Here is a 144,179-nt window from a genome sequence, read left to right as displayed (position 1 = left end):
GTTTTTACACCTTAAGCAGAGGGGCATGTTCTTGGAGTCCTATGTGACCTGTTTCCTTTACTTGGCCCGTTATTCTACTCCGTTGATCCCTACTGAGGCCGATAGGATCCGACACTTTCTAGGAGGACTAATGGGCTCTCTACAGATTCCTTGTCTTCAGATGGAGTCTATGGAGGCTTCCTTCCAGTCCATTATTGAGCATGCTTCTATGGTTGAGGACGCCAAGGCCCGTGCTTTTAGTGGTGGTGACAAGAGGCCACATCAGACTAGCAGTTTTGGGGGTTCTGGTACGAGGGGCGCCGGTTAGTTTTCAAGGCCACCTCAGCTCTATTCCGGTCATCCTGTGCATTCCACATTACGAGCTTCCTATAGTGAGCCACCTAGATAAGGAGCTCTTGAGAGTTCATTCTCTAGACCAGTGGACAAGGCTGCTTCATCCGGGTCTTCAGTTTCCATGTTTCAGCATTCAACTCCTCTTACCTTTTTCTCTTGTGGAGAGGTTAGGCATGTTTCCAGGAGATGTCCCTGACCTAGGCGAGATTATCAGCCTCCGAGGACTCTTGTATCATCCAGTGGTCGAGAAGGGACTTCTCATAGAGGCAGTGCTCAGTCAGGCCGCGGTACTTCCCATGGTTCTAGAGGTGGATCCTAGTCAGCTAGAGGTGGTACTCAAAATGCAAGAGGGGGATCCCAGACTGGGCATGGTGGAGCCCATTGTTACTCATTTCCTGGTAGGCACGTAGCAGAGGCCTCGGATACTGTGATCTCAGGTATCATTTTTGTCCGTCATAGAGCAGCATCTGTGTTATTTGATACTGGATCCACTTATTCGTATGTATCTGCATTTCATGTCGTTGGTTGGGATTTACCCTGTGATAGCATAGATATAACTGTTCAAGTTCTACTCCGGTTGGAGTTTCTGTAGTTGTTGATCGAGTCTACCGGTCTTGTTTAGTTACTTTTATGGGGTATGACACTTGGGTAGATCTGATGATTCTGGATATGGTGGACTTTGTTATAATATTGGGTATGTCCTGGCTTTCTCCTTATTATGCGATCTTAGACTGTCACGCCAAGACAGTCACTTTGCCAATCTCGAGCATTCCTAGGCTTGAGTGGGGAGGTACTCCTAGTCCCGCTCTAAAGAAGATTATTTCTTTCCTTCAGGCGAAGAAGTTAGTAAGCAAGGGATGTTTAGCGCATTTGGCGCATTTTCGTGATACGACTGTTGCATCTCCACCCCTTGAATCTATTCCTATTGTGAGCGAGTTCGCAAATGTATTCCCGTCAGGCTTACCGGGTATGCCACCCGATTGTGATATTGATTTCTGTATTGACGTGGACCCTGACACTCATCCCATTTCCATCCCACCATATCGGATGGCACCTGCCGAGTTGAGGGCGCTTAAGGAACAATTGCAGGATTTACTGAGTAAGGGGTTCATTAGACCGAGCGTATCCCCTTGGGGTGCTTCTGTGTTATTTCTGAAGAAGAAATATGGGACCATGAGAATGTGCATTGATTACCACCAGTTGAACAAGGTCACTATTCGGAACAATTGCCCTATGCCTCGTATTGATGATCTGTTTGACCAGCTTTAGGGTGCTTTGGTGTTTTCGAAGATTGATTTACATTCCGGCTATCACGAATTGAAGATCAGGGCAGAGGATATTCCAAACACAGCATTTCGAATGAGATATGGCCACTATGACTTTCTAGTGATGTCTTTTGGGCTTACCAATGACCCGACTGCATTTATGACTTTGATGAATGGCATCTTTAAGCCATTCCTTGATTATTTTGTGATTGTGTTTATTGATGACATCTTGGTGTATTCCAAGAGTAGAGTGGATCATGAGAGCTATCTTCGTACCGCCATTGGGTTGAAGAAACATAGTTTGTTTGCTAAATTTTCTAAGTGTAAGTTCTGGTTAGAGTCTGTTGCATTGTTTGGTCATGTGGTGTCCAAGGAGGGGAATATGGTTGTTACACCTCGGAAAATTTTCCGTTGGTACGCAAGTAAACGAACTAGTGATGTGTGCGAGGAGTGCGAGTGTATAACGTTTCATGAGCAATGTGCGTATATGGACGAGAATGATAAGAATGAAAAGTCGAGAAATGTGAAAAGTTGAAAGTTGGTAAAACTGCCCAATGGTCGTAAAGTGCAAAATACGGACCGTAAAATGGAATACGATCCGTAAACTGGCAGTCGTAAATTGGCATGCAAGGTTTCAACTTTCTGCCCAGTTGAGAAATGGTAAAATACGACCAGGAGGACGGACCGTAAAGTGATTTACGGCCCGTAAACCATGGTCGTAAATCACCATGCATGCAGCCAAAGTTTCTGGTTCTGCCTAAGGTTGAAGACGACCACGAGGGACGGTCCGTAAATTGGAAAACAGACCGTAAACCTCCATGGACGACCACTATTCACCTCAGCATAGATTTTCAATTCATTAAATATGAGGACCAAGACTTGATTTATTTCATTTCTACATTACACCACTTCTCTCTAGAATCATCTCTCTACATTTATTTCATAAGTTTTCAAGGATTATAAGTCTCCAACAACATAAATAAGTGAATCAAGTGTAAGCAAGCCATTAAATACCATTCAAGTCAAGAAGTGCAAATGGAGAAAAACTAGGGTTTTGCTCAAAGTGAAGTATTATCAACCAAAGCTTGTTCCTACATCATCTAAGGTAAGATTCATGATATTTATATGTTGGTTAACATATTGGGGAGTTGAAATACTTGGATGGTAGAAGTATATGCTAAAATGGTCAATGGAGGGTAAAATGAAGAATGTGGATAATATGAATGACTAATGGCTATTGTTATAATATTAAATGAAGCTAGAAACTTGAGCATCGAAGGAGTACGCGCAAGTGTAGAATAGTTCGACGAAGAGGTATGTGAGGCTAACCTTTCTTTCCTAAGGCATGGTTCTTGGCCAAATTCCTAATCCCTCTATATGAGTATGTTGTCTTCACATAGTTGACATTCCGAGCTCATAAGCTCTCGACCCTTGATATGTCCTATGTTTATACTATGTTCCTCGTATGACAAGTAAGTCTATAACGTAGATGTAATGATAATGATGAGGATAGTAATGATGATGAGAGTAAAATGAGATTAGAGATGCTTACGAGCTATTATATATGTATATGTGTGCCTATGAAGGGCTATGATAAGACCCCGAGCTTATGATGCCGGGGAAGAATATATGTATATGACTATGTATAAAGTATGTATACGATTACGAAACACGCGCACACCTCTGCAGATGGTACGGATGACCCTGATGCCTTGGTAGGGCCAGGTATGTATGATCTTGAGCCTTGGTTGGTCAAGTATGTATGAAACACCGATCCTACGAGGTCGGGTATGATATGTAAATACTATGTATATGATATGACTATGTATAAAATATGAATATGAATGTGATAAGACTATGTGCATATGACACGTATTAGAAATGAGAAGTCCCTATGGAAAAGCAAGTGTGTACCATGATGACGATAATAATGTCTCCCTTCCTATGATATTTCATATGTTGCTTATTATGCCTCTATATCGATGTTGATCACGCTTTACATACTCAGTACATTCTTCGTACTGACGTCCTTTTGTTTGTGGGCGCTGTGTCATGCCCGCAGGTGCACCGGGAGATAGACTTGATCCATAGCTGCTTATCCAGAGATTGCATAGCAGAGCTCCATTTCTTCGGAGCTAGAGCTTTTGGGTACTCATTATTTTGTGTATATAATTATGGGCATAGTGGGGTCCTGTCCCGCTCATATGATATGTCACATTCTTAGAGGCTCGTAGTCATATATATGTGGGTAGAGATGTTTGGCCATGTCGGCCTATGTTTTGTATATCTTTTGTTGGCCTCGTCGGCCTTGTACATTTGACGTGGCATAGATGCCAATGATATGTTAAATGATGATGGTCGTCCAATGGGACTAACATGATTTATGACCACAATGCTTGATTTGATTTACGGTTTGCTTAGATGTTATGTCATGTACGATAAGGGGTGCCCGGGTGGGGTAGCATCGGGTGCTCGTCGCGGCCCCCTAGCCGGGTCGTGACAAAAGTGGTATCAGAGCAGTTCACTCCTAGGGTGTGTCTACGAGCCGTGTCTAGTAGAGTCTTTGTTATGGGTGTGTTGCGCGCCACACTTATAAACGAGAAGCTGCGGACATTTTAAGAATAAATGACCTTCTTTCTTCATAAGAATCGTGCGATAGAGCTATGATGTAGGATTTTCTTGCTCCTAAATCGTGTGTTGTGTATTTCAGAGATGCCTAAAAAGAAAAAGGCTACAGCAGCCCAAAAGGGCAAGACGGTGGCAGAAAAGCGGACTGAAAGAGCACCGCCACCGGTAGTAGAGGAAAGTGAGTCCCAGAGTGCGGCTCAATCTCAGTCTTCCCAGACAGTGCCTATTACTGAGGAGCATGAGGGAGCCTCAGCCCCAGCTCCAGCTCCTCCACCTGATGCGTCAGGCCAAGATGTGAAAGAGGCCATCAGATTGTTGACTCAGTTGGTTGCGGCCCAGACTCAGAGGCCAAGCTCAGGGCAGGGCGACAGGGCCGTTAGTGCAAGGGCCCGTGACTTCATTGCTTTGAAACCACCAGAATTCTTTGGGTCGAAACCGGAGGAGGATCCTCAGGACATTATTGACAGTATGCTGAGGACGCTTCGATTGATACATGCTTCAGACACCGAGTCGGTGGAGCTAGCGTCATATAGATTGAGGGATGTTTCGATCCAGTGGTATACAGTTTGGATGGCTTCACGGGGAGCTAATGCACCTCCCCCGGTATGGCAAGAGTTTGTTGATGCTTTCCTCCGTCATTATATGCCTCCAGAGGTTCGGCGAGCTAGGGCCGATAAATTCTTGAATTTGAGACAAGGTAGCATGAGTGCTACAGAGTACAGTCTCCGCTTCAATTCCTTGGCTAGGTATGCTTCGACCATGGTAGCGGATATGGGCGATCGGGTACACCGATTTGTGAAAGGCCTAGGGCCACATTTGATGGATAAATGCTTGACTGCGTCCCTTCAGGATGGCATGGATATTAAACGCATTCAGGCACATGCTCAGGAATTAGAGGAACACCTACAGCAGCGGAGAAATGAACGTGAACAAGATAGGGGACATAGCAAGAGGGCTAGACTTTCGGGTTCGAGGAGCGAGTCCAGAGGCGGACACAGACAGCAGTTTCCCAGCCATTCAGGCTATTCTATGACCAGTCCACCTCCACGGTTTTCTGGCCAGGGCCTTGATAGATCTGCTCGTTCAGGGCCGAGTCCGAGTTATTCAGGACCTCAGTTCAGAGATGATTTGGGCCAGTCAAGGCCACCCGTACCACAGTGTTCCCAGTGTGGGAAGATGCATTGGGGTCAATGCCGATTTGGTTCAGGTGATTGCTATTCATGAGGTCGGCCAGGCCATATTATGCGTGAGTGCCCCTCGGTTCATGGTAGAGGTAGGACCCAGCCTTCAGGGTCGGTAGCCGGATCTTCGGCATCTGTACGCCCTACGGGGCTAGGTTCACATGCGCCAGCTGGCCATGGTAGAGGCAGAGGAAGAGTTCCCACTTCTAGCGGTCCTCAGCACCGTATTTATGCTTTGGCAGGACGCCAAGATCTTGAGTCTTCTCCTGACGTGGTCACAAGTATATTATCGGTATTCTCTCATGATGTGTATGCTTTGATTGATCTGGGCTCCACATTGTCTTATGTTACTCCTTATATTGCGGGTCGATTTATAGTCGAGCCGGAGTCGATCAAACCTTTTGAGGTGTCTACGCCCGTTGGTGAATCGGTGATAGCTAGCCGAGTGTATAGAGATTGTATAGTTATGATATGTGACCGCCGTACTATAGCTGACTTGCATGAACTAAAAATGGTAGATTTTGATGTCATTATGGGCATGGATTGGTTGGCTTCTTGCTACGCCAATGTTGATTGTAGAATGAAAATGGTTCGCTTCCAGTTTCCGGGAGAACCAGGTTTAGAATGGAAAGGAAATACGACGTCACCAAAAGGTAGGTTTATTTCCTATCTGAAGGCAAGGAAGATGATCACGAAAGGGTGCATTTATCACCTAGTGCGAGTTCAAGATGAAGAAGCTGAGTCGCCGACTCTCCAGTCAGTGCCGGTAGTGAATGAATTTTCGGACGTGTTCTCGGAAGAGCTTCCAGGCCTTCCTCCCGAGCGGGAGATCGATTTTGCGATTGATGTGTTGCCAGACACTAAACCCATATATATTCCTCCCTATAGGATGGCACCCGCAAAATTGAAAGGCTTTATTAGGCCTAGTTCATCCCCGTGGGGAGCACCCGTACTGTTTGTCCGAAAGAAAGATGGCTCCTTGAGAATGTGCATTGATTATTGGTAATTGAATAAAGTGACGATTAAGAACAAGTATCCTCTTCCTAGGATCGATGATTTATTTGATCAATTGCAAGGTGCCAAATGGTTTTCAAAGATTGATTTGAGGTCCGGGTATCATCAAGTGAGAGTTCGGGAGAAAGATATCCCTAAGACAGCCTTCAGAACGAGATATGGTCATTTTGAATTTCGGGTGATGTCATTTGGGCTAACTAATGCGCCAGCGGTATTTATGGATTTGATGAATAATGTGTTCAGGTCCTTTCTGGACTTATTTGTAATCATATTCATTGATGATATTTTGGTGTATTCTAGATCAGAAGCAGAACATGCGGATCATTTGCGTATTGTCCTTGGAGTTCTTCGAACTCGAGAATTGTTTGCAAAGTTTTCCGAATGTGAGTTCTGGTTGAACTCAGTGGCAATTTTAGGGCATATTGTGGCAGCCGATGGTATTCGAGTGGATAGTCAAAAGATTGAGGCCGTGAAAACTTGGCCAAGACCCACAACTCCTACAGAGGTTCGTAACTTTCTGGGCTTAGCAGGTTATTACATGAGATTCGTTGAAGCTTTTTCCTCTATTTCTGCACCACTCACAAAGTTGACACAGAAATCAGCCAAGTTTCAATGGACAGATGCTTGCGAACGTAGTTTCCAAGAGTTAAAGGGTCGATTGACTTCTGCCCCAGTTCTGACACTTCCAGAGGGATTGGAAGGATATGTTGCGTATTGCGACGCTTCAGGTGTTGGGATAGGCTGTGTGTTGATGTAACATGGCAAGGTGATTGCGTATGCTTCAAGGCAATTGCGGAAACATGAGCAGAATTATCCTACCCATGACTTAGAATTGGCCGCGGTGGTCCATGCATTAAAGATATGGAGACATTACTTATATGGTGTCCACGTGGATATTTACACAGATCATAAGAGTCTTCAATACATCTTCAAGCAGAAAGAGTTGAATTTGCTGCAACTACGATGGCTAGAGTTGCTAAAAGACTATGATGTTGAGATCCTGTACCACCCCGGAAAGGCAAATGTGGTGGCTGATGCTCTTAGCCGTAGGTCGATGGGAAGTCTAAGTGATGTACGACCAGAAAAGAAGGAGATGGCCCGTGAGCTTCAACAGTTAGCTAGCCAAGGAGTCCGAGTAGTGGACTCAGGTGTCACGACCCAGCCCCGTGGGCCGCGACTGGTGACCTATTTGGACACCCCAAACAGACTTACATACCAAATCGTCATATTATAGCTTAACCAAAATTTAATATTCATTATTTTAAACAGACTGAAAGCGATTATTATCTTAAGCGGTCGCGCGTACAAAATATCATATCAGAACCAACAGAGGCGGCGGAATACACATCGCTGAATATATGCACATATACAAACGTACAGGCTATTTAGGCCACATCCAAATCTGATAGATTGGCGGAATATACATCACCAGATACATACACGTGCACAGACAAGTAGGCCGTTTTGGCCATAACAGCAAACGGGACCGCATTAAGACGCAGAACATAGACAAGCGAACACACACGTGACCCATTACCCACATATATGACTACAGGCCTCTACAAACCATAACAGAATCATATGACGGGACAGGGCCCCGCCGTACCCCAAATAGTCAGATATACAGAAGCATATATATCTCAAACGATGTGTACCAACATATGGGCTCCGGATCAAAAGGAGCACTCTGTAATAGCAGAATGTGTGGCCTGCACTGGCGGATCACGAACCTCTGTACCTGCGGGCATGAAACGCAGCCCCCGAAGAAAGGGGGTCAGTACGAAAGATGTACTGAGTATGTAAAGCACTAAGTACAGAAATTCAAACCATAACTGAAGTGAAGGGTACAGAGAGAGAATACCGGATCAATATATCAAAATCTATACTGAAGACACATGTACATAATGCAAACAGAAAATCATGCATAAGGCTCAGGAACGTGGTCACCACTCCGATGCTGGTGCCACAACACAGCATACTCCAGAAGGTTTCAAATCTCCGTACAACCCCGAACACAACATATCATATCATCAAAGCATATCATAAGCCATATCACAGCATAACTCCATAAACGGAACCCGGCCCTATGGCGAGGTCTCGAGAACCGTAACACATCATACTGCCGAATATATCATAGTGCGCACAATCACAAACCGGCCCGGGAACCGGCGAACGATATCATAGTAATAGGCACGAGCAGAGTAGTGCGGAGACCATATGCATATACACAATTAAATTCCAAGACTCGAAAAACAAATACACATATTTATATATTGAGATCAGAAAGTTCAAAATAAGTATCGAGTCTGTCAGAATTAGTATATAAAAGATATGAGCCTTTAAATTTACAAAACTTTCGAAAAATACCTCATAAGCCATTTTCTGAAAATTTAGTGTCGTTCACATTTAGGAGCTTTCAAATAACTTATGGAGCAAATCAAACGGAGCCTTAAATTCATAGGCAAAAGTCCCCTCTTTATATCATACAAAAGTAGATTAAGTAAGACAAACGAAGGAAGTCTCGAGACTAGTGGGCCCACCTCGGGTCAAGTCGAGGTGGCAGACATAAATTACGAACATTAGGCTCTATGGAGTCATCCATGAAAGTTCCAAAGCGATTCTATCACGTTTGTTCAAGTTATGGATGTTTGAACAGTTTTCCAACAAGACATAAGGATTATAGTTCAATTATATTGAATGAATAGTGCCAAGACTCAGACTCGAATTTCTATGAGCAGAATAACCTCCGAGACTCAAATCCAAACCTGGTACACCTAGGACATGCCAAAAGAAAGAGAGGGGTAGCTTTACATACCTTTTCCGCTTCCTACACGTCTCCAAAATCAAGTCTCAAGTTCGCCAAAATCTACAATTTGGTCACAGTTACCAAATGTTAATTGTAAGGCTTTAAGATTACAATCTCAACCAATACTTGTCTACAAAAATTTGGGCAGCATCTCCCCTATACATATTACATCCCCGAGATTTAAACTCGGCCAAAATAGCAGCAACCATACCAACATCAATCTCAACAATATCAACAATCGGCTAGAAATGCATTCTAACGTAATTAGTCTTCCTTTCCAAATAATGCAACAACTCCCAATCTAACTTCGCATTTCCAACAAATATCAACATTTTCACATTCATTTACTAATCAAAATCATTCCAACACAATCCGGAAGTATTCCATATCATTATACAAAATATTTACAAAACATACAAAAATTCCACCAAAATCATAATTCATTCAAAACCTCCATTCTTCGACATAAATGTTCATAACACATTTTCGTCTCCCAAATTCATCAACAACAACCATGATTTGCACCTTAACAATTTATTTTCATAATTACATAATCTAGAATATCATCACATACTTTCTGACAACAACTTAACCACAAATTCTTCATGCCAACTAAAACTAGGATTCTTCCATTTACATTAAAAGGCCACTACAACACAATTTAGCATAATAAATAAATTTAATCATTCCTCTTCATCCACCACCATTTTCGGCCACACACATATATATCCATAACACAAAATTCTCATGCTTTACACTCACTTCCATATACTATAACATGTATATATAATTCTTCAAAGCTAAAAAGAGTAGAATTATTACCTTTTTTCCAAATTCTCTTCTTCTAAAAAAAGGCACTCTTTTGCTTCCAAATTGGTATCACATAGAAGAGGACTTTTAGCTTAGTATTAATCCAACAAAGGATGAATTTTTGAACTAAAGATTTGAGCTCAATTTTTTTTTTTTTTTTTTTGAAGGGGGCCGAAACCCCTCTTCTTGCTCTTGCTCTCTTTCTTCTTTTTTTGTTGTTTTAATGTCTTGAAAGTTCTAGAGTGAAAATGAAGACTTACCCCTCATATATTAATTAGTCACATGATAACTCACATGACTAATCTTATGGGCTTGGGCCAAGACCATGGCCGGCCACCCTATAACTCTTGGGCCTCCTTTTTTTTTTTTGAGCCCAATGACTTATGGATCACATTTTGTAATTCCCGAAACTAATTTCCAAAATTCCAATTTTGCCCCTAGCCTTCCTCAACACTTCCACACTAATATTCTTTCATGCACAACTCATATGTTAAATAAAAATCAATTATGACCTTATTTCTTACAAGTCAAAAATTATTTCAAAATTTTCCGAATGTGCAAAACACGGGATATAACATCAGGTAGCAGCAGAGCTACTATTCAGAATTCAGCAGTTTCATCGCTAGTGTCACTACCCGACTCGGGGCCGCGACGAGCACCCGGTGCTAGCCCACCCGAGCACCCTCATAGCTTACTCTTATACTTACATCTAGGTGAGCCACATAATTATACATACATTTCCATTCATTCGTCAACTGGTCCCAATTGGACAACAGTACATAAATATCACCATAGGCATCTATGCCACATCAATGTACATGGGCCAACGTGGCCGACAAAATGATACACAAAACATAGGCCGACAGGGCCGGACATGTCTAACCATATACATATGACTACGAAACTCTAAGAAGAGTATAACATATCACATGAGCGGGACAGGACCCCGCTATGCCCATAATTATATACACTAAAGAATAAGTACCCAAAAGATATGGCTCCAGAGGAAATGGAGCTCTTTATGAAATCTCCGAATAGGCAGCTATGGATCAAGTCTGTCTCCCTGTGCACCTGCGGGCATGACGCAGCGTCCACAAACAAAAGGACGTCAGTACGAAGAATGTACTGAGTATATAAAGCATGATTAACATCAATATAGAAGCATCATAGACAATATATGAAGTGGCATAGGAGGGAAGACAATAATATCATCATCATGGCACTTACCTGCCTTTCATAGGAACTTTCCATTTCTCATGCGTATTTCATAATAGTGCTCGTATTCGTATACATGCCCCTATTCGCATTCATATACATAGTCATTTCACATTCATATTCATATTATATACATAGCCATACACTTATATACATACATAGCGTACCCGACCATAAGGTTCGGTGTTTCATACATACTTGGCCAACCAAGGCTCAATGTTATCTCTACCTGGCCCTACCAAGGCTTCAGGGTTATCCGTACCATCTGCAGATGTGCGCGCGCGTTACGTAATCATATACATACATATATATATACATCCATATACATATATTCTACCCGGCATTATAAGCTCGGGGTGTCATTATAGCCCTTCATAGGCACATGTGAATATAATAGCCCGTAGGCACCTTTAGCATCATTATTATTATCATCGTCATCACTAACATCATCGTTTTCGCTACATCTCTATCTTATGCTTACTCGTCAAATGGGGTGCGTAGTACATTCGTATCACGTATCGGGGGTCGTGAGGTTATGAGCTCGGAGTGTCAATCACTTGAATACAACATACTCATATAGAGGATTTAAGAGTTTGGCCAAGGAACCATGCCTTATGAAAGAAGGGTTAGCCTTATATACCTTTTCGTCGAACTATTCTACACTTGCACGCTTCCTTCCAATGCTAGCGTCTATACCTTCATTAATATCATAACAATGGCCATTAGTCATTCACGTTATCCACATTATTTAGATTCCTTAATTTGCCTCAAATTCACCCATATTCATGGTCATAACATCCAACTTCGTCCATTCATCTAAAGTGTCTAGTTCATGATCTTAGTACCATTTATAATGCATTCATATCACAACCAATAACATTCATGATTCAATTCAAACTATTCCTCAAAATGTCACTATTCATCATTCATGACCTACTTGACCATATTTTCTACAATCCATGTATTTCAACTCTTCAATACCTTAAACATCATGTAAAAATCATGAATCTTACCTTATAAGTTATAGGAACAAGCTTGGTTAATAATACTCCACTTTGAGCAAAACCCTAGTTTTTCTCCATTTGCATTTCTTCACTTGAATGGTATTTAATGGCTTGCTTACACTTGCTTCACTTGTTTATGTTGTTGGTGACTTATAATCCTTGAAAACTTATGAAATAAATGTAGAGAGATGATTCTAGAGAGAAGTGGTGTAATGTAGAAATGAAATAAAACAAGTCTTGGTCCTCATATTTAATGAATTGAAATTCTGTGCTGAGGTGTACAGTGGTCGTCCATGGAGGTTTACGGTCCGTATTCCAGTTTACGGACCGTCCCTCGTGGTCGTCTTTAACCTTTAGCAGAACCAGAAACTTTGGCTGCATGCATGGTGATTTACGACCATGGTTTACGGGCCGTAAATCACTTTATGGTCCGTCCACCAGGTCGTATTTTACCACTTCTCAACTGGGCAGAAAGTTGAAACCTTGCATGGCAATTTACGACTGCCAGTTTACGGACCGTATTCCATTTTACGGTCCGTATTTTCCACTTTACGACCACTGGGCAGTTTTGCCAACTTTCAACTTTTCGCATTTCTCGACTTTTCATTCTAATCATTCTCGTCCATATATGCACATTGCTCATGAAAAATTATACACTCGCACTCCTCGCACACATCACTAGTTCGTTTACTTGCGTACCAACGGGAAATTTCCCGAGGTGCAACAGCTAGTAGCGGAAGTAAAAGAGCGACAATATGAGGATCCCATGCTAATGCAGTACAGAGATACACTCCCTCAGAAAGAGGAGTCATCATTTGATATTTTGGGACACGGAGTTCTCTGATGTCGAGGCAGGTTATGTGTTCCCGATGTGGTAGGCCTACGTCACCAAATATTGAGGAAAGCCCATTGTTCCCGTTATTCTGTCCACCCCGGGGCGACAAAAATGTATCATGATCTTAAGTCTATATATTGGTGGAATGGGATGAAGAAAGATATAGCGGAATTCGTAGCCTAGTGTCCTAATTTCCAACAAGTGAAGATTGAACACCAAAAGCCGGGTGGATTATTGCAAGCTATAGAAATCCCGACGTGGCAGTGGGAAGTGATTAATATGGATTTCATTTCAGGCTTACCCCGTTCTCGACGTAAATATGATTCCATATGGGTGATCGTGGATAGACTCACCAAATCAGCTCATTTCTTATCGGTCAGAACGACCTATATGGCAGAAGATTATGCAAAGATTTATCTTAAGGTGGTAGTGAGACTCCACGGTGTTCCAATATCTATTATCTCCGATAGAGGGACCCAGTTTACAGCCAAGTTTTGGAGGTCTTTCCAAGAGGGTTTAGGGACCCAAGTGCGCCTTAGCACGACATTTCATCCACAGACCAATGGGCAGGCTGAACGTACTATTCAGACTCTCGAGGATATGTTGCGAGCATGTATGATAGATTTTGGAGGGAATTGGGATGATCATTTGCCACTCATTGAGTTTGCATACAATAATAGTTATCACTCCAGCATTCAAATGGCGCCGTATGAGGCTTTATATGGGCGGAAGTGTAGATCCCCAATTGGGTGGTTTGAAACCGGAGAGACTAATTGATAGGACCAGACTTGGTCCAGCAAGCTATAGAGAAAGTTAAGCTCATACAAGATCGGTTGTTAACAGCCCAGAGTCGTCAAAAATCCTATGCGGATAACCGTCGAAGGGACTTAAAGTTCGAAGTAAAGGATTGGGTATTCTTGAAAGTGACGCCGATGAAGGGCGTAATGAGATTCGGCAAAAAGGGAAGCTCAGTCCCCGGTATGTTGGGCCATATGAATTGTACGCAAGATAGGCAAAGTGACCTATGAGCTAGATCTACCTTCCGAGTTGGAGTCAGTTCATCCAGTATTCTACGTCTCGATTCTTCGAAAATGTATTTGAGATCCTACTAGGATCGTCCCAGTAAATGATGTACAAGTGACAGAGAGATTGACTTATGATGAAATACCCATTGCCATATTAGATAGGCAAGTACGGAGGCTTAGAAACAAAGAAGTGGCCTCAGTTAAGATTCTATGGAAAAGTAGTAAACGAGAGGAAATGACGTGGGAAGCGGAAGAAGGTATGCGGTCCAAATACCCACATTTATTTCAGCCTTTGGACGAGGACCAAGATGAGATGTCAAGATCACAAGGTATGTATGATTCCTTTTTATGCATTTAGGTCGTGTGTGGCCAAATTTTTTTTATGCTGCTATGTTGTGGCCGTGTGAGGCGTTGCTATTGTGGGTTGTCGTGACAGGGTGGTAGTGCACATTACAAAGGAAACTCTAGCGAAATTTTTATAGAATTCCCCAAGCCTTTAACATTCGAGGAAGAATGTTCCTAAGGGGGGTAGAATGTTACACCTCGGAAAATTTTCCGTTGGTACGCAAGTAAACGAACTAGTGATGTGTGCGAGGAGTGCGAGTGTATAATGTTTCATGAGCAATCTGCGTATATGGACGAGAATGATTAGAATGAAAAGTCGAGAAATGTGAAAAGTTGAAAGTTGACAAAACTGCCCAGTGGTCGTAAAGTGCAAAATACGGACCGTAAAATGGAATACGGTCCGTAAACTGGCAGTCGTAAATTGGAATGCAAGGTTTCAACTGTCTGCCCAGTTGAGAAATGGTAAAATACGACCAGGAGGACGGACCGTAAAGTGATTTACGGCCCGTAAACCATGGTCGTAAATCACCATGCATGCAGCCAAAGTTTCTGGTTCTGCTTAAGGTTGAAGACGACCATGAGGGACGGTCCGAAAACTGGAATACGGACCGTAAACCTCCATGGACGACCACTGTTCACCTCAGCACAGATTTTCAATTCATTAAATATGAGGACCAAGACTTGATTTATTTCATTTCTACATTACACTACTTCTCTCAAGAATCATCTCTCTAAATTTACTTCATAAGTTTTCAAGGATTATAAGTCTCCAACAACATAAATAAGTGAATCAAGTGTAAGCAAGCCATTAAATACCATTCAAGTCAAAAAGTGCAAATGGAGAAAAACTAGGGTTTTGCTCAAAGTGAAGTATTATCAACCAAAGCTTGTTCCTACATCATCTAAGGTAAGATTCATGATATTTATATGTTGGTTAATATATTGGGTAGTTGAAATACTTGGATGGTAGAAGTATATGCTAAAATGGTCAATGGAGGGTAAAATGAAGAATGTGGATAATATGAATGACTAATGGCTATTGTTATAATATTAAATGAAGGTAGAAACTTGAGCATCGAAGGAGTACGCGCAAGTGTAGAATAGTTCGACGAAGAGGTATGTGAGGCTAACCCTTCTTTCCTAAGGCATAGTTCTTGGCCAAATTCCTAATCCCTCTATATGAGTATGTTGTCTTCACATGGTTGACATTCTGAGCTCATAAGCTCACGACCCTTGATATGTGCTATGATTATACTATGTTCCTCGTATGACGAGTAAGTCTATAACGTAGATGTAATGATAATGATGAGGATAGTAATGATGATGAGAGTAAAATGAGATTAGAGATACTTACGAGCTATTATATATGTATATGTTTGCCTATGAAGGGCTATGATAAGACCCCGAGCTTATGATGCCGGGTAATAATATATGTATATGACTATGTTTAAAGTATGTATACGATTACGAAACGCGCGCACACCTCTGCAGATGGTACGGATGACCCTGATGCCTTGGTTGGGCCAGGTATGTATGATCTTGAGCCTTGGTTGGCCAAGTATGTATGAAACACCGATCCTACGAGGTCAGGTATGATATGTAAATACTATGTAGATGATATGACTATGTATACAATATGAATATGAATGTGATAAGACTATGTGTATATGACACGTATTAGAAATGAGAAGTCCCTATGGAAAAGCAAGTATGTACCATGATGACGATAATAATGTCTCCCTTCCTATGATATTTCATATGTTGCTTATTATGCCTCTATATCGATGTTGATCACGCTTTACATACTCAGTACATTCTTCGTACTGACGTCCTTTTGTTTGTGGACGCTGCGTTATGCCCGCAGGTGCACCGGGAGACAGACTTGATCCATAGCTGCTTATCCAGAGATTGCATAGCAGAGCTCCATTTCTTCGGAGCTAGAGCTTTTGGGTACTCATTCTTTTGTGTATATAATTATGGGCATAGCGGGGTCCTGTCCCGCTCATATGATATGTCACATTCTTAGAGGCTCGTAGTCATGTATATGTGGGTAGAGATGTTTGGCCATGTCGGCCTATGTTTTGTATATCTTTTGTAGGCCTCGTCGGCCTTGTACATTTGACGTGGCATAGATGCCAATGATATGTTAAATGATGATGGTCGTCCAATGGGACTAACATGATTAATGACCACAATTCTTTATTTGATTTACGGTTCACTTAGATGTTATGTCATGTACGATAAGGGGTGCCCGGGTGGGGTAGCACCGGGTGCTCGTCGCGGCCCCCCTAGCCGGGTCGTGACAATGGCTGATCCACAGAAGATCCGTGAGGGATTGGGGGAGGCCCACTACTGTTACCCAGATTCGTAGTTTTGTGGGTTTGGCAAGTTATTACCGTCGCTTTGTGTCACACCCCGACTTTACTAGGGTGTGATAGGCACCCGACCCCATATCTGGAGCCGAGCGAACCCACTGACTCTTATTACATATATAAACTCTTGTATCAATTAAGAAATAAATACATGGTAAGCCCTCCAATATATTTTTTTTTCATAAATAATGTCTATCATCATATGGGACCCGCGACATGAAACGTAATAACATTGTGACGGGTGAAGCCGTCTACCAAGCTGACACTCTATGGAGCTTATCTTGGAACAGATGTAACCTGTACATAGGAATGCCTTTCTGCAGATGTCATGCATGCTTAGTTTCTTTTTTTTTAGGGAAACGATGTTTCTTATTTACATATACAGAAAAACAGAACATTTCAGAAAACAGTGTCCTTCATTTACATTCACAGACGCCGAGTACATCGGCTCTCCCACCCCCTCCCTAACAGTGTCCCAATATATATATATATATATATATCACAAATACAGACGCCGTATCCGGCTCTCCCATATCCCGCGTCCGGGCATCCCGCGTCCGGGACGAAATCCAGCTGAATCAGGTGGTGATATAACAGTGGCCCTTCCCCTTTTTCCCCATGTACATATACATATACATATTCACGTTCATATACATATGTCATACAACTGGCATGCATGAGAGCCCAAAGAAGTCATGTGTCCATCGGAGTGACGTAAGGTCGGTGACCTCCGATTACGTTATGGAATACTCATGGTCACTTTGTCTCACCTTGAAGGAACGAGTATTTTAAGGCGAGACTACCAACGGAAAATAGCCTTAAAAGAGAGCATAGAATGAAATCATGGGCATTATATCCGTCAATTCATATTCTTTGAAGTCTTTTAGAAACTAGTGTCATAGCTACGGAATAAAATTAAGGTTCAAGAACTAGTATAACACTTTCATATTCACATTGGATTTTTAGCTCAAGGCCCTTAGTCGTGGAATCATATTTGTCGTACTTATCATAGGCATATTCTCTTTCTGACATCATCGTTATCATTATCGTCATGGAAGTATTCTCGTTGGGATAGGTACAGTACTTGTCATTTGGTAATGGAATAAGGATCTAAGGTTTCTTTTGAATTCAGCTTCAAAATAAATCAAACGGAACAATAAGGAAAATTCGGGGACCATGGGCCCACCTCGGGTCAAATGAGGCGGCGTACCAAATTTACATATGTTACATGTCATGGCGTTACTTGTGAGGGTTTTAGGGTAGTCGGGTCCTATTTATGCGAGTTCTCGAGGTTTAGGAAATTCTTCCAACATTTTGCACACTTTTTAGTTCAATTCTACTGATTGAAAAAGAGAAAATTTTAGGCGCGGATTCCGGAGAATAGAGTTGTCCCCGAGGCTCGTATTCGACCTATTATGTCTAAGACATGCCAAAGAAGAAAGGGTGAAGCCTTACATACCTTTTTCCGCTCCTTACGCTTCTCCAAATTCACGTTCCAAATTCGCCAAAATCTACAATTAGGTCACATTTACCAAACCTTGGTTAAAGCATTTGAAAGTTGATTCTCAAAGAAACACTTTGTCTGCCGAAATTTCGGCAGCACTTCCCCTGTAAATACACCATCCCCAAAAATCTAATATGACTAATTTCAATCAACAACAATCCGGGAATTTGACCCGGCCAAACCAACAACAATACTAGCAATCATTTTAGCAACACTTCAACATTCAATTCTATTCAATTCAATTCAACTCGATTCAATTCAATTCAATTCATATGACTTTCAAAGCACTTTAATCAATATACTATTTCGTCCAACACCTTCCAAATTCATAAACTACATCAACATTCCGCACATTGACAACATTAACCACAATAACACAAGAACTATATGAAAATCACATTATCTCCTCCAACAACTTACAACCGACTCCAACTTCATTTTCAATCATTAAATTCTCATTTTTCATCATAGAATCCATAACAACAACACTAAAATATCAATTAGAATTAAGGCACCACAACTTGCCAAAGCATACCCCATTCGGCTACAACAACTTGCCAAAGCATACCCCATTCGGCTACAACAACTACATTCATATTTTCATGAAATTTTCCATGGTTTCTATACATTACAACAACAAGCAACATACTACATAGAATTAACTCAATCTTCTCTTCAATACAACATATATACACGGCCAACACTACTCCATACGGCTACCATTCCAACATATTACATTCATGGTTTTTCATTCATTTTACATTATGGATTTCACAACACCACAATCAAACTACCAAAATAAAATCAAATCATCTTTTCTATACCATGCAACACATTTTCGGCCAAACACCATACATATTCATATTTCATGAATTTCATGGATTTCTTAATTCTACCACACTCATAATCACCCATAACATATAAAAGAAAGTTAAGTTCTTACCTTTTCCTCTCAAGCTTCCTCTTAGTCAAGGTTATGAATTTGTTCAAGTGAAGGATTTTCTTGCTCCAACAACTCTTCCATGTTGTAAAGGACCTTCCATTTAGTAGGAAGGCTAGAAGAATATAATTTTGTTTTCTTGGTCACCTTCCATGGCCAACCATGGCCGAATCTCTCTCCCTCTCTTCTTCTTTATTTTTCTTTCTTTCTTCCTTTCTAGTTCCTTCCATTAAAAGATGACTCTTATATTTATATATATACATGTCTTCCACCAATTTTCCATATTTATAATTTGGCCCCTCAAAATAAGAATATAGCCACATGATCCCTCTCTAGAAATTTCTTCCATTTTCTTGATTTTTACTTTTCTTTGCTTGACTTTTCTCACTTGGTCAAAGAAGACCAAGTGTCTTCCCTTTTACACTTTAGTCCATCCATATTTATACTTTGCCCCCTTCACTTATAAAATGGTCACATGCTCTTTTTTTTTTATTTCCTAGGGAATTCTTCCATTTTCTCGAATACTTGTGAAATTACCATTTTACCATTTTGTGAGTTTCTCTTTTTACCCTTAACCTTTCTCAATATTTCCATACAATAATATTCATAAATAATATCCATAACCAACTTGTACATTAAAATAATTTTTGAAAATGGTCTCGCCCTTATCTTTCCACGACGACTTTGGAATTTCCAAACACACAAGATACGGGCTATAACATCCTCCCCCCTTTAGAACATTCGTCCTCGAATGTTCAACTGACCTTGTGGGGTCTTGTAGCACTTCGGAAGGGGGTTCCTTTATAATTGCCCTTTTCTCCATGTCCATTCTATATCTGTTATCCTATTCTCCTTGCTATCAAACTTCTGGATCTTTACATGAGTCCTCATTCCATGTCATGAGTTTCTTTTATAGCTGCTCTCTCCATCATGCCCGTTCCTTATCCTTTACCTTATTTTTCTTATAATCGAACTCCTTGACCTTTCATGAGTCATTGCTCCATGTCATAGGTTTTGCTAACTTACTGTGTCACCTCATTATCCTTGTTCCTTCCGGGTCCTTTCTTTTTTATTATTGTCTCGTCACCGCACCTTAACGGTAGTCATGTCTTAGTACGCAATCCTTACTTGACGATCCAATATAGCCGTAGGCTATTTCTTTATCCGCAGGTCTATCTCTTACTACACTCATTGTTATTTCGCTTCTACTCTTCTCCCAAGTTTCTTGCGACATGCCGACATATTTTAAACTTTGATTCCAAGCCAATAGATTTCCTTTTTTTTTTTTTGACACTTGATAGTGTTGCAATTCCTTTTTAGGTCTAATATGGTCTCCCCCCCTTTAGGGGACCCCTTATATGCTGACCGCCTTCGAGTATCTTCCTTCTCTTGCTATGTCTTCATATGGGTTCTAAACTTAGAAACTATTCCTTTGGCCCTACTTATTGGAATCGATCCTTAAACTCCTCATTTTTCCCTTTTGATCTACATTGCCACACTCTATCCCTTCTCACACCTATCTTTTTAAATTCTTGGCCCAAGTAGTCTCGTGTCTCGTCGATAGTTTCTCTCGGGTTTTCCCTCACTACCTTTTCTTACTTTTCTTTCACTGCGATTTCTTATCGTTGACCCTTCCGTGCCCTCTGGTCTCCTTATTCTCCATTAACTCACCCCTTTTCCTTTCCAACTATTACTGTACTAGATTCTCCAATCTTAATATGTCCCAGAAGCACTAACAGCTTACCTTATAGCACCAGTACCATTTACTTTCGCTATCACTCGGGCTTCGATTCCTTTTTCTAATTAATGCCTTCCTTGTCATAGTGTCGGTTACTGGAACTCTGAGATTAACCTATACAATCATTTTGGAATATTCAACATCTTCACATATATATGTATATAATTACTATCAATTATCCCACAAAGTACGCCCAAATGCTGTTCAAGCCTATCTTAATTCCCGGGCTGCCATGCACTTTCTGTCCCTTCACCAATCTAATTTGTCGCGTCCTACGTACCTCCTTGTGGTCTCCAACCATCCCATACACTCTAGTTTTTCCTTAGACTACCCTAAATTTTCGTTTGTCTCTTATGTCTCAATTTATAAAATTTCTTACCAACTTCCCAGGGGGGTCACCCATTATGGAATTGCTCCCACCTGAGAACGCTTAACCCAAAAACTTCGCTGGAATTCGGTGTCTTAATGCTGATATTTTCGCGTCAGCTTCCTCACATGACCTCTATTACCTGTTATGGGGCAAGTCGAAGTCTTACAGGCTCCGAAACATTTTCGTAACACGTCCTTTCTTTTATAATTACCGTTTTACCCTTTTGGCTCCCGATGTTCATCTTCCGCCTGTGTGTATGGCTACCTCCTGTCCTGGACTTCCAGATTCCCGATGGTAGCGATCTCACCTTCGTTGCCACGCCCAAATCCATAACCTTTCTGAAACAACGCATCTCACTTATTACCTGTTTACAGTATCTTCTGCCCCCGTCTCTTCCTACTAGGCGTATCTATTCTGACAGACCTCCTTTTCCATTCTTACTTTTCCAAATTCGTACGTAGCAAGTACCGACAGTACTTCACAGAACACGCGGCTATATGACATATTCAGCCATCAGAACTTCCAGTTCCAAGTAACAGAACAATTATCCAGGCTTACCTTTGTAACTTGCCATCTCGTCACTTGTCATCTTTCGTCGCCACTAGGCGTCTGCGAACATCGACGGTTAGTAGAAGGAATCTTATTTTCTATGACTTGGCTCTATCGCACGATCTAAGACAGAAAGAAGGTCAACATTTCCTAAATGCCCTGCAGCCTCCTGTTTATAAATGTGGCCGGCTTCACACCCATAAACAGGACTCTACCGGACACGACTTTGCAGAAAACCCCTTAGTCCGACCTGCTCTTATAACACTTTGTCACACCCCGACTTTACTAGGGTGTGATGGGCACCCGACCCCATATCTGGAGCCGAGCGAACCCACTGACTCTTATTACATAGATAAACTCTTGTATCAATTAAGAAATAAATACATGGTAAGCCCTCCAATGTATTTTTTTTTCATAAGTAATGTCTATCATCATATGGGACCCGCGACATGAAACGTAATAACATTGTGACGGGTGAAGCCGTCTACCAAGCTGACACTCTATACTCATGACTCTGTCTGCAAAGTCTCTAACATTGAACAAACACCATAGCTCATATACTCTGACTCGGCAGCACTCCAGAACAAGTGGAGCCCGCCAACTCCGCTGCAACATCTTCTATGATAACTGTGGCTCAGCTGGTGTACCTGCGCGGCATGAACGCAGCCCCCGAAGAAGAGGGGTCAGTACCAGTAATGTACTGAGTATGTAAGGCATGAATAGTGACATAATAAAGGAATATACAGTTTGAATAATAACGGAATAGACATATGGACCTTATCTTGGAACAGATGTAACCTGTACATAGGAATGCCTTTCTGCAGATGTCATGCATGCTTAGTTTCTTTTTTTTAGGGAAACGGTGTTTCTTATTTACATATACAGAAAAACAGAACATTTCAGAAAACGGTGTCCTTCATTTACATTCACAGACGCCGAGTACATCGGCTCTCCCACCCCCCTCCCCAACAGTGTCCCAATATATATATATATATATATATATATCACAAATACAGACGCCGTATCCGGCTCTCCCATATCCCGCGTCCGGGACGAAATCCAGCTGAATCAGGTGGTGATATAACAGTGGCCCTTCCCCTTTTTCCCCATGTACATATACATATACATATTCACGTTCATATACATATGTCATACAACTGGCATGCATGAGAGCCCAAAGAAGTCATGTGTCCATCGGAGTGACGTAAGGTCGGTGACCTCCGATTACGTTATGGAATACTCATGGTCACTTTGTCTCACCTTGAAGGAACGAGTATTTTAAGGCGAGACTACCAACGGAAAATAGCCTTAAAAGAGAGCATAGAATGAAATCATGGGCATTATATCCGTCAATTCATATTCTTTGAAGTCTTTTAGAAACTAGTGTCATAGCTACGGAATAAAATTAAGGTTCAAGAACTAGTATAACACTTTCATATTCACATTGGATTTTTAGCTCAAGGCCCTTAGTCGTGGAATCATATTTGTCGTACTTATCATAGGCATATTCTCTTTCTGACATCATCGTTATCATTATCGTCATGGAAGTATTCTCGTTGGGATAGGTACAGTACTTGTCATTTGGTAATGGAATAAGGATCTAAGGTTTCTTTTGGATTCAGCTTCAAAATAAATCAAACGGAACAATAAGGAAAATTCGGGGACCATAGGCCCACCTCGGGTCAAATGAGGCGGCGTACCAAATTTACATATGTTACATGTCATGGCGTTACTTGTGAGCGTTTTAGGGTAGTCGGGTCCTATTTATGCGAGTTCTCGAGGTTTAGGAAATTCTTCCAACATTTTGCACACTTTTTAGTTCAATTCTACTGATTGAAAAAGAGAAAACTTTAGGCGCGGATTCCGGAGAATAGAGTTGTCCCCGAGGCTCGTATTCGACCTATTATGTCTAAGACATGCCAAAGAAGAAAGGGTGAAGCCTTACATACCTTTTTCCGCTCCTTACGCTTCTCCAAATTCACGTTCCAAATTCGCCAAAATCTACAATTAGGTCACATTTACCAAACCTTGGTTAAAGCATTTGAAAGTTGATTCTCAAAGAAACACTTTGTCTGCCGAAATTTCGGCAGCACTTCCCCTGTAAATACACCATCCCCAAAAATCTAATATGACTAATTTCAATCAACAACAATCCGGGAATTTGACCCGGCCAAACCAACAACAATACTAGCAATCATTTTAGCAACACTTCAACATTCAATTCTATTCAATTCAATTCAACTCGATTCAATTCAATTCAATTCATATGACTTTCAAAGCACTTTAATCAACATACTATTTCGTCCAACACCTTCCAAATTCATAAACTACATCAACATTCCGCACATTGACAACATTAACCACAATAACACAAGAACTATATGACAATCACATTATCTCCTCCAACAACTTACAACCGACTCCAACTTCATTTTCAATCATTAAATTCTCATTTTTCATCATAGAATCCATAACAACAACACTAAAATATCAATTAGAGTTAAGGCACCACAACTTGCCAAAGCATACCCCATTCGGCTACAACAACTACATTCATATTTTCATGAAATTTTCCATGGTTTCTATACATTACAACAACAAGCAACATACTACATAGAATTAACTCAATCTTCTCTTCAATACAACATATATACACGGCCAACACTACTCCATACGGCTACCATTCCAACATATTACATTCATGGTTTTTCATTCATTTTACATTATGGATTTCACAACACCACAATCAAACTACCAAAATAAAATCAATTCATCTTTTCTATACCATGCAACACATTTTCGGCCAAACACCATACATATTCATATTTCATGAATTTTATGGATTTCTTAATTCTACCACACTCATAATCACCCATAACATATAAAAGAAAGTTAAGTTCTTACCTTTTCCTCTCAAGCTTCCTCTTAGTCAAGGTTATGAATTTGTTCAAGTGAAGGATTTTCTTGCTCCAACAACTCTTCCATGTTGTAAAGGACCTTCCATTTAGTAGGAAGGCTAGAAGAATATAATTTTTTTTTCTTGGTCACCTTCCATGGCCAACCATGGCCGAATCTCTCTCCCTCTCTTCTTCTTTCTTTTTCTTTCTTTCTTCCTTTCTAGTTCCTTCCATTAAAAGATGACTCTTATATTTATATATATACATGTCTTCCACCAATTTTCCATATTTATAATTTGTCCCCTCAAAATAAGAATATAGCCACATGATCCCTCTCTAGAAATTTCTTCCATTTTCTTGATTTTTACTTTTCTTTGCTTGACTTTTCTCACTTGGTCAAAGAAGACCAAGTGTCTTCCCTTTTACACTTTAGTCCATCCATATTTATACTTTGCCCCCTTCACTTATAAAATGGTCACATGCTCCTTTTTTTTTATTTCCTAGGGAATTCTTCCATTTTCTTGAATACTTGTGAAATTACCATTTTACCATTTTGTGAGTTTCTCTTTTTACCCTTAACCTTTCTCAATATTTCCATACAATAATATTCATAAATAATATCCATAACCAACTTGTACATTAAAATAATTTTTGAAAATGGTCTCGCCCTTAACTTTCCACGACGACTTTGGAATTTCCAAACACACAAGATACGGGCTATAACACTTTGTGAAGGGTTTTGCTGCCATTACTTCATCCTTGACCAGATAGACTCAGAAGGATGTTCCCTTCCAGTGGACGGATGATTGTGAGGAGATATTTCAAAAGCTCAAGCTTCTTTTGACCACAGCCCCGATCCTAGCCTTACCTGTGGAGGGCAAGGGCTTCGCTATTTATTGTGATGCTTCCCGTATGGTTTTGGGTACGGTGTTGATGCAGGAAGGTAGGGTTATAGCTTATGCCTCCCATTCAGATAAAAGTTCACAAGAGGAATTACCCTACTCATGATTTGGAGTTGTTAGCCGTAGTCTTTGTCACGACCCATCCCCGTGGGCCATGACTAGTGCCCGAGCTGGACACCCACACATACCTGTTAACATTATCGGGCCGATACTATAGGCCTTCAACTAATTACAACACATCGTGTTAACATGTGCAAGCCGACGAGGCTGCCATTGTATATGTCATTATTGTACACAAGCCGACAAGGCTGCCATTACGAAACGATAACACAAGCAAGCCAACAAGGCTGCTACAACATTACGACAATATATGCAAGCCGGCAAGGCTGCTATAGCGACAGAACATCCATAACGATCATATAAACACAACTGATCACATCTGAATACAACCCACATACATGTCTACAGACCTCTACGAGTTTCAATAGTGAAATATGACGGGACAGGGCCCCGTCGTACCCCTATACAACATACACATATATACATCAAAAAGGGTCTGTACCAAAATCTGTGCTCCGGAACAACGAAGCTTTCCAAGACAGCAGAAAGGGAATCCTAAGCTCGCGGATCACCAAGGCGAGGATCTGTACCTGCGGGCATGAAACACAGTCCCCCGAAGAAAGGGGGTCAGTACGGAATATGTACTGAGTATATAAAGCATGAAATACGGTAAAAGGATCATAACTGAAATAAGGAGTACAGAAAACAAGTACAATGTCCAGAATACCAAACACTTGCCTTTGAAACATAAATCAGGCATGTCAATATCATATATCATATACATATATACCGTACCCGGCCCTCTAGTGAGGGACTCGGTGAATAAAGTCATCATAAGCCCTCCTAGCCGCCTTGACATGTCATTATATCATCATATCATCATATCATATATATATATATATACCGTACCCGGCCCTCTAGTGAGGGACTCGGTGAATAAAGTCATCATATGCCCTTCTGGCCGTCTTAACATGTCATCGTATCATCATATCATCATATCATCATATATATATATACCGTACCCGGCCCTCTAGTAAGGGACTCGGTGAACAATGCAGTGAAACTGTGCACGATAACATACCCGGCCCGAGACTCGGTGAAAGTCATATTGAGGCATGCACGAGCAGAGTAGTGAGCAACCATATGTAATTTAAATCATTATCAAGACTCAAACAGAATAAGAAGAGGAGATTAACACCTGAGTATCAGTATCGACAATTATACCAAGTATCCCTCGAATGTCATTATAGTTCATATCAAAAGAGTCTTAGTAATCGTAGACACATGTCAATATAGTGTGAAATAGCTTATAGAAGTCAAGGACACTAATCATTACAGAATTCTTTAAGAATAGGTGTCACGACCCAACCCCGTAGGCCGTGACTGGTGCCCGAACTGGACACCCGTACATGAACCTGTTAAATATAATCAACTGGAACTACGACAATACGAAAACTTACAAAGCGACTCCAAAGTTCGTAACATCGTCATATATATATATTTCCAAATCATCTGTCTCTTGAGGAGTCACAACTAACCATATCATGAAATAATACGCAAGCCGACAAGGCTGCCATCACATATCAATATCATATGCAAGCCGGCAAGGCTGCTACTATAGACGAACAACATACCACATCACATCGTATAGACATAGCTGAACAGAACCCATACACAACCCACACATACGTCTACAGACCTCTAAGAATACGAATAGTGAAATATGACGGGACAGGGTCCCATTGTACCCCTGGATAGCATATACATATAAATATCATAAGATTCAAACCAAAAGTCTAGACTCCGGAACAACGGAGCTCTCCAAGACAGCAAAAAGGGAGTCCTAAGCTGGTGGATCACCAAAGTGAGTGTCTGCACCTGCGGGCATAAAACGCAGCCCCCCAAAGAAAGGGGGTCAGTACGGAATATGTACTGAGCATGTAAAGCATGAAATACAGTAAAGAGGATCATAACTGAAATAAGGAGTACAGAAAACAAGTACAATGTCCAGAATACCAAAACACTTGCCTTTGAAACATAAATCATGCATGTCAATATCATATATCATATACATATATACCGTACTCGGCCCTCTAGTGAGGGACTCGGTGAATAAAGTCATCATATGCCCTCCTGGCCGCCTTAACATGTCATCATATCATCATATCATCATATCATCATATCATCATATATATATATATATACCGTACCCGGCCCTCTAGTGAGGGACTCGGTGAACAATGCAGTGAAACTGTGCACGATAACATACCCGGCCCGGGACTCGGTGAAAGACATATTGAGGCATGCACGAGCAGAGTAGTGAGAAACTATATGCAATTTAAAACATTTTCAAAGACTTAGTAGAATAATCAACACGAATTACCATTTGAAAATCAAGACAACAGTCGTATCAAATACCTTTTGAATGTCACTCGGAAACATATCAAACATCCCCTGAACGTCATCATAAATATATCATAAAGCCTTACGGATCATAGTCATATGTCACTGTAGTATGAAACACCTTATAGAAGTCCAGTGACTAGTTTTCATAGAGTTCCTAAGAATAGGAACGGGTATATATCGACTATTATCCAACGTACAGGAAACTAAAAAGTGAGGCTCAATCACTTGAGAATTGTAATATCAAAAAGTGAATAAGAATCATAAATATCACTCAAAGCTTATGAATGGAATTACCCCAAAGTTCATATCATTCATCACTTAAGTCTAAGACATGCCAAAAGAAAGAAGGGATAGGCTTTACATACTTGTTGACGACTAATCGCAAAACCGTTCGCTTTGTTGCTCTTTTAGCCTAGTTAACATAAAGGTAATGTTATCGTCAGTAACTATACTTTCTAGCTCGTAAATCCGTAGCCCATCGCTTTATAGAACTTGTTCTTTAACTTATACTTCCTCGTTAATGGTTTTTCATTATTAAGGATTTAACGAAAATCGGGCAGCATTTCCCCTATATATTCGCCTAACCCGAATTTCCAATTATTCTCTTGTTAAGACAGAAATACCAATAACAGAAATATATATATATAATTCTCACAATTCAGCCCATAACAATTCTAACAACCCAACAACCTTTCTAAATCCATTTCAACCCACAATTCCCTATAACATCGATTTCATGCAGTTTCTTAATTCCAATTTCGTCCAATCCAATTTTAATAACTCCATTACAACACTATTAACACAATAACACCATAAAACAAGAAAATCTTACCTTAATTTTCTCGGGGGAATTTCTACTGTTAATTGCTCTAATTTCGCAATTTCTTCTTCCCCAACTTAATATCCAATGTTGCTATCACCTCCTTAATATCCAATGGAAATGTTTGTGGTTTTTTTTTTCTTTCCTTTTCCTTAACTAATCCTTGCCAAATGAAGAATATGAAAGGCCTTGGTGTGTCATTTTTTGACCTTTATATGCTGCCCCAATGATGGACACGTTGCTGCCACTGATCATTGCCCAATTGGTGCCACGTGGCAGCCCCTTTAATTATTATCTTTTTTGGTGGAGCCCACTCCTATTAATTAAATTAATTAATCACTAATCCTTCACTTAAAAATTTAATCATAACTAATTAGTTCCTAATCCCCAATAATATTTTTACCCTAAATAAAATTTCTAAACAATTTATGTTCTACTTAAAATTGCAAATTAAAAGATTTCTATTTCGTGTCCGAAAATGATTCTTCATTTAACTTGAGTCGACTTGCATGCGAATAATTTGACGTATGAACATACGGGGTATAACAATAGGAATTTTCACACATCAACTACTATCCAACGTACAAAGGACTCGAGGGGAAAACCCAATCACTTAATAGTTCTAGCATCAAGAAGTGAATAAGAATCATGAATCACATTCGAAACTTATGAATAGAGTTACCCAAAAGTTCATATCATTCATCACTTACATCTAAGACATGCCAAAAGAAAGAAGGGACAGCTTTACATACCTGTTAGCGGCTATTCGTAACCCGTTTGTCTCGACGCTCTTTTAGCCTATTTAATATAAGAGTAACGCTATCGTTAGTAACTATACTTTCTAGTTCACAAATCTATAGCCCATTTCTTATAGAACCTATATTTCAGCTTATATATTCTCATTTAGGGTTTTCTATTATCTACAGACTTAACGAAAATCGGGCAGCACTTCCCCTATATATTCGCCCATCCTGAATTTCCAATTGTCCTCCTATTACCACAGAAATACCAACAACAACATATGGACATAATCATATCTTCAATTCTTTCAATTCAATAAGAATAACAACATGTTCATATCAACACAACTTCAACTTTAACTTTCCAATTCTTTCATTCCTTCACCATATAATCCATGATGACAACAACTATAATGCAACTTAAAATTATTTCTCCATGCCTAGTTAGAACAGCCCCCTACACGGATCAATATACATTTCAACACCAACATCTACAACTTCTTATATTCTTCACATATCTACAGATTTATACAAGCTTAAATTGTCTCCAAAATGTGTATAAAAAGAGATCAAATCTTACCTTAATCAACTTGACTCCAAGAAGCAATTCACGTTGCAATCCTTGAATGTGTATAACACTTTGCAATTTCAATTTCTGTCCTTCACTTTCTCAATTCTCGGCCAAGGCATTCTTGGCCGAGAGCTTCCCCTTGTTTTTCCAACTATTTCTTTTGCCTGTTCTTGATTCAACTTTGGTAAATGGAGATTTCATGACTCATTTGATGATATATATGTGAGTCTCCCAAGCTCTACACGTTCCCCCCTTATGTGGCATGTGTTTTTTTATTATTATTTTAAAAATCGGGTGGAGCCCACTTTATTAATTAATCTTAATTAATTTAATTAATTACTAATTCCCACTTAATAATCTAATCACTATTAATTAATTCCTAATTTCAAATAATAATATTTTTTTTACACTAAATAAAATTTATAAACAATTGGTTCTAATTTAGAAATTAAAAATTAAGGGTTTCTATTCCGTGTCTGAGAATGATCCCGTCCTTTAACTTGAGTCGATTCTCTTGCGAATAACTCGACGTATAAAAAATACGGGGTATAACATCCTTCCCCCCTTTAGAACATTCGTCCTCGAATGTTGAATTGGTCCCGTAAGGTTCTATAAGGATTTTTGGAAAGGTTCCTTCTATCGTCATAACATATAGTTTTATTAGGCAATCAATATAACAAAGTGAAGAGTTTAAGTTACCTGTAGGCATAGGGAACAAGTAAGGGTACTTGTTCTTCATCTCCTCCTCGGCTTCCCAGGTCATCTCTTCCCTATTGTTGTTTCGCCATAACACTTTGGCGGAAGCCACGTCCTTAGTTCGCAGCCTTCTAATCTGTCGATCAAGTATGGCTATAGGCTGCTATTCGTAGGATAACTCCTCTGTCACCTGGATATCATCTACGGGAAATACTCTGGAAGGATCGCCGATACATTTGCGAAGCATTGACACGTGAAAGACTGGATGCACTGCTTCTAAATCAGACGGTAGGTCCAACTCGTAGGCAGCCCAGCCTACCCTACGGATAATCTGATAAAGCCCAATGTATCTCGGGCTTAGCTTCCCTTTCCTGCCGAATCTCATAACACCCTTCATGGGTAACACCTTTAAGAACACCCAGTCACCCATCTGCATATGATTTCTGTCGACTCTGGGCTGCTAGTAACCTCTCCTGAATAAGCTTCACTTTATCAACAGCCTGCTGAACTATGTCTGGGCCTATCAATTTGGTCTCACCAACATCAAACCAGCCAATAGGTGATCTGCACTTCCTCCTATACAAGGCCTCATACGGCGCCATCTGAATGCTCGAATGATAGCTGTTATTATAGGCAAACTCAATAAGTGGTAAATGATCATCCCAGCTACCCCTAATAATACAGGCCCGTAACATATCTTGTAGTGTCTGAATGGTACGCTCGGCCTGTCCGTCAGTCTGAGGATGGAATGCTGTGCTAAGACTCACTTGTGTCCCCAATCCCTCCTGGAAGGATCTCCAGAAATTAGCTGTGAACTGGGCTCCTCTATCGGAGATAATAGCTGTGGCAATCCCGTGAAGTCTCACTATCTCCCTGAGGTATAACCTGGCATAGTCCTCAGCTGAATAAGTAGTCTTGACTGGAAGGATGTGGGCTGATTTTGTCAACCTATCAATGATGACCCAAATAGAGTCATATTTTCGCGAAGTGCGAGGTAAACCTGTGACGAAGTCCATATTGATTATCTCCCATTTCCAGGTTGGAATCTCCATCTCCTGTAATAATCCACCGGGCTTCTGGTGCTCAATCTTAACCTGTTGACAATTCGGGCACTGAGTAACAAACTCCGCTATATCTTTTTTCATGCCATCCCACCAATACAAACATCTGAGGTCATGATACATCTTCGTTGACCCTGGAAGAACAGAATAACGAGCATAGTGTGCCTCCCCCATAACCTGTCGCCGTAACCCTGCAACCTCAGGTACACATAATCTGCCTCTGTATCGTAGCACTCCGTCTGGTGCAACTTCGAATGGAGTCTCATCCTTCTGAAGAGCTGCATCTCCGTAATGTAAAAGAATAGGGTCCTCGTACTAGTGTCTCTTTACCTCTTCTATAATAGAGGACTCAACAACTCCTCGAACAGAAACCCCACCCTCATCCGAATCAGCCAAACGGACTCCAAGATTAGCTAACTCGCAAATATCATAAATTATCTCCTTCCGTTCTGGTTGTACATCTGCCAAGCTGCCCATAGATTTACGGCTGAGTGCATCTGCTACAACATTTGCTTTCCCTGGGTGGTATAGAATGTCAACATCATAGTCCTTCAGCAACTCTAGCCACCGCCTCTGCCGCAAATTCAGCTCCTTCTGCTTAAAGATGTACTGGAGACTCTTATGATCTGTATAAATGTCAACATGCACACCATATAAATAATGTCTCCATATTTTCAAAGCATGAATTACCACTGCTAACTCCAGATCATGAGTAGGATAATTTCTTTCATGTTTTCTGAGCTGCCGGGAGGCATAGGCTATAACTCTGCCATGCTGCATCAACACACAACCTAGCCAAACGCTCGAGGCATCACAATAAATAACATAGCCATCTGTCCCCTTTGGAAGTGTTAGAACTGGAGCAGTAGTCAACTTATATTTCAATAATTGGAAGCTTCGCTCACAAGCATCGGTCCACTGAAACTTGGCTGCCTTCTGTGTTACCCTTGTTAAAGGCGCTGAAATTAAGGCAAATTTCTCTACGAACCTCCTGTAATACCCTGCTAGCCCCAGAAAACTACGTACTTCAGTAGGCGTCGTAGGTCTAGGCCAAGTCTTCACCGCCTCAATCTTCTGTGTATCTACCCGAATGCCATTAGCTCCAATAATATGCCCCAAGAATGCTACTGAAGTCAACCAGAATTCACATTTAGAGAACTTAGCATACAACTTCTGGTGTTGAAGCACCCTAAGTACCATCCTCAAATGATCTGCATGCTCCTCTTCTGATCGTGAATAGACCAGAATATCATCAATGAATACAATCACGAACAGGTCAACGAATGGCTTGAACACTCGGTTCATCAAATCCATAAATACTGCTGGAGCATTGGTCAACCCAAAGGACGTCACTCTAAACTCGTAATGCCCGTATCGGGTCCTGAATGCAGTCTTCGGAATGTCTGCCTCCTTTACCCGCACCTGGTGATAACTTGACCGCAAGTCTATCTTTGAGAAACACTTAGCACCCTGCAACTGGTCAAATAATTCATCGATCCTGGGGAGGGGATACCTGTTCTTTATTGTTACTTTATTCAGCTGCCTATAATCAATACACATCCGCAGCGACCCATCTTTCTTTCTTACAAATAATACCGGTGCTCGCCAAGGTGATGTACTGGGCCTGATGAAGCCCTTTTCTAATAAATCTCTCAGTTTCTCCTTCAGTTCCTTCAGTTCTGCAGGTGCCATTCTGTAAGGAGGGATAGATATGGGCTGAGTGTCTGGCAAACGTCTATAGTGAACTCTATCTCACGCTCAGGAGGAAGACCTGGAAGCTCGTCTGGAAATACATCTGGAAACTCATTAACTACTGGCACTGACTGAAGAGTCGGCGCCTCTGCCTTCAGGTCTTGTACCCGAACCAGATGATAAATATAACCCTTTTTGACCATCTTCTTTGCCTTGAGGTATAAAATAAACTTACCCCTCGGCGTTGCTGTATTTCCCATCCACTCTATAATTGGCTCTCCTGGGAACTGAAATCGGACTATCTTGCCTCTACAATCAATGTTAGCATAACAAGAAGCCAACCAATCCTTCCCCATAATAACATCAAACTCAGTCATATCCAACTCTATCAGATCTGCTTTGGTGCAACGACTACATATGATCACCGAACAATCTCTATATACTTGCATTGCAATAACAGAATCTCCACCGGTGTAGCTACCTCAAATGGTTCTATCAATTCAGGTTTTATCCCAATTCTACTAGCAACAAAGGGAGAAATGTACGATAATGTGGAGCTTGGGTCTACCAATGCATACACATCTCGAGAGAAAATCGATAGTATACTTGTAACCACATTTGGTGACGCCTCCTGATCCTGTCTACTAGCCAAAGCATATATACGGTTCGAAGGACCGCTAGAACTGGAAGCTCCGCCACGACCTCTACCACGGCCTACTGGTACCTGAAAACCCTGCCCCATAGGGCGCATAGCTGCAGATGAAGATGAACCAGCAACCGACCCAGTAGGCTGAGATGCACCACCTGGACTGCCCCCGAGTGGAAACTCCCTCATAATATGGCCTTGACGGCCGCAAATAAAGCAAGCACCTGTAGTAAAATGACATTCCCCAAAATGGGGCCTACCACAACGTGAACACCGAGGCAAAGGTGGCCTCGACTGGCGTGAACCCCTGCTCATCTGTGAACCTGAGCCCCTGGAGCTCTGCCCGGCTCCTAAATACCCTGTGCTATCAAACCCTCTATCTGTGAACTGTGGGGGTGCACTCCGGGCTGGCTGAGAAGGGTATCTTTTATACTGCTGAGGTTGCCCGCCTCGAAACCCGCCAGGATAGCCAGCCGATCTGGCCCTCTTATGCTGGACCCTATCATAATCTCTCTCTGGCTGGCGTCCTCTGTGTCGATCCTCTACCCCCTGTGCATACGCCTGTACCCGAGCAATATCCATACCTGGCTGAGAAGCCATTACCATACAACTATCAATCAAGTAACAATCCAGTCCCATCACATAACGATGTATCCTATCAGCCATATCAGCTACAATAGTAGTCGCATATCTGGCCAGCGAATCAAACTCAAGACTATAATACCTAACGCTCCTACTATTCCGCCTCAGGTGTAATAATCTATCAACTCTAGCTCGCCACATCTCTGGAGGCAGAAAGTGACCAAGGAAGGCCTCCACAAACTCATCCCATACTGCTGGAGGAGCATCCTCGCCACTAGCCAACTCCCACGACTCATACCAATTGACAGCTACATCCCGCAGTCGATACGAAGCTAACTCAACAGACTCAGTCTCAGAAGCCTTAATTAACCTCAGCGTACGCTGCATCTGCCGAACGAACTCCTGCGGGTCATCTTCGGGCTTCAACCCGAAAAACTCTGGAGGATTACAACTTAGGAAGTCACGGGCCCTCAAACTGTCATATCTATCTGTCTGGTCAACCCCTAGTCCATGCCTGCGGGCCTGTCCTGCTACTAATCTGGTGAGTACCTGAACTGCATCTCTCATAGCTCTATCCTCCGCCCCTGGCTGAGGCGTTGGAGGCTCAGGTGCTGGAACCTCAGGGGCTGGCGGTGGAGCCGCCCCCTGACCTGGAGCTGCCGCTGTCCTAGGTTCCCCTGGAAATGGAGGTGTAGCAGAACTCGCGGACTGGAGCACAACCTCAGGCATAATATGGGCACGGGCCCTAGTAACTCTACGAGTCTGGCTAGCATCTTCTGCTACCGATTTGCCTTTCTGGCAGCTGTCGCTTTCTTTGGAGGCATAGCTGTAAACATAACAGTCCGTTAGAAAGGGATTACCCTGCTAACATAGCTCTATCGCACGATCTAGGATAAGAAGGAAAGATGACATCCTAAATGTCCTGTAGCTTCCTGTTTATAGATGTAGTCCACAACACACTGATAAACAAGGCTCTACTAGACACGGTCTGCAGACAATCTGAAGATGAACTGCTCTGATACCACTTTTGTCACGACCCAGCCCCGTGGGCCATGACTAGTGCCCGAGCTGGACACCCACACATACCTGTCAACATTATCGGGCCGATACTATAGGCATTCAACTAATTACAACACATCGTGTTAACATGCGCAAGCCGACGAGGCTGCCACTGTATATGTCATTATTCTACACAAGCCGACAAGGCTACTACTATACATCAAAATGTTACGCAAGCCGACAAGGCTGCCATTACGAAACGATAACACAAGCAAGCCGACAAGGCTGCTACAACAATACAACAATATATGCAAGCCGGCAAGGCTGCTACAACGACAGAACATCCATAACGATCATATAAACACAACTGATCACATCTGAATACAACCCACATACATGTCTATAGAACTCTAAGAGTTTCAACAGTGAAATATGACAAGACAGGGCCCCATCGTACCCCTATACAACATACACCTATATACATCAAAAAGGGTCTGTACCAAAATCTGGGCTCCGGAACAACGAAGCTTTCCAAGACAGCAGAAAGGGAATCCTAAGCTCGCGGATCACCAAGGCGAGGATCTGTACCTGCGGGCATGAAACGCAGCCCCCAGAAGAAAGGGGGTCAGTACGGAATATGTACTGAGTATATAAAGCATGAAATACCGTAAAAGGATCATAACTGAAATAAGGAGTATAGGAAACAAGTACAATGTCCAGAATACCAAACACTTGCCTTTGAAACATAAATCATGCATGTCAATATCATATATCATATACATATATACCTTACCCGACCCTCTAGTGAGGGACTCGGTGAATAAAGTCATCATAAGCCCTCCTAGCCGCCTTAACATGTCATTATATCATCATATCATCATATCATCATATATATATATATATATATACCGTACCCGGCCCTCTAGTGAGGGACTCGGTGAATAAAGTCATCATATGCCCTTCTGGCTGCCTTAACATGTCATCATATCATCATATCATCATATCATCATATCATCATATATATATATACCGTACCCGGTCCTCTAGTGAGGGACTCGGTGAAAGTCATATTGAGGCATGCACGAGCAGAGTAGTGAGCAACCATATGTAATTTAAATCATTATCAAGACTCAAACAGAATAAGAAGAGGAGATTAACACCTGAGTATCAGTAGCAACAATTATAACAAGTATCCCTCGAATATCATTATAGTTCATATCAAAAGAGTCTTAGGAATCGTAGACACATGTCAATATAGTGTGAAATAGCTTATAGAAGTCAAGGACACTAATCATTACAGAATTCTTTAAGAATAGGAATTTTCACACATCAACTACTATCCAACGTATAAAGGACTCGAGGGGAAAACCCAATCACTTAATAGTTCTAGCATCAAGAAGTGAATAAGAATCATGAATCACATTCGGAACTTATGAATAGAGTTACCCCAAAGTTCACATCATTCATCACTTACATCTAAGACATGCCAAAAGAAAGAAGGGACAACTTTACATACCTGTTAGCGGCTATTCGTAACCCGTTCGTCTCGACGCTCTTTTAGCCTATTTAATATAAGAGTAACGCTATCATTAGTAACTATACTTTCTAGTTCACAAATCTATAGCCCATTTCTTATAGAACCTATATTTCAGCTTATACATTCTCGTTTAGGGTTTTCTATTATCTACAGACTTAACGAAAATCGGGTAGCACTTCCCCTATATATTCGCCTATCCCGAATTTCCAATTGCCCTCCTATTAACACAGAAATACCAACAACAACATATGGACATAATCATATATTCAATTCTTTCAATTCAATAAGAATAACAACATGTTCATATCAACACAACTTCAACTTTAACTTTCCAATTCTTTCATTCCTTCACCATATAATCCATGATGACAACAACTATAATGCAACTTAAAATTATTTCTCCATGCCTAGTTAGAACAGCCCCCTACACGGCTCAAATTACATTTCAACACCAACATCTACAACTTCTTATATTCATCACATATCTACAAATTTATACAAGCTTAAATTGTCTCCAAAATGTGTATAAAAAGAAATCAAATCTTACCTTAATCAACTTGGCTCCAAGAATCAATTCACGTTGCAATCCTTGAATGTGTATAACACTTTGCAATTTCAATTTCTCTCCTTCACTTACTCAATTCTCGGCCAAAGCATTCTTGGCCGAGAGCTTCCACTTTTTTTTTCCAACTATTTATTTTGCTTGTTCTTGATTCAACTTTGGTAAATGGTGATTTCATGACTCATTTGATGATATATATGTGAGTCTCCCAAGCTCTACACGTGCCCCCCTTATGTGGCATGTGTTTGTCTTTTTTTTTTTGTTATTTTAAAAATCGGGTGGGGCCCACTTTATTAATTAATCTTAATTAAGTTAATTAATTACTAAGTCCCACTTAATAATCTAATCACAATTAATTAATTCCTAATTTCCAATAATAATATTTTTTTACACTAAATAAAATTTATAAACAATTGCTTCTAATTTAGAAATTAAAAATTAAGGGTTTCTATTCCGTGTCCGAGAATGATCTCGTCCTTTAAATTGAGTCGATTCTCTTGCGAATAACTCGACGTATAAAAACTACGGGGTATAACAGTCTTCACCTTGAAGCTTTTGAGGCATTACTTGTACGGTGTCCATTGTGAGGTCTTTACCGATCACCGTAGCTTTCAGCATATGTTTACCCAGAGAGATCTAATTCCAGGCAGCGCCGATGGATGGAGCTCTTGAAAGCCTATGACATCTCTCTTTTGTATCACCCTAGTAAAGCCAATGTGGTGGATGATGCCTTGATTCGCAAGGCAGTAAGTATGGGGAGTTTAGCTCGATTGATTGTTTCTGAGCGCCCGTTGGCCATGGAGGTTCAGACTCTGGCCAACAGTTTTGTTCGTATTGATATTTTAGCCCGAGGCAGGATTTTGGCTTGCATAAAGGCGAGGTCATCATTATTGGATAGGATCAAGGCTCATCAGTTTGAGGATGCTCAGTTGAGCAAGATCCGAGATAGGGTTTCGAGGGGTGAGGCCAAAGAGGTCATGATTGATTCTAAAGGCATTCTGAGCATTAGAGAACGCGTATGCGTTCCTCGTGTTAGTGATCTGATTCAGATGATCTTATCTGAGGCCCATAGCTCTCGCTATTCCATTCATCCAGGAGCGACTAAGATGTACCGTGACCTGAGAAAGCACTTTTGGTGGCACCGTATAAAGAGAGATATAGTTGATTTTATGGCTAAGTGTGGAAATTGTCAACATGTAAAGTATGAGCAACAGCGACCTGGTGGAGTGCTTCAGATGATGCCCATTCCCGAGTGGAAGTGGGAGAGGATTATCATGGATTTTGTCACTAGTCTTCCGAAGACCCTTGGCAAGCTTGATTCTATTTGGTTGATAGTGGATCGGTTGACTAAATCTGCTCACTTTGTTCCGGTTCAGGTTTCCTATAGTCACACCCTAATCCCGCTAGGGTGTGATGGGCACTCGACCCTTACTTAGAGCCGAGCGAACCCTCTGACTCTTAATACACACATAACCTCTTTGACCCTTTAAATCAAATACACATGAAATACACAGTAAAGCCTTCACAAATATTCTTTTTCGTTATTTTCAAAACAAACAAAATCTGTTATCATATGGAACTTATAGCATAACACAGAATGACACATCGGCTGATGGAGCCGCTTACAAGACTGACATTCTATACCCACGACTCTGTCTGCAAAGTATCTAACTACGAACAAAACATCATAGCATATATACTCTGACTCGGCAACACTCCAGGAGAAAATGGAGTTGCCAATCCAGCTGAAGCATCTTCTAGCAATGTCCTTTTACTCATCTGGGTGTACCTGCGTGGCATGAAACGCAGCCCCCGAAGAAGAGGGGGTCAGTACGGAATATGTACTGAGCATGTAAGGCATGGAATTCAGAAAACGGAACCATAACCGAAACAAGCAGTACAAAGGTAAGTACATCATTCAGAATACCAACATGCTTATTTTCCAAACGCAAATTGTCACGACCCAGCCCCGTGGGCCGCGACTGGCACCCTACTTGGGTACCCAGACCAAACCGCATATTCATTTACCAAGTCCGAGCATATTCCAAAAATTCATAAAAGTCATATCAACAGAATTTATATCAAAATATGTCTTAAGCGGTCGCACAAATCAAAATGTCATATCGAATCCAAACTGAGCGGCGGAATAGACATCGCCGGTCAAAAGTGCAACATAAGCATAAGGGCCATTTAGGGCCATCAAAACAAACGGACCGCTTTAAGACCAGAAACAAACTCAAACAAACATATATAGGACCCTCGCCCCACATATATGACTACAGGCCTCTACGACCTCAAAACAAAGACATATGGCGAGACAGGGCCCCGCCGTACCCAAATCGTCAAATATACAGAGCATATACATAGCAAAAGAAGTCTGTACCAAAAGTGGACTCCGGATCAGAAGGAGTACTCCGAAGTAGCAAAGAGTGAAGCCTACAATGGAGGATCACCAATATCTGTACCTGCGGGCATGAAACGCAGCCCCCGAAGAAAGGGGGTCAGTACGAAATATGTACTGAGTATGTAAAGCGCGGAGTACAGAAATATGGATCAAAACTGGAAGCAAATCAGATAACAAAGTGGAGTACAAATCGGGATGTCAAAATCCGTATTAAAATCATATACGTATACATAATGCAAACGAAATCAGGCAAGCGCTTAGGAACGTGGTCGCCACTCCAACGCTGGCGCCACACACAGCATAACACCAGAAGGTTTCAAATCTCCGTATCTCCGAACACAAACACAAACATAGGTGAGCGTATCGCATCACGAGCCATATCACAGCATAACTCCAAACGGAACCCGGCCCTATGGCGAATCCTCGGGAACCGTAACACAGCATACGGCCGAATTATTGTAAGGCGCACGAATCATAACCGGCCCGGGAACCGGTGAACGAAGTCATAATAAGGCACGAGCGGAGTCGTGAGCAAACAAATGCAAATCATACTTCAAAATAGTCTTTCAGAACAGAGTAATCCCATAAGTCATTTCATAATACAAAATAATCGAATACTTAGTCGATACAAGGTTTCATTTCACAAAACGTTTCCAAAATAGTACGTATAGCTCAAAACATAACTTAGCGTATCGTAATATTCAAAACACGTCCCGTAGGAGGAAGTTCCAAAATCGAAGGTATCATTTCAAACTTTATTCAAAAGGACAGCCCAATAAGACAAATAGGGCGTCTCGGAGTTAGCGGGCCCACCTTGAGTCAAATTGAGGTGGCGAACATATTTTACGAACATTTATAGGCCAAAGGGTCATACATAATTATTTCTAAGTTACCCGACCACATTTCGATAGGTTTCGGACGAGTGGTGGCATTCTAGCCAAAATAGAGCCCTTAGGCTTCAATTGAATTGAATGAATAGTAACTTTTCTGTGGATCGGGTTTCTAGAAGCAGAAATGCTCCGGAAGTTCCCATATTCGCCTATCACACTAAGATATGCCAAACGAAGAAGTGGGAAGCTTTACATACCTTACAGACGTCGTATGCTCTCCCAAAAGTCAAGTCCCGCTTCGTCTGAAATCTCCAAATGGTCAAAGTTACCAATTGAGATTCTTAAGCTTAAAAATGCCATTAACTTCATTTTTGTCTACCGAAATTTCGGCAGCATTTCCCTTATAAATCTAACACCCCGAGACTTAGCTCGGCTCAAAATACATCAACAACAACAGCCCACGCATCAACAACAACACAAATCATAATCAAACCACTCTAGCTTCAAAGTTCCACCTTATTACCTAAGTTGGCAACTTTTCATTAAAACTTCCAAAACTTCAAATCTATATCCACATCATTATATTCATTTACTCATTCAAGATCATTCAATCACATCCCAAATATATTCCAAACCATATACGAAAGTTCCCGAAATTCATTATTTTCCATATTCCATTCAAAACACCAAAAGTCACGACGAACATTCTAACTTGCGTCGTTTCATTCCGAATTCATTAACATCAACCATAAATCACATTTAAAGTCTTTAGCACCCTAGATATACAATGATATACACAATTATACCAAAGGTATACACTTTCCGATAACGTTCCGAAATCATTTTCCAACGCCAATCCAATTCATCAATCAATCATTTACGACACAAAGGTCACAACGACACATTATACAAACTAAACAAGACCAATTCACATCACTTTCTTCTTCCTAGGGCTCACGGGCAACATGCAATATACACACACACTCACGGCTTCTTATATACATCAAGGTTATGGGATTCTCGTCTATTCTCAATCCTTAGCACATTCATCTCAATTCTATAACATTAGAGGGGCAAAATTCTTACCTTTTCTTGAATTTCCGACTTGTCGCAAACGAGGCTCTTGTGGCAAACTAATTATACCCCGTTGAAGAGGGTCTTGAGCACTTCACAACTATGTAGAAACTAATATTTTTGGATCAACACCAAAGCTTGGAAATTTTTCTTTCTCTTTTCCTTTAGCTTCGGCCGAACCCCCTTTTTGTGGTGTTCTTGAATTTTTTGCTTTGTTTCTTGATAACTACTAAGTCAAGACTTGATATATATCCATCACAAGGAGTCATGTGCATAGCACATGACATTTAAAAATGGGTTTGGGCCACCCTAGTGGCCGGCCACCCCACAAACTTTGGGCCTCAATTTTATATGCAATTTTCTTGGCCCAATTCATTAAAAGTCCCGTTTTGTAATTCCCGAAACTAATTTCCGAAATTCCAAATTTACCCTCGGCCTTCCCCGATGTCTTAACATCTATGATTCCATAACCAACATAGTCATATTCACCAAAATCAAAAATATTTCCTTATAACAAACAAGTCTTGTTTATTTCTCGATTTCTAATTATACGAAAGCACGGGACATAACATTCTCCCCCCCTTAAGAACATTCGTCCTCGAATGTTGAATCGACCTTATGGGGCGTCATACTGCTCCGGGAGGGTTCTCTTTATAGTTGTCCTTTATTGATTTTCCGACACGATTTCTTTACTAACTTTAGGGGGGTAAATTCTTCACATCACTGATTCAAATGCCTTCATAATACATTTTCTCATACCCCACGTAATCACCGAACCATACGCTATATTCTTGTAATGGACAAATGCTTTCCAGACATCATAGTCAATATCATTTTTTGTTACACTTCTGAGTTTCTTACCACATCGCCGTAATCTCACTTTACTTCATACCAGACACTTCATGCCAAACAGATTCAGAACTAGGGCCAGACGCGTGTAAGCATATCGGACGGATTCATAGTCAACATCAGAGGTACGGAAGTATATCAGACAAATCTGAGATCGGAGTCAGACGTACAAAGGCGTATCAAACGGATTCGTAATCAGAATCAAACACGCGAAGATATACCAGACAGATTCATAATCGAAGTCAGACGTACAAGATCATATCGGACAGATTCGAAATCAGAATCAATTGTACAGAATTGTATCATACAGAGTCGTGATTAGACAAACCGAAATGTATCGAACATACGCGTGATCAAAATCAAACGCACAGAAGCATATCAGACGGATTTATATCCAGAGTCAGACACACAGAGGTGTGCTAGACAGAAACGTATTCAGAATCAGACGCACAAAGATTCATCAGACGGGAACATAATCGAGCTCAAAAATACAGAGGCGTACTAGACAGAGCCTTATCGGAATCGGGAGTGCAAAAGCACAACAGATAGAATATCGAATTAGAATCAAATCGCTCCTATTAAGGCTCCAATAATTCATGAGAATTTCCCTTTTATTGGTAAACTTATTCGCCCAATTGTTACACAATTTGTCTTGCGTCTCGCCTATCGACTCTTTCAAAGATTCCACTTGTTCACACTGCTTACCTTTCATCTTTCCTACCCTCCATACTCATTTTCTCTTTTAGACATCGTCATTCTAAACTGAGTTATAGTGTACTTAGGGATTTTCTATCCCTTGACAACTTTCGGATCGTCGCCCCCGCTTCGCTTCAAGTATTCGGTTTAGTAAAACCTTTCGTCTATCACAACATTAGTTGCCGGGTCTCGGCTCTTAACCCACATGGGCACCAAACGAAAATCATACATACACACATACACATACACATACACACATACACATACATTTACTCACATCTTACTGGCGGGCGTCTCTGACCGTTATTCGAATTCGCTCAATTTCCCGAGCGATGTTGTACCTTTTCTTTTTGCCCATTTAGTCCGCCTCGTTCTGCGCGACTCCCGAAAGGGCACTAATTCCTCAACACACAGTCTATTTACCTTTTGGTTACCCCAAATTTCCATTTATATTTATCGCACTCTCACTTATGAAAAACTTTACATTACTTCCCAGGGGGTCACCCATCCCAGAATTGCTCTGGCTTGAGCACGCTTAACCCCGGAACTTTCATGCATTTTGACGCGTTAGGGCTGATATAATTCCATCAATTGCCCCGCACGACCTTTGTCACGAAATTTTAGGGCCAAACGGTGTCTTAGCAAATTTTTCGGGAAGTTTTCGTAGCGGGTCCCACTCCGACCCAAATAGGTCGTTTGCTCTCCTAGCTATGTGGTTCTCATTTTAGCCTGCCAAACTCCCTATATTCGCCCCCCACATGCATAGATAACCGCCTCGAATATTTTCTTTGATTCGAATTCTTACCCTACCTTTACCGACACGTAGAAAAAAGAACATCGCGTGCTATACTGAAATACAGACCTATCCATGCACACATTCATTCAGAAAAAGGTTAGTAATATACCTGGGTCTGCGTCTGGTGATGCCTCTGGGTCACGCCGACCAGTCAAAGCGTATATGCGGTTCGAAGGACCGCTAGAACCTGAACCGCCACCGCGACCTCGACCGCGTCCTGCCGGAGCTGGCATACCTCGCCCTCCAGGACGTGCAACAAATGGAGCAGATGATGAACCGGCGGCTGACCCTGTCGGCTGAGCCACACTACCAGAACCGCTAGCCAACGGGCAGTCTCTCATAAAGTGGCCCTGACCACCACAAGAAAAACAATCTCCAATCGCTCGATAGCACTCCCCAGGATGAGACTTCCCGCAATGAGAACAACGGGGCCTGGGTGGTCTGGCCTGGCCGGGACCCCTGGTTACCTGTGAGCCTGCCACTCTGGGGCTCTGACCGGCCCCAGACGGTCCCGCACTATCCAATCGCTTATTAGCAGACTGTGTGTCCCGGCCTGACGGAGGAAAGTATCCACTGGACTGATACTGAGGCTGCCCGCCCCGAGAATCTCCAGAATACCCCACTGATCTGGCCCTCTTGGGCCGTCTCCCATCATACTCTCTACTGGGCCGATCTGCTCGGTGCCGGTTCTCCATCCCCTGGGCGTAGGCCTGTAGACGGGCAATGTCCATGTCTGACTGCAATGACACTGCCATACAGTCGTCAATCAGGTAACGATCCAACCCCATAACATATCTATGCATCCGATCAGACATATCCGCTACCACGGCAGGGGCATACCGGGCCAGGGAATCGAACTCCAAATTATATTCACGAACGCTTCGACCCCTCTGCTGCAAATGTAGAAACCGATCATCTCGCTCCCGTCGTAACTCTGGGGGCAGAAAGTGGCGGGTGAATGGTGTCACAAACTGATCCCAAGTGGCGGGAGGGGCACCCTCTCCCCTAGACAACTCCCAAGTCTCGTACCAGTGGGTATCAACATCCCCAAGTCTGTGTGAAGCCAGCTCGACCGACTCGGTCTCTGAAGCCCTGACCAAGTCCAGTGAGCGCCGCATCCCCCGAATAAAGTCATGGGGGTCCTCGTCGGGCTTAGACCCGAAAAACTCTGGAGGGCCACATAATAGAAACTCCCGAAATCTCAGGCTGTCCCGCCTGTCATCGTCATCAGCGTCCCTCCGCCCGCGTCTGCGAGCCTGTCCTGCTACCAGTGTAGTCAACAGCTGTACAGCCTCCCTCAGGGTCCTATCCTCCGCCCCTGGCTGAGGAGCTGGAGTCTCAGGAGCGGGTACACGGACCTCTGGAGCTGCTGAAGGTCCTACTCCAGGCTGTACTAGTGGGGTGTAGCAGACCCCACAGAATGAGGCACATCCTCAGGCAAATCATAAACACGAGCCCGGGTAGATCGCTGTGCCTGACTGGTCTCTCCCATCCTCGCTTTGCCCTTCTGGGCCGCCGTTGCCTTCTTCGGAGGCATCACTGCAAACACAATAACGGGTCAGATCAGAATGACCCTAATAGCACAGCTCTATCGCACGATCTAAGATTCCAAAGAAAGTAACATCCTAAATGCCCTGTAGCTTCCTGTTTATAGATGTGGTGCACAACACATCGATAAACAAGACTCTACGAGACACGGCCTGTAGACATTCCGAGGACAAACGGCTCTAATACCACTTTTGTCACGACCCAGCCCCGTGGGCCGCGACTGGCACCCTACCTGGGTACCCAGACCAAACCGCATATTCATTTACCAAGTCCGAGCATATTCCAAAAATTCATAAAATTCATATCAACAAAATTTATATCAAAATATGTCTTAAGCGGTCGCACAAATCAAAATGTCATATCGAATCCAAACTGAGTGGCGGAATAGACATTGCCGGTCAAAAGTGCAACATAAGCATAAGGGCCATTTAGGGCCATCAAAACAAACGGACCGCTTTAAGACCAGAAACAAACTCAAACAAACATATATAGGACCCTCGCCCCACATATATGACTACAGGCCTCTACGAACTCAAAACAAAGACATATGGCGAGACAGGGCCCCGCCGTACCCAAATCGTCAAATATACAGAGCATATACATAGCAAAAGAAGTCTGTACCAAAAGTGGACTCCGGATCAGAAGGAGTACTCCGAAGTAGCAAAGAGTGAAGCCTACAATGGAGGATCACCAATATCTGTACCTGCGGGCATGAAACGCAGCCCCCGAAGAAAGGGGGTCAGTACGAAATATGTACTTAGTATGTAAAGCGCGGAGTACAGAAATATGGATCAAAACTGGAAGCAAATCAGATAACAAAGTGGAGTACAAATCGGGATGTCAAAATCCGTATTAAAATCATATACGTATACATAATGCAAACGAAATCAGGCAAGCGCTTAGGAACGTGGTCGCCACTCCAACGCTGGCGCCACACACAGCATAACACCAGAAGGTTTCAAATCTCCGTATCTCCGTACACAAACACAAACATAGGTGAGCGTATCGCATCACGAGCCATATCACAGCATAACTCCAAACGGAACCCGGCCCTATGGCGAATCCTCGGGAACCGTAACATAGCATACGGCCGAATTATTGTAAGGCGCACGAATCATAACCGGCCCGGGAACCGGTGAACGAAGTCATAATAAGGCACGAGCGGAGTCGTGAGCAAACAAATGCAAATCATACTTCAAAATAGTCTTTCAGAACAGAGTAACCCCATAAGTCATTTCATAATACAAAATAATCGAATACTTAGTCGATACAAGGTTTCATTTCACAAAACGTTTCCAAAATAGTACGTATAGCTCAAAACATAACTTAGCGTATCGTAATATTCAAAACACGTCCCGTAGGAGGAAGTTCCAAAATCGAAGGTATCATTTCAAACTTTATTCAAAAGGACAGCCCAATAAGACAAATAGGGCGTCTCGGAGTTAGCGGGCCCACCTTGAGTCAAATTGAGGTGGCGAACATATTTTACGAACATTTATAGGCCAAAGGGTCATACATAATTATTTCTAAGTTACCCGACCACATTTCGATAGGTTTCGGACGAGTGGTGGCATTCTAGCCAAAATAGAGCCCTTAGGCTTCAATTGAATTGAATGAATAGTAACTTTTCTGTGGATCGGGTTTCTAGAAGCAGAAATGCTCCGGAAGTTCCCATATTCGCCTATCACACTAAGATATGCCAAACGAAGAAGTGGGAAGCTTTACATATCTTACAGACGTCGTATGCTCTCCCAAAAGTCAAGTCCCGCTTCGTCTGAAATCTCCAAATGGTCAAAGTTACCAATTGAGATTCTTAAGCTTAAAAATGCCATTAACTTCATTTTTGTCTACCGAAATTTCGGCAGCATTTCCCTTATAAATCTAACACCCCCGAGACTTAGCTCGGCTCAAAATACATCAACAACAACAGCCCACACATCAACAACAACACAAATCATAATCAAACCACTCTAGCTTCAAAGTTCCACCTTATTACCTAAGTTGGCAACTTTTCATTAAAACTTCCAAAACTTCAAATCTATATCCACATCATTATATTCATTTACTCATTCAAGATCATTCAATCACATCCCAAATATATTCCAAACCATATACGAAAGTTCCCGAAATTCATTATTTTCCATATTCCATTCAAAACACCAAAAGTCACGACGAACATTCTAACTTGCGTCGTTTCATTCCGAATTCATTAACATCAACCATAAATCACATTTAAAGTCTTTAGCACCCTAGATATACAATGATATACACAATTATACCAAAGGTATACACTTTCCGATAACGTTCCGAAATCATTTTCCAACGCCAATCCAATTCATCAATCAATCATTTACGACACAAAGGTCACAACGACACATTATACAAACTAAACAAGACCAATTCACATCACTTTCTTCTTCCTAGGGCTCACGGGCAACATGCAATATACACACACACTCACAGCTTCTTATATACATCAAGGTTATGGGATTCTCGTCTATTCTCAATCCTTAGCACATTCATCTCAATTCTATAACATTAGAGGGGCAAAATTCTTACCTTTTCTTGAATTTCCGACTTGTCGCAAACGAGGCTCTTGTGGCAAACTAATTATACCCCGTTGAAGAGGGTCTTGAGCACTTCACAACTATGTAGAAACTAATATTTTTGGATCAACACCAAAGCTTGGAAATTTTTCTTTCTCTTTTCCTTTAGCTTCGGCCGAACCCCCTTTTTGTGGTGTTCTTGAATTTTTTGCTTTGTTTCTTGATAACTACTAAGTCAAGACTTGATATATATCCATCACAAGGAGTCATGTGCATAGCACATGACATTTAAAAATGGGTTTGGGCCAACCTAGTGGCCGGCCACCCCACAAACTTTGGGCCTCAATTTTATATGCAATTTTCTTGGCCCAATTCATTAAAAGTCCCGTTTTGTAATTCCCGAAACTAATTTCCGAAATTCCAAATTTACCCTCGGCCTTCCCCGATGTCTTAACATCTATGATTCCATAACCAACATAGTCATATTCACCAAAATCAAAAATATTTCCTTATAACAAACAAGTCTTGTTTATTTCTCGATTTCCAATTATACGAAAGCACGGGACATAACATTCTCCCCCCCTTAAGAACATTCGTCCTCGAATGTTGAATCGACCTTATGGGGCGTCATACTGCTCCGGGAGGGTTCTCTTTATAGTTGTCCTTTATTGATTTTCCGACACGATTTCTTTACTAACTTTAGGGGGGTAAATTCTTCACATCACTGATTCAAATGCCTTCATAATACATTTTCTCATACCCCACGTAATCACCGAACCATACGCTATATTCTTGTAATGGACAAATGCTTTCCAGACATCATAGTCAATATCATTTTTTGTTACACTTCTGAGTTTCTTACCACATCGCCGTAATCTCACTTTACTTCATACCAGACACTTCATGCCAAACAGATTCAGAACTAGGGCCAGACGCGTGTAAGCATATCGGACGGATTCATAGTCAACATCAGAGGTACGGAAGTATATCAGACAAATCTGAGATCGGAGTCAGACGTACAAAGGCGTATCAAACGGATTCGTAATCAGAATCAAACACGCGAAGATATACCAGACAGATTCATAATCGAAGTCAGACGTACAAGATCATATCGGACAGATTCGAAATCAGAATCAATTGTACAGAATTGTATCATACAGAGTCGTGATTAGACAAACCGAAATGTATCGAACATACGCGTGATCAAAATCAAACGCACAGAAGCATATCAGACGGATTTATATCCAGAGTCAGACACACAGAGGTGTGCTAGACAGAAACGTATTCAGAATCAGACGCACAAAGATTCATCAGACGGGAACATAATCGAGCTCAAAAATACAGAGGCGTACTAGACAGAGCCTTATCGGAATCGGGAGTGCAAAAGCACAACAGATAGAATATCGAATTAGAATCAAATCGCTCCTATTAAGGCTCCAATAATTCATGAGAATTTCCCTTTTATTGGTAAACTTATTCGCCCAATTGTTACACAATTTGTCTTGCGTCTCGCCTATCGACTCTTTCAAAGATTCCACTTGTTCACACTGCTTACCTTTCATCTTTCCTACCCTCCATACTCATTTTCTCTTTTAGACATCGTCATTCTAAACTGAGTTATAGTGTACTTAGGGATTTTCTATCCCTTGACAACTTTCGGATCGTCGCCCCCGCTTCGCTTCAAGTATTCGGTTTAGTAAAACCTTTCGTCTATCACAACATTAGTTGCCGGGTCTCGGCTCTTAACCCACATGGGCACCAAACGAAAATCATACATACACACATACACATACACATACACACATACACATACATTTACTCACATCTTACTGGCGGGCGTCTCTGACCGTTATTCGAATTCGCTCAATTTCCCGAGCGATGTTGTACCTTTTCTTTTTGCCCATTTAGTCCGCCTCGTTCTGCGCGACTCCCGAAAGGGCACTAATTCCTCCACACACAGTCTATTTACCTTTTGGTTACCCCAAATTTCCATTTATATTTATCGCACTCTCACTTATGAAAAACTTTACATTACTTCCCAGGGGGTCACCCATCCCAGAATTGCTCTGGCTTGAGCACGCTTAACCCCGGAACTTTCATGCATTTTGACGCGTTAGGGCTGATATAATTCCATCAATTGCCCCGCACGACCTTTGTCACGAAATTTTAGGGCCAAACGGTGTCTTAGCAAATTTTTCGGGAAGTTTTCGTAGCGGGTCCCACTCCGACCCAAATAGGTCGTTTGCTCTCCTAGCTATGTGGTTCTCATTTTAGCCTGCCAAACTCCCTATATTCGCCCCCCACATGCATAGATAACCGCCTCGAATATTTTCTTTGATTCGAATTCTTACCCTACCTTTACCGACACGTAGAAAAAAGAACATCGCGTGCTATACTGAAATACAGACCTATCCATGCACACATTCATTCAGAAAAAGGTTAGTAATATACCTGGGTCTGCGTCTGGTGATGCCTCTGGGTCACGCCGACCAGTCAAAGCGTATATGCGGTTCGAAGGACCGCTAGAACCTGAACCGCCACCGCGACCTCGACCGCGTCCTGCCGGTGCTGGCATACCTCGCCCTCCAGGACGTGCAACAAATGGAGCAGATGATGAACCGGCGGCTGACCCTGTCGGCTGAGCCACACTACCAGAACCGCTAGCCAACGGGCAGTCTCTCATAAAGTGGCCCTGACCACCACAAGAAAAACAATCTCCAATCGCTCGATAGCACTCCCCAGGATGAGACTTCCCGCAATGAGAACAACGGGGCCTGGGTGGTCTGGCCTGGCTGGGACCCCTGGTTACCTGTGAGCCTGCCACTCTGGGGCTCTGACCGGCCCCAGACGGTCCCGCACTATCCAATCGCTTATTAGCAGACTGTGTGTCCCGGCCTGACGGAGGAAAGTATCCACTGGACTGATACTGAGGCTGCCCGCCCCGAGAATCTCCAGAATACCCCACTGATCTGGCCCTCTTGGGCCGTCTCCCATCATACTCTCTACTGGGCCGATCTGCTCGGTGCCGGTTCTCCATCCCCTGGGCGTAGGCCTGTAGACGGGCAATGTCCATGTCTGACTGCAATGACACTGCCATACAGTCGTCAATCAGGCAACGATCCAACCCCATAACATATCTATGCATCCGATCAGACATATCCGCTACCACGGCAGGGGCATACCGGGCCAGGGAATCGAACTCCAAATTATATTCACGAACGCTTCGACCCCTCTGCTGCAAATGTAGAAACCGATCAGCTCGCTCCCGTCGTAACTCTGGGGGCAGAAAGTGGCGGGTGAATGCTGTCACAAACTGATCCCAAGTGGCGGGAGGGGCACCCTCTCCCCTAGACAACTCCCAAGTCTCGTACCAGTGGGTATCAACATCCCCAAGTCTGTGTGAAGCCAGCTCGACCGACTCGGTCTCTGAAGCCCTGACCAAGTCCAGTGAGCGCCGCATCCCCCGAATAAAGTCGTGGGGGTCCTCGTCGGGCTTAGACCCGAAAAACTCTGGAGGGCCACATAATAGAAACTCCCGAACTCTCAGGCTGTCCCGCCTGTCATCGTCATCTGCGTCCCTCCGCCCGCGTCTGCGAGCCTGTCCTGCTACCAGTGTAGTCAACAGCTGTACAGCCTCCCTCAGGGTCCTATCCTCCGCCCCTGGCTGAGGAGCTGGAGTCTCAGGAGCGGGTGCACGGACCTCTGGAGCTGCTGAAGGTCCTACTCCAGGCTGTACTAGTGGGGTGTAGCAGACCCCACAGAATGAGGCACATCCTCAGGCAAATCATAAACACGAGCCCGGGTAGATCGCTGTGCCTGACTGGTCTCTCCCATCCTCGCTTTGCCCTTCTGGGCCGCCGTTGCCTTCTTCGGAGGCATCACTGCAAACACAATAACGGGTCAGATCAGAATGACCCTAATAGCACAGCTCTATCGCACGATCTAGGATTCCAAAGAAAGTAACATCCTAAATGCCCTGTAGCTTCCTGTTTATAGATGTGGTGCACAACACATCGATAAACAAGACTCTACGAGACACGGCCTGTAGACATTCCGAGGACAAACGGCTCTAATACCACTTTTGTCACGACCCAGCCCCGTGGGCCGCGACTGGCACCCTACCTGGGTACCCAGACCAAACCGCATATTCATTTACCAAGTCCGAGCATATTCCAAAAATTCATAAAAGTCATATCAACAAAATTTATATCAAAATATGTCTTAAGCGGTCGCACAAATCAAAATGTCATATCGAATCCAAACTGAGTGGCGGAATAGACATTGCCGGTCAAAAGTGCAACATAAGCATAAGGGCCATTTAGGGCCATCAAAACAAACGGACCGCTTTAAGACCAGAAACAAACTCAAACAAACATATATAGGACCCTCGCCCCACATATATGACTACAGGCCTCTACGAACTCAAAACAAAGACATATAGCGAGACAGGGCCCCGCCGTACCCAAATCGTCAAATATACAGAGCATATACATAGCAAAAGAAGTCTGTACCAAAAGTGGACTCCGGATCAGAAGGAGTACTCCGAAGTAGCAAAGAGTGAAGCCTACAATGGAGGATCACCAATATCTGTACCTGCGGGCATGAAACGCAGCCCCCGAAGAAAGGGGGTCAGTACGAAATATGTACTTAGTATGTAAAGCGCGGAGTACAGAAATATGGATCAAAACTGGAAGCAAATCAGATAACAAAGTGGAGTACAAATCGGGATGTGAAAATCCGTATTAAAATCATATACGTCTACATAATGCAAACGAAATCATGCAAGCGCTTAGGAACGTGGTCGCCACTCCGACGCTGGCGCCACACATAGCATAACACCAGAAGGTTTCAAATCTCCGTATCTCCAAACACAAACACAAACATAGGTGAGCGTATCGCATCACGAGCCATATCACAGCATAACTCCAAACGGAACCCGGCCCTATGGCGAAGCCTCGGGAACCGTAACACAGCATACGGCCGAATTAATGTAAGGCGCACGAATCATAACCGGCCCGGGAACCGGTGAACGAAGTCATAATAAGGCACGAGCGGAGTCGTGAGCAAACAAATGCAAATCATACTTCAAAATTGATACAACTCGAATGGCATCAAGACCTTTTACAAGGAGCCAAGCGAGGGAACTTCAAGCTATGCAAGCATTGTTCATGAGGAGGGACATACTTGAATACACTCTAACACCTTTCCGGGGATTGCAAGTGTTCATGATAGCATGGGAGGATGGTTTGGAGAAGAGGTTGGAACATGGTCATACTTTCAATGTGACTATTACTTGAAGATTTGCAAATTCAAGTTTTGTTCCCAAAAGAAGACACCCAAACAAGGCCCTTACTTCATTAAGGGTAAAAGTGTAATAGTGTAGTTGTCTTCTTTTGAACCTTAGTATAAGTAGTAGTCTATTTCATTTGGAAGACTTAGTCTATGTTGAATATTGATGTCTTGAAATTGTGAACTCTTTTGAGTGTTGAGAGCTTGCTAAGCTAGAGATTGTGAATCTTGTGAGAGGATTGGTTATTAGGGTATCAAATCCCTATTGGTCATCCTAAGAGTTTGGTGCTCTTTAGTTCCTAAATTAGAGGTCAAGTTAATTCAAGAACTTTGGTTGCTAATTTGGGTCTTTAGTTGTGTCAAATTATCTATCCTTTATGTTTCTTGTCCTTTTTTCTTCATTTTCGTATGAAATATTGTATCAATTGGCATCAGAGCTTAGTTTAGATTTGTTCTACCAAATCTAATCTTGGGTTTTGATTCAACAAAAAAAAAAATCCGAAATTAAAAAAAAAAAAAAAAAAAATCGAATTTTCTTGTTGATTTTGTTGAATCTAGTGTTAGATTAGAGTTTCGTAGTGTTTCTAGAGTCTAAATCTTCCATTTCAAGTCAATTTGGAGTTAGGGTTTGTGTTCCACCATTGTTGAGCTTCAAAGCTTCAAGAACTTGAAAGTGGGTCTTGTTGAAGAAGGTGAAGTTGAAGGTTGAAACCTATTGGGCTTTGTTCTCTACATTAAAGAGAACTTAAATCCGAAATTTGAGCCAATTAGGAGTTGATTTGAGGGTAGTTGAATTTTTGAAGTGTTCTTGTGTTCTTGAAGACCTTCAAATCTTCATAAGGAAGAAGGCTCTCCAAAGGGCCATTTGATCCAAAAGTTGTCAAATATTTCTGATTTTTGCGAAAAAAAAAAAAAAAAAATCGAGTTGGCCCACATGCGACACAACATGCGAATCGCATGTTGAACCTGCGAGTCGCAGGTTATGTCGCATCTTGTGACAGAAAGTTGAAATTTGGCTGCCTCATATGCGAGACGCATCTCACCATCGCATGTAGCACATGCGAGTCGCACATGGTGTCGCATCTTGTGACAGAGAGTTGATACCTTGGTTGCATCATCTGCGAACCGCACATCGCCATCGCATGTTTCACATGCGAGTCGCATGTGATGCACAGCCGTCGCATATGGCGCATTTCAGGTTTTTTTATTTCCAACTTTAATTCTCTTTGATTTCAATTCTCAAAACAAAAATTTCTTGATCCTTAGTTGATGATATTGTGTCCCTAATCCTTTGGTAGGAAAAAAAAAAAAAAATATTCATTATTTCAAATTGATACCTTGGATCAATTGGGGCTTCCTGGTCGTGTTTTCAAGTTATCACCTACCCGGGCCCGAAATTTAGTTATTTTCCCGATTTTTGCATTCCAATTTTCTTGTGTCTCTCAACTAGTAGCCATTTAGTAGTTGTTCCTACTTGTGTTTGCTAGTTCTAGTGTCCGCATTTCTTTCGTGCCAATTCTTTCGTGCTTTTTTCTCTTTTTTACTTCGTTGTTCATTTCTTGGCTCAAGTGCGTTTGTTTTATTGAGTCATCCTCGTTCTTTTTGATAACAAGAATCTATTCCGACCAAGAGTAGAATTTGAACCCTTGTGACTAGTCAACATTAACAAGCACACAATCTTTGGCGGAAGCAATTTGTGAGGCAATCAAAGGTGCGCATACTTGAGCGATTGTGAGTTGATTTTACTAATCTAACGTGTTTTCTTGCTTTGTTGAGTGTCTTAATAGGTACCATGGCTACGGAGGATGAAACTCGAGTTCCCACCGGGGAACTCACACTAGTTGATGTAATGAGAGCCTTACAAGCCTTGAACGATAAAGTGGATAGTATGGGTGGTCGAATGGAAAACTTGGGAAGTAGGGTGGAAGCAATTGAAGGAGGTAGTAGGGAGGTCTCATATTCGCCTCAAGTGCAATACCAAGGTGGCACAAGTGGAGCTACTCGAAGCACTTCACCTACAGTGTCACCCGGCACCTTCCATCATCTATATAACCCCACTTCCCAAAACACGACTCTTACCCCACCAAACAACATTCCCATAGGCCAACGGAACAACCTACTCCAACAAGATCAAGCTCCAAATGACCCACATCCAAATGACCCACCCCTAAATGACCCCCACCCAAATGCACCAATGCCACCCCAAAACCGTCCAAACATCCAACAACCAAATGAGGAAGGGATAGAGGAAGCTCTACTTGAGCACGAACATTATGGTGACCAAGGTTGGAGGCCACGAGGGCAAGCACAAGGAGGTTATCGAGGAAGGGGGGGAAGGCATGGTCCTAACCCTCACATAGGTAGGCAAAGAGGGTACCAAGCTCGTGAAGGGTACCAAGGTCGTGACCATCAAGGTTATGACGACGATGGAGATTTTAATAGGAATCACGGTTATGGCGGAGGGCGAGACACGAGTCTCAATTCCATCAAGGTTACTCTCCCAACCTTCAAAGGAAGTAGTGATCCCGATACATTCCTTGATTGGGTGATGCATTGTGATAGAATCTTCTTGATGAATGACATGTCCGAGGTGAAAAAGGCTTCTTACGCCATTGCTCAATTCGAGGGGTATGCCTCCACATGGTGGGAAACTCAAGTGAAAGCAAGAAGAATTATTGGACTCCCTCCCACACCTACTTGGGATGAATTGAAGGAGGCCATGCGGCGTAAGTATGTCACCGAGCGCTACAAACAAGAACAACTCAAGAAGGTGTATACCTTAAGGCAAAACAAAAAGAGTGTGGAAGAATACTATGATGAGTTTCAAATTGTCAAGATGAGAATTGACTTTGACGAGGATGAGTTAAATGCTATGACTCGGTTCCGAGCCGGGTTAAATGGTGACATTGTCTCCCAAATGAGACTCCACAACTATGGGAGCATTGAAGAAACCCTTCAAGCGGCTATTGAAATAGAGGAGGGTCTCAAGGAGGACAAAATCAATAAATCAAGGGGCTATGTGAGTTCATGGAACCATAACAAAGAACGAGGAGCTTTCTCCTCCAATTGGCAAAAGAATAAGGGCCCCATGCAAGAAGCCAAGAAACCATTTGTGAAGAATTCTCAAGTTGAGAAGCAAGTTGACAAGCAACCTACGAAGTTTGCTCCAAAAGAAGGAGGTACGAAAACTCCTATTCAATGCTTTAAATGTCATGGCTTCGGTCATAGAGCAAGTGAGTGCCCTAATCGTAGAGCGTTTATTTTGAAAGACACTTATAGTGAGGATGAGGAAGAATGTGAGGAAGGGGATGAAGAGGGCAATCATGAGGATGAACATCATGATAGTGAAGGGGATGGTGTTGAAGGTGATGATGAGCCTATTGTACCTCTATATGTGGTGCGACGAACCATGATAAGTAAAGCAATGGATGACCCAAGTCAACGGGAAAATCTCTTCCATTCCAAGTGCATCATTAACCAAAACACTAGCATCATGATCATTGATAGTGGGAGTTGTGCCAATGTTGCTAGTACCACCCTTGTTGATTTCTTGAAACTTCCCACCACCCGCTATGAAAACCCTTACAAACTTCAATGGCTCAATGAATGTGGTGAATTGAAGGTGACTAGACGAGCTATCATCAAATTCGCGGTTGGGAAGTATCATGATGAGGTGTTGTGTGATGTTGTTCCCATGCAAACGTGTCATCTTCTACTTGGCCGACCATGGCAATATGATAGGTCCGTCAACCATAATGGGCGAACTAACCAATACACCCTTGGCCACAATGGTGCCAAACATGTCTTGAATCCCATGACCCCCTCCCAAGTGGGTGAGATCTATAACAAAATGAGGGAGTTAAAGGAGAAGGGACATGGTGCATTGCAAAAGAAGAATGTGGGGGACGAGGGAGTAGAGGAGAGTAGTTCTCAAGAGTTGAGTGGAAAGAAAGGGGAGCTTAGAGGAAAAACTAAGGTGTCGCTTTTGGCGAATTGTGGGGAAATTAGGGAGGAATTGGGGGAGCGTCACCCGGTGATTCTCCTCATGCATAGGGACTATGCATTGCACACTAATGAACTAACCCCTTCTTTTCCTAGCTCTATTTCTTCTCTTTTGCAGGAATTTGATGATGTGTTCCCAACGGAACTCCCAAAGGGGTTACCACCCTTGAGGGGAATTGAACACCAAATTGACTTTGTTCCGGGGTCTCAATTGCCAAACAAGCCAGCTTATAGAGCTAACCCGGATGACCCTAAGGAGCTTCAAAGGCAAGTGGATGAGCTCCTTGAAAAGGGAGTTGTGAGAGAAAGCATGAGTCCTTGTGCTGTGCCCGTGATCTTGGTGCCAAAGAAAGATGGATCATGGCGCATGTGTGTTGATTGTCGGGCCATCAACAAGATAACGGTAAAGTATCGCCATCCCATACCCCGTCTTGATGACATGCTTGATGAGTTGAATGGTTCATGCATATTCTCTAAGGTAGATCTTAGGAGTGGGTATCATCAAATCCGGATGAAACCCGGAGATGAGTGGAAAACCGCATTCAAGACCAAGTTTGGTCTATATGAATGGTTGGTGATGCCTTTTGGTCTCACTAACGCTCCTAGTACTTTCATGCGATTGATGAATCATGTGATGAAACCTTTTATTGGCAAATTCGTGGTTGTTTATTTTGATGATATTTTGGTGTATAGCAAAACCATGGATGAGCATGTTAGTCATTTGAAATGTGTGTTTGAAGTGCTTAGACAAGAACAACTTTATGCCAATGTTGATAAATGTTCCTTTTGTGTGGATGAAGTTGTTTTCTTGGGATTTGTCGTGAGCTCAAGGGGGGTTGAGGTTGATGAATCCAAAGTAGAAGCCATAAGAAATTGGCCCACTCCAAAATCCATTGGAGATGTAAGAAGATTTCATGGCTTGGCTAGTTTCTATAGGCGTTTTGTTAAAGGATTTAGTACCATAGCCGCTCCTTTGACCGAGGTAATCCGAAAGGACAAACCTTTTTCTTGGGGTGTGGAGCAAGCTAATGCCTTTGAAACTTTGAAACAAATGCTTAGCTCCGCACCATTGTTGCAATTACCCGACTTTGACAAAATATTTGAGATTGAATGTGATGCAAGCAAAGTGGGTATTGGAGCTGTTTTAATGCAAGACCAAAAGCCCATAGCCTATTTTAGTGAAAAACTCTAGGGAGCGACTTTGAATTACACTACCTATGATCTTGAGTTGTATGCCTTGATTCGTGCTTTGGGAAATTGGCAACACTACTTGTGGCCTAAAGAGTTTGTAATTCGGACCGACCATGAGTCCTTAAAGCATCTTAAGGCCCAAGGTAAGTTGAACAAAAGGCATGCCAAATGGGTTGAATTCCTTGAAACCTTCCCTTATGTAATCCAATACAAAAAGGGAAAGGAGAATGTAGTGGTGGATGCCCTATCAAGGAAACATGTTTTGATTAATACCTTGTCTTCCAAATTGATGGGTTTTGAAAGCTTGAAGACATTGTATCCCGAGGACCCCGTCTTTGCCAAAATCTTTCTAGATTGCGAAGAATGGGAAAGGGAGAGGTGGATTAGGGATAGGTCTTCTACTTCCTATTCCAAGTTTGATGGTTTCTTGTTCAAGAACAAGCGACTATGTGTGCCCATGAGCTCTTGGAGGGAGTTATTTGTGAGAGAGGCACATAATGGGGGATTGATGGGACATTTTGGGATTGATAAGACTTTGGGGATTCTTGAGGAACAATTTTATTGGCCTCATATGCGGAGGGATGTGGCTAAGATTTGTGGCCAATGCATTGAATGTCGCGGCGCCAAGTCTAGACTCCTTCCCCATGGTTTGTATACCCCTCTCCCCACCCCTCAACAACCTTGGGTTGATATTTCAATGGATTTTGTGTTGGGTTTGCCTAGAACCAAAAGGGGTAAAGATAGCATCTTTGTTGTGGTTGATCGATTTTCTAAAATGGCTCATTTCATTGCTTGTCATAAAGTTGATGATGCTCCTCATGTTGCCTCTTTGTTTGTTGAACATGTGGTAAAGTTGCATGGTATTCCCAAAACCATTGTGAGCGATAGGGATCCAAAATTCCTTAGCCACTTTTGGAAAGAATTGTGGGGACGACTTGGTACTAAATTGTTGTTTTCTACCTCTTGTCACCCACAAACCGATGGCCAAACCGAAGTTGTCAATAGGACCTTGGGTTCTATGCTTAGGGCCATGGTTAAAGGAAAATTAACATCTTGGGAAGATCAATTGCCTTTGGTTGAATTTGCTTACAATAGAGTCATTCATAGCACTATTGGCATGTCACCTTTTGAAGTCGTTTATGGTTTTAACCCCCTAACCCCTTTAGATCTAACCCCTTTATCTCAAGATGTTGTGTTGAGTTTAGATGGAAACAAACGAGCCGAGGCCATGAAGAAGTTGCATGAGAAGGTGAGGCTTCACCTTGAGAAAAAGAATCAAGAAACGGCCAAGAGAGCAAACAAGGGCCGCAAACGAGTTGTGCTTGAACCGGGTGATTGGGTTTGGGTACATTTCCGAATGGAGAGGTTTCCCAACAAAAGAAAGACCAAGTTGATGCCTAGAGGAGATGGTCCATTTGAAGTACTTGAACGACTCAATGATAATGCATACAAAATTGATCTTCCACCCGAATACCAAGTTCATAACACCTTCAATGTGTGTGATCTCTCTCCTATGGTGGTGCAAGATGTTGATCCCTTAAATTTGAGGACAAATTCTCTTCAAGAAGGGGAGAATGATACAACTCGAATGGCATCAAGACCTTTTACAAGGAGCCAAGCGAGGGAACTTCAAGCTATGCAAGCATTGTTCATGAGGAGGGACATACTTGAATACACTCTAACACCTTTCCGGGGATTGCAAGTGTTCATGATAGCATGGGAGGATGGTTTGGAGAAGAGGTTGGAACATGGTCATACTTTCAATGTGACTATTACTTGAAGATTTGCAAATTCAAGTTTTGTTCCCAAAAGAAGACACCCAAACAAGGCCCTTACTTCATTAAGGGTAAAAGTGTAATAGTGTAGTTGTCTTCTTTTGAACCTTAGTATAAGTAGTAGTCTATTTCATTTGGAAGACTTAGTCTATGTTGAATATTGATGTCTTGAAATTGTGAACTCTTTTGAGTGTTGAGAGCTTGCTAAGCTAGAGATTGTGAATCTTGTGAGAGGATTGGTTATTAGGGTATCAAATCCCTATTGGTCATCCTAAGAGTTTGGTGCTCTTTAGTTCCTAAATTAGAGGTCAAGTTAATTCAAGAACTTTGGTTGCTAATTTGGGTCTTTAGTTGTGTCAAATTATCTATCCTTTATGTTTCTTGTCCTTTTTTCTTCATTTTCGTATGGAATATTGTATCAAAAATAGTCTTTCAGAACAGAGTAATCCCATAAGTCATTTCATAATACAAAATAATCGAATACTTAGTCGATACAAGGTTTCATTTCACAAAACGTTTCCAAAATAGTACGTATAGCTCAAAACGTAACTTAGCGTATCGTAAAATTCAAAACACGTCCCGTAGGAGGAAGTTCCAAAATCGAAGGTATCATTTCACACTTTATTCAAAAGGACAGCCCAATAAGACAAATAGGACGTCTCGGAGTTAGCGGGCCCACCTTGAGTCAAATTGAGGTGGCGAACATATTTTACGAACATTTATAGGCCAAAGGGTCATACATAATTATTTCTAAGTTACCCGACCACATTTCGATAGGTTTCGGACGAGTGGTGGCATTCTAGCCAAAATAGAGCCCTTAGGCTTCAATTGAATTGAATGAATAGTAACTTTTCTGTGGATCGGGTTTCGAGGAGCAAAAATGCTCCAGAAGTTCCCATATTCGCCTATCACACTAAGATATGCCAAACGAAGAAGTGGGAAGCTTTACATACCTTACAGACGTCGTATGCTCTCCCAAAAGTCAAGTCCCGTTTCGTCTGAAATCTGCAAATGGTCAAAGTTACCAATTGAGATTCTTAGGCTTAAAAATGCCATTAACTTCATTTTTGTCTACCGAAATTTCGGCAGCATTTCCCTTATAAATCTAACACCCCCGAGACTTAGCTCGGCTCAAAATACATCAACAACAACAGCCCACACATCAACAACAACACAAATCATAATCAAACCACTCTAGCTTCAAAGTTCCACCTTATTACCTAAGTTGGCAACTTTTCATTAAAACTTCCAAAACTTCAAATCTATATCCACATCATTATATTCATTTACTCATTCAAGATCATTCAATCACATCCCAAATATATTCCAAACCATATACGAAAGTTCCCGAAATTCATTATTTTCCATATTCCATTCAAAACACCAAAAGTCACGACGAACATTCTAACTTGCGTCGTTTCATTCCGAATTCATTAACATCAACCATAAATCACATTTAATGTCTTTAGCACCCTAGATATACAATGATATACACAATTATACCAAAGGTATACACTTTCCGATAACGTTCCGAAATCATTTTCCAACGCCAATCCAATTCATCAATCAATCATTTACGACACAAAGGTCACAACGACACATTATACAAACTAAACAAGACCAATTCACATCACTTTCTTCTTCCTAGGGCTCACGGCCAACATGCAATATACACACACACTCACGGCTTCCTATATACATCAAGGTTACGGGATTCTCGTTTATTCTCAATCCTTAGCACATTCATCTCAATTCTATAACATTAGAGGGGCAAAATTCTTACCTTTTCTTGAATTTCCGACTTGTCGCAAACGAGGCTCTTGTGCCAAACTAATTATACCCCGTTGAAGAGGGTCTTGAGCACTTCACAACTATGTAGAAACTAATATTTTTGGATCAACAACAAAGCTTGGAAATTTTTCTTTCTCTTTTCCTTTAGCTTCGGCCGAACCCCCTTTTTGTGGTGTTCTTGATTTTTTTGCTTTGTTTCTTGATAACTACTAAGTCAAGACTTGATATATATCCATCACAAGGAGTCATGTGCATAGCACATGACATTTAAAAATGGGTTTGGGCCAACCTAGTGGTCGGCCACCCCACAAACTTTGGGCCTCAATTTTATATTCAATTTTCTTGGCCCAATTCATTAAAAGTCCCGTTTTGTAATTCCCTAAACTAATTTCCGAAATTCCAAATTTACCCTCGGCCTTCCCCGATGTCTTAACATCTATGATTCCATAACCAACATAGTCATATTCACCAAAATCAAAAATATTTCCTTATAACAAACAAGTCTTGTTTATTTCTCGATTTCCAATTATACGAAAGCACGGGACATAACACAAATCATATATACCGAAGTCATATGTCAGAAGGAGTACAGAAGGTAAGTAAATCATCCAGAGTACCAAAATGCTTTCTTTCCAAACACAGACCGTGCGTGCCGACATCATATGTCATCACATACATATCATCATATACAGATATACATATAACTGATAGTGTTGTGGAACGTACAGCCCGATCCATATGTAATGTAATAGTGCCGAGGAACGTACGACCCGATCTATATATGTATAACATATACTGCCGAGGAAAGTTCGGCCCGATCCATAAATATAATATATACTGCCGAGGAACGTTCGACCCGATCCATAAATATAATATATACTGCCGAGGAACGTTCGGCCCGATCCATAAATATAATATATACTGTCGAGGAACGTTCGGCCCGATCCATAAATACAATATATATTATATTGCTGCGAAACGTGCAGCCCGATCCATACATATATTATATTGCTGCGGAACGTGCAGCCCGATCCATATATACACATATTATATTGCTGCGGAACGTGCAGCCCGATCCACTTATCAATTCTAAGACCCGATGGACGAGTACACTTACTGACACCTGAAGGCTCAGAAACAAGTTTCGGACCAATCCGATTTAGTATAAGAAAGTTATTAGCGTTTGATGTACAGAACCTTCTATGAACGTTTCAGAAGCCGTTTTTGAAAAATCAAAGCAACAACCATATCAAGTACCTTTCGAATATCGTTATGGATTAAATCAAATATAACTTTTGGAACCATATGTACGTGAAAGTTACGGACATTTTTACCACAGAACTTTTACGAATATTTCAAAGCAAATCCGAGATCTTTTACGAAATTTAGGGAGATTAAAACTTACAGAACTCTTTTATAAACACAATTCTTTATGCTTATCTCGTTATTCAATCATATAATAAGCTCGATCATATCAGACATACTTATATCAGAACTGAATCAGAATCATAGACAACCTCGGAAACATATCAAACAGAGCTTCGGAATCACGGATACATATCAACCATATGAAGTAGCTTATTTATTTGTCAATCATACAGTAGACTCAACCGTACGAAACATGCTCATGAAAAAAAGAGAATAAGCATCATATCCGAGCTCGAAATCAAAGAGTAGAGTTACCCCAAGGCGCGTGTCATGTCATACCTTACTTAGCTCTAGGACATGCCAAAAGATAGAAGGGTTAAGCCTTACATACCTGTCCCGCGTCCAATTAGCTACGCTTATTCATCCAAACTTGCTAGTCTACATTCAAGAGAATTGACATAATCATTAGACTCATCATCATATACTTGTCTTGATCCTTCAAATGAATTCGTTTATAATCTGCTGAAATTTCGGCAGCATTTCCCTTGTAAATACACCATCCCCGAGAATCTAACTCGGCCAATTTATCAACAACAAACCCGAGAATTCAACTCGGCCAAATTATCAACAACAATAATATCAACAATCATACTAGCAACTTCAACAATCAATTCAAAATATATTCTAACATTAACAACTTTCGTCACACAATTCAACGGCATTCCATTTATATTCAATTCATAATTGTTCACATATTCAAATACTAATCCGAAACCATTCAACAATATTCAAGAACACTTCAACAACCCGCACAACATTCCAAACGGCCCAACCAACACATTCCTTTCTTTCAAGTTCAATTAGAACAACCCAACTTACACTCTTCCAAACACATGTCTCACTTTCAAATTCATAAATTATATTTACAACCTACACATTAGCAACTCTATTCTTATAAATATAAGGAACCATACTAATATCACATTAACTTCTTCCATAATCCGCAAACGATTACAACTTCATTTCCAACCATCAAATCTTCATTTAACATCATAGAATCCACAACACAATAATCAAAATGCTAAATAAAATCAATTCATCATATCTACACAATCACTACCCCTATTCGGCCATAACCCCTATATCCATATTCATGAATTTCATCCATTTCCACCTACTACAACATGCATAAACCATCCATAACATATGTAAAAGAGGATTGAACACATACCTTTCTCACTCCACTTCTTGGCTTGGTTAAGGTTGTAAACTTGCACAAATGAATGATTTTATTGATCCAACAACCACTCCATGTTAAAGGGGACGTTCCAATTAGTTGGAATACTAGAAGAAATAATTTTTTCTTGATCAATTTTCCATGGCTCAATTTTTGGAGCCATGGCCGAATACTACTATATATTCTCTCTTCTTGAAACTTCTTCAAGTTTCTTGAAATAAAAAGAAGATGAATAATAATCCATGGGCCATATTTTATTTATACACATTTAGCATCCATATGGGCTTTGGCCCAACTAATTTGGACGGCCACATGGCCTTTTAGTTCAAGCCCAACTCTTTTTTTTTTTTTTTTTGCTTTGGAATTCATGAAAAATTATTTTTCCCAATTCCAAATTTTCCCTTAGCCTTCCGCCATATTACCATAAGACATCTTGTGAATTTCCCTTTTTACCCTTCACCTTTCTCAATATTTCCCACATCCATAATTTTCGCAACAACTTGTACATTAAAATAATTTTGGAAAATAGTCTTGCCCTTAACTTCTCGCCATTATCTTGAATTATCCGAACGTACAAAATACGGGCTATAACATCCTCCCCCCCTTTAGAACATTCGTCCTTGAATGTTCAACTGACCTCATGGGATGTCATAATACTTTGGGAGGGTCCCTTTTATAGTTGTTCTTTTTTTCATGTCCATTCCTTATCTTTTACCCTATTCTCCTTATAATCGAACTCCTGGACCTTTACATGAGTCCTCATTCCACGTCATGGGTTTTCTAATCCACTACACCAACTCATTATCCTTGTCCTTCCCAGGTCATCTCTTCTCTATTACTGTTTCGTCACAATGTCTTAATAGAAGCCACATTTCGGTACGTAACCTTCTCTTTTGACGATCCAATATGGCCACAGGTTGTTCCTTGCCGTAACATTTCTCGACACAATTATACTTGTTTTTTATTTCTTTGGATTGGCACTCGTTTCGTCCACCATTATTCCTTTGTTGGCTCTCCGGTGTGGGTTCCTTACAAATGTGATCGAGCACCGCTTCAAGTCGATGATTCATATAATTTTCATAGCGTATATTCTCATGTTCCGTATAATTAATGGTCCATGAACTATTTTCTAGTATCCGACGAACCCTTTTATTTCATTCATAGGCACTGCGTTATTTCTTTCTTTTAGAAATACCCCGGACTACCAATTGTTGATACTTTCGTTATAATAGCCGTTGTCATCCAAAATATCCTTTGAGTCTTGTCGTCCTCTCCATTATCCTTTATGAGCTTAGCTTGAAGACCTTTCTTGCTCTTCTCGTTACTCTTTTAAGACATATCGCTGTGTACTTCGGTACGGCATAAGTTTTACCTGGTATGAGGGATTCAAATCGTGGTTTAAACATATCATAGTTCATGTCGGCCTCATGGTACTCTCATTGTCATTTCGTTTCTACTTCTTTCATGTATCCTCCTGTCATGCCGATATGCTTTGAACTCTAGCCCTGAGCTAATAAATTTTCCTCCTCTGGAGCCTGAAATTGTTGCGAGCCCTTTCTAAGTCTAATATAATATGTTCTCCCCCCATTTTTAAGGGGTTCCTTATACGTCACAATCTTCGAGTACTCTCTTCTTCGATTATACTTCATTCCTCGTCCTTCTTTCCAACTCTATGTATAACATATCGAAAACTTCTTACCATAAGTTTTTCTTTCATTTTATGTCCATATCATCACTCTGTCTACATTTCATACTCTTGTTATTTGTAGCACCAGCTCTAAAGTTCGTAAAACACTCCATCAAACACGCAGACCCGTTCTATTCTTAAGTCATCTTTCAGGAAAGCTCTTCCATGTCCGAGGCAACCATATTAATATGGCTACACATTCCACTTTTATTCCATATTACCACATTTTTATCCTTTTCACGTGCCTATTTTGAGTTTTTTACCCAAGTCGTCTAGTGCTTTGCCAGTAGTTCGTCTCGGGGCTTCACTGACTAAAGCTTCTTGCCTTTCATTTTCTTCCGACTCTTTGATCTTTTTATTTTCCATCTACTCACTCACTTTCTTCTCCAAATATCGTTGTATTAAAATTTCCAATCCTAACCTGTAGTGACATAGCATCAGTTTAACTCGTAACACTTGTACCGTTTATTTTTGCGGTCACTCGAACTTCGGTACCCTTACTTGATTAATGCCTTCTTTACCATAGCGCCGGTTGCTGGGACTCACATGTCCACCGATACAGTCACATATGAGATATCATATGCATTCATATATATATATATATAATTACTATCAACTAGCCCACACAAAATACTTCCAAACGCTATTCAAGCCTATCATAATTCCAGAACTGTGATGCACTTTCTATCTCTCCACCAGCCTAGTCTGCCTCGTCCTACGCGACCTCTTATGGTCTCCAACCATCCCGTATACCCTGGTTTCCCTTAGGCTACTCTAACTTCTCATTTGTCTCTTATGTCTAATCTGCAGGATTTCTTGCGCACTTCCTAGGGGGTCACCCATCCTAAGATTTCTCCCACCTAAGCACGCTTAACCTCGTATCTTCGATAGAATTCGGTGCATTAATGCTGATTTAATCGCGTCCGCTTCCTCACATGACCCTTATTACATGATCTAGAGCAAGTCGAAGTCTTACAGATTCCGAGACATTCTCCTAACACGTCTTTCTCCTTCATAATTACTATTTTACCCTTTTCAGTCCTCCATGTTCACCTTTCACTTATGCGTATAACTACGTCCTGTTCTAGATTCCCAGATTCCCGATGGTAACAAATATACCTTCGTCGCCGTTACTTGTAAGTATTCGGATATCAGTCTGTTCGGATTTCCACTCACTGTCCTTACATAATAATCTACAGCAAAACTGATTGTCAACTTTCCCTAAATCCTCTAACAGGCCTTGCTCCTACTAAAATATCACATCCCGCTTATTGTCTACTTACTATATTTCCTTTCCACGCTCTTCCTGTTAAGTGTTCCAGATCAAATAACCTGATTTTGAAAAATTCTAACCAGGTCTCCTTTACAAATCCTTACCATTCAAAATTTGTACACAGCAATACCAACAATGCCCTACAGAGCATACGGCTATATATCCCATTCTAGCCATCCAGAACTTCCGATTTCAGATAACAAAACAAGTATATCAAGGCTTACCTTTTATAACTTTCCATATCATCACTTACCTCCTTCCGTCGTATGTAAGGCTTATATAATAAATTTCATTTCCTATGACTTGGCTCTATCGCACGATCTGAGACAGAAAGAAGGTCAACAATCCCTAGATGCCCTGTAGCCTCCTGTTTATAAATGTGGCCGGCTTCACACCATAAACAAGCCTCTACTGGACACGACTTTGCAGACAACCCCTAGGACAACCTGGCTCTGATACCACTTTGTCACACCCTAATCCCGCTAGGGTGTGATAGCCACTCGACCCTTACTTAGAGCCGAGCGAACCCTATGACTCTTAATACACACATAACCTCTTTGAACCTTTAAATCAAATAAACATGAAATACACAGTAAAGCCTTCAGAAATATTCTTTTTTGTTATTTTCAAAACAAACAAAATCTGTTATCATATGGAACTTATAGCATAACACAGAATGACACATCGGCTGATGGAGCCGCTTACAAGACTGACATTCTATACCCACGACTCTGTCTGCAAAGTATCTAACTGCGAACAAAACATCATAGCATATATACTCTGACTCGGCAACACTCCAGGAGCAAATGGAGTTGCCAATCCAGCTGAAGCATCTTCTAGCAATGTCCTTTTACTCATCTGGGTGTACCTGCGTGGCATGAAACGCAGCCCCCGAAGAAGAGGGGGTCAGTACGGAAAATGTACTGAGCATGTAAGGCATGGAATACAGAAAACGGAACCATAACCGAAACAAGCAGTACAAAGGTAAGTACATCATTCAGAATACCAACATGCTTATTTTCCAAACGCAAATCATATATACCGAAGTCATATGTCAGAAGGAGTACAGAAGGTAAGTAAATCATCCAGAGTACCAAAATGCTTACTTTCCAAACACAGACCGTGCGTGCCGACATCATATGTCATCACATACATATCATCATATACAGATATACATATAACTGATAGTGCTGTGGAACGTACAACCCGATCCATATGTAATGTAATAGTGCCGAGGAACGTACGACCCGATCCATATATGTATAACATATACTGCCGAGGAACGTTCGGCCCGATCCATAAATATAATATGTACTGCCGAGGAACGTTCGGCCCGATCCATAAATATAATATATACTGTCGCGGAACGTTCGGCCCGATCCATAAATACAATATATATTATATTGTTGCGGAACGTGCAGCCCGATCCATACATATATTATATTGCTGCGGAACGTGCAGCCCGATCCATATATACACATATTATATTGCTGCGGAACGTGTAGCTCGATCCACTTATCAATTCTAAGACCCGGTGGACGAGTACACTTACCGACACCTGAAGGTTCAAAAACAAGTTTCGGACCAATCCGATTTAGTATAAAAAAGTTATGAGCGTTTGAAGTACAGAACCTTCTATGAACATTTCAGAAGCCGTTTTTGGAAAATCAAAGCAACAACCATATCAAGTACCTTTCGGATATCGTTATGGATCAAGTCAAATATAACTTTTGGAACCATATGTACGTGAAAGTTACGGACATTTTTTGTCACACCCTAATCCCGCTAGGGTGTGATGGACACCCGACCCCATACTCGGAGCCGAGCGAACCCGCTGACTCTTATTACATACATAATCTTTGGACTTTTAAATCAAATAAAGATGAAACGCATAGCACAACTTTCAGAAATATTCTTTTTCGTTGCTTTCAAGTTAAACAAATTCTGTGCTCATATAGAACTTATATCATAACACAAATGACACATCGGCTGATGGAGCTGCTTACAGAACTGACAACCAATACCCACGACTCTGTCTGCAAAGTCTCTAACATTGATCAGACATCATAGTGTCACGACCCAGCCCCGTGGGCCGCGACTGGTGCCCTATTTGGACACCCAAACTGACTTACGTACCAGATCGACATATCAAAGATTTATCCAGACTTAACATACGTTATTTCAAACAGATACTAAGAACAAATGCCATCTTAAGCAGTTGCCCGTACATAAATATCATATCAAATCCGGTAGGCTGGCGGAATACACATCGCCCAGATATACAAACATATACAAACATATGGGCCGTTTTGGCCATAACAGCAACCGGGACCGCTTAAGGCACAGATCATAAACAGAAACGAACAAACATGACCCATGACCCACATATATGACTACAGGCCTCTACAAAACATAACAGAAACATATGACGGGACAGGGCCCCGCCGTACCCCAGATAGTCATACATATATACAGAGACATATACAATGAAAGGTCTTTACCAAAAGATGGGCTCCGAGTCAAAGGAGCACTCCAAAGTAGCAGAATGTATCCTACACTGGCGGGTCACCAGAACAAACGTCTGTACCTGCGGGCATGAAACGCAGCCCCCGAAGAAAGGGGGTCAGTACGAAATATGTACTGAGTATGTAAAACATGAAGTACAGTAATCCAAATCAGAACTGAAATAGGGAGTATGGAAAGCGGTTACAGAATCAGTATATCAAACCTGTTTTAAAAACATAAATAATGCAAATAAAATCATGCATAAGGCTCAGGAACGTGGTCGCCACTCCGAAACTGGCGCCACAACACATCATACTCCAGAAGGTTTCAAATCTCCGTACAATCCCCGAACATATCATATCACACATCAGAACATATCATATGCCATATCACATCATAACGCCGTATATATATAAGCGGTACCCGGCCCTATGGCGAGGTATCGGGAACCGCAACATATCATACTGCCGAATATACATAGTGCGCACGATCACAAAACCGGCCCGGGATCCGGCGAACGATATCATAGTAGTAGGCACGAGCAGTGGAGTGCGGGAACCATATGCATATAATTAAATAAATTTCAAAACTCGATGAACAAATATATTTACGGCATCCGAAGGCTCAGAAATCAGTTTCGGGTCAATCGGAGTTAGTATACGAAAGTTACAAACTTTTGAAGTACAGAACTTTCTAAAGGCATTTCAGAAGCTCTTTTCGAAAATTCAAGTGACATTCATATTAGGTAAATTTTCAACCATTACTATGGGGCAAATCAAATGGAGCCTTTAAGATCATATGTACGTATCAAAATATATGTACCCGAAACTTTAGCCATATCAAATATTTTTCGGACATCATTATGGATCACATATTCATATTAGGAAACTTGCGGATAACATTATGGATCAAATCAAAAGGGGACTTTAAGATCATATTTTCATATCGAAATATTCATCAAAGGCTTTAGTCTTCTCGTTTTTCTTTCGAACAACATTCAGAACATAACAAATAGAATCTTTGAACATCATTAAATATATATATCCAGCCATATGGAATAGCTTATGGAGGTCAAAGATGTTATCCATCCTAATGGATCTAAGAAAAAGAATTTCTTTGAAATCATGCATATACGTCATTTGTCCAATTCGTAGAGATCATGCCTTAAGAAAGAAAGGTGAACCTTACATACCTCAATCGCTCGCTAGACAAATCCCGACTCAAGTCTCGGGTTCTCCAAGATCTACAATAACGTTATTAATTACCAAACATTAGCTTCAAGTACTTAGAAATTCAATCCTAAGCTAGTACTTGTCTACAGAAATTTCGGCAGCATTTCCCCTATATATTCGCCTATCCGAATTTCCAATTGCTCTCCTGTTGACACAGAAATACCAACAATAACATATGGACACAACCATATCTTCAATTCTTTTATTTCAACAAGAACAACAACCTATCAAAACAGCCCCCAACTATAACATAACGATGCCCGAAATTCTAACGAACACTTACAATACACCAAGCAGCCCATATACACTTCTTATACCTTATTTCATGCAATCTTTTCAGCAAATTTAATGAAATACTACAGCAGTCACACGAAAATTTCATCATCTATTCATATGCAAATAAGCTACATTATTACCACAATAATCCTCACAACAACCCACAACAAATTTAACTTCAACTCTAGCCATTAAATACCTTCATTTCCATCATAAAATTCATGACAACAACCATCAAAATACCAAGTAAAATCAGTTCACTATCTTCCACCCAAAACAGTCCACTACACGGCCACAATTCAACAAAATAACAACATGTTCATATCAACACAACTTCACCTTTAACCTTCCAATTCTTTTCATTCTTTTTACCATGCAATCTATGATAGCAACAACCATAATTACTAAATAAAATCAGTCCATTATTCCACACCAAACATCCCCCTACGGGTTCCACAATGCATCAACACCAACATTCATAATTTCATACATGCAATGTACATTTACATATTCACAACACATCCAAATTCATTCTAAAACAATCCCTACGGCTTTAACAACATTCCAACACCAAAATTTATAATTTCATACTTGCAATTTATATTTACATATTCCCCACACGTCCAACTTCATCATCAAACACATAGAAAATGATCAACTCTTACCTTAACAAATTGGCTTCTTCACTTGGCTAGAATTTGTGAAATGAACTAATACTTGTTCTTGTTATCTAATGACCACCTTCACGTTGCTATGCACCTTTCTAAGGGTCGAAACACTTGTAGAATATTTTTTTTTTAATCAACTTGGAGAACTCAAATCTGGCCGTGAGCTTATAGGAGCATAAATGGCATGTTTATGGTTTCTTCTTCACTTGAAACATAATGGTGAATGTGTAGAACACTTTAGGGGTTTAATGGCAAGAAAGAACATAGAAGACTGGCCGTTTTTGGTGGTGGAGCTGCCATGGCCGTGGCTCTCTTTCTCTATTTGGTGAAGATGAGAGCTTCTCTCTCTTGTTCAATTTGTGGGATTGGGAAAATGAGGTGTGGCATGCAAATTTGGTCAACAAAGTAGGCCATTTTGCTGCCCAAGATAGTCTTGAACGTTTCCCCCACTAAAGCATGGGCAAAAATCAGATTTTGCCATGTGGTAGTGGGGCCCACACGGCCACTAGTGAAACATTTGTGGATATTTAAGTCTTAATCCCTGCTCAGCCCAACTTGCATCATCCATATCTCCTTATCCCGATATCATTTTGACGAGCGGTTTGTTGCGTTGCAAACTAGACTCGATGAACTTCATTTTAGGATTTTTAAACACCTTAAAACTCTTCATATACTAAGAGATATGCCTCCTACAATATAGGCTAAAATCGGGTCCGAGATTTTACTGAAGTTGTCCCGATTCATTTCGTTTAACTTCTAATCCTCGTCCAACCTCATGTAACCTCTTATAAATACATATACACACTCATATACATCCATAAAAATCCCTATATGCATATCGAAGGGTCCAAAGAATCACAATAACCTTAAACATAACTAGAGAACTCACAAAGCTTCGACGAAACTCCAATCGTAAAAGTATATTCATATCTTTTGTCCATCTTCTATATCATTACTAATAATCTCAAATACTTTAAAAGGTCACTCACATTACCTCATATACATACTCATAACGCAATTTCAAATCCTTTAGGTTACCATGTCACCTCGGGATACTTAAGGCAACCATATATATAACGATATTCTTACTAACTCGGTTAACTTTCCTTGAACCTTCTTAACTCATTCTTTCTTGTTTTACTTCAAGTAGCACGGATTATTATGGAGTGTAACAGTGGGCCGTGACTAGTGCCCGAGCTGGGCACCCATACACACTCACTTACCAAATCGGCATACCAATGACTTATCCAAATTCAGCGTACATTGATTTATACAGATACGAAGATCAGATGTCGTCTTAAGCGGTCGCATATAACAAATGTATCATACAGAAGCCGGCAAGGCTGTCATAAAACACATAGCCCAAAAACATATACGTACATACACAGACAAATAAGCCGTTAAGGCTGTCACAACAAATGGAACCGCTTAAGACGCAAAGCACACAGACATGACAGAACAGTAACTAACCACACCCCACAAGTATGTCTACAGGCCTCTAAAACAAACAGCAGAATCATATGACGGGACAGGGCCCCGCCGTACCCCTGAATATATACATACATACATATATATACAACGGAAGAGTCTATACAAAAAATGTGGGCTCCAGAACGGCAGGAGCACTCCAAAATAGCAGAACATATGTACTAAGCTGGTGAGTCACCAGGTCGAGCGTCTGTACCTGCGAGCATGAAACGCAGCCCCCGAAGAAAGGGGGTCAGTACGAAATATGTACTGAGTATATAAAGCATGAAATACAATAATCATAATCATAACGGAAATAAGTGTTATATCCCATATTTTCATACATTGAGACGTTTTAAAATAAACGCGACAAGTTAAAGGCAAGATTATCTTAAGATACGAAGTAGAGACTTTAACTTCCGGTTTCGTTTCAAGTCACAATTTACCTACAATTTGGTTTGGCATGGAAGTATTAATGGAAAATTTGGATTAAACTAACCATAATTGGATTATTAAGTGGGATTGGGAAGACAAAAATCAGTCCATTTTATATGCCATGTTTGGCCGTGCATCATGGTGGAGTGGTCAAAGAATCTTGACCCAAAAATTTAAGTGGACACATATCCAAGTCTTGTATGGAATATATAAGCAAGAAATCTGATTCATACCTCATTACACTACATCATTTCACCTTCACAAAGTTGAGAGAAACGAAGAGCTAGAGAAAGAAGCTCTCGGCCATGGCTGGCCGAGAATGAGCTCAAAGATTTTGATCAAAAAAAATAAATTTCTCCATCAATTCAACTCCTTATCAAGTGCATAAGAACGTGTACTAGTTGTTGGAAAGAAATAAGGAGGTGTAGCATGTCTATGGTGTTGAAGATTCGGCTAAGGTAGAAGAACAAGTTGTAAGGTAAGAATGATCCTTGTTCTTGTGTTGCATGATGATTTTAATGTATAGTTCATGCATGTTGTTGTTGGATTGCTGTTGTAGTTGAAGTAAAGAGTGAGCCGTGAGTGAGGTGAAGTCATGATTGATTTCATTTTGCATGTATTGTTGATGAATTGAATATGTACCAACATAGGTAAATGAACAAAGATTGTAGAAGTTTGGTTGTGATGTTGCATGTTGGATATTGGGCTGTTTTTCTTGAAATGAAAATGAGCCGTGTGTTTAAGGTTCTAATGAAGTCATGCTTTATCTTCTTATACATGGATTGGAAGTGAATTGAATGTGTTGTAGTATGGATAAATGGATGAAAATCATGAAGTTGTTGAAGTGGTGTTGTAGCCGTGTGAGTGGACTGTTTTGGGGGGATTTAGGGACTGTTTTGTGTCGCATTTGGATTGTTGTTGTTATGAACATTGTGGTGTATTGTATGCATGTTGAATATGTGAATTGAGGTGTTAAAGAAATGAATTGTGTTGAAGTGTATAGGCAGTCCAAAACCGTGGACTGTTTTGGTACTAGAAGTTAATTTGTGTGTGTTCAATGTTGATTCTTGTTGCAAACGTTTAGTGAAATTAAAGTGCAATGATTCAAGTTAAAACTGAAATGAATTGTGGGCTGTTGTAAGAATGAAGATGATGCTAAAACAGTTCCAAGAACCATGAAAGTAATGTCATTAAACGTGTTGTTGTTGTTGCAAGTTAAAACTGGAAAATTGCTAAGCGAGAATGAAAACGTTATGTGTGTTGTTTAGCCGTGTGTATGGGGCAGTTTTGAATGATGTATGGACTGCCCAAGTTCCCTAAGTAATGTTGAAACAAGTTTGGATTGATACATGAAAGAACGATTAGCAATGTTAGCTTGTAGCGCTAGTTGGTTTGAATGCGAACGAAACGTCGTTTAAATGTTAGAAAGGGATTGTGAGTGTCAAAATACATATTGAATTCCCTTGGAGAGTAATTGTAGCTCTTCATATCTTGATATAGGATAAGTGTTTTTGGGCAGCAAGTACAAGTTAGAATACAACTAAACGCTAAAGGTATGTAAAGCCTATTCCTTCTTTCTTTTGGCATGTCCTAGACGTAAGTATGAAATGACATGAACCTTAGGGTAAATTCTATTCTCTAGTTCCATGCATGACTTATGATTCTATATTTCCTTAATGCTATTGTCACGAGCCTACTATATGATAGACTAATGAAAGATGTATAGAAGTTCCTACTCTTAGAAGAATGGCATGAATAGAGGCATACTTGACTTTCAAAAACTACATCATGAATATTTACACATGTACATGAAAGCTGAAATGTTCGTTGCTATGGCTTGTAATGAAAGTTGAAAAGAATTGAATATGGTTATTATCCCAACACTTTAGAGCTGGTTAGTTGCTTATCTTCTGAGTCTAAAAAGATGAATTGCATGTATGTGGTTGCCTATTATTCTGCTCGTGCTTACCGCTATATCCTTCACTGAGTCTCGGGCCTGGACACGTTTTCGTGCGCATGTTTATTATATTATTCACCGAGTCCCTCATTAAAGGGCCGGGACACGTTATATATATATGATTATATGATGATATGATGATATGATGACATGATGATATGATGATATGGAGACGGTGGCCAGGAGGGCATATATTCCTTATTATCGAGTCCCTCGTTAAAGGGCCGGGACACGTATATGTTTATGTTTATGATGTTATGATTTTAATTACCGAGTCCCTCAGTAAAGGGCCGGGACACGTTATATATGTTATATACAGAATGATTATACAGCTGTGATTACAAAGCTTTATATTGACATTGATATGAGAACGATACAGATGAAATATGTTCAAAGGAAAGTCTTATAAAAATCTGGTTGTTGCATTGGGTTCTACACACCTTGTCTCAGTATGAGTTTAGTATTACATTCCATGCTTTACATGCTCAGTACATATTCCGTACTGACCCCCTTTCTTCGGGGGGGCTGCGTTCATGCCCGCAGGTACAGACGCTCGTTTCGGAGATCCGCCAGCTTAGGATACTTATTCAGCTATTTTGGGACTGCTCCTTTGTTCTGGATCCTAGCTTGTGGTATAACTCCCTTATGTTGTATTCATATGTGTTTGTTTGGGTACGGCGGGGCCCTGTCCCGCCATATGATACGGTCATTACTCTTAGAGGTCTGTGGACATCTGTGTGGGCCTGTATATAGTTGTGGTTGCGCTGTATGAATATGACTTATGTTTGGGGCGTACCCGTTCGTAATGGCAGCCTTGTCGGCTTGCATATATATGTATGTTTGGTATGTTGCATATCGTGGCAGCCTTGTCGGCTTGCGTAGAAATATCTATGTGTTGTTTAAAAAATTGTAACTCCTCAGGAGACGGGTGCCTACGACATACAAATTTTTGACAGCTTTAAAATAGCACCCTACCTTTACATACAAACAAGTTCATGACATGCTAGTTATTAATGATTACAGTTAACAGGCAATATGAGTGTCCAAATCGGGCACTAGTCACGGCTTACGGGGTTGGGTCGTGACAAAAGTGGTATCAGAGCGGTTCAATCCTGGGAGTGTCTACAGACCGTGTCGAGTAGAGTCTTGTTTATCGATGTGTTGTGCACCACATTTATAAACAGGAAGCTACAGGACATTTAGGATGTCATCTTTCCTTCTCATTCTAGATCGTGCGATAGAGCCTGAACCTAGGAAAGATTGTTCTGACCTCTTTTCCTATATGTAGGTGCAGAATTGCGAGAGATGAAGAGGCCAGCTGCAGATAGTGGGGGTGCTAAGAACGCCCCTAGGGTAAATTCGGGACCCCAGCCTTCAGGACCGAGTAGGAGGAGCCTCAGTTATTCTATCGAGACTGACCCCTCGGAGGACCCAGCGACAATGCCTCCAGAGTTTTTGATATCCAGGGAGGCGGTCCCTGAACCCATACCAGTTGTTCCTATGGCAGGGCACCACGTCAGACCGACTACCTCGGTAAGTGTTACAGATTATTCTAGCCCCCTGTCCTGGTCATCGGTAAATCAGGAGTTGCCCGGTTATCTACATTCACCGGATTTAGATGAAGAAGGTCAGACGAGTAAACGGCGGGCAGACGATAACGAGGAGCACACTTCACCTTCTAGATCACCGGATCAGACTAGAGACTGATCGACTACAGGTATATGAGACCTTATTGAAATTTCCTATGTATGTGCATTTGTTATAGATTGTTACCTAATCGCTGCAAGCGGAAATCAAAGGAGTCAACAACCAAGTATTTACGATTAACAGTGACCAAGGCGTTCCCACCCGTGGGAATTTTGGAATCTAGAATGGAAAATAGTTGCACGTACAAGTGAAAGTTGGATAGCAAGGGTACGTAATGAGAACTTATATATACGGAATGGCAAATTGGCCATCATTATGGTGAGTTATGGTAAGTATAGTAAGGAAACATGTTGAATGGATACATTGCAGATAAGCCCAGTGAGAAAGTGTGCACAGAAGAAGCTAAAGGAACCAGTAACTGTAAACATAATATATATTAGACATACTACGAATGCCGCAGGTACGTTTGAAACCTGCAGTTAAATATGGAAAAGGAAAATAAACAAGAAAGGGGTGACAGATACAGTTTGTGTTGGGTATACGAGGCAATTTCGTCATTTTATCTTGCGATTGATATAGGAAGCCCGGTGCGGCTACGATACGATATACATATGTATGTGTTGGCCCTGTGAGCCATTGTTGGTATTCCCTGTGTGCAGGTTTTGGGATAGTAAGAAATACAGAGGAAACTCTGCCTAAATTTTCGGAGAAATAACAAGGAAATGACGTATAAGTTCGTAATATTTTTGGAAAGTCGCGCCAACAGTAACAATAAGGTTTGACTAAGTCGCAAGTGCGTCTGACTTTGAGAGATAAGGATTAACCGACGAATTGATGGTAATAGTAATTATGAGGTCGGTGTCAGTATCGTAAAAAGAAATGCTAGGATGATTTAGAAGGGGCCAGCAAAATCTTAATAGAATGTTATATTGAGGTATCGACGGAACTGATAAGCAGGGGTAAATTATGACGAGTTTATAGTTAAAAGAAGAAATAGGATGATTGAGACAAGAGTGCAGGGGAGGAAGAATTATGACAAACACGAATGTATTGATAAGACAGCTTATGAGATATTATGGGTATGATTGACCAAAGGGTAAGTACGCCTACTCCACAGAGTGTAATTAAACCATAGTAAGAGTCGTGAAGAAGTCCAAGAAGTGTTACACTATAGGATTGATTACGGACAAGATATTACGTGAATATAACAAGTGCTGTGATAAGAATGAGTAAATCCTAGTGAGGAGGCGACTAAAGAATATGACGTGATTTATGTGACTAAGGTGTAAAGGCAAATATGATATGGAAAAGCGGAATATAGGATGAGTGAGGAAGATTTATGAAGTTCTATAGGGAAAGCCCAGAATAAAGAGTATACGGTGACAAGAAGCGAGCACATGAAAAGAAGGATGGGTCGCTGCAAATGTGTATTAATATCGATTATAGGCAGCTGAAGAAAGTAACAATAAAGAACAGATATCCCCTCCCCAAGATTGATGAATTATTTGACCAGTTGCAGGGTGCTAAATGTTTTTCAAAGATAGACTTGCGGTCAGGTTATCACCAGGTACGGGTAAAGGACGCAGACATTCCGAAGACTGCATTCAGGACCCGATACGGGCATTACGAGTTTAAGGTGATGTCTTTTGGGCTGACTAATGCTCCAGCGGTGTTTATGGACTTGATGAACAGGGTGTTTGAGCCATTCTTCGACTTGTTCCTGATTGTATTTATCGATGATATTCTGGTCTATTCACGATCGGAAGAAGAGCATGCAGATCACTTGAGGACAGTACTCAGGATACTCCAGCACCAGAAATTATATGCTAAGTTTTCTAAATGTGAATTCTGGTTGACTTCAGTAGCATTTCTGGGGCATATTGTTGGAGCAGACGGTATTCGGGTAGACTCACAGAAGATAGAGGCCGTCAAGACTTGGCCTAGACCTACGACGCCTACTGAGGTACGTAGCTTTCTGGGGCTGGCAGGGTATTACAGGTGATTTGTAGAAAAGTTTGCTTCTATTTCAGCGCCTTTAACAAGGCTAACACAGAAAGCAGCTAAATTTCAGTGGACCGATGCTTGTGAACGGAGTTTCCAATTATTGAAAGATAAGTTGACTACAGCTCCAGTCCTAACTCTTCCTGAAGGGCCAGATGGCTATGTTGTTTATTGTGATGCTTCCGGTGTTGGGTTGGGTTGCGTGTTGATGCAGCACGGCAGAGTTATAGCCTATGCCTCCCGACAACTCAGGAAGCATGAAAGAAATTATCCTACACATGACCTGGAGTTGGCAGCGGTGATACATGCTTTGAAGATATGGAGACATTATCTATATGGCGTGCATGTTGATATTTATACAGATCATAAAAGTCTTCAGTATATCTTTAAGCAGAAGGAGCTGAATTTGCGGCAAAGGAGATGGCTAGAGTTGCTGAAAGATTATGATGTCGACATTCTATATCACCCAGGGAAGGCTAACGTTCTGGCAGATGCACTCAGCCGTAGATCTATGGCTAGTTTGGCAGGCGTATAGCCAGGAAGGAAAGAAATAGTCCATGAAATTCATCAGCTAGCTAGTCTTGGAGTTCGTATGGCTGATTCTGATGACGGTAGAATTTTGGTGCGAGGTGTTGCTGAGTCCTCTATTGTAGAAGAGGTAAAGAAGCGTCAATATGAGGATCCTGTTCTTGTACATTACAGAGACACAGCACTTCAGAAGGACGAGACCCCATTCAAGATGTCGTTTGATGGAGTACTACGATACAGAGACAGATTATGTGTACCTGAGGTTGCAGGATTACGGCAGCAGGTAATGGGGGAAGCACACTATGCTCGTTATTCTGTTCACCCAGGATCGACAAAAATGTATCATGATCTTAGGTGTTTGTACTGGTGGGATGGTATGAAAAGGGATATAGCAGAATTTGTGGCCCAGTGTCCGAATTGCCACCAGGTCAAGATAGAGCACCAGAAGCCTGGGGGATTATTGCAGGAAATGGAGATTCCGACCTGGAAATGGGAGGTAGTTAATATGGATTTCGTCACAGGTTTCCCTTGCACTCCACGGAAGTATGACTCTGTCTGGGTTATTGTTGATAGATTGACAAAATCAGCCCACTTTCTTCCAGTCAGGACTACGTACTCAGCTGAGGATTATGCCCGAATATATCTTAAGGAGATAGTGAGACTTCATGGAGTCCCCACAGCTATTATCTCGAATAGAGGGGCCCAGTTCACAGCCAACTTCTGGAGATCTTTCCAGGAGGGATTGGGGACACAGGTAAGTCTCACCACAGCATTTCATCCTCAGACTGACGGACAGGCCGAGCGTACCATTCATACGCTACAGGATATGTTACGGGCCTGTGTCATTGGTTTTAGGGGCAGCTGGGATGATCACTTGCCACTTATCGAGTTTGCTTATAATAACAGTTACCACTCTAGCATTCAGATGGCACCGTACGAAGCCCTGTATGGCAGGAAATGCAGATCCCCTATAGGCTGGTTTGATGTTGGCGAGACTAAGCTGATAGGACCAGATATGGTTCAGCAAGCTGTCGATAAGGTGAAACTTATTCAGGAAATATTACTGGCAGCTCAGAGTCGGCACAAGGCATATGCAGATAATCGACGTCGACACTTGGAATTTCAGGTTGGCGATTGGGCGTTCTCGAAAGTGTCACCCATGAAGGGTGTTATGAGATTCGGCAAGAAAGGGAAGTTGAGCCCAAGATACATTGGACCTTACGAGGTTGTCCGTAAGGTAGGCCAAGTTGCCTACGAGTTAGATCTACCAGCAGATCTAGAAGCAGTACATCCGGTCTTCCATGTGTCAATGCTTCAGAAGTACATAGGCGATCCTTCCAGGGTGTTTCCTACAGATGATATTCGGGTAACAGGGGAGCTATCATACGAAGAGCAGCCTATAGCTATACTTGATCGACAAATCAGGAGATTACGAACAAAAGATGTGGCGTCGATTAAAGTATTGTGGCGGAACAATAACAGGGAGGAGATGACTTGGGAGGCTGAAGAGGAGATGAAAAAGAAATATCCTCACTTGTTTTCCACATCTACAGGTAATTTAAACTCCTTTACTTGATTGGGTTAATTGTCTACTCAATTTATATGTTAGCGATAAGGAAAACCCTCCCCAAAACTCTTATAGAATCCAACGGGATAAAATCGACATTCGAGGACGAATGTTCTAAAGGGGGGAGGATGTTATATCCCATATTTTCATACATTGAGACGTTTTAAAATAAACGCGACAAGTTAAAGGCAAGATTATCTTAAGATACGAAGTAGAGACTTTAACTTCCGGTTTCGTTTCAAGTCACAATTTACCTACAATTTCGTTTGGCATGGAAGTATTAATGGAAAATTTGGATTAAACTAACCATAATTGGATTATTAAGTGGGATTGGGAAGACAAAAATCAGTCCATTTTGTATGCCATGTTTGGCCGTGCTTCATGGTGGAGTGGTCAAAGAATCTTGACCCAAAAATTTAAGTGGACACATGTCCAAGTCTTGTAGGGAATATATAAGCAAGAAATCTGATTCATACCTCATTACACTACATCATTTCACCTTCACAAAGTTGAGAGAAACCAAGAGCTAGAGAGAGAAGCTCTCGGCCATGGCTGGCCGAGAATGAGCTCAAAGATTTTGATCAAAAAAAATAAATTTCTCCATCAATTCAACTCCTTATCAAGTGCATAAGAACGTGTACTAGTTGTTGGAAAGAAACAAGGAGGTGTAGCATGTCTATGGTGTTGAAGATTCGGCTAAGGTAGAAGAACAAGTTGTAAGGTAAGAATGATCCTTGTTCTTGTGTTGCATCATGATTTGAATGTATAGTTCATGCATGTTGTTGTTGGATTGTTGTTGTAGTTGAAGTAAAGAGTGAGCCGTGAGTGAGGTGAAGTCATGATTGATTTCATTTTGCATGTATTGTTGATGAATTGAATATGTACCAACATAGGTAAATGAACAAAGATTGTAGAAGTTTGGTTGTGAGGTTGCATGTTGGATATTGGGCTGTTTTTCTTGAAATGAAAATGAGCCGTGTGTTGAAGGTTCTAATGAAGTCATGCTTTATCTTCTTATACATGGATTGGAAGTGAATTGAATGTGTTGTAGTATGGATAAATGGATGAAAATCATAAAGTTGTTGAAGTGGTGTTGTAGCCGTGTGAGTGGACTGTTTTGGGGGGATTTAGGGACTGTTTTGTGTCACATTTGGATTGTTGTTGTTATGAACATTGTGGTGTATTGTATGCATGTTGAATATGTGAATTGAGGTGTTAAAGAAATGAATTGTGTTGAAGTGTATAGGCAGTCCAAAACTGTGGACTGTTTTGGTACTAGAAGTTAATTTGTGTGTGTTGAATGTTGATTCTTGTTGCAAACGTTTAGTGAAATTAAAGTGCAATGATTCAAGTTAAAACTGAAATGAATTGTGGGCTGTTGTAAGAATGAAGATGATGCTAAAACTGTTCCAAGAACCATGAAAGTAATGTCATTAAACGTGTTGTTGTTGTTGCAAGTTAAAACTGGAGAATTGCTAAGCGAGAATGAAAACGTTATGTGTGTTGTTTAGCCGTGTGTATGGGGCAGTTTTGAATGATGTATGGACTGCCCAAGTTCCCTAAGTAATGTTGAAACAAGTTTGGATTGATACATGAAAGAACGATTAGCAATGTTAGCTTGTAGCGCTAGTTGGTTTGAATGCGAACGAAACGTCGTTTAAATGTTAGAAAGGGATTGTGAGCGTCAAAATACGTATTGAATTCCCTTGGAGAGTAATTGTAGCTCTTCATATCTTGATATAGGATAAGTGTTTTTGGGCAGCAAGTACAAGTTAGAATACAACTAAACGCTAAAAGGTATGTAAAGCCTATTCCTTCTTTCTTTTGGCATGTCCTAGACGTAAGTATGAAATGACATGAACCTTGGGGTAAATTCTATTCTCTAGTTCCATGCATGACTTATGATTCTATATTTCCTTAATGCTATTGTCACGAGCCTACTATATGATGGACTAATGAAAGATGTATAGAAGTTCCTATTCTTAAAAGAATGGCATGAATAGAGGCATACTTGACTTTCAAAAACTACATCATGAATATTTACACATGTACATGAAAGCTAAAATGTTCCTTGCTATGGCTTGTAATGAAAGTTGAAAAGAATTGAATATGGTTATTATCCCAACACTTTAGAGCTGGTTAGTTGCTTATCTTCTGAGTCTAAAAAGATGAATTGCATGTATGTGGTTGCCTATTATTCTGCTCCTGCTTACCGCTATATCCTTCACTGAGTCCCGGGCCAGGACACGTTTTCGTGCGCATGTTTATTATATTATTCACCGAGTCCCTCATTAAAGGGTCGGGACACGTTATATATATATGATTATATGATGATATGATGATATGATGACATGATGATATGGAGACGGTGGCCAGGAGGGCATATATTCCTTATTACCGAGTCCCTCGTTAAAGGGCCGGGACACGTATGTGTTTATGTTTATGATGTTATGATTTTAATTACCGAGTCCCTCAGTAAAGGGCCGGGACACGTTATATATGTTATATACAGAATGATTATACAGCTGTGATTACAAAGCTTTATATTGACATTGATATGAGAACGATACAGATGAAATATGTTCAAAGGAAAGTCTTATAAAAATCTGGTTGTTGCATTGGGTTCTACACACCTTGTCTCAGTATGAGTTCAGTATTACATTCCATGCTTTACATGCTCAGTACATATTCCGTACTGACCCCCTTTCTTCGGGGGGGCTGCGTTCATGCCCGCAGGTACAGACGCTCGTTTCGGAGATCCGCCAGCTTAGGATACTTATTCAGCTATTTTGGGACTGCTCCTTTGTTCTGGAGCCTAGCTTGTGGTATAACTCCCTTATGTTGTATTCATATGTGTTTGTTTGGGTACAGCGGGGCCCTGTCCCGCCATATGATACGGTCATTACTCTTAGAGGTTTGTGGACATCTGTGTGGGTCTGTATATAGTTGTGGTTGCGCTGTATGAATATGACTTATGTTTGGGGCGTACCAGTTCGTAATGGCAGCCTTGTCGGCTTGCATATATATGTATGTTTGGTATGTTGCATATCGTGGCAGCCTTGTCGGCTTGCATAGAAATATATATGTGTTGTTTAAAAAATTGTAACTCCTCAGGAGACGGGTGCCTACGACATACAAAATTTTGACAGCTTTAAAATAACACCCTACCTTTACATACAAACAAGTTCATGACATGCTAGTTATAAATGATTACAGTTAACAGGCAATATGAGTGTCCAAATCGGGCACTAGTCACGGCCTACGGGGTTGGGTCGTGACAAAAGTGGTATCAGAGCGGTTCAATCCTCGGAGTGTCTACAGACCGCGTCGAGTAGAGTCTTGTTTATCGATGTGTTGTGCACCACATTTATAAACAGGAAGCTACAGGACATTTTGTCACGACCCAGCCCCGTGGGCCGCGACTGGTGTCCTTCTGGGACACCCCAAACGAACTCACACCCAGACCATCGTAATCAGGCTCGTCCAAACTCCACGTACGTTATTCGAACTCATCATCGTAATCAGACATCTACCGAACACTTATCCCAAGCAGTCGCCCGTACAGATCAGACAAATCACAAATCAGAAGGAAGGCGGAATGTACATCGCCAAATTTCACACACACACATCAGAAGGGTGGCGGAATGCACATCGCCCCCAAATGCATACACACACATACAAATTCAGAGGCCGACTTGGCCATAGTAGCGTACGGGCCACTTAATATCGTAAAACAGACTCACATGCAAACACACCGGACCCACGACCCACAAATCTGACTACAGGCCTCTAGACAAAACAGAACATAAGAACATAGGACGGGACAGGGCCCCGCCGTACCCACTCATCCAATTATACAGAATACAGACACAACAAAAGATATGTACCAAAAGTAGGCTCCGGATCAAGGGGAGCTTTCCAACACAGCAGAATGAGTAGCCTAAACTGGAGGACCACCCAAACGAGCTTCTGTACCTGCGGGCATGAAACACAGCCCCCGAAGAAACGGGGGTCAGTACGGGAGAAGTACTGAGTATGTAAAGCAGAAGGTACAGAAATCACAAACATAGCTGGAGTCAGAAAGAACAAACACACCAACATCACAAACAAAGCAAACCTGTGCGGGAGGCGAACGTACAAATGCAAATCAAATCATGTATAGGGTTTAGGAACGTGGTCACCCCCCGACGCTGGTGCCACAACACATCATAACTCCAGAAGTTTTCAAATCTCCGTACAGTCTCCAGACACATCATATCACACACACATCACATCATTAGAACATATCAAATGCCATATCACATCATAACTCCATAAACGGTAACCGGCCCTATGGCGAGGCCTCGGAAACCGTAACACATCATAACTCCCGAATATATTATAGCGCGCACGATCACAAAGTCGGCCCGGGTACCGACGAACGAAGTCATAGGAGACAGCACGAACAGAGTAGTGCCGAAACCATATGCATATTAAAAATAATTTTTCGGACTCAACATATCGTTTACATATAGATAGATACTGACGCCCGAAGGCTCGGAGTAGGAATCGAATTGATAAAAGTAGGCATATAAAGGTTACGAAGTTCCAAACTGTCAAATTCGTAAGAAAACTGTTCATAAGTCATTTTTCCGGAATTCTCCCATCATCCCAAAGTACAGAACATGCATTAATGGCATAGGAAGTTTCAAACACATCCTTGAGTCATAAACAGAAGATTGCGAATCATAACAGACACAAGCGAATCAAACAAATCGAATAAGGGGAGCCTCGGGGCTCGCGGGCCCACCTCGGGTCAAATTGAGGCGGCGGACACAAATCACCGACTTTCGGCTCCATAGAGTCATCTACGAAAGTTTCGAAGGGTTTCGGACACAACAACACAAGTTATGGAGGTACGAACATTCTTTTAACCAAAAGTGACAAAAAGGGGTTCAATCGCGCTGAGTGAATAGTGCTCGAACTTGAACTTCGATTTCCAAGAGCAGGGTTATTCCCGAGATTCCGAAATTTACCTAGTGGGTCTAGGACATGCCAAAAGAATGAGAGGTAGGCTTTACATACCTGGTTGGCGCCTTACGCTCGTCAAATCGCGATTCCCGTTTCGTCCAGAAACTGCAAATGGTCACTTTTACCAGTTACTATTCATGAGAGTTAGCATTCTCATCTTTGGGGCTATACTTGGCTACCGAAATTTCGGCAGCATTTCCCCTATAAATCTAACATCCCCGAGACTTGGCTCGGCTCAAAATACAACAACAACAACAACCCAAACATCATTACACCATACAAACCACAATCAAACCACACTAGCTTCAAAATTTCACCTTAATACATAAGTTGGTAATCCTATATTCAAACTTCACAATTCTAACTCATGTCCACATTATTGTATTCATTCATTCAAGATTATTCCTCCACATAACATACAAGTTCCAAACCATATACAAAGTTTCTCAAAATCCATTTCTTTCCCTATTTCATTTCAACCACCAAAAGTTACGACGAATATTCTAACTTGCGTCGTTTCATTCCAAATTCATCAACATCAACTATAAATCATATTTAAAGTCCTTAGTATCATAAATATACTATGATATATACAAATATACCAAAGGTATACACTTTCCGATAACGTCCGAAATTATTTTCTAGCACCAACTCAATTCTTTAATCGATCCTTTATGACATAAAGATCACAACAACACATTATTCAAGCTAAACAAGATAAAATTCTTATGCCTTGCACTACATGGGACTCACGGCCAAACACACCCTTTTATATACACACACACCATGCACAAACACAACCTCATCCCACAATCTTCACACTAATCCAATCACTAACACATATATATCCATTTCATAACATTAAAACATAAAAATCTTACCTTTTTCTTGAATTTCCGACTTGTCGCAAACGTCGCTCTTTCTCCAAACTACTTGTATCACGTCGGAGAGCGTCTTGAGTACTCCACAACTATGTAAAACTTGAGATTTTTGGATCAACAATCAAGCTTGGAAAATTATTTCTTTCCTCCCCTAAGGGGTTCGGCCGAATAGTGGTTTAGGTTCCAAGTTGGGTTTGTTTGATTTTTTTGTCTAGATAATTCTAAGGATCATTGATATATATCTTGACTAAGGCACATGCCACTCACATGACCATTAAAATGGTCTTGGGCCTTGCCAAAGGGGCCGACCACTTCACACTTTGGGCTTCACTTTTATGTTCAAATTTTTCTTGGCCCAATTCATAAAACGTCCCGTTTTGTAATTCCCGAAACTAATTTTCGAAATTCCAAATTTACCCTCGGCCTTCCTCGACGTCTTAACATTAATGATTCCATAACCAACATAGTCATACTCACCAAAAATCAAAATATTTCCTCCACACTCACAAGTCTTCTTTATTTCTCGATTTCCCGTTATACGAAAATACGGGACATAACACATTTAGGATGTCATCTTTCCTTCTCATTCTAGATCGTGCGATAGAGCCTGAACCTAGGAAAGATTGTTCTGACCTCTTTTCCTATATGTAGGTGCAGAATTGCGAGAGATGAAGAGGCCAGCTGCAGATAGTGGGGGTGCTAAGAACGCCCCTAGGGTAAGTTCGGGACCCCACCCTTCAGGACCGAGTAGGAGGAGCCTTAGTTATTCTATCGAGACTGACCCCTCGGAGGACCCAGCGACAATGCCTCCAGAGTTTTTGATATCCAGGGAGGCGGTCCCTGAACCCATACCAGTTGTTCCTATGGCAGGGCACCACGTCAGACCGACTACCTCGGTAAGTGTTACAGATTATTCTAGCCCCCTGTCCTGGTCATCGGTAAATCAGGAGTTGCCCGGTTATCTACATTCACCGGATTTAGATGAAGAAGATGATGAAGGTCAGACGAGTAAACGGCGGGCAGACGATGACGAGGAGCACACTTCACCTTCTAGATCACCGGATCAGACTAGAGACTGATCGACTACAGGTATATGAGACCTTATTGAAATTTCCTATGTATGTGCATTTGTTATAGATTGTTACCTAATCGTTGCAAGCGGAAATCAAAGGAGTCAACAACCAAGTATTTACGATTAACAGTGACCAAGGCATTCCCACCCGTGGGAATTTTGGAATCTAGAATGGAAAATAGTTGCACGTACAGGTGAAAGTTGGATAGCAAGGGTACGTAATGAGAATTTATATATACGGAATGGCAAATTGGCCATCATTATGGTGAGTTATGGTAAGTATAGTAAGGAAACAGGTTGAATGGATACATTGCAGATAAGCCCAGTGAGAAAGTGTGCACAGAAGAAGCTAAAGGAACCAGTAACTGTAAACATAATATATATTAGACATACTACGAATGCCGCAGGTACGTTTGAAACCTGCAGTTAAATATGGAAAAGGAAAATAAACAAGAAAGGGGTGACAGATACAGTCTGTGTTGGGTATACGAGGCAATTTCGTCATTTTATCTTGCGATTGACATAGGAAGCCCGGTGCGGCTACGATACGATATACATATGTATGTGTTGGCCCTGTGAGCCATTGTTGGTATTCCCTGTGTGCAGGTTTTGGGATAGTAAGAAATACAGAGGAAACTCTGCCGAAATTTTCGGAGAAATAACAAGGAAATGACGTATATGTTCGTAATATTTTTGGAAAGTCGCGCCAACAGTAACAATAAGGTTTGACTAAGTCGCAAGTGCATCTGACTTTTAGAGATAAGGATTAACCGACGAATTGATGGTAATAGTAATTATGAGGTCGGTGTCAGTATGGTAAAAAGAAATGCTAGGATGATTTAGAGGGGCCGGCAAAATCTTAATAGAATGTTATATTGAGGTATCGACGGAACTGATAAGCAGGGGTAAATTATGACGAGTTTATAGTTAAAAGAAGAAATAGGATGATTGAGACAAGAGTGCAGGGGAGGAAGAATTATGACAAACACGAATGTATTGATAAGACAGCTTGTGAGATATTATGGGTATGATTGACCAAAGGGTAAGTACGCCTACTCCACAGAGTGTAATTAAACCATAGTAAGAGTCGTGAAGAAGGCCAAGAAGTGTTACACTATAGGATTGAATACGGACAAGATATTACGTGAATATAACAAGTGTTGTGATAAGAATGAGTAAATCCTAGTGAGGAGGCGACTAAAGAATATGACGTGATTTATGTGACTAAGGTGTAAAGGCAAATATGATATGGAAAAGCGGAATATAGGATGAGTGAGGAAGATTTATGAAGTTCTATAGGGAAAGCCCAGAATAAAGAGTATACGGTGACAAGAAGCGAGCACATGAAAAGAAGGATGGGTCGCTGCAAATGTGTATTAATATCGATTATAGGCAGCTGAAGAAAGTAACAATAAAGAACAGATATCCCCTCCCCAAGATTGATGAATTATTTGACCAGTTGCAGGGTGCTAAATGTTTTTCAAAGATAGACTTGCGGTCAGGTTATCACCAGGTACGGGTAAAGGACGCAGACATTCCGAAGACTGCATTCAGGACCCGATACGGGCATTACGAGTTTAAGGTGATGTCTTTTGGGCTAACTAATGCTCCAGCGGTGTTTATGGACTTGATGAACAGGGTGTTTGAGCCATTCTTCGACTTGTTCATGATTGTATTTATCGATGATATTCTGGTCTATTCACGATCGGAGGAAGAGCATGCAGATCACTTGAGGACAGTACTCAGGATACTCCAGCACCAGAAATTATATGCTAAGTTTTCTAAATGTGAATTCTGGTTGACTTCAGTAGCATTTCTGGGGCATATTGTTGGAGCAGACGGTATTCGGGTAGACTCACAGAAGATTGAGGCCGTCAAGACTTGGCCTAGACCTACGACGCCTACTGAGGTACGTAGCTTTCTGGGGCTGGAAGGGTATTACAGGTGATTTGTAGAAAAGTTTGCTTCTATTTCAGCGCCTTTAACAAGGCTAACATAGAAAGCAGCTAAATTTCAGTGGACCGATGCTTGTGAACGGAGTTTCCAATTATTGAAAGATAAGTTGACTACAGCTCCAGTCCTAACTCTTCCTGAAGGGCCAGATGGCTATGTTGTTTATTGTGATGCTTCCGGTGTTGGGTTGGGTTGCGTGTTGATGCAGCACGGCAGAGTTATAGCCTATGCCTCCCGACAGCTCAGGAAGCATGAAAGAAATTATCCTACACATGACCTGGAGTTGGCAGCGGTGATACATGCTTTGAAGATATGGAGACATTATCTATATGGCGTGCATGTTGATATTTATACAGATCATAAAAGTCTTCAGTATATCTTTAAGCAGAAGGAACTGAATTTGCGGCAAAGGAGATGGCTAGAGTTGCTGAAAGATTATGATGTCGACATTCTATATCACCTAGGGAAGGCTAACGTTCTGGCAGATGCACTCAGCCGTAGATCTATGGCTAGTTTGGCAGGCGTACAGCCAGGAAGGAAAGAAATAGTCCATGAAATTCATCAGCTAGCTAGTCTTGGAGTTCGTATGGCTGATTCTGATGACGGTAGAATTTTGGTGCGAGGTGTTGCTGAGTCCTCTATTGTAGAAGAGGTAAAGAAGCGTCAATATGAGGATACTGTTCTTGTACATTACAGAGTCACAGCACTTCAGAAGGACGAGACCCCATTCAAGATGTCGTCTGATGGAGTACTACGATACAGAGACAGATTATGTGTACCTGAGGTTGCAGGATTACGGCAGCAGGTAATGGGGGAAGCACACTATGCTCGTTATTCTGTTCACCCAGGATCGACAAAAATGTATCATGATCTTAGGTGTTTGTACTGGTGGGATGGTATGAAAAGGGATATAGCAGAATTTGTGGCCCAGTGTCCGAATTGCCAGCAGGTCAAGATAGAGCACCAGAAGCCTGGGGGATTATTGCAGGAAATGGAGATTCCGACCTGGAAATGGGAGGTAGTTAATATGGATTTCGTCACAGGTTTCCCTCGCACTCCACGGAAGTATGACTCTGTCTGGGTTATTGTTGATAGATTGACAAAATCAGCCCACTTTCTTCCAGTCAGGACTACGTACTCAGCTGAGGATTATGCCCGAATATATCTTAAGGAGATAGTGAGACTTCATGGAGTCCCCACAGCTATTATCTCGAATAGAGGGGCCCAGTTCACAGCCAACTTCTGGAGATCTTTCCAGGAGGGATTGGGGACACAGGTAAGTCTCAGCACAACATTTAATCCTCAGACTGACGGACAGGCCGAGCGTACCATTCAGACGCTACAGGATATGTTACGGGCCTGTGTCATTGGTTTTAGGGGCAGCTGGGATGATCACTTGCCACTTATCGAGTTTGCTTATAATAACAGTTACCACTCTAGCATTCAGATGGCACCGTACGAAGCCCTGTATGGCAGGAAATGCAGATCCCCTATAGGCTGGTTTGATGTTGGCGAGACTAAGCTGATAGGGACAGATATGGTTCAGCAAGCTGTCGATAAGGTGAAACTTATTCAGGAAATATTACTGGCAGCTCAGAGTCGGCAGAAGGCATATGCAGATAATCGACGTCGACACTTGGAATTTCAGGTTGACGATTGGGTGTTCTTGAAAGTGTCACCCATGAAGGGTGTTATGAGATTCGGCAAGAAAGGGAAGTTGAGCCCGAGATACATTGGACCTTACGAGGTTGTCCGTAAGGTAGGCCAAGTTGCCTACGAGTTAGATCTACCAGCAGATCTAGAAGCAGTACATCCGGTCTTCCATGTGTCAATGCTTTAGAAGTACATAGGCGATCCTTCCAGGGTGTTTCCTACAGATGATATTCGGGTAACAGGGGAGCTATCATACGAAGAGCAGCCTATAGCTATACTTGATCGACAAATCAGGAGATTACGAACAAAAGATGTGGCGTCGGTTAAAGTATTGTGGCGGAAGAATAACAGGGAGGAGACGACTTGGGAGGCTGAAGAGGAGATGAAAAAGAAATATCCTCACTTGTTTTCCACATCTACAGGTAATTTAAACTCCTTTACTTGATTGGGTTAATTGTCTACTCAATTTATATGTTAGCGATAAGGAAAACCCTCCCCAAAACTCTTATAGAATCCAACGGGATAAAATCGACATTCGAGGACGAATGTTCTAAAGGGGGGAGGATGTTATATCCCATATTTTCATACATTGAGACATTTTAAAATAAACGCGACAAGTTAAAGGCAAGATTATCTTAAGATACGAAGTAGAGACTTTAACTTCCGGTTTCGTTTCAAGTCACAATTTACCTACAATTTCGTTTGGCATGGAAGTATTAATGGAAAATTTGGATTAAACTAACCATAATTGGATTATTAAGTGGGATTGGGAAGACAAAAATCAGTCCATTTTATATGCCATGTTTGGCCGTGCATCATGGTGGAGTGGTCAAAGAATCTTGACCCAAAATTTTAAGTGGACACATGTCCAAGTCTTGTAGGGAATATATAAGCAAGAAATCTGATTCATACATCATTACACTACATCATTTCACCTTCACAAAGTTGAGAGAAACCAAGAGCTAGAGAGAGAAGCTCTCGGCCATGGCTGGCCGAGAATGAGCTCAAAGATTTTGATCAAAAAAAATAAATTTCTCCATCAATTCAACTCCTTATCAAGTGCATAAGAATGTGTACTAGTTGTTGGAAAGAAACAAGGAGGTGTAGCATGTCTATGGTGTTGAAGATTCGGCTAAGGTAGAAGAACAAGTTGTAAGGTAAGAATGATCCTTGTTCTTGTGTTGCATGATGATTTGAATGTATAGTTCATGCATGTTGTTGTTGGATTGTTGTTGTAGTTGAAGTAAAGACTGAGCCGTGAGTGAGGTGAAGTCATGATTGATTTCATTTTGCATGTATTGTTGATGAATTGAATATGTACCAACATAGGTAAATGAACAAAGATTGTAGAAGTTTGGTTGTGAGGTTGCATGTTGGATATTGGGCTGTTTTTCTTGAAATGAAAATGAGCCGTGTGTTGAAGGTTCTAATGAAGTCATGCTTTATCTTCTTATACATGGATTGGAAGTGAATTGAATGTGTTGTAGTATGGATAAATGGATGAAAATCATAAAGTTGTTGAAGTGGTGTTGTAGCCGTGTGAGTGGACTGTTTTGGGGGGATTTAGGGACTGTTTTGTGTCACATTTGGATTTTTGTTGTTATGAACATTGTGGTGTATTGTATGCATGTTGAATATGTGAATTGAGGTGTTAAAGAAATGAATTGTGTTGAAGTGTATAGGCAGTCCAAAACCGTGGACTGTTTTGGTACTAGAAGTTAATTTGTGTGTGTTGAATGTTGATTCTTGTTGCAAACGTTTAGTGAAATTAAAGTGCAATGATTCAAGTTAAAACTGAAATGAATTGTGGGCTGTTGTAAGAATGAAGATGATGCTAAAACAGTTCCAAGAACCATGAAAGTAATGTCATTAAACGTGTTGTTGTTGTTGCAAGTTAAAACTGGAAAATTGCTAAGCGAGAATGAAAACGTTATGTGTGTTGTTTAGCCATGTGTATGGTGCAGTTTTGAATGATGTATGGACTTCCCAAGTTCCCTAAGTAATGTTGAAACAAGTTTGGATTGATACATAAAAGAACGATTAGCAATGTTAGCTTGTAGCGCTAGTTGGTTTGAATGCGAACGAAACGTCGTTTAAATGTTAGAAAGGGATTGTGAGCGTCAAAATACGTATTGAATTCCATTGGAGAGTAATTGTAGCTCTTCATATCTTGATATAGGATAAGTGTTTTTGGGCAGCAAGTACAAGTTAGAATACAACTAAACGCTAAAGGTATGTAAAGCCTATTCCTTCTTTCTTTTGGCATGTCCTAGACGTAAGTATGAAATGACATGAACCTTGGGGTAAATTCTATTCTCTAGTTCCATGCATGACTTATGATTCTATATTTCCTTAATGCTATTGTCACGAGCCTACTATATGATGGACTAATGAAAGATGTATAGAAGTTCCTATTCTTAAAAGAATGGCATGAATAGAGGCATACTTGACTTTCAAAAACTACATCATGAATATTTACACCTGTACATGAAAGCTAAAATGTTCCTTGCTATGGCTTGTAATGAAAGTTGAAAAGAATTGAATATGGTTATTATCCCAACACTTTAGAGCTGGTTAGTTGCTTATCTTCTGAGTCTAAAAAGATGAATTGCATGTATGTGGTTGCCTATTATTCTGCTCGTGCTTACCGCTATATCCTTCACTGAGTCCCGGGCCAGGACACGTTTTCGTGCGCATGTTTATTATATTATTCACCGAGTCCCTCATTAAAGGGCCGGGACACGTTATATATATATGATGATATGGTGATATGATGATATGATGACATGATGATATGATGATATGATGATATGATGATATGGAGACGGTGGCCAGGAGGGCATATATTCCTTATTACCGAGTCCCTCGTTAAAGGGCCGGGACACGTATATGTTTATATTTATGATGTTATGATTTTAATTACCGAGTCCCTCAGTAAAGGGTCGGGACACGTTATATATGTTATATACAGAATGATTATACAGCTGTGATTACAAAGCTTTATATTGACATTGATATGAGAACGATACAGATGAAATATGTTCAAAGGAAAGTCTTATAAAAATCTGGTTGTTGCATTGGGTTCTACACGCCTTGTCTCAGTATGAGTTCACTATTACATTCCATGCTTTACATGCTCAGTACATATTCCGTACTGACCCCCTTTCTTCGGGGGGGCTGCGTTCATGCCCGCAGGTACAGACGCTCGTTTCGGAGATCCACCAGCTTAGGATACTTATTCAGCTATTTTGGGACTGCTCCTTTGTTCCGGAGCCTAGCTTGTGGTATAACTCCCTTATGTTGTATTCATATGTGTTTGTTTGGGTACGGCGGGGCCCTGTCCCGCCATATGATACGGTCATTACTCTTAGAGGTCTGTGGACATCTGTGTGGGTCTGTATATAGTTGTGGTTGCGCTGTATGAATATGACTTATGTTTGGGGCGTACCCGTTCGTAATGGCAGCCTTGTCGGCTTGCATATATATGTATGTTTGGTATGTTGCATATCGTGGCAACCTTGTCGGCTTGCGTAGAAATATATATGTGTTGTTTAAAAAATTGTAACTCCTGAGGAGACGGGTGCCTACGACATACAAAATTTTGACAGCTTTAAAATAACACCATACCTTTACATACAAACAAGTTCATGACATGCTAGTTATAAATGATTACAGTTAACAGGCAATATGAGTGTCCAAATCGGGCACTAGTCACGGCCTATGGGGTTGGGTCGTGACAAAAGTGGTACCAGAGCGGTTCAATCCTCGGAGTGTCTACAGACCGTGTCGAGTAGAGTCTTGTTTATCGATGTGTTGTGCACCACATTTATAAACAGGAAGCTACAGGAGATTTATGATGTCATCTTTCCTTCTCATTCTAGATCGTGCGATAGAGCCTGAACCTAGGAAAGATTGTTCTGACCTCTTTTCCTATATGTAGGTGCAGAATTGCGAGAGATGAAGAGGCCAGCTGCAGATAATGGGGGTGCTAAGAAGGCCCCTAGGGTAAATTCGGGACCCCAGCCTTCGGGACCGAGTAGGAGGAGCCTCAGTTATTCTATCGAGACTGACCCCTCGGAGGACCCAGCGACAATGCCTCCAGAGTTTTTGATATCCAGGAAGGCGGTCCCTGAACCCATACCAGTTGTTCCTATGGCAGGGCACCACGTCAGACCGACTACCTCGGGTGAGTGGCTCGGCGAACAGTAACACATCATACTGCCGAATATAACATAGTGCGCACGACGACAAAATCGGCCTGGGACTCGGCGAACGATATATTAGCAGTATGCACGAGCGGAGTAGTGAGAAACTACATGCACATAAATCAATTTTAAGACTCGATAGACAAGTATACTTACCGACACCTGAATGCTCAGAAACAAGTTTCGGGTCAATCCGATTTAGTATAAGAAAGTTATGGGCGTTTTACCACAGGATTCAAAGCAATCGGAAACCGCCTACGAAAGTTACAAACCTTATACGCTTTAGGACTCCCTAAGAACGTATCGGAGCGATCCGAGCTCGGCTATGAAAGTTAGAGCCATTGTTCGATATAAAGCTTTTAAGAATAAAAATTCTTTACGCATATCTATTTTCAAACTATACAAAAGACACAAAAACCATAGTTCGATTATATTAGGAATCCTAACATTAAGAAGTGAATAAAAATCGTCGGCATGCTCGGATCTCATGAATGGAATTTCCCCGAGGCTCATATCATAGGTTACTTGCAACTAGGACATGCCAAAAGAAGAAAAGGTTAGGCTTTACATACCTGTCAGCGACTATTCGTGAATCCTTTTCGCCTCGTCGCCCTTTTAGCCTATTTATATAAAAGTAACGTTATCGTTAGTAACTATATTTTCTAGTCCACAATTCTATAACCCATTTCTTATTGAACCTATATTTTAGTTTATATATCCTCGTTTAGGGTTTTCTATTATCTAAAAATCTAGCGAAAATTCGGCAGCACTTCCCCTATACATTCGCCTATCCCAAATTTTCAACTGCTTTCCTGTTGACACAGAAATACCAACAACAACATATGGATACAATCATATCTTCAATTCCTTCAATTCAACGAAAACAACAACATATTCATATCAACAAAATTTCAACTTTAACTTTCTAATCCTTTCGCCATATAATCCATGATAACAACAACCATACTACTAATTAAACTTAATTTACCATAGCTAGTTTAAATTGGCCCCATACGGCTCAAACTCCACTTCCATATCAACATACACAACTCTTGCAATTTCTTCCACACCCACCAATTCATACAAAGACTAATCATCTTCTAAAACATGTAGGAAAATATTAAACCTTACCTTAATAAATTTGGCTAATCATCTTCATACTGAAGTTGTTCCGATTCATTTCGTTTAACTTCTAATCCTCTTCCAACCTCATGTGACCTCTTATACATACATATACACACTCATATACATCCATAGCAATTCATATACGCGTCTCGAAGGGTCCGGAGAATCACAATAACCTTAAACATAACTACAGAACTCACAAGCTATGACGAAACTCCAATCGCAAAAGTATATTCATATCTTTTGTCCATCTTCCATATCATTACTAATAATCTCAAATACTTTAAAAGGTCACTCACATTACCTCATATACATACTCATAACGCGATTTTAAATCCTTTAGGTTACCATGTCACCTCGGGATACTTAGGGCAATCATATATATAACGATAATCTTACTACTCGATTAACTTTCCTTGAACCTTCTTAACTCATTCTTTCTTGTCTTAATTCAAGTAGCACGGATTATTGTGGAGTGTAACATCCTTCCCCCCTTAGGAACATTCGTCCTCGAATGTTAAATTAATACTGTATAAGTATACTGGTTATGGTGATCTTATAACGAATCAATTGTAACTTGAACTCATCTATCATGCTGTGCCTTCCTCTACTGAGCCTAATTCCATTCTCCATCTGATATCTGTTAGTATTGAATTTCCAAAGAAAGTAAACACGATTTAGCTACCTCCGTAATCGACTGCAACTTACTATATCCATCTATACTTGACGCTTAAGTCAAGTTCTTCTTGTTCGTTCTCTTTAAATTCACTTTCTTCTAGTAACTAGCTCGTTCTGATCATCTTGCTTAAACCATTTCGCAATTTCCCTTAATCCCACTTATAACACTTTAGGCATATTATCTTGTGTCGTTTCTCTATTTTTTGACTCATACTCTTCTATCGCCCCTTTACTCAGATTTGCTCTTAGTTCTCCTATCACGTATCCTATTGCAATCTTTACACGAGTAGGTGTAGGTGCTCAAATCAGCCTGGAAAATACCTTAGCATCGCCACGCTAGTCTTTATGTAGACCTTATACTCTTCTCTTATATCTTTCAATTGATATCAAGGCTCAACTACGGCTTTTGCCCTCAATACCAATTATACCTCTGTAGTTTTGCTTCAAACCAGCTTATACTTTTCTTTGATGTATCCACAATATCACAATCACATTGTTGTTACTGACTTCTTACCCTTCTTATCAAGTACTTACTTGGTCTCATCTTCAGCATACAAATATTCGTAGGTTGCATAACTATTCTTGTACAATTCGTATAAAGGTTGTCTAGTCATAGTTATAGTCCTTCATTCTCCTGGTTCATCCTGTTTTACATATCTTATTGTGCTATCACTCACTCGCTGTCTATTTCGCCATACTCCTTTCCCTTCCTCCATTCACCATTTGGTCTTCTCATATCCTGCTATATGAAAGATTTCCTATCCTTTCTCCTTTGCTACTTATATGTCACAATATGATTAGCCAATAACTCTGTTGTCAAATCTTACCCTCTAATCCAGTATAGCCTTGCTATCCTTTATAATATCTTTAAGTTACTCGTTACCATTCTCTTGTCGTATTCTTCCTTTTTACAAGCATCCACTTTCTGATATCATATTATCCAAGACCCCTACCAATAATTCTCAGCACTGTCTCCAATACCATCTTGACTTCTATCCGCTTATTGCTGGACTTTAAATCTTACTAACTTGTTTCTGCAAGGGATCTCACTTAAAGTTTAAGAATTCACATTAAACGTGTTGCAGTGTCAATTGTTCCCATTTATACTTACTTCACTTTCACCCGCTTCCCCCCTTTGGGGTTGTACTTATACCATATCCATGTCTTTTCTTTATAATCTATAACATGATTATCTTCGTCCGAGACCTTAACAAAATTACGTGGCGATGAGAACTCTCGATTACATAGTACAAAATCTTATTTGATAGTTGGTACTCAAGTAATGTAATTAATGTAGCAATTTATCCGAAGCCACATTCCATTTATTCCGATTAGTAATTAGCTAGTGCTTATAGTCGTTTCAAATTATCCATTAGGTAGCACTTATATTCTAATGATAAATGTCCCAAACTTTCTTATAACACTATCTTTATCCCAACGAATATCGTTTGTTTCTTCTAATAAATTCACAATACATCAGTTGTTTCGCAAATCCAAAATCCTTGTCCTTTAAAGATTTCACTATTCCCGAGGTGAAGTCACATATACGCAGTACTCTTTTATGCCTCATACTCTTTCTATCTTGTTGTATATCAAATGCTAACTTCTAACTTACTCGAAATCCTATCGAATTTGTCTTAATAGTGGTCTTGTCTTATCATCGTTTCGTTGTACTACATCTTTAAGTCCATAACTAAATGTTTCCCTTTTATTCTATACTCATACTCAATTAATTACGTCTGTCTTGGGTGCTTCCTTTAGTATTCCTTTCATTTCTCCAGTCTACGTCCATCTTTTATTTTGTGCACGAGGAATCTCATGCTATTCCCGTATCTTCCAGAAAACACAACTTCTACATAAGCCCTTTCTCATTTTCAAATCATATTCTGTTTATCTCTTTTTATTCTTATCACACCAGTCATTTCTGGTATTTGTTCTGTCTTGTTGATCATCTTCCTTTGGTTCGGTCTTTCACAATTCTGTCGCTTATATAACTCATTTTCTCAGCTATACACGTCGTAACACATTGCTACACTGTAATCCCACTCGCTTTCTTCTTATCTTCTTCCTTCTATTAACCCCTTCTCTTCCGGTGCGCGCTTTCACTTTTGTTACCACTTGACTTTTATTCTGAACTTTCCCTGTAGGACCTTGTAAGTTCTTTCTTATTCGTTCTACATCTGCTTTACCATTTCACACTAGTTACATCATCTCTTTTAGTTACTTCCTTGCTAGGCTTTACTCATTTCTATAGCAATCCTTATGGTGTTCACAATACATCCTGTTTGTAATCCATCCTATAACGTAATACTTCTTAATCTTATTCACGATTCTTCTATGTTTTACTTACACTCTGCGGACTAGGTGTACTTGACCCTTCGCCCTTTCTGATCAATCCTATCCTTAATATCTCACAAGCTGTCTTATCAACACCTTCAAGATTTGGTATAACTCTTCCTCTTCTGCACTTTTATCTCAATCATATTGTTACTCTTTTTAATTGTAAACTCGTCGTAATTTATCCCTGCTTATCGGTACACTCGATACCTCAGTAAAATGTTCTGTTATGAGTTGCCACCTTTTCCTAGATCATCTTTAGTATTTCACAAACAACACATGAAATATGTGATCCTAAACAGCCCACAAGTTTAAGTTTTTCTTCCACAAATTCCATTTCCAATTAGTCGATGAGAACTGATAAAATGTTACTATGAAGCATTCTCCAACCACCAGCAGAAGAAAACTAGAATCCGACAAGCACCACAGAACTTCTTAGTGCTTGATTCACGTAGTTTACCTACATATTTATTCTTAAGTCGTAAGCGAATCATTTAATTCCCAACTGCTTGTTGTACGCTTTGTATTCTTCCAATAAAGTGAAACTTAATTGCCGGATGTTTTTGCCCTTCAACATAGGCTTTTTCTAAAGCAAAATGTGGTTGGAACGTATTCTGGTCCGTTTAAATGAATTGCGAATTCGCTGCTCATATACGCTTCTTCAAAACAAGGTCTCCCAAATAAGAATGCTGCCTCTTATAAATGACGTGGGGGTATTTTCTTTAGTCCAACATAATACACTTAACTTGTCGGTATCAACCTTCCAAACATATTATGAGCTTAGGTCTCATCTCTTTTTCTTTTTCCAATTTCTGGGAAAATTTGGGCAGAGTTTCCTCTGTACTTCTTACTTTCCTAGAACCTGCACGCAGGAAATACCAACAATGCCTCATATGGCCAACATGTATATGTATATATCATATCGTATCATAGCCACACAGGGCTAACAATTTCATGTAAAAGTATAAAGATATCGAGACTTACCTCACATGTCCAACTCAAACTGCACTAGTTACACTTTCCTGTTTACTTTCCCTTTCAATCTTCAACTTTATATTTCAATCGTACTTCAAATACCTTACCCGACATACATCTTTCATACCATTGCTTACCTGTGTACTGTGTAGCTTCCAATATCATCAGTCACTTTCTTCTGTCGATGCCGTTCTTCAGCTGAAATCAAGGGTTAGTAAAAGGAATTTCATTTCCTATGGCTGGGCTCTATCGCAAGATCTTAGATATGAACGAAAGGTAACATCCTAAATGTCCTGTAGCTTCTTATTTATAGATGTGGAGCACAACACACCGATAAACAAGACTCTACTAGACACAGCCTGTAGACATTCCGAGGAAGAACCGCTCTGATACCACTTTTGTCACGACCCAACCCCGTGGGCCGTGACTAGTGCCCGAGCTGGGCACCCATACACACTCACTTACCAAATCGGCATACCAATGAGTTATCCAAATTCAGCGTACATTGATTTATACAGATACGAAGATCAGATGTCGTCTTAAGCGGTCGCATATAACAAATGTATCATACAGAAGCCGGCAAGGCTGTCATAAAACACATCGCCCAAAAACATATACGTACATACACAGACAAATAAGCCGTTAAGGCTGTCACAACAAATGGAACCGCTTAAGACGCAAAGCACACAGACATGACAGAACAGTAACTAACCACACCCCACAAGTATGTCTACAAGCCTCTAAAACAAACAGCAGAATCATATAATGGGACAGGGCCTCGCCGTACCCCTGTATATATACATACATACATATATACAACGGAAGAGTCTATACCAAAAATGTGGGCTCCAGAACGAGAGGAGCACTCCAAAATAGCATAACATATGTACTAAGCTGGTGGGTCACCAGGTCGAGCGTCTGTACCTACGGGCATGAAACGCAGCCCCCGAAGAAAGGGCGTCAGTACGAAATATGTATTGAGTATATAAAGCATGAAATACAATAATCATAATCATAACGGAAATAAGAAGTATGGAAAATGAGTACAGAAATTAGTATACCAAAAAGGCTCGTCTTGAAACACAAATGATGCATATATAAAAAATCATGCATAGGACTCAGGAACGTGGTCGCCACTCCGACGCTGGCGCCACAACACATCATACTCCAGAAGATTTCATATCTCCGTACAACCCCGAAACACATCATAACATCATAGCACATCATACGTCATAACACATCATAACGCCGTATATAAGCGGTACCCGACCCTCGGGTGAGTGGCTCGGCGAACCGTAACACATCATACTGCCGAATATAACATAGTGCGCACGACGACAAAACCGGCCCGGGGCTCGGTGAACGATATAATAGCAGTATGCACGAGCAGAGTAGTGAGAAACTACATGCACATAAATCAATTTAAGACTCGATAGACAAGTATACTTACCGACACCTGAATGCTAAGAAACAAGTTTCGGGTTAATCCGATTTAGTATAAGAAAGTTATGGGCGTTTTACCACAAGATTCAAAATAATTGGAAACAGCCTACGAAAGTTACAAACCTTATACGCTTTAGGACTCCCTAAGAACGTATCGGAGCGATCCGAGCTCGTCTATGAAAGTTAGAGCCATTGTTCGATATAAAGCTTTTAAGAATAAAAATTCTTTACGCATATCTATTTTCCAACTATACAAAAGACACAAAAACCATAGTTCGATTATATTAGGAATCCTAACATCATGAAGTGAATAAAAATCGTCGGCATGCTCGGATCTCATGAATGGAATTTCCCCGAGGCTCATATCATAGCTTACTTGCAACTAGGACATGCCAAAAGAAGAAAAGGTTAGGCTTTACATACCTGTCAGCGACTATTCGTGAATCCTTTTCGCCTCGTCGCCCTTTGAGCCTATTTATATAAAAGTAACGTTATCGTTAGTAACTATATTTTCTAGTCCACAATTCTATAACCCATTTCTTATTGAACCTATATTTTAGTTTATATATCCTCGTTTAGGGTTTTCTATTATCTAAAAATCTAGCGAAAATCCGGCAGCACTTCCCCTATACATTCTCCTATCCCAAATTTCCAATTGCTCTCCTGTTGACAGAGAAATACCAACAACAACATATGGATACAATCATATCTTCAATTCCTTCAATTCAACGAAAACAACAACATATTCATATCAACAAAATTTCAACTTTAACTTTCTAATCCTTTCGCCATTTAATCCATGATAACAACAACCATACTACTAATTAAACTTAATTTACCATAGCTAGTTTAAATTGGCCCCATACGACTCAAACTCCACTTCCATATCAACATACACAACTCTTGCAATTTCTTCCACACCCACCAATTCATACAAAGACTAATCATCTTCTAAAACATGTTGGAAAATATTAAACCTTACCTTAATAAATATGGCTAATCATCTTCATACTGAAGTTGTTTCGATTCATTTCGTTTAACTTCTAATCCTCTTCCAACCTCATGTGACCTCTTATACATACATATACACACTCATATACATCCATAACAATTCATATACGCGTCTCGAAGGGTCCGGAGAATCACAATAACCTTAAACATAACTACAGAACTCACAAGCTTTGACGAAACTCCAATCGCAAAAGTATATTCATATCTTTTGTCCATCTTCTATATCATTACTAATAATCTCAAATACTTTAAAAGGTCACTCAAATTACCTTATATACATACTCATAACGCGATTTTAAATCCTTTAGGTTACCATGTCACCTCGGGATACTTAGGGCAATCATATATATAACGATATTCTTACTACTCGATTAACTTTCCTTGAACCTTCTTAACTCATTCTTTCTTGTCTTAATTCAAGTAGCATGGATTATTATGGAGTGTAACATCCTTCCCCCCTTAGGAACATTGGTCCTCGAATGTTAAATTAATACTGTATAAGTATACTGGTTATGGTGATCTTATAACGAATCAATTGTAACTTGAACTCATCTATCATGCTGTGCCTTCCTCTACTGAGCCTAATTCCATTCTCCATCTGATATCTGGTAGTATTGAATTTCCAAAGAAAGTAAACATGATTTAGCTACCTCCGTAATCGACTGCAACTTACTATATCCATCTATACTTGACGCTTCAGTCAAGTTCTTCTTGTTCGTTCTCTTTAAATTCACTTTCTTCTAGTAACTAGCTCGTTCTGATCATCTTGCTTAAACCATTTCGCAATTTCCCTTAATCCCACTTATAACACTTTAGGCATATTATCTTGTGTCGTTTCTCTATTTTTTGACTCATACTCTTCTATCGCCCCTTTACTCAGATTTGCTCTTAGTTCTTCTATCACGTATCCTATTGCAATATTTACACGAGTAGGTGTATGTGCTCAAATCAGCCTGGAAAATACCTTAGCATCGCCACGCTAGTCTTTATGTAGACCTTATACTCTTCTCTTATATCTTTCAATTGATATCAAGGCTCAACTACGACTTTTGCCCTCAATACCAATTATAACTCTGTAGTTTTGCTTCAAACCAGCTTATACTTTTCTTTGATGTATCCACAATATCACAATCACATTGTTGTTACTGACTTCTTACCCTTCTTATCAAGTACTTACTTGGTCTCATCTTCAGCATACAAATATTCGTAGGTTGCATAACTATTCTTGTACAATTCGTATAAAGGGTGTCTAATCATAGTTATAGTCCTTCATTCTCCTGGTTCATCATGTTTTACATATCTTATTGTGCTATCACTCACTCGCTGTCCATTTCGCCATACTCCTTTCCCTTCCTCCATTCACCATTTGGTTTTCTCATATCCTGCTATATGAGAGATTTCCTATCCTTTCTCCTTTGCTACTTATATGTCACAATACGATTAGCCAATAACTCTGTTGTCAATATCTTACCCTCTAATCCAGTATAGCCTTGCTATCCTTTATAATATCTTTAAGTTACTCGTTACCATTCTCTTGTCGTATTCTTCCTTTTTACAAGCATCCACTTTCTGATATCATATTATCCAAGACCCCTACCAATAATTCTCAGCACTGTCTCCAATACCATCTTGACTTCTATCCGCTTATTGCTGGCCTTTAAATCTTACTAACTTGTTTCTGCAAGGGATCTCACTTAAAGTTTAAGAATTCACATTAAACGTGTTGCAGTGTCAATTGTTCCCATTTATACTTACTTCACTTTCACCCGCTTCCCCCCTTTGGGGTTCTACTTATACCATATCCATGTCTTTTCTTTATAATCTATAACATGATTATCTTCGTCCGAGACCTTAACAAAATTACGAGGCGATGAGAACTCTCGATTACATAGTACAAAATCTTATCTGATAGTTGGTACTCAAGTAATGTAATTAATGTAGCAATTTATCCGAAGCCACGTTCCATTTATTCCGATCAGTAATTAGCTAGTGCTTATAGTCGTTTCAAATTTTCCATTAGGTAGCACTTATATTCTAATGATAAATGTCCCAAACTTTCTTATAACACTATCTTTATCCCAACGAATATCGTCTGTTTCTTCTAATAAATTCACAATACATCAGTTGTTTCGCAAATCCAAAATCCTTGTCCTTTAAAGATTTCACTATTCCCGAGGTGAAGTGTTACACCTCGGAAAAATCTTCCGTTGGTACGCAAGTGAATGAACTAGCGAAATACGAGTATCGGGTTAATGATGACTTAAGGGCATTTGGGGAAAGAGTTATAACGTCCCTTAGATTAGTATTGAAGTGTTAAACAAGTGTTAAGAAGGTTCCATGAGGATCGGAGATCAAACGAAGTGGCGAAACTAAGTTCAGTGACTGATGAGTTCTACGGCTCATTATACGGACCGTATAATGTTATACGGACCGTATAGTGGACCGTAAAACCATCACAGTGAAGGTTGGTTGCTGGTGGAATTTTACGGTCAGTTATACGGACCGTATAAAATTTATACGGACCGTATAACGAACCGTCGAATGGCCACAGTGAAAGGTTGCTCACTGGTAACGTTTTACGGTCAGTTATACGGACCGTAAAACTGTTTTACGGACCGTATAACGGACCGTCAAGTAGTCACAGTGAAGGGGTGCTGGGCAGACCCATTTCACGGTCTATTATACGGACCGTATAACCATTATACGGACCGTATAATGGACCGTATAATGGAACCCGACAGTTCGGTGATGATTTAATAAATAAAGACCAAGTTCATGAAAATCATTTCCACATTTCCTCTCTCTCTCTAAAACATCTCTCTACAACTTTTGTACAAGTTTTCAAGGGTATTAATCCATCAACCACATTAAACAAGTAAATCCAAGGTAGAAACCCATCAAGGATCATCTAAAGTCAAGAAACCCAAATGGAGAAAAACTAGGGTTTTACTCAAAGTGGAGTATTATCAACAAAAGCTTGTCCCTACAACTTATAAGGTAAGATTCATGATTTTTATATGATGTTTACGGTATTGGAGAATTAAAATGCATGGATTGTAGAAAGCATGGTCCACTAGGACATGAATGATGAATAGTGACGTTTTTGAGACATAGTTTGAATTGAATCATGATTGTTGTTGTATTGTGATATGAGTGTGTTATAAATGACGTTAAGATCATGAAATAAACATTGTATATGGATGAACGAAGTTGGGTGTTGTGACCATAAATAGGGACAAATGGAAGTGAATTGAGAATGTGGATAATGTAGATGATTAATGGCCATGGAAATGATATTATAAATATGTTGTTGACGTTTGGGGTTGAATTATGATATGGACAAATGTTGTATAGATAAAGGAGATGCTGTCCAATTTTCTCTAGTTCTAGCCATGTGCACTAGTTATCGATACTAATGATAGTATTGCCTTAATGAAGGTAGAAACGTGAGCATCGAAGGAGTACGTGCAAGTGTAGAATAATTCGACAAAGAGGTATGTAAGGCTAACCCTTCTTTCATAAGGCATGGTTCTTTGGCCAAACTCCTAATCCCTCTATATGAGCATGTTGACTACAAATGTTTCACATTCCGAGCTCATAAGCTCACTATCCTTGATTGGTACTACGAATGCGCTACGCACCTCAGGTGACGAGTAAGACTACGATATAGAAGTAACAATAACGATAATGATAGTAATGATGATGGTGATAATAATGATGCTAAAGGTGCCTATGGGCTGTTATACTCATACGTGCCTATGAAGGGCTATAATGAAACCCCGAGCTTACAACGCCGGGTAGAATATATGTGTATGAATATGTATAGAATATGTATACGATTACGAAACGCGCGCACACATCTGCAGATGGTACGGATAACCCTGAAGCCTTGGTAGGGCCAGGTATGAGTAACATTGAGCCTTGGTTGGCCAAGTATGTATATGAAATACTGATCCAATGAGGTCGGGTACGTTATGTAAATGCCATGTATACGAAATGATTATGTATGTATATATTATGTAAAATAATGTGATGAGACTATGTATAAGAATACGAATGAGGACATGTACACTAATACGAGCACAAGCATGGTACGAGTTTTATTATGGGGCACGAATGACGATGTGAGTAAGTAAGCGACATGATGATGATGATATTATTGTCTCCCCTCCTATGCTATTCCATATATTGTTCATTATGTTGCATATCAATGTTAATCATGCTTTACATACTCAGTACATTCTTCGTACTGACGTCCTTTTGTTTGTGGACGCTGCGTCATGCCCGCAGGTGCACAGGGAGACAGATTTGACCCATAGCTGCCTATTTGAAGATTTCATAGAGAGCTCCATTTCCTTCGGAGCCATATCTTTTGGGTACTCATTCTTTTGTGTATATAATTATGGGCATAGCGGGGTCCTGTCCCGCTCATGATATGTCATACTCTTAGAGGCTTGTAGTCATGTGTATGTGGGTAGAGATGTTTGGCCATGTCGGCCTATGTTTTGTATATCTTTTGTTGGCCTCGTCGGCCTTGTATATTTGACATGGCATAGATGCCCATGATATGTTAATTGATGATGGTCGTCCAATGGGACTAGCTTGATTAATGATTTAAAATGCATGAAATGAATTATGGTTCACCTAGATGTTATGATATGCATGATAAGGGGGTGCCCGGGTGGGGTAGCACCGGGTGCTCGTCGTGGCCCCCTAGTCGGGTCGTGACATGAAGTCACATATACGCAGTACTCTTTTATGCCTCATACTCTTTCTCTCTTGTTGTATATCAAATGCTAACTTCTAACTTACTCGAAATCCTATCGAATTTGTCTTAATAGTTGTATTGTCTTATCATCGTTTCGTCGCACTACATCTTTAAGTCCATAACTAAATGTTTCCCTTTTATTCTATACTCATACTCAATTAATTACGTCTGTCTTGGGTGCTTCCTTTAGTATTCCTTTCATTTCTCCAGTCTACGTCCATCTTTTATTTTGTGCACGAGGAATCTCATGCTATTCCCGTATCTTCCAGAAAACACAACTTCTACATAAGCCCTTTCTCATTTTCAAATCATATTTTGTTTATCTCTTTTTATTCTTATCACACCAGTCATTTCTGGTATTTGTTCTGTCTTGTTGATCAGCTTCCTTTGGTTCGGTCTTTCACAATTCTGTCACTTATATAACTCATTTTCTCAGCTATACACGTCGTAACACATTGCTACACTGTAATCCCACTCGCTTTCTTCTTATCTTCTTCCTTCTATTAACCCCTTCTCTTCTTGTGCGCGCTTTCACTTTTGTTACCACTTGACTTTTATTCTGAACTTTCCCTGTAGGACCTTGTAAGTTCTTTCTTATTCGTTCTACATCTGCTTTACCATTTCACACTAGTTACATCATCTCTTTTAGTTACTTCCTTGCTAGGCTTTACTCATTTCTATAGCAATCCTTATGGTGTTCACAGTACATCCTGTTTGTAATCCATCCTATAATGTAATACTTCTTAATCTTATTCACGATTCTTCTATGTTTTACTTACACTCTGCGGACTAGGTGTACTTGACCCTTCGCCCTTTCTGATCAATCCTATCCTTAATATCTCACAAGCTGTCTTATCAACACCTTCAAGATTTGGTATAACCCTTCCTCTTCTGTACTTTTATCTCAATCATACTGTTACTCTTTTTAATTGTAAACTCGTCGTAATTTATCCCTGCTTATCGGTACACTCGATACCTTAGTAAAATGTTCTGTTATGAGTTGCCACCTTTTCCTAGATCATCATTAGTATTTCACAAACAACACATGAAATATGTGATCCTAGACAGCCCACAAGTTTAAGTTTTTCTTCCACAAATTCCATTTCCAATTAGTCGATGAGAACTGATAAAATGTTACTATGAAGCATTCTCCAACCACCAGCAGAAGAAAACTAGAATCCGACAAGCACCACAGAACTTCTTAGTGCTTGATTCACGTAGTTTACCTACATATTTATTCTTAAGTCGTAAGCGAATCATTTAATTCCCAACTGCTTGTTGTACGCTTTGTATTCTTCCAATAAAGTGAAACTTAATTGCCGGATGTTTTTGCCCTTCAACATAGGCTTTTTCTAAAGCAAAATGTGGTTGGAACGTATTCTGGTCCGTTTAAATGAATTGCGAATTCGCTGCTCATATACGCTTCTTCAAAACAAGGTCTCCCAAATAAGAATGCTGCCTCTTATAAATGACGTGGGGGTATTTTCTTTAGTCCAACATAATACACTTAACTTGTCGGTATCAACCTTCCAAACATATTATGAGCTTAGGTCTCATCTCTTTTTCTTTTTCCTATTTCTGGGAAAATTTGGGCAGAGTTTCCTCTGTACTTCTTACTTTCCTAGAACCTGCACGCAGGAAATACCAACAATGCCTCATATGGCCAACATGTATATGTATATATCATATCGTATCATAGCCACACAGGGCTAACAATTTCAAGTAAAAGTATAAAGATGTCGTGACTTACCTCACATGTCCAACTCAAACTGCACTAGTTACACTTTCCTGTTTACTTTCCCTTTCAATCATCAACTTTATATTTCAATCGTACATCAAATACCTTACCCGACATACATCTTTCATACCATTGCTTACCTGTGTACTGTGTAGCTTCCAATATCATCAGTCACTTTCTTCTGTCGATGCCGTTCTTCAGCTGAAATCAAGGGTTAGTAAAAGGAATTTCATTTCCTATGGCTGGGCTCTATCGCACGATCTTAGATATGAAAGAAAGGTAACATCCTAAATGTCCTGTAGCTTCCTGTTTATAGATGTGGTGCACAACACACCGATAAACAAGACTCTACTAGACACGGCCTGTAGACATTCCGAGGAAGAACCGCTCTGGTACCACTTTTGTCACGACCCAACCCCGTGGGCCGTGACTAGTGCCCGAGCTGGGCACCCATACACACTCACTTACCAAATCGGCATACGAATGACTTATCCAAATTCAGCGTACATTGATTTATACAGATACGAAGATCAGATGTCGTCTTAAGCGGTCGCATATAACAAATGTATCATACAGAAGCCGGCAAGGCTGTCATAAAACACATCGCCCAAAAACATATACGTACATACACAGACAAATAAGTCGTTAAGGCTGTCACAACAAATGGAACCGCTTAACACGCAAAGCACAGACATGACAGAACAGTAACTAACCACACCCCACAAGTATGTCTACAAGCCTCTAAAACAAACAGCAGAATCATATGACGGGACAGGGCCCCGCCGTACCCCTGTATATATACATACATACATATATACAACGGAAGAGTCTATACCAAAAATGTGGGCTCCAGAACGAGAGGAGCACTCCAAAATAGCAGAACATATGTACTAAGCTGGTGGGTCACCAGGTCGAGCGTCTGTACCTATGGGCATGAAACGCAGCCCCCGAAGAAAGGGGGTCAATACGAAATATGTATTGAGTATATAAAGCATGAAATACAATAATCATAATCATAACGGAAATATGAAGTATGGAAAATGAGTACAGAAATTAGTATACCAAAAAGGCTCGTCTTGAAACACAAATGATGCATATATAAAAAATCATGTATAGGACTCAGGAACGTGGTCGCCACTCCGACGCTGGCGCCACAACACATCATACTCCAGAAGATTTCATATCTCCGTACAACCTCGAAACACATCATAACATCATAGCACATCATACGCCATAACACAACATAACGCCGTATATATGCGGTACCGGACCCTCGGGTGAGTGGCTCGGCGAACCGTAACACATCATACTGCTGAATATAACATAGTGCGCACGACGACAAAACCAGCCCGGGACTCGGCGAACGATATAATAGCAGTATGCACGAGCGGAGTAGTGAGAAACTACATGCACATAAATCAATTTAAGACTCGATAGACAAGTATACTTACCGACACCTGAATGCTAAGAAACAAGTTTCGGGTTAATCCGATTTAGTATATGAAAGTTATGGGCGTTTTACCACAGGATTCAAAATAATCGGAAACAGCCTACGAAAGTTACAAACCTTATACGCTTTAGGACTCCCTAAGAACGTATCGGAGCGATCCGAGCTCGTCTATGAAAGTTAGAGCCATTGTTCGATATAAAACTTTTAAGAATAAAAATTCTTTATGCATATCTATTTTCAAACTATACAAAAGACACAAAAACCATAGTTCGATTATATTAGGAATCCTAACATTAAGAAGTGAATAAAAATCGTCGGCATGCTCGGATCTCATGAATGGAATTTCCCCGAGGCTCATATCATAGCTTACTTGCAACTAGGACATGCCAAAAGAAGAAAAGGTTAGGCTTTACATACCTGTCAGCGACTATTCGTGAATCCTTTTCGCCTCGTCGCCCTTTTAGCCTATTTATATAAAAGTAACGTTATCGTTAGTAACTATATTTTCTAGTCCACAATTCTATAACCCATTTCTTATTGAACCTATATTTTAGTTTATATATCCTCGTTTAGGGTTTTCTATTATCTAAAAATCTAGCGAAAATTCGGCAGCACTTCCTCTATACATTCGCCTATCCCAAATTTTCAACTGCTTTCCTGTTGACACAGAAATACCAACAACAACATATGGATACAATCATATCTTCAATTCCTTCAATTCAACGAAAACAACAACATATTCATATCAACAAAATTTCAACTTTAACTTTCTAATCCTTTCGCCATATAATCCATGATAACAACAACCATACTACTAATTAAACTTAATTTACCATAGCTAGTTTAAATTGGCCCCATACGGCTCAAACTCCACTTCCATATCAACATACACAACTCTTGCAATTTCTTCCACACCCACCAATTCATACAAAGACTAATCATCTTCTAAAACATGTAGGAAAATATTAAACCTTACCTTAATAAATTTGGCTAAAAAAGTATACCTTGGCCGTGAGCTTCCTTCACTCTTTCTCCTCCAATTGTGATTGAAAATTGAACAAATTAATGGTGTAGGGTGGGGCTGGCCGTGAACAGTGCGCCGCCGTGAATAGTGGTGCCGTGAATAGTGGCACCGTGAACAGTGGCGTCGCCGTGAACAGTGCCCCGTGAACTTCTCTCTCTTTGAGCTTGAGAGCCCCTCTCTCTAAGACCTAATTTGCAAGTTTAATTTGTAGTATAAGTGATGACTTAGTCATCCACTTATGCTTATATATTATCTTTACAAAGTGGACATGTGTCAATTTTCATGACATGTGTCCATCTTTATTCAAGGCCAAACAAATCTCGCCACGTGTCGTGGGGCCCACTTTCGATAATTAGATTAATTAATCACTAATCCCTACTTAATAATCTAATCACAATTTATTAATTCCTAATCTCCAATATTAATATTTAGCTCAAATTGAAGGCAACACAACGTACCACGCTTTTCTCTTCATGAGTTTCGGGATTCGGGGCTCGGATTTTGATCAAAATGGCTTCCTTTGCCTAGAAGTTCTCTCCCTCTCTCTCTAATGTTCTTGGAGGCTCTTAGATGAAAATGACCAGCCCTCAATGAATTTGTTATATATACCGACGTTAATGGGCCTCATGGGCCGAAACATACTCATGGGCCGAAATGTGAGTGCTTGGATTGGGTCTCAAGTAGCTGCCCCGCCATCCCAACTTGCATCGTCCATATCTCCTTATCCCGAAATCATTTTGACGAGCGGTTTGTTGCGTTGAAAACTAGACTCAATGAACTTCATTTTAGTATTTTCAAACACCTTAATACGCCTCATATACTAGGATATATGCCTCCAACAATATAGGCTAAAATCGGGTCCGAGATTTTACTGAAGTTGTTCCGATTCATTTCGTTTAACTTCTAATCCTCTTCCAACCTCATGTGACCTCTTATACATACATATACACACTCATATACATCCATAACAATTCATATACGTGTCTCGAAGGGTCCGGAGAATCACAATAACCTTAAACATAACAACAGAACTCACAAGCTTTGACGAAACTCCAATCGCAAAAGTATATTCATATCTTTTGTCCATCTTCTATATCATTACTAATAATCTCAAATACTTTAAAAGGTCACTCACATTACCTCATATACATACTCATAATGCGATTTTAAATCCTTTAGGTTACCATGTCACCTCGGGATACTTAGGGCAATCATATATATAACGATATTCTTACTACTCGATTAACTTTCCTTGAACCTTCTTAACTCATTCTTTCTTGTCTTAATTCAAGTAGCACAGATTATTATGGAGTGTAACACATAGCATATATACTCTGACTCGGCAGCACTCCTGGGACAAATGGAGCCTGCCAACTCCGCTGGAACATCTTCTATAATAGCTTCAACTCATCTGGGTGTACCTGCGCGGCATGAAACGTAGCCCCCGAAGAAATAGGGGTCAGTACGGAATATGCACTGAGTATGTAAGGCATGAAATACAGAAGGCAGAACCATAACTGAAACAACCAGTACCAGAGTAAGTACACTATCCAGAATACCAAAGTGTTTACCTTCCAGACACAAATCATGTATACCGATGTCGTATGTCAGAAGAAGTACAGAAAATAAGTGAATCATCCAGAGTGTCAAAAGAGCTTACTTTTCAAACACGGATCATGCATGTCAGAATCATATATCCCATATGCATATAACGTGCCCTGTCCCTCCGGTGAGGGACGCGGTAAGTCATATATCATGTATGCATATAACGCGCCCCGGCCCTCCAGTGAGGGGCGCGGTAAATCATATATCATCTATGCATATAACGTGCCCCGGCCCTCCATTGAGGGATGCGGTGAATGAAGTCAGGTATGCCAATGTCATGTATCATATATGCATGTAACGTACCCCGACACTCTTTTGCGGGACGCGGTGAATAGAGTCATCATATGCCATCCTGGCCACCACCCCGTCATCATATCATAATGTCATCATATCATATATAACATGCCCCGACCCGCAAGTGAGAGGGACGCGGTGAACAATGCAGAGAAGTACGCACAAGAACATACCCTGGCCCGGGACGCAGTGGAGGACATACTGAGACTTGCACGAACAGAGTAATGCGAAACCATATGCGCATAAATCAAGACTCGATAGATACGTACACTTACCGACATTTGAAGGATCATAAACATGTTTCGGGTCAATCCGAGTTAGTATGAGAAAGTTACAGACATTTTTACCACAGTACTTTTACGAACGTTTCAAAGCAAATCCAAGATCTTTTACGAAAGTTAGGGACATTAAAACTTACAGAACTCATTTAGAAACAGAATTCTTTATGCTCGTCTCGTTATTCAATCATATAGTAAGCTCAACTATATCGAGCGTACTCATATCAAAAGTGAATAAGAATCAAAGACAAACTCGGAAACATATCAAACGGAGCTTCGGAATCATGGATACATATCCAAACCATATGAAGTAGCTTATTCATTTATTAATCATACAATAGACTCAACCATATGAAACATGCTCATGACAAAAGAGAATAAGCATCATAACCAAGCTCGAAATCAAAGAGTAGAGTTACCCCAAAGTGCGTGTCATGTCATACCTTACTGAGCTCTAGGACATGCCAAAAGAAAGAAAGGGTAAGCCTTACATACCTGCTCCACGTCCTATTAGCTACGCTTATTTATCCAAGCTTGCTAGTCTACATACAAAAGAATTCACATAATCATTAGATTCATTGTCATTCACTTGCTTAGCTTCTCAAATAATTTCACTTATAATCTACCGAAATTTCGGCAGCATTTCCCCTGTAAATACACCATCCCCGAGAATCTAACTCGGCCAATTTATCAACAATAATCCGAGAATTCCACTCGGCCACATTATTAACAATAATCCGACATCTTCCAAACTTAGCAAGGACAATAACCACATTGTTTTCTTCCAATTCATGAACTACACCAACAATCTACATATTAACAACTTTGTCAATCAATTCAAATTACATTCTAACGTTAGTAATTTCTTTTACATAATTCGACAACACTTTTCTTATGTTCAATTCAATCACAACAACCAATTTACAACCTTCCAAACTCAATAAAATCAACACATTTCTCCCTTCCAAATTCATGCATTATACCCATAACAACACATTGACAACATTATTCCTACAAGCATAAGATTTCATGCTAGTGTCACATCTGCTCCTTCAATAATCCCACAATGATCACAACTTCATTTCAAACCATCAAATCTTCATTTTACATCATGGAATCCACAACACAACAATCAAACTACTAAATAAAAATCAATTCATCACATCCACAACATGCTCTACATTCGGCCATGACCCCTATATCCATGTTCCATGAATTTTATCCATTTCTACCTTCTACAATACTCACAAATCATCCATAAAACATGTAAGAGAAGGTTGAACACATACCTTTTTCCCTTTATCTCTTCACTCGGCTAGGGGCATATATTGCACAAACGAGTGGTCTGATTGCTCTAATAACTCCTCCATGTTAACAAGGACCTTCCAATTGGTTGGAATACTAGAAGAAAATATTTTTTTCTTGATCAACTCCATGGGGTCAATTTTCCCTAGCCATGGCTGAATGGCTCCTTGGAGTTTCTTTGAGTTTTAAAGATGAAAATATGTCTTGCTTTGGTCATCTCTTTCTCTCTCTCTATATATATATATATATATAGCTCCTTCCAATACCATGTGAACACATGTCTCTTTCTTGAAGTTTCTTTAAATATTAAAATAAGATGACAAATTATTTTATTTTTGTCACCACTTTTATATATATATTTATATATATCACACGGCCACAATGGCCCCTTTCAAGAATTTTCTTGAACTTTTCTTGAAATTCCCGTTTTGCCCCTAGCCTTTCACAATATTACCATGAACCCTTTTGTGAATTTTCCTTTTTACCCTTAGCCTTTCTCAATATTTCCATACTAATAGTATTCATAAATGATATTCATAACCAACTTGTACATTAAAATAATTTTGGAAAATGGTCTTGCCCTCAACTTGCCATGACTTCCTCGAAATATTCGAACGTACAAAATACGGCTATAACATTTTTACCACAGAACTTTTACGAATATGTCAAAGCAAATCCGAGATCTTTTACGAAAGTTAGGGACATTAAAACTTACAGAACTCTTTTAGAAACACAATTTTGTATGCTTATCTCGTTATTCAATCATATAATAAGCTCGATCATATCAGACATACTTATATCAGAAGTGAATCAGAATCATAGACAACCTCGGAAACATATCAAACAGAGCTTCGGAATCACGGATACATATCAACCATATGAAGTAGCTTATTTATTTGTTAATCGTACAGTAGACTCAACCGTACGAAACATGCTCATGACAAAAGAGAATAAGCATCATATCCGAGCTCGGAATCAAAGAGTAGAGTTACCCCAAGGCGCGTGTCATGCCATACCTTACTTAGCTCTAGGACATGCCAAAAGAAAGAAGGGGTAAGCCTTACATACCTGTCCCGCATCCAATTAGCTACGCTTATTCGTCCAAACTTGCTAGTCTACATTCAAGAGAATTGACATAATCATTAGACTCATCATCATATACTTGTCTTGGTCCTTCAAATGAATTCGTTTATAATCTGCCAAAATTTCGGCAGCATTTCCCCTGTAAATACACCATCCCCGAGAATCTAACTCGGCCAATTTATCAACAACAAACCCGAGAATTAAACTCGGCCAAATTATCAACAACAATAATATCAACAATCATACTAGCAACTTCAACAATCAATCCAAAATATATTCTAACATTAACAACTTTTGTCACACAATTCAACGACATTCCATTTATATTCAATTCATAATTGTTCACATATTCAAATACTAATCCGAAACCATTCAACAATATTCAAGAACACTTCAACAACCCGCACAACATTCCAAACGGCCCAACCAACACATTCCTTTCTTTCAAGTTCAATTACAACAACCCAACTTACACTCTTCCAAACACATGTATCACTTTCAAATTCATAAATTATATTTACAACCTACACATTAGCAACTCTATTCTTATAATTATAAGGAACCATACTAATATCGCATTAAATTCTTCCATAATCCGCAAACGATTACAACTTCATTTCTAACCATTAAATCTTCGTTTAACATCATAGAATCCACAACACAATAATCAAAATGCTAAATAAAATCAATTCATCATATCTACACAATCACGACCCCTATTCGGCCATAACCCCTATATCCATATTCATGAATTTCATCCATTTCCACCTACTACAACATGCATAAACCATCCATAACATATGTAAAAGAGAATTGAACACATACCTTTTTCACTCTACTTCTTGGCTTGGTTAAGGTTGTAAACTTGCACAAATGAATGATTTTATTGCTCCAACAACCACTCCATGTTAAAGAGGACGTTCCAATTAGTTGGAATACTAGAAGAAATAATTTTTTCTTGATCAATTTTCCATGGCTCAATTTTTGGAGCCATGGCCGAATACTACTATATATTCTCTCTTCTTGAAACTTCTTCAAGTTTCTTGAAATAAAAAGAAGATGAATAATAATCCATGGGCCATATTTTATTTATACACATTTAGCATCCATATGGGCTTTGGCCCAACTAATTTGGACGACCACATGGCCTTTTAGTTCAAGCCCAACTCTTTTTTTTTGTTTGTTTTGGAATTCATGAAAAATTATTTTTCCCAATTCTAAATTTGCCCTTAGCCTTCCGCCATATTACCATAAGCCATCTTGTGAATTTTCCTTTTTACCCTTAGCCTTTCTCAATATTTCCCACATCCATAATTTTCGCAACGACTTGTACATTAAAATAATTTTGGAAAATAGTCTTGCCCTTAACTTCTCGCCATTATCTTGAATTATCCGAACGTACAAAATACGGACTATAACACCTATACTGCGGAGAAGTTAGCCAAGATGTGTATTTGGGATAATGTGAGATTACATGGGATCCCTATTTCTGTTGTATCTGATTGGGGTGCTATTTTCACTTCCCAATTCTGGAGAGCATTTCATGACGAGTTGGGTACCCGATTGGACTTTAGTACAGCTTTCCATCCCCAGACCGATGCCCAGTTCGAGCGGACCATCCAGGTGTTCGACGACATGTTGAGAGCATGTGTTATTAACTTTGGTGGTCATTGGGATCAGCACTTGCCCTTGGTAGAGTTTGCGTACAATACCAGTTATCATTCAAGTATTGGTATGGCGCCTTTTGAGGCTTTATATGGTAGGAGTGTAGATCTCCGATTGATTAGTTCGATGGGTTCGAGGCTCGATCTGGGAGCACGGATCTATTGAGAGAGTCCCTTGATAGAGTGCGAGTTATTCAGGCCAGACTCATGGAAGCTTAGAGTCGGCAAAAGATGTATGCGGACCGGAAGGTTCGGGATTTGAAGTTTGCTATTGGTGACCAGGTTCTATTAATGGTTTAGCCCATGAAGGGTGTTATAAGTTTTGGTAAGAGGGGCAAGTTGAGCCCCAGGTACATTGGTCTGTTTGAGATTGTGGATTGTATCGGCGATGTAGCTTATGAGTTAGCATTGCCGCCAAGCTTGGCAGGAGTTCATCCGGCCTTTCATGTTTCGATGCTGAAAAAATACCATGCCGACGGTACCTACATTGTCCATTAGGATTCTATATTGCTTGATGAGAACTTAACTTATAAGGAGGAGCCTATCGCGATCTTGGATAGGTAGGTTCGGAAGTTGAGATCAAAGGAGATTGCTTCTGTGAAGGTGCAATGGAAGCACCGTCCTGTGGAAGAGGCTACTTGGGAGACTGAGTCCGATATGCGTAGCCGATATCTCCAGTTGTTCACTGATACAGGTATTTCCCCACTTTCCTTCTTTTCTTTGCTCGAGGACAAGCAACGGTTCAATTGGTATCTGATGTAACGACCCGTTTAGTAGTTGCAGTTCTCTCGACGTTTTCGCTTGTTCTCGAGCATTGATTAGCTCACTTTTGACCAGAGAGGACCGCTGTTATGCTTCCTGGGGTTCCTAGACCGAATTCGGGTAACTGTGGTGAAAATATAGGCTTAAAGTGAATAATGGTTGACCTAAAGTTGACTTTTGGGAAAACACACCTTTTCCGGAATTTCGTTGATTCCGAGAGGTCCTAATGGTTGTTTAGAACCTCTATGGGTATTTGGTTCGGTTACCAATGCATTCAGATGCATTAGGGGACTTAGGATGGGAAATTGGAATCAAGGTATCGGGGGTTGACTCGGTCAACGAGGCCTCCGTTGGAAATTTCGAGACTATGAGCGCATTCGCAATGAATTTTTGTATGGGTTCAGGTGGTCGAGTTGTGAGCAGATGGCCTCGGGAATAACTTGGAAATTTGATTAAAGACTTAGAAAAGTTTAGGAAATCTGGTGTCTGGTGCCCGCAATGGCGGCACCGCTATGGCGGTGTGATGACCGCTAGGGCGGTCATGTGTGATGTGGGCCGACCGTTGTGCCGGTAACTTAGCCGCCGTAGCGGCATTCCAACCGCTGTAGTGGTGACAGGCAGTTATATTTTATTAAATGTGTCTTAAATAAGTCTTAGACCCTCATTATTTCATATCTCGATATTGGGGCTTGGAGAAACTGTTCTTGGAGATAAATTGAAGAAATTCTTAGAGGTAAACTTTGCCTACTCCTTTACTCTTCCTTAATCACAATCATTCTAGATTCTTCCCATCCCTTTAACATTTCCTTAGAGATGGAATTTAGAGGAGGGTTTTGGGGACATTTTTCCTTAGGGTCATGTATGATAAATTGATGATGTTAATGCTAAACTTTGATGAATCTAAGCTTATTGATCATATATCTCCCACTTTTAACATTGAATTTCACATTTGGAGACTTAGGGTTTATACCCAATTTAGGTTTTTTTACTTAAAATCAGATTTAGACCAATTCTTGAGTTAAATAAACAATTAATGGTTGGGTTATGATTCCCTAGTACTTAATTTGGTATTTTTCCCGCGAATTTCTCATTTTGCCTTTGTGGGCCCGTTTCCCCAATTTCTAGGTTAAAATGGACCTAGTTGATATCATAGCAATCTTAGTATCATTCTTCATGATTTCTAATATAGAATTCAATTATTCTTAGACTACTTTGGTTCTGAGCTTCAGAGGAAGGGTAAGGCAATAGAGTGACTTGTTGGTGTTGCGGTTCGGCAGTCCAGGTAGATTATGGTTTACCTTTAGTGAGACTTCGTTTAGTGAATCACATATTTAGATTATAATGTCAGAGACAACATGCGAACCTTCGGGTATGAAGTTGGGATGGATATTGCCTTAGGTTGAGCTCTGATGTGTGTTGGGACAAGCCACCCTGTTATGTGTGCTTGATTGTTCCATTTTGATGGTTGATACCATGTGTAGTTGATAAATATCGAGTTCTATTTTGTTGTCTTGATTTGGATAGTAATGACATACCGTTGCTAGTACTGGCGCTCGATATATGTTGGTGTACCCACTGTTGGTACCTGAGTTATTGCTACATGTTTGTGTACCCACTGTTGGTACTTGACTTGATATATTTTGGCATACCCACTGTTGGTATTGTGATGTGATGCATTGTTGGCATACCTCGTTATGGTACTTGTGATGTTAAACTTGATTGTTGATTGTTGACACATGCATTGCACACATTCTCTCATATTCATGCATGGCCGATACCCGGTGATAATCCGGTATCGTTGATTGAGCGTAATTGATATTTGATAAACTCTTTTACTTGAGTGATTATGAAAAGGTCGATGTTCGAAGATCCAATCCGGAATCGTTGTTTATATGATACTGATATTTGATAAACTATTTTACTTGAGTGATTGTGAGAGGCCGATGTCCGAGGTTCAATTCCGAAATCGTTGATATATGAAACTGATATTTGACATACTCTTTTGAGTGACTGTGCGGAGGCCGATGTCTGATGGTTATATTCTAGCATCGTTATTGCATGGCCGATTCTAATGTTATCCCGAAATCGTTGTTAGTGCATGGGCTCCGCGGGTCCCCCAGGGTGGTGCCGGTAAGACTCCCCCTGTGAGCAATTAGCCAGGGTACCGTCTGTGTGTTGGGCAAAGATTCTGGACGGGTGGCAATTAGACTTCATGAGTCACGCTAGGTTATGCTACTGAGACGTCAATATTTCCATCCAGAGTACATGAGTACACCTCATTTGCATGGCATGGCATCACATTCATACCATTATTGCACTACATTGCATTATGACTTGATTAAGATGTTGTGATGACTAGATTGTGATGATTCTGTTATGATGATGGATCGTGATGATTCTATTGTGGTGATTGGATTGGACCGGGTACATTCGGACTTGACAGATTTGGGTTTAGATGCTTACGTAGGCGCTGATGGATATCTGATTTTGATTATATTGACTTATACTTGCTAGATTCCTTATTTATCTGCTTTATCTTCTGAATTGTGTTAACTATACTTAGTCGGCCGATGATGCTTACCAGTACTATTGATTGTACTAACCTGCCCTTGCTGCATTCTTTTATGAATGCAAAGTACTAGGTCGAATCTACTTCTCTGACCCATGGCTGATCGACTCTTCAGCTTCCAGTCGAGTTTTCCAGGGAGAGCATGGCGTCCGCTAATCTTGAAGACTCTGCTATTACTTATGTCTCGCTTTCTATTCTTAGATATGATTTGAGACTACTTATGTATTATTATTCAGAATTTAGGTATTTGGATTTAGATGCTCTTGTGTGACCAGACCAGATACTGGGGTGGATTTCATTTACTTTCGCATTCGTTGATATTATATTATTTTGTGAGACTTACGTTATTCTACTTTCTTCCGCTATTTTCTATTATTTTGAATGTTGAGTTAAGGGTTCGCCTGCTGTTACACTTCAAAAAGTTTTTCGTACTTGTGTGATGAGTGGAACAACGAAAGGCTTGGGTGCATGATGTTTTGTTAAGTCAGGAATGGCAAATTATGAATTTTTGGAAATAAGGAAGTGGCGGAGAATTTTCAGCTCAGTGGTCGTAAAGGGCACTATACGGCCCGTAAAGTGATTTACGGACCGTATAGTGCAATCGTCCTCCAGCTGTCCAAAAATTTCAAGTTCTGTCAAAGTGTTGAAATGGCTAAAAACGACTTGGAGGACAGCCCGTAAACTGGTTTACGGACCGTAAACCTCGGTCGTAAACTGCCATGTCCCTTAGCCAAACTTTCTGTTTTTGAAATGCTTAAAAACGATCGCGGAGGACGGACTGTAAACCACAATACGGTCCGTAAACTGTGGTTTACGACCACTGTTCATCCCGACAATTTTTCATTAAAGATCAGTTTTGTGATTATTAAAAAGAACTTAGGCTTCATTTCATTTCATTTTTCTTCCATACAACTCAAGAATGCTCTAGAAATCTCCAAATATCTCCTCCATAAGAATTCAAGAGAATCAAAGGGAACATCAAGATCAACACCACTAAATTTATGAAAACAATTGTAAGAACACATCAAAGGATCATCTAAGTCAAGAAATCCTTAAAAGGGTAGAACTAGGGTTTTGGCTAAGTGAAGTATTTCAACTCAAGGCCTGCTCAATCATCATTTAAGGTATGTTTCATGACTATACCACGTGATTCAAGGTATTGGAAGGCTTAGATACTTAAAATGTAGAAGAACATAGGAATGTGTCATTATTGAGTGAATAGTGACATAAATGAATGATAGTGGAATTGAATCATGAATGTTGAAGTGTTGTGAGTACAAATATGATATAAATGATGTTTATAACGTGAAACAAGTAGTAAATGCACGAAAGCACTAAGGTGAGAAATAGGGGAAATATGGGAAAATTAGAGGAAAATGGTGGATTTTGCTGATGGTGCATAAATGATGATTTTGATTGCTATATTGCGATTAGCATTGTGAATGTTGGGGGTAGATATAGAACATGGGAAAAGTAGTATAAACGAAGGAAGTACTGCCCAGATTTTCCTAGAACTAGCGATACGTTCTTGTAGTTAATTAACTAATGAAGTACGAATTCTCTCATAAAGGTGACGACGTGGTATCGAAGGAGAATAAGTGGACAACAACTTAGCTAAACGGAAAGGTATGTGAGGCTAGTCCTTTCTTTCCAATGGCATGAATCTTATAGTTCGAATTACCATCTTTCCATGAGCTCCTACATTCCATAAAGTTAAATGCCTATATGAGATAAGTTATACGATATGATGATGCTAGGATGATGATGATGTTAGTCCTTGCCTACACTCACCTTATGTACTAGTCCTTTCAAGGTGAGGCAGAATGTCCGTAATTGCTCCATAAAGTAATCGGGGGGTCACGACCTTACGTCACCCCGATAGAGTAATGTTGTTCTCAAATCTTACGCATGTGCTATGATAAGATAAGTATTTTCCAATGAGTACATTATTATGATTATTTTATGATAAGCATGGCATGAGCATTGCATACCGGGCCTAGTTGGCCGGGCAGACACCGCTTCGGCGGGCGGCGATACGGATACACCGCGACCTTCGGGCCTGGGCAGACACCACTAGTGGGCGGCATGAGATGGTACCCCAGACGCGGGAGGCCTGGACGCGGGCTTATATTATTGATTATCACACCGTTCCGACATGGGCGGGCTGCTTGCATATGATGCATACATGTTACGATGATAAGTATGAGTAAGACAGCATGCATTATTCCAATTATGATTTTCGGTCAGATCCATATGCTTTGTATTGATGCTCTCATTATATTATTGATGCCTTTATTCATTGTTCATGCCTCTCATACTCAGTACAATATTCGTACTGACGTCCCTTCTTTGGACGCTGTGTTCATGCCCACAGGTAGACAGGGAGGCGAGCTTAATCCAGATACTTAGGAGCTGTCAGCTATTGAGAGCACTCCATTGTTCGGAGGTGCTTATGATTTCTCTTTGGTATATATGTATATATATTTTGGGCACGACAGAGTCTTGTTCCGTCTATGTATTCATTATGACAGTAAAGGATCTTAGATACGTAGCGTGGGTCAGGTGGCCTCAAAAGATGCTATTATTATGTATATAAAGTACTTATGTTTTGATACAAATTATGTTTCCTATACTTTCATGCGTAAAACTGGCAAAAGATCATTAAATGAGTAGTAGAGTGAGCGGTGCTCGATATCTAGCTCCGGGTACCCGTCGCGGACCATAGTTGGGTCGTGACACCTACATAGGTAGGAAAGGTATGTGCCCGCATGAATTAGTGAAAATGGGTCGTGACACATAACGTAGTCAGGACAGGACCCCGCCATACCCATACATGTGCATACAGATAATCATACTAACTCACAAGGCAACTCCAAAACAAGTGGAGTGCAACAACACTATCTGCTGAGCTGGTATCCTACTGAGTGGGATGTAAACATGTATCTCAAGACCTGTGGGCATGAAACACAGCGTGCCCAGACAAAAGGACGTCAATACGAATGTATCGAGTAAGTATAGCATGCGAACAACATATTAAAGACATGAAGGTAACATGAGATAAAAGAGAGCCAACCTATACATCTAAATGCATCTGAGGGCGTATGACATGCATGCTTTCTTTTAACCTATATACATAAATATAAGCCACACTGTGGGGTTGCATCATCACTATTAAGCCGCTCTTTGGGGCTATCATCATCATACCATACTCAACAGCAATGGTGTGCCCAATAGGTGCCATACCCGACCGACTATAGCTCAACTCAATGTCATAACATATATATATATATATATATATATATATATATATATATATATGTATGTATATATATATATATATGTATGTATGTAACAAATATAGATATAGAAATAGGAAGAAACAAGCAAGGTCAGGCAAATTCAAGGACCATGCTGCAAATGCTAAAGCAAGAAAAACAACTATAATTGCAGCTCCCATCCCGATGAAAGGATAATTATCTTTCTGGAATTGGCTTATAGAATTCTCTTTTCTGAAAAAGCACTTTTGTTACATGTTAACAGGCATGCTAAACCGTCGCTTTTGGTTATGGTTCAGGCGATAACCACTTTTAAAAGAGCGAGCCAAGTGATTCACTTTATCAACACTTTTCTGCGTACTCTTTGTAGAAATAGAATTATATTCCATGATCCTACCATTGGATTTGAACCAATGTCTCTCGCCGTATGAAAGCGGTACTCCAACCGCTGAGTCAAGTAGGACTTTGTTTTGTTATAAAGAGAATGGGTTCACCAGACGTTTTACTATTATTCATTGTCAAGGTAGGATGAATTGCTAGAGTTTTGTCACCCTTATTTAGTTTAGTAAAAAAACCTTCTGCGCTGCTCAGTCCGTTGCTTGTTCCCTCACTGAACATGAAGCCAGTCTCTACTACAGCAAAACCATTTCTTAACGTGAATAGATGCTTTCTTAGCTTACGTCAATTCGATGAACACAAGCCGAATCGTCCTTAACAGTGACCGATAGCGAAGTAGTACCAATTGCTGTGTGCTCTAAAGCTAGTCAGGAGATTTTACTCTTGATACGAGTCGAGTCTTCTCAATTGTTAAGTTCTCGTAACTAGCCAAAAAAGGCACTACTACTTACGTCATTTCTTGTGGGAAGAGGTGAAAGGGAGGGCATCTGAAGCGACCTTTTCTTCTTATCTTGAGGTTGGGTGCACCATAGTTCATTTTCATTCCTTCGATATGGCCAGGTGTGAAGCAACTTCACGATCCAATGAATTCCCTAAAATCGGATGACACAAGGCGAACTAGAATAGGCTAATTGATCCAGGTAGTGACAAGCTCCAATCGAAAGGAACCGCGCGTACGCTAGAAAGAGGTATAGGCAAGCCTTTCTTTATGATCATATGGATCGCTTTTCGTGACGTTTCTTTCCATAAGCATAGATTGTAGTCTAACCATATTTCTAACTTTAGGGGACCGAGAATCAGTCTTTTGATCCTCCTTGTTACACCTCGAAAAAATTTCCGTTCATGCACAGTGAATAGACTGACGAAGGGCGCGACGTATACGACGTTTTGATAAGTCAGAAATAATATTTGATGATTCTAATTGAGATTTCAAAGACATTCGAAGTAAGAGAAGAAAGTAGCCAAGAGGAGGCAAGGCATACGAGATGTATCGGAAATGATTTACGAGTAATGAGTTAATGATTCTTTGGAGAAGAGTTATAACATCCCTTAGATTGTTAATGAAGTGATAAACAAGTGTTAAGAAGGTTCCATAAGGATTGGAGATCAAATGAGTCGACGAGAACGAAATCGGAACAGCTGGGCATTATACGGCCAAACATACTGGCCGTATAAATTATACTGGCCGTATGTTAGGCCTTATATTTAGCCTAGATGGGAAACCTTCACTGGACCAAACATACTGCCAGACATACGGCCCGTACAAAAGATACGGACTGTATGTTGGTCCGTATGTCCGTGTCGGGTCAGAATTTGTGTATTAATAAGGGATCCAAGTCTTATTTCATTTCATTTCCCCTTTCACTCCCCTTATCCCTAAAACATCTCTCTACACTTCTCCCACAAGGATTCAAGAGATATTAGTGATCAAATACATCAAACTAAGTGAATCAAGTGTAAGAAACCCATTAAAGTTCATCCAAGGCAAGGAATCCAAGTGAAGGTAAAGCTAGGGTTTTCTTCAAGTGGAAGATTATCATCCAAAACTTGCCTCTACACTATCTAAGGTAAGTTTTATGGTGTTTCCATGTTGTTTAAGGTATTGAAAATTTGAAACACTTGGATTGTAGAAGAATATAGAAAAATGAGTCATAAATGTGGGAATAGTGTCATTTTGAGTAATAGCATGAATTGAGTCATGATTCTTGATGTGTTGTGATATGGTTACATTATAAATGATATTAAGGACATGGGATAAGCATTATATGTGAGAAAACGCACTAGTATACTTTGACCGTGATTATGGATGAATTGAAGTGGAATAGTGAAATGAGGGTAATGTAGATGAATGACGATTGTTGGTTATGATATTGTAAACGTTATTATAAATGTTTGGGAGTTGATATATAATATGGGGAAGGTTGTATAAAGAAAGGAAATGCTGCCCAATTTTTCTCTAGCTTTAGTAAGCACGTTCTTATAATCAATTAGCTAATATGAATGCGAATTCTCTTGAAGGTAGAGACGTGAGCATTAAAGGAGAATAATCAAGCGATGGAAATTGTTAAACGAAAGAGGTATGTAAGGCTAGTTCCTTCTTTCTAAGGCATGACTCCTATAGCATGAATCCTTCTATCTTTCCATGATTTTCCTACATGTCGAAAACTATGAGTCTATGACTATAAAGAGCTTCATACAAGATAAAGAAAATAGACACGTTATGAGCATGATAATAATGATGATGAATCTAAGTCTAGAAGTCCTAAAGCTCATGAATGACATTTCTATGAAGTTAATGATCCTATTTACGATCCCTTGATGTTGTTCATGGTGTACACTCACCTTAAAATATTAGTTCCTTCAAGGTGAGATATGATGAATATGGTCACTTCATAATGTAATCGGGGGGTCTCAACCTTATGTCACCCCGATATTATTATAGATTGTCTATAAGCTCTAATGCACGTCCTATGACCAATGTCCCGAAAAATTACGAGTCTATGTTCATAGAGGATTTCATATGAGATAGAGGTAAGAGATATGCCATTGATGTGAGGATGGTAATGATGAGCCTAAGTCTAGAGATTATAAAGTCTATCATACGATATTTATATGAAGTTCACGCTACGAATATGATATGATTTTCATAGATTGTCTTTAAATTCAAATGTATGATTTATGGAAAGTTATGATAAGTTTATGAGATGTATGTGATGGAAATGATGATGATGAGATATATCAAGCCTTGTTATGGCTGGGTACGAAAGACATGTATGTGATATTGTCGAGCCACTACGTGGCCGAATACGAATATTGTCGAGCCACTACGTGGCCGAATACGGATGATGCTTTATGTGTATGAGCAGATACAGTACTACCATATATATATATGATGTATGACCTATGACGATACCTGTACTATGATTATATATGATATAGGCATGAAAGGTATCCACCCTTAAAAGTTACGCAGGTTATATCTTCATCTTATGTCTTATGATTTCTCTATTATGTTAATTTCATTCATGCCTTACATACTCAGTACAATGTTCGTACTGACGTCTGTTTCTTTGGACGCTGTGTTCATGCCCACAGGTAGACAGGGAGACGGTACAGACCTATAGGAGCTATCAGCAGATTCATAGGAGCACTCCATTATTCCGGAGTTGCTATTTGGTTTATCCTTTTGTGTATATATGTATATGTATTTTGGGCACAACAGGGTCTTATCCCGTCCATGTCTAGTACTCTAGTAGAGGCTCGTAGATATGTATGTGTGGGTAGTATGGTCTCACGACGTTACTAGTGTATCTATATTATTATTTTGATAGCCGAGAGGGCTATGTATATAAAAGTAATTATGTTTCCAAATGAAAAATGATTTTTCCTATGATTTGAGAATCACAATAATGAATGTACGCTTAATGAGCATGATAAGTAATAGAATGAGTGGTGCTCGGTGGTTAGCCCCGGGTACCCATCATGGCCCCTAGCCGGGTCGTGACAAAAGAGGTATCAGAGCAGTTCAGTCCTAGGAAGTGTCTAGTAGAGCCCTGTTGTTATATTCCGCATTTTGCGCATTCGGGTAATTCAAGACAATTGCGGGAGGTTGTGAGCAAGCCTACATTTTAACCTTGATTAGCACACAAGTTGTTTATAGGAGTTATGGGTGCGGCAACATTGAGGAAGGCTACGGGAAAAATTAGAAATTGGGAAAAATTAGTTTTCATGAATTACAATTAGCCATGAAATAATTGGGCTTGAAAAACAAAAAACAAATGAAATGAAAAGGCCCAAGGATGGTGTGGCCGGCCATGGAAGGATAATTGGCCCAAGCCCATGTGATAAATTTAATCCAAGTAAATAAAAGAAAGGGGCCATCATTTATCCTTTCATTTTCAAGAACATTCAAGAAAAAGAAAGAAGGAGAAAGAGTAGAGGGGTTCGGCCATGGAGGGAAAAATTTAGCCCCTTGAAATCTTGTTCAAAAAATTTATTTCTTCTAGTATTCCTACTAATTCAAGGGTCCTCTTCAACGTAGCATAATTGTTGGAGCAAGAAAAACATTTATTCTAGCAAGTTACAAATTCTAGCCAAGAAGGAAGATAAGTGGAAAGGTAAGAATTCAATCTCCTTTTATATGTTATGAATGGTTTTGTATGTTGTGGTATGTGGAAATGAATGAAATTCATGAAAATATGGGCATAGTGTTGTGGCCGTGTAAGTGTGTGTGTTGTGTAGGAAGGTGAACAAATTTTTATGTAGTTATTTGGTTGTTGTTGATATGTATTTTATGATGAAAATGAGAATTTGATGATTCAAATTGATGTTGGAATTGTTACGGGCTGATTTGGAAGCCAATGTGACTTTGGTGTCGTTTCTTTAATTGTGAGAATAATGTTGTTAACATGTGTGTTGTTGGGATAGTTCATGAATTTGGAAGCAAGAAATGCATTGAAATTGTTCCTAGGGAAATTGGGGAGTTTTCGGGTGAAGTATGGTATGATGGTGGCATTGTTGAATATTGTGTAGGTTGTTTGAAATGTTCTTGAATTATGTTTGAATGATCTTGAGCTAGTGAATGAACATGTAAGCGTTGGTATCGGCTTGAATGTACGAAGTTGAATTGAATGTTGATGAACTATGTAGAGAAGAAGGTTACTAATATTAGAATGCGCTTTAAATTGATTCTTGATGTTATTAGTGTGGTTGTTGGTATTGTTGGTATGGTTGTTGATGAAATTGGTCGAGTTGAAGTCTCGGGGATGTTGAATTTATAGGTGTCACGACCCGGCTAGGGGGCCGCGACGGGCACCCGATGCTACCCCAACCGGGTACCCCTTATCGTACATGACATAACATCTAAGCGAACCGTAAATCAAATCAAGCATTGTAGTCATTAATCATGTTTGTCCCATTAGACGACCATCATCATTTAACATATCATTGGCATCTATGCCACGTCAAATGCACAAGGCTGACAAGGCCAACAAAAGATATACAAAACATAGGCCGACATGGCCAAACATCTCTACCCACATACACATGACTACGAGCCTCTAAGAGTGTGACATATCATATGAGCGGGACAGGACCCCGCTATGCCCATAATTATATACACAAAAGAATGAGTACCCAAAAGCTCTAGCTCCGAAGAAATGAAGCTCTGCTATGCAATCTCTGGATAAGCAGCTATGGATCAAGTCTGTCTCCCGGTGCACCTGTGGGTATGACGCAGCGTCCACAAACAAAAGGACGTCAGTACGAAGAATGTACTGAGTATGTAAAGCGTGATCAATATCTATATATAGGCATAATAAGCAACATATGAAATATCATAGGAAGGGAGGCATTATTATCGTCATCATGGTACATACTTGCTTTTCCATAGGGACTTCTCATTTCTAATACGTGTCATATGCACATAGTCTTATCACATTCATATTCATATTGTATACATAGTCATATCATCTACATAGTATTTACATATCATACCCGACCTCGTAGGATCGGTGTTTCATACATACTTGGCCAACCAAGGCTCAAGATCATACATACCTGGCCCTACCAAGGCATCAGGGTCATCCGTACCATCTGCAGAGGTGTGCGCGCGTTTCGTAATCGTATACATACTTTATACATAGTCATATACATATATTCTTACCCGCCATCATAAGCTCGGGGTCTTATAATAGCCCTTCATAGGCACACATATACATATATAATAGCTCGTAAGCATCTCTAATCTCATTTTACTCTCATCATCATTACTATCCTCATCATTATCGTTACATCTACATTATAGACTTACTCGTCATACGAGGAACATAGTATAATCATAGCACATATCAAGGGTCGTGAGCTTACGAGCTCGGAATGTGAACCATGTGAAGACAACATACTCATATAGAGGGATTAGGAATTTGGCCAAGAACCATGCCTTAGGAAAGAAGGGTTAGCCTCACATACCTCTTCATCGAACTATTCTACACTTGCGCGTACTCCTTCGATGCTCAAGTTTCTACCTTCATTTAATATTATAAAAATAGCCATTAGTCATTCATATCATCCACATTCTTCATTTTACCCTCCATTGACCATTTTAGCATATACTTCTACCATCCAAGTATTTCAACTCCCCAATATGTTAACCAACATATAAATATCATGAATCTTACCTTAGATGATGTAGGAACAAGCTTTGGTTGATAATACTTCACTTTGTGCAAAACCCTAGTTTTTCTCCATTTGCACTTCTTGACTTGAATGGTATTTAATGGCTTGCTTACACTTGATTCACTTATTTATGTTGTTGGAGACTTATAATCCTTGAAAACTTATGAAATAAATGTAGAGAGATGATTCTAGAGAGAAGTGGTGTAATGTAGAAATGAAATAAATCAAGTCTTGGTCCTCATATTTAATGAATTGAAAATATGTGCTGAGGTGAACAGTGGTCGTCCATGGAGGTTTACGGTCGGTATTCCAGTTTACGGACCGTCCCTCGTGGTCGTCTTCAACCTTAAGCAGAACCAGAAACTTTGGTTGCATGCATGGTGATTTACGACCAATGTTTACGGGCCGTAAATCACTTTACGGTCCGTCCTCCTGGTCATATTTTACCATTTCTCAACTGGGCAGAAAGTTGAAACCTTGCATGTCAATTTACGATTGCCAGTTTACGGACCGTGTTCCATTTTACGGTTCGTATTTTGCACTTTACGACCACTGGGCAGTTTTGCCAACTTTCAACTTTTCACATTTCTCGACTTTTCATTCTAATCATTCTCGTCCATTTACGCACATTGCTCATGAAACATTATACACTCGCACTCCTCGCACACATCACTAGTGTCACGACCAGGCTAGGGGCCGCGACGGGTACCCGGGACTAACCACCGAGCACCGCTCGTACTATCATTTACCTAACCCATTTAACATTCATTCATCTATTTCCGGTTAACTTTAAAAAGAGGATTTTGCTTTTCATTACAAAAATATAACGCGTTGATACAAAAACATATTTCAATATATTTATACACATGCGTACTACCCATGTCGTGGAACCACACAACCCACATCGAGCATCTATGAGCCTCTATTGAGTGACATACAAATATATACACAAAAGGAACAACCAATTAGCACCTCCAAAAGATGGAGTGCTCTTCAGCTCGGCTAGTGACTCCTATCAGTCTGGACCGCTTTCCCGTCTACCTGTGGGCATAAACACAGCATCCAAAGAAAAGGATGTCAGTACGAACATTGTACTGAGTATGTGAGGCATACATCAAGAAATAAAGTAAGAATAAGAAAGTAAAGTAAAGTAAGAACAAGGAGATAATCGATAATTGCTTGCCTCGTAAGGCGGATCCATGCATGCATACTCATAAAGCATCATATAGTAAATTGCTGCGGAACGCGCAGCCCGATCCATATGTCATCATATGTTAGTGCCGAGGAACGTACGGCCCGATCCATAAATATAATAAGTTAGTGCCGAGGAACGTACGGCCCGATCCATAAATATAATAAGTTAGTATCGAGGAACGTACGGCCCGATCCATAACCCATATATCCCGCGTCCGGGCATCCCGCGTCCAGGATGAAATCATGATATGCCAGCTAACCAGGTGGCTATGCGTCTATAGCGCCTCACCTTTCCCCATTTCCCCTGAAAACACTTTCATATCATATATATACATACATAATATACATAGCATGCTTGAGAGCCCAAGGAAAAGCTGTAAGTACGTCGGAGTGACGTAAGGTCGAAAGCCTCCGATTATGTTATGGAGTAATCATCATCGCTTTGTCTCACCTTGAAGGAACAATTATTATAAGGCGAGACTATCAATGAAAAATAGCATTAAAAGAAAGCATAGAATAAAATCATGAACTTCATAAGTCATCCATTCATATACTTTGGAAGATTTTGAAATAAAGTCATCATCCATGAATAAATTGAGAAAATCAGAAATTAGCTCGACATCCTCATATAGTCATTGAAATCGTAAACTTGAAACTTATAAAACATAAGATTTGCTATCATCATGGTCATCATAATGATATTCTCACTTTTGACATCATCGTTGTCATTGAAAGAAAAAAAAATATATCCTTCGTCGTTATCATAAGAACTCACATAATCACAACCTTTGGTTTTGGAAAATAGGAGTACTTGGAAAACATTTATGGAATATCAAGAAGGAAATCATGCTTCGGAATCTTAGACTTTTTATCCTTTGATAGCAAGGAAAAGATGGGAGCATTTATGAAATCGTAAGCTAGGGATCATGCCTTTGAAAGAAAGGGAATAGCCTCACATACCTTCGACGCTTACAATTCTTATTGCTTGCTCGTTCTCCCTTAATGCACTCGTATACCTTCAAGAGAATTCATGTCGTCGTTAGCTAAGTAATTACAAGAACGGACTACCATTTCTAAGGAAAATTGGGTAGCACCCCCTTCATTTCTAATACTTTCCCCATGTTTCATTTCCACTCTCATACATTTGTAACGACACTCCCAATATTACTTTCAACAATCATCACTGATACACTTTGAGAAAAATCTACCATTTTCCTCCAATTTCTCCACATTCATGGTTATAGCTCGTTATCACGTTTTCTCGTATATAATACTTATTTCATGGTCTAGACGTTATTTATAACATATTCACAACCGTAGCTTATCAACATTCATGACTCCATTCAACTACTATTCAATTGTGCCACTATTTACCCATACAAGGCCCATTTTCTATGTTCTTATACATTTCAAGTATCTAAGCCTTCCAATACCTTGAACCATATGGTATAGTCATGAAACATACCTTGGATGATGGTGGAACAAGCCTTGAGCAACAATACTCTTTTTCTACCAAAACCCTATTTCAACCCTTTTGAGATTTCTTGAAGAAGATGACTTCCAATAGAGTCTCATGCACTTGCTTTCATGAATTAGATGTTGATGATCTTGGTTCCCCTTTGATCTCTTGAATTTTGTGGATGAATATTTGGAGAGCTTCTAGAGTGTTCTTGAATGGTGTAGATGCATAATGAAATAAAATGAAGCCTTGGTCCCCTTTATTAATTCAAAATTTGGTCTTTAATGAATTCCAGTCGGGGTGAACAGTGGTCGTAAACCACAGTTTACGAGCCGTAAACTGGTTTACGAGCCGTCCTCCCTGGTCGTATTTAAGCATGTCCAAAACAGAGAAGTTGGCTGAAGAATATTGCAGTTTACGATCGAGGTTTACGGTCCGTAAACCAGTTTACGGGCCGTATTCCAAGTCGTATTTAAGCATTTCACCACTTAACAGAAAGTCGAAACTTGAAAGGCTGGAGGACGATGGTGGTTTACGGTCCGTAAATCACTTTACGGGCCGTATACCACTTCACGACCACTGTGCTGAATAAAATCCCATAACTTTTTCATTTCCAAAAATTCACGAATCATCACCCCTTGCTTAGTAAAACACCCCACACTCATACCCTTGTCGTTCTATTCCTTGTACATGTACGGGGACTTTTCCGAGGTGTAACATTCTTCCCCCCTTTTGGAACATTCGTCCTCGAATGTTAACTCAGCGGGGATTCTAAGAAAATTGGCCAGAGTTTCCTTTGTAATTTGGACACTACCTTTCCATTACAACAACCCACAATATCTTCGCCTCACAGGGCCATATCACAATATTAACACATTTATGGCCACAGACGACCAAAAACATAAAATTAAAACATACATACCATCATGAACTCTTCCTGGAAATTTGACTAGGTGTTGATACTTGGCTTCCGCATTCACTCTGGCTTCCCTAGTATTTGTTCCCGAGTATTGCTTTTGCCACCAAACTCTGATTTAAGCCACCTCCTTTTTCGAAGTCCTCGCACTTACCTATCTAATGTGGCAAAGGGTACTTTCTCATACATCAACTTTCTTGTCATTTGGGCATCATTTTATTGACATGCTCCTAGTGGGAGTCCCAACATATTTATAAGCTACCTTGCTTGTTGCATACGATCTTATCGGATCTAATGCATCGGAACCTAACTCCCCCTTTATTCCGTGATTCTATCGCTCTCGTAGGTTGTCATATCCTCGGGCTTCTATGGTGAGTAGGTAACCTGTACTTATACTATGCCCCAAGCAATTATTCCATTTGTCTCTCACAGCAATTCCAACTCGACATTTCAGTTCCGTTTACCACATACCCTCCTTTAACTTACCCCGGGCATCATGACTCTCTCACCCTTACTTTACCTCTTACTCCTCTCGTAAGTGTTCACTTGGTCTCATTGGCGACGCGTAAACATCTACGAATTACATACTCTTTTTGCGCGTTTCTCATTCGTACCCATCCATCCGTATACCTGCATCCATGTCTATCTTCGCATTCATAGTCGTATTCATCTGTATGCCGTATCCACGGTCATATTCATCTAAGTGTCAATATCCTTCTCAATACCCTTTTCGCTAACGCCCTTACCTCGAGAACGGGGTAACTTTACAATAAGACCCATGTTAATATCATGAATTATTCTGTGTCTCAGGCCTGCATGCCTTCTTCTTGGGGCTACCGTCTCCCACTATATTCACAACATTCTCCGGGGTTATATTTTTATTTGGGCTAAAAGAGTATTCAATCCCGGATGTCATTAAATCAATATAAGGGCAGAGAAACGAGAGTTTCCTTTCTGCTGGAAGAGTAATAGTAACTAATCAGTACTCCCTAAACTGATTCCAACTCTTCTCCAACCATGTCACGCGATCAGAGTTTCGCAATTTTATTCCTCGTTTTGCGTCACTTGGGACCTTATGGGACACAACGTCTCACAGATCGGCCTTATACTTTGCTACAAATTCATCTGAGATTTATAATTTAGAGGGACGATGAGGTGGTATAATCTTAGAGAATTGTGAGTCCACCTCTGCCCGTCATCAGTGTTTTCTATCTTTGCCGACCCACGGCTCTTCTTCTTCCCCCTTCTTCTTGCTTTTGCGTGTCCTTATTCTACCACTTTTAGTCAATACACTCCCATAGGGTTCATCATTTTAACCTTCACACTGGTGTCCTCTCTATTTGCTTCCCCCCTTTTTAAGGGTTTTACTCGTACCTTTAAATCTCGAATCCACGTACTCCTGGCTACACTACACCTTAATTATTCCGTCCCCTACAGCCTATGGCTATAACAATTCATACGTGGAGTCTTAGTGTACTCGCCTTTCCTTTTGTGTATATATTTGTTATGCCTGTGCTTGGCCAGGACATTTAAAGCGAAATTGAGTGACATACAAATATATACACAAAAGGAACAACCAATTAGCACCTCCGGAAGATGGAGTGCTCTTCAGCTCGGCTAGTGACTCCTATCAGTCTGGATCGCTTTCCCGTCTACCTGTGGGCATGAACACAGCATCCAAAGAAAAGGATGTCAGTACGAACATTGTACTGAGTATGTGAGGCATACATCAAGAAATAAAGTAAGAATAAGAAAGTAAAGTAAAGTAAGAACAAGGAGATAATCGATAACTGCTTGCCTCTTAAGGCGGATCCATGCATGCATACTCATAAAGCATCATATAGTAAATTGCTGCGGAACGCGCAGCCCGATCCATATGTCATCATATGTTAGTGCCGAGGAACGTACGGCCCGATCCATAAATATAATAAGTTAGTGCCGAGGAACGTACGGCCCGATCCATAACCCATATATCCCGCGTCCGGGCATCCCGCGTCCAGGATGAAATCATGATATGCCAGCTGACCAGGTGGCTATGCGTCTATAGGGCCTCACCTTTCCCCATTTCCCCTGAAAACACTTTCATATCATATATATACATACATAATATACATAGCATGCTTGAGAGCCCAAGGAAAAGCTGTAAGTACGTCGGAGTGACGTAAGGTCGAAAGCCTCCGATTATGTTATGGAGTAATCATCGTCGCTTTGTCTCACCTTGAAGGAACAATTATTATAAGGCGAGACTATCAATGAAAAATAGCATTAAAATAAAGCATAGAATAAAATCATGAACTTCATAAGGCATCCATTCATATACTTTGGAAGATTTTGAAATAAAGTCAACATCCATGAATAAATTGAGAAAATCAGTAATTAGCTCGACATCCTCATATAGTCATTGAAATCGTAAACTTGAAACTTTTAAACATAAGATTTTCTCTCATCATGGTCATCATAATGATATTCTCACTTTTGACATCATCGTTGTCATTGAAAGAAAAAAAAAATATATCCTTCGTCGTTATCATAAGAACTCACATAATCACAACCTTTGGTTTTGGAAAATAGGAGTACTTGGAAAACATTTATGGAATATCAAGAAGGAAATCATGCTTCGGAATCTTAAGACTTTTTATCCTTTGATAGAAAGGAAAAGATGGGAGCATTTATGAAATCGTAAGCTAGGGATCATGCCTTTGAAAGAAAGGGAATAGCCTCACATACCTTCGACGCTTACAATTCTTATTGCTTGCTCGTTCTCCCTTAATGCACTCGTATACCTTCAAGAGAATTCATGTCGTCGTTAGCTAAGTAATTACAAGAACGGACTACCATTTCTAAGGAAAATTGGGTAGCACCCCCTTCATTTCTAATACTTTCCCCATGTTTCATTTCCACTCTCATACATTTGTAACGACACTCCCAATATTACTTTCAACAATCATCACTGATACACTTTGAGAAAAATCTACCATTTTCCTCCAATTTCTCCACATTCATGGTTATAGCTCGTTATCACGTTTTCTCGTATATAATACTTATTTCATGGTCTAGACGTTATTTATAACATATTCACAACCGTAGCTTATCAACATTCATGACTCCATTCAACTACTATTCAATTGTGCCACTATTTACCCATACAAGGCCCATTTTCTATGTTCTTATACATTTCAAGTATCTAAGCCTTCCAATACCTTGAACCATATGGTATAGTCATGAAACATACCTTGGATGATGGTGGAACAAGCCTTGAGCAACAATACTCTTTTTCTACCAAAACCCTATTTCAACCCTTTTGAGATTTCTTGAAGAAGATGACTTCCAATAGAGTCTCATGCACTTGCTTTCATGAATTAGATGTTGATGATCTTGGTTCCCCTTTGATCTCTTGAATTTTGTGGATGAATATTTGGAGAGCTTCTAGAGTGTTCTTGAATGGTGTAGATGCATAATGAAATAAAATGAAGCTTTGGTCCCCTTTATTAATTCAAAATTTGGTCTTTAATGAATTCCAGTCGGGGTGAACAGTGGTCGTAAACCACAGTTTACGAGCCGTAAACTGGTTTACGAGCCGTCCTCCCTGGTCGTATTTAAGCATGTCCAAAACAGAGAAGTTGGCTGAAGAATATTGCAGTTTACGATCGAGGTTTACGGTCCGTAAACCAGTTTACGGGCCGTATTCCAAGTCGTATTTAAGCATTTCACCACTTAACAGAAAGTTGAAACTTGAAAGGCTGGAGGACGATCGTGGTTTATGGTCCGTAAATCACTTTACGGGCCGTATACCACTTCACGACCACTGTGCTTAATAAAATCCCATAACTTTTTCATTTCCAAAAATTCACGAGTCATCACCCCTTGCTTAGTAAAACACCCCACACTCATACCCTTGTCGTTCTATTCCTTGTACATGTACGGGGACTTTTCCGAGGTGTAACAACTAGTTCGTTCACTTGCGTTCCAACGGGGAATTTTCCGAGGTGTAACATTCTACCCCCTTTAGGAACATTCGTCCTCGAATGTTAAAGGCTTGGGGAATTCTATAAAAATTTTGCCAGAGTTTCTTTTGTAATGTGGCACTACCACCCTGTCACGACAACCGACAATAGCAACGCCTCACAGGGCCACAACATAGCAGCATAAAAAAAATTGGCCACACACGACCTAAATGCATAAAAACGAATCATACATACCTTGTGATCTTGACGCCTCATCTTGGTCCTCGTCCAAAGGCTGAAATAAATGTGGGTATTTGGACCGCATACCTTCTTCCGCTTCCCACGTCATTTCCTCTCGTTTACTGCTTCTCCATAGAATCTTAACTGAGGCACTTCTTTGTTTCTGAGCCTCCGTACTTGCCTATCTAATATGGCAATGGGTATTTCATCATAAGTAAATCTCTCTGTCACTTGTACATCATTTACTGGGACGATCCTAGTAGGATCTCCAATACATTTTTGAAGCAGCGAGACGTGGAATACTGGATGAACTGACTCCAACTCGGAAGGTAGATCTAGCTCATAGGCCACTTTGCCTATCTTGTGTACAATTTCATATGGCCCAACATACCGGGGACTGAGCTTCCCCTTTTTGCCGAATCTCATTACGCCCTTCATCGGCGACACTTTCAAGAATACCCAATCCTTCACTTCAAACTTTAAGTCCGTTCGACGGTTATCCGCATAAAAGTTTTGACGACTCTGGGTTGTTACCAACCGATCTTGTATGAGCTTAACTTTCTCTATAGCTTGCTGGACCAAGTATGGTCCTATCAATTTAGTCTCTCCGGTTTCAAACCACCCAATTGGGGATCTACACTTTCGCCCATATAAAGCCTCATACGGTGCCATTTAAATGTTTGAGTGATAACTATTATTGTAGGCAAACTCAATGAGTGGCAAATGATCATCCCAATTCCCTCCAAAATCTATCATACATACTCGCAACATATCCTCCAGAGTCTGAATAGTACGTTCAGCCTGCCCATCGGTCTGTGGATGAAATGTCGTGCTAAGGCGCACTTGGGTCCCTAAACCCTCTTGGAAAGACCTCCAAAACATGGCTGTAAACTGAGTCCCTCTATCGGAGATAATAGATACTGGAACACCGTGGAGTCTCACTATCTCCTTAAGATAAAGCTTTGCATAATCTTCTGCCACATAGGTCGTTCTGACCGGTAAGAAATGAGCTGATTTGGTGAGTCTATCCACGATCACCCATATGGAATCATATTTACGTCGAGAACGGGGTAAGCCTGAAATGAAATCCATATTAATCACTTCCCACTTCCACGTCGGGATTTCTATAGCTTGCAATAATCCCCCCGGCTTTTGGTGCTCGATTTTCACTTGTTGGCAATTAGGACATTGAGCCACGAATTCCACTATATCTCTCTTCATACCATTCCACCAATATACGGACTTAAGATCGTGATACATTTTCGTCGCTCCGGGGTGAACGGAATAACGAGAACAATGAGCTTCTCTCAAAATCTGGTGGCGTAGACTTGCCACATCAGGGACACATAATCTACCTCGGCATCGGAGAACTCCGTCTCCTGAAATATCAAACGATGACTCCTCTTTCTGGGGGAGTGTATCTCTGTACTGCATTAGCATGGGATTCATATTGTCGCTCTTTCACTTCCGCCACTAGCGACGAGACTGCTGAATTATGAATAGTAGCTCCGTTGCTACCCGAGTCCATTACTCGGACTCCTAGGCTAGCTAACTGCTGAAGCTCACGAGTTATTTCCCTCTTTTCTGGTCGTACATCACTTAGGCTTCCCATAGATCTGCGGCTAAGGGCATCAGCCATGACATTTGCCTTTCCGGGGTGATACAAGATATGAACATCATAATCTTTTAGCAACTCCAACCATCGTCGTTAGCACAAATTTAATTCTTTCTGCTCGAAGATGTATTGAAGACTCTTATGATCTGTATAGATATCCACATGGACACCATATAAGTAATGTCTCCATATCTTTAATGCATGGACCACCGCGGCCAATTCTAAGTCATGGGTAGGATAATTCTGCTCATGTTTCCGCAATTGCCTTGAAGCATACGCAATCACTTTGCCATGTTGCATCAACACACAGCCTAGCCCAACACCTGAAGCATCGCAATAAACAACGTATCCTTCCAATCCCTCTGGAAGTGTCAGAACTGGGGCAGAAGTCAATCGACCCTTTAACTCTTGGAAACTACGTTCGCAAGCATCTGTCCATTGAAACTTGGCTGATTTCTGTGTCAACTTTGTGAGTGGTGCAGAAATAGAAGAAAACCCTTCAACGAACCTCCTGTAATAACCTGCTAATCCCAGAAAGCTACGAACCTCCGTAGGAGTCGTGGGCCTTAGCCAAGTCTTCACGGCCTCGATCTTTTGGCTAGCCACCCGAATACCATCAGCTGCAGCAATATGGCCCAGAAAATGATACTGAGTTCAACCAAAACTCACACTTGGAGAATTTCGCATACAACTCTCGAGCTCGTAGAACTTCTAGGACAATGCGCAAATGATTCGCGTGCTCGGCCTCGGATCTAGAATATTCCAAGATATCGTCGATGAATACAATCACGAATAGATCCAGAAAAGGCCTGAATACATTGTTCATTAAGTCCATAAACACCGCTGGCGCATTAGTTATCCCAAATGACATCACCCGGAATTCAAAATGACCATATCTTGTTCTAAAAGCGGTCTTAGGGATATCTCTTTCCCTAACTCTCACTTGATGATACCCGGACCTCAAATCAATCTTTGAAAACCATTTGGCACCTTGCAATTGATCAAATAAATCATCGATCCTCGGAAGTGGATATTTGTTCTTAATCGTCACTTTATTCAATTGTCGATAATCAATGCACATTCTCAATGAGCCATCTTTCTTTCAGACAAACAATACTGGTGCTCCCCACGGGGATGAACTAGGCCTAATAAAGCCTTTATCGAGCAAGTCTTTCAATTGCTCTTTCAACTCTTTCAATTCTGCGGGTGCCATCCTATAGGGAGGAATAGATATTGGTTTAGTGTCTGGCAACACATCAATCGCAAAATCGATCTCCCGCTCGGGAGGAAGGCCTGGAAGCTCTTCCGGGAACACGTCCGGAAATTCAATCACTAC

The sequence above is a fragment of the Lycium barbarum genome, chromosome 4, assembly GCF_019175385.1.
Source record: "Lycium barbarum isolate Lr01 chromosome 4, ASM1917538v2, whole genome shotgun sequence".
NCBI classification, from domain to species: Eukaryota; Viridiplantae; Streptophyta; class Magnoliopsida; order Solanales; family Solanaceae; genus Lycium; species Lycium barbarum.
Note: the sequence above shows the minus strand (reverse complement) of the source record.